At 34.1% G+C, this 144,179-nt stretch overlaps 1 protein-coding gene and 1 pseudogene across 1 annotated transcript; one reads left to right on the forward strand and one right to left on the reverse strand.

Moving 5' to 3' along the window:
- Positions 1 to 32,190: 32,190 nt before the first annotated feature.
- LOC111178590 (cadherin-12) lies at positions 32,191 to 113,764 on the reverse strand. The gene is made up of 8 exons (XM_022581435.3): positions 111,047 to 113,764; positions 90,884 to 91,071; positions 77,044 to 77,297; positions 59,001 to 59,137; positions 43,840 to 43,961; positions 40,197 to 40,314; positions 35,882 to 36,133; positions 32,191 to 32,978 (listed from the first exon to the last, which is right to left on the reverse strand). The coding sequence occupies exons 1-8, from the start codon at positions 111,186 to 111,188 to the stop codon at positions 32,479 to 32,481; spliced, it is 1,713 nt and encodes a 570-aa protein (XP_022437143.2). The 5' UTR covers positions 111,189 to 113,764; the 3' UTR covers positions 32,191 to 32,478.
- On the forward strand, positions 49,905 to 50,930 carry LOC149749514 (uncharacterized; annotated as a pseudogene).
- Positions 113,765 to 144,179: the final 30,415 nt, after the last annotated feature.

A 144,179-nucleotide genomic window follows, 5' to 3' on the forward strand; every position in this document is an offset into this window, starting at 1 on the left:
ATATTGGAAATGCATTGTGTCACTTTTTTAAGAAAAAACTGCATGTTCTTCAAAAAAGTATAGCAATCTCTTTGTCCACCTAATATTGATTTTTTTTTAAATATAGTAATTTTGGAGATGCACATCTTCTGAAGGGATTAAATTGAAAGGTTTATTTCTACATTCCGACATGGTGGAGGGGAGATTTAGGATGTGCTTATGTGTTATCCTAAGAGTCCTATATGATAATGATATGGGAAATTTTTTTTTAATTTTATAAAATTTTTAAAGGTTACTTTCCATTTAGTTATTACAAAATACTCCCTTTATTGTACAATACATCCCTGAGCCTATATTACACCCAATAGTTTGTACCTCCCACTCCCCCACCACTATATTGCTCCTCCCCTTTTCCCCCATCCCCACCCATAACCACTAGTTTGTTCTCAATATCTGTGAGTCTGTTTCTTTTATGTTATATTTACTAGTTTGTTGTATTTTTTAGATTCCACATGTAAGTGGTATGATACAGTATTTGTCTTTCTCTGTCTGACTTATTTCACTTAGCATAATGCGCTCCAAGTCCATTCATGTTGCTGCAAATGGCAAAATTTCATTCTTTTTCATGGCAAAGTAGTATTACATTGTGTATATATATGTACCATGTCTTCTTTATCCATTCATCTGCTGATGGACACATATGTTGCCTCCATATCTTGGTAACATTGGGTACCTGTATCTTTTTAAATTATTCACTAGTAATTTAAAATATTTTGACAAACTACTAACATTTCTTCAATTTCAGAAAATAAATTATCTTAAATACACTTTTTATAAAATATAATCTGAGATTTATTTTCATTGATTATAGTTTTTGACTAAAAGGTTTAAGAAAATTTATTAAAAATCAATGTTTAACAAATAAAACAAATAAGAATATAATATCATGAGAGATAAAAACAGAAAAAATTACATCTAAAAGATATTAAACAAATATTATATTAAACATGCTAGCAGTTGGATTCTGTTCCTACAGAGTAAGGGAAACAAATAATAAATTTTGATAAATTACACACAATGTGGTAAACATGGCGCAAGGAAGAAATGAATCTGATTTCTCTAGATGATGCAGATCCATGAGATATTTCCAAACTTGGTCATTCTTCCTTCTAGTCATAATAACCTGAGGCATCTCAGCCCTCCTTAAACTGATTGACAGTGTACCAGATCTGTCATGAAAACTTTGCTTTTTCTAGGCCTTTCCCTAGGAATTTTAACTATCACCAACCCAGCATGTAGAAAGGAAATCAGTGACTTGTGTGAAAGTGGGGGAAATAGTCTGAAGGGTCATATCACAGTAAAGTTATAAACAGTGTGATTATTTCTCCTCTCCTTCTTATCTTGTGCTATTCGCTGCTTTCTCAAGAAAGAACTTAGATCACTCTGTAATTCTTTCTAGGCCTTTCTTCTCTGTTGTTTCATCCTTTTACCCAACAAGTCTTAATTAGTAAGGTATGAGCTAATTTGCAATGATGACAGTGATGGCAACAACAGAGAAATAAATTCTCCCTTTGAGAAAAAATGTATAAATCAGAAATGCGAGTATCCCTTTGAGAAGACTCAGCTCTAATTAAAGAAAAACTATTAATTAGTACTTTGTTTAGTATTAATATTAGTATATTAGATAGTATATGTAAATTATATATTATTTAGTATATATAATTGATTACATAATACATTAATTATAGTATACATTCATATAAATAAGTACTTTGTTTATTCAGGTCTCACATTGTAAGTTTGTCCTATATGCAGATAACAAAACTAAACTGTAAACACTTTTGAACTCAACAAAGATTATGGTCAGACTGTTACAAAACTTATCCGTGCTCTGGTGTTTATCACTAACATTCAAATTTTTGTTAATAGGTTTTTCTTCCCTTTAGTGTAGAGATAATTGTGCCCTTGCTATAAAAATTGTTTTATTATAAGTTCCTGTCCCTTCCCAACTGAAATTTAATACCTCTATTCATTAAAAATGTTTTAGTAATTATCGAAATGATAAGCAATGTTTATTTCTAAATTGGAACTACACAGATATAACATAATTTGTAAGGAACCTTAGGAATATTATCATTTAAAAAATTCTCATACATTTGAATCTTCTCCAAAATACTTATAATAAAAGTAAAAGCCCTGAACATTTAAATAAAATAAAAGAGCTTTAGACAATTTTGAAAACTAAACACAACATAGAGCTTTGCCTGTCCTTAAATGGCACCATTCTTTCCCATCCTTAAATAGCAACCATATTTTTAGATGCCAGTGAAGAAGGGTCATGGTCTGCCAGGATTTCCCATCTCTCAGAGTTCAATTTAATCTTTTCTTTTGTGTCCTTTGCCACAGGAAATGATAGTGGATTAAATATTTTACTAACTCGGGCTTCCCTGGTGGCGCAGTGGTTGAGAGTCCGCCTGCCGATGCAGGGGACACGGGTTCGTGCCCCAGTTTGGGAAGATCCCACATGCCGCGGAGCGGCTGGACCTGTGAGCCATGGCCGCTGAGCCTGCGCGTCCGGAGCCTGTGCTCCACAACGGGAGAGGCCACGACAGTGAGAGGCCCACGTACCGCAAAAAAAAAATATATATATATATTTTACTAACTCAATTGAAGGTAGGAACTATATTATATAATTTACAAAGCGTGCCAACTATAGAACCATGCTTTGGACATGAAATGTTTTAATAAATATTTTAATTATATTTTCTAAAGTAGGGATTTCTCATTTTAGTAATTACATGGCGATGACAAGACAGAGGTCATTAGGAAAGTTGAAGCTGTCTAAGGTAGACTGAATTAATCCCTCAAATTATTATAGTCCTGTACTTCCTACAATGAAAAAAAATACCCTTGACTTTTACTCTCTTTGTAGTAGAAATCAGGCTTCAACCACTAAAGTATAACCTTTACTTTCAAAATGTTCCTTATATCAAGAATTTCTTTAGAAGTTACTATTACAAATGATGTGTTGTATATGTAGATTAGTTATGCATTAAGTAGGCATTTATTTTGTTGTGCATCTCTTCTTAACATTCATAATGTCATGAATTACATTATTTTTAGAATATTAAATGTGTAAATCAGCCTATGGTCCTTGTTTTGGAGAAGATTTTTCCTGATCTCTCTGGCTTAAAGATTACTTGGGGCTAGTCTTGTTTCCTCTTCAGGCCTACTTGGCTGGCATTCCCTAATGACTAAGCAAGCTCTGGACCTGTCCTCAGTGTCACCTTGACACACATAGACAGGCTGATCACATATCTAATGGAGGCTTAAATAGATCATTGTCGAAAGGTTAAATTTTCCAAATATTATGACATATGAGGACTAGGAATCAAGATGATATCTAATTTAAAAATCCTGTTGAACCATAAGAGAAAAAGAAGGTCAGCCTCACAATTTATGCCTTTGGAGGATATTTCATTGGCATACTTCCTCACATTTAACCATTCTTAAACTTTTTAATATCTCAGAGTTTGCTTTTTTCCCAAAGTTGTACTTTAAACCTTCCTTCTTTCTTCCAGTTGACATATTTCCTTTCTCAGGAACTTCCAATCCATTTTCTTTTACTAGAGAAGAAATCAGTCCTCAGTTCCTACCTTGTGTCTTGCAAATTCTGGCTTCTCATTTTTTTTCTTTTTTTACAATTTTTTAAACATCTTTATTGGAGTATAATTGCTTTACAATGGTGTGTTAGTTTCTGTTGCATAACAAAGTGAATCAGCTATATGTATACATATATCCCCATATCCTGTCCCTCTTGCATCTCCCTCCCACCCTCCCTATCCCACCCCTCTAGGTGGTCACAAAGCACCGAGCTGATCTCCCTGTGCTATGCAGCTGCTTCCCACTAGCTATCTATTTTACATTTGGTAGTGTATATATGTCCATGCCACTCTCTCACTTCATCCCAGCTTACCCTTGCCTCCCTCCCGTGTCCTCAAGTCCATTCTCTACATCTGTGTCTTTATTCTGTCCTGCCCCTAGGTTCATCAGGACCATTTTTTTTTTAGATTCCATATATATGTGTTAGCATATAGTATTTGTTTTTCTCTTTCTGACTTACTTCACTCTGTATGACAGACTCTAGGTCCATCCACATCACTACAAATAACTCAATTTCATTTCTTTTTATGGCTGAGTAATATTCCACTGTATATATGTACCACATCATCTTTATCCACTCATCTGTCAATGGACACTTAGGTTGCTTCCATGTCCTGCCTTGCATAGCAAAGGAAACAATAAACAAGATGAAAAGACATCCCTCAGAATGGGAGAAAATATTTGCAAATGAAGCAACTGACAAAGGATTAATCTCCAAAGTATACAAGCAGCTCATGGAGCTCAATATCAAAAAAACAAACAACCCAATCCAAAAATGGGCAGAAGACCTAAATAGACATTTCTCCAAAGAAGTTATACAGATTGCCAACAAACACATGAAAGGATGCTCAACATCACTAATCATAGAGAAATGCAAATCAAAACCACAATGAGGTATCACCTCACACCATTTAGAATGGCCATCATCAAAAAATCTAGAAACAATAAATTCTGGAGAGGGTGTGGAGAAAAGAGAACCCTCTTGCATTTCTGGTGGGAATGTAAATTGATACAGCCACTATGGAGAACAGTATGGAGGGTCCTTGAAAAACTAAAAATACTATATGACCCAGCAATCCCACTACTGGGCATATACCCTGAGAAAACCATAATTCAAAAAGAGACATGTACCACAATGTTCATTCTGGCTTCTCTTTCTTCCTTTTTTTTTATTTTCCGGTACACGGGCCTCTAACTGTTATGACCTCTCCCATTGCGGAGCTCAGGCTCCGGATGCGCAGGCTCAGCGGCCATGGCTCACGGGCCTAGCCGCTCCGCTGCATGTGGGATCTTCCCGGACTGGGGTACGAACCCGTGTCTTCTGCATCGGAAGGCAGACTCTCAACCACTGTGCCACCAGGTAAGCCCAGCTCTCTGACTTCTCTTAATCAATATATTAATGAAGCTTTCCTGACCTAGGTAGACTTCAAAATGAAAATAAGTTCATTTTCCCAGAATTCAGCCACTCTCTCTGCCTTTCGCTCCTTAGAACTTGATTTTCAACGTAAATTAAAAGCATCCAAAGGAAAACTCTGCCCCTTGATCATTAACTCAATAATCAATGATGCTTAGACTTCAAGCATTTTAATCCTTCACAAGTCTATAAGACTGGTAACCAAGTAAATTGGCAACTACATCAATTCAATTTCCTTGCGGAGTTAATTCTACAAAATTCTCATTTAACATGTAAATTCTATTTATCCTGACATTTACATTTTGTGCCGTATTGTATGTTATAATATTGCAACATTGCTATATTACATAATTTTCCAATGCCTAAAGAAATGCTTTATGTTCTTTTCATGCTGTAAAGATAATATCTTATTTGTATCACAATTTTCTTGAAATGAAAAATGATGGTGATATTCAAAACAGACAAAATAATTATCTAAGTTATGATTAAATACAGAACAAGAGGCATCTTATGCAAGAGTGAAACTGGGAAATTTGACTCTTATTCTGTTACCTTCTCATAATATATTCCAAATTATTATTAAATTAATTTCAAATGATGAACATGTCACTTTGGTATATTGTCTCTGAAAATTTTGCCTCAGTTAATCAATGTAAAAATTTTAGAGATTCATAGTACTGCTATGAATAAAAAAAATGGTTATGTTCAGAAATCATTTTATACTTTTCACTATTTTATATCATATTCAGGAAAAATATCTAGAAACGTAATGTGTCTCTTCAGCCTACTAAGTACATTCTGGAAAATCATTTGACTATTATGAAGGAAAGTAACATTCTGCATGAGACACTGAGTGGTAGCAAGGTGAGACTGGTGAAATATAGATTATATATTTGTACCTCTGTATAAAAATTGTAGTGTGCATGCTATCAAAAATTGTATTTGCATATATTTTATGTGATGGATGTTTGTTAAGTATGTTGGGAATGCTGGGAATATCCAGAGATGAAATAAATTTGGGAGGATTTAACCCTAGGAATGCAAGGTTGATTTATGTTCTAAAATTAATGAATTTAATACCACATATTAAAAAATAAAATAAAATGTAACTCATGATAATTCATGATGAAAAATCTCAACAGGTACTTTCAAAATCCCAAATAAATTATTGTCAAGACATTTTATAAGGAAAGATTTTAAAGAGTACTAATTATAAAGAAACTATTTGGAAAGATTTGCTATTAATGATGAAACATTATGTCACAATTTGTTCAAGAACAACCTCTGAAAGAATAGTTGACTTCCATAAAAAGTTGAGGAACCTGGTAACCATTATAAAATACAGGGAGTTCATAGTCACTAAGTGAGGTTGATGCCAAGGAACAAGGAAATATGTTTGTGATATTGTTCCCAATTTACACAAAATGAGAGTGAACTATTTATTGCATCTGTGTTTAAAATACATGATTTCTTTTGCAAATCTAATTGAGGTTAACAAATAGTTATACTTTTTAACAAAAAGAGTTATATAAATATATAATAGCTGAGCCCAATAAAGTTGGGGGGGGGGGAATGATGGCAACATCCAAGGATGAATCATTGCTCTGAGAAGTAAAGTTTTAAAGAAATGAGAGAAATGGAAACAACAAAGTGTACAAATGGTAAACAGACATCGAGGAGCCCATGCAGGAAAACGTTCATCTTCTTATCAAGTCAATTCTAACTGCTGCCACTATCTTCAGTTCCTTCTACTGATCTCTAATTACTCAGTAAGAAACCATAACTCTTATGTGCTCTAGCCTCTTTAAATTGTGGATTCTAGTATTGGTATTGCAATGTTACGTGGCAAAGCTAGTATGAAAATTTTGCATAAGATGGCTACATTGAATCTTGAATAAAAGGAACAATTCTTATTCTATACTCATGGGACTCTTCCCCCAGTTGAGCATTACATTTTGTTGCATCCAAGATTCAAACAGAAATCCTCACAAAGACAGATATAATTTTATCATAAATATTCACATGTTTCAAATTGATGGACATTAGCCACTCCGTTTATCTTGCAGTTTCTTTGTAAATGCAGTCTATCCAGTGTCTACATCTTATTGAGAAAAATCTGTGAAGCTAATGCAGAAAGAAGAATCCAAATAGGCCAAAATAAATGTTTCCATCCTGAGCCAAGAAAAAATAAAAAAGAAGAAAGAAACCATATCCCTTTCTCAACTGGATTCTAAGCTTCTTATGTGCCTTTTTCATGGTAAGTCCTCTGGATTGTAAAACAACTGTTTGTAGATAAAAAAAAAAACAAAACAAAAACCTCCACAAAAGTATCAAATTTTCTATTCATGTGCAGTTTTAATCTTCAGGAAAGAAAGAATTACGTTTTACTAATATTTAGTATTTAAATTAACTTTAAGTTTATAATTTATAAATGAATGCATGCCATTCATTTATTTAAAATTTAATGTGTGTATTGTATATATAGACTTTGAATACTTTCCAATTTGTATAATTACTTTGTCTATATTACAGTACTAAAATTATTTTGAAGAATAGCTTTCTGAATATTTTTACAATATCATTTACTAATGACAAATTCTTCAGCATGATGTTCAATTGTGAACAATGAACAGAAAAATTTAACAGGAATCAGACTTAATATTCTTAGTGCTTAACAGAACTTTGGAGTACTATGTGCTGATTTTCTTATGTCATAACTCCTGAAAGCCCGTTTAACACTGCTAATGTCAAATGCAGATTATGTCTACTATCAAAATAATATCAATTCATTCATATTTCTCTTTAAACTTTTGGTTCTTGGATGTATTTAAGCAAATACCAAATTATCTTCACGCAGTGTTTATAAAGGGAACAGAAATAAATTGACAAAATAGACTACCAAAAATTCAGTCACTAATTCACATATTGTAGTATCTTTCTTTATTTTTAATTATTTATTTATGTATTTATTTTTTCGACTTCATTGGGTCTTCATTGCTGTGAACGGGCTTTCTCTAGTTGCACTGAGCAGGGGCTACTCTTCCTTGCAGTACGTGGGTTTCTTATTGCGGGCAGAGCATGGGCTCTAGGCACACCGGCTTCAGTAGTTGTGGTGCACGGGCTTAGTTGCTCCATGGCATATAGGATCTTCGCGGATCAGGGATCGAACCCATGTTTCCTGCATTGGCAGGCAGATTTTTAACCACTGCACCACCAGGGAAGTCCAGTAAGTATCTTTCATAGTCCTTCAATGTAGGTAATTTTCATAGTCCTTTAATGTCTGAATATAAACTATTTTCAGCTAAATGATATTCTACCTGTAAATGAACTAACAAATAACACTGTATTTGATGTAAGGTAGAACCAGTTAACATTTTTAATATATGAAACTTGAATCAAATATTTGAAACTTTTGACAAAATTGGAAACTAAGCAAAAACAGATCTGTTAGTATCAATGCTTCCATTATTAAAAGTATTTGGTTTCCATTGTAAGTAAAAATGAGTGTTGTTGAGCGGATTACAAGCAGCACACCCAAGGTTGAGGCTTGTGCTTATTTATCTCTCTCAGCTTCCCCAGGCTAACACAGCCAAGTTCATGCTTATTTGTGAACTTAGATGTATAGAATTATTAACAAAGTTTATTTATCTAAACTTCTTTGGAATTATTGCTGAAAAATCTTCAGAATGCACCTCACAACACTGATAGTATTTAATAGTATGATAACTTATCTCCATTTCTCCTGAAATTGTCTTTCAAATGATTATGAGTTCTAATGAATAAATACTGTCATATTTACTTACCTCATCAAATATAACCACATAAGTGATCTCAACCTCATATTATACCATGGAATCTCAATATTTTTCTTATAGTTCCTCACTTATATACCTGTCTTTCCCAGCTGGAATCTAAGCTTTGTATGTACTTTTCCATGGTAAGTCCTCTGGATTCTAGAGCAATGGTCTATGAATAAAAAACTATTAGTTCTTCTATTCATATGTTGCTTTACTTGTAAGGAAAGAAAGAATTAAGTTTTACTAATATTTACTAATATTTCATATACAAATTAACTCCATTTATAATTTATAAATTGATGTATACTATTTATTTTTATTTATAAAACAGAAAAATAAAATTTTACTATGTAATTCATGATATAAAAACTTTGGAAAAGGGCTTCCCTGGTGGCGCAGTGGTTGAGAGTCCGCCTGCCGATGCAGGGGATGCGGGTTCGTGCCCCGGTCCGGGAGGATCCCACATGCGGCGGAGCGGCTGGGCCCGTGAGCCATGGCCGCTGAGCCTGCGCGTCTGGAGCCTGTGCTCCACGGCGGGAGAGGCCACAGCGGTGAGAGGCCCGCGTACCGCAAAAAAAAAAAAAAAAAAAACTTTGGAAAATACTGTTCTGGAACACAAGACACTTGAAAATATGTTGTATTTATCTTGAAATATGGATGTTTAGTTAAGTGTTTGACATAGTAGGTCTACAATAAATATCTGTTGAATAAATTAAATTTATTGTGATGTTACTTCAAAAATATAAAGATGGCTGTTCTCAAATAAATTACTTGCTTGACTCTTTTATTTTGATGACTTTTATTATAAAATAAATATAGAAAACATTAAATGAAATTTTAAAACAAGAAATAAAATTATCCAAAGCCAATCCTTTCATTTTTGTTTTTGCTGCAGTCCTAGTGTATGTACTTCAAACACAGTTGTAATCAAATTATATGTATAATTTAGTGTTCTGCTTAACATCCATTTTCTATACCACAGCAGGTGTCTTTCGTTGTTATTTCCCTACAGTTTATATCAATAAAATACACTGCCACAATCTCCCCCTGTGAATTTTTCTGTTCACATCACTTATTGTCAAATATGTCTAATTTTCTAAACTGTAAACAGCTTTGCACCAGTGCCATTTATTTCTATCGCATAATTAGACCACTGCAGCCACAATGTATACTATTAAACACATAGTTTTAACGTTGAAAGTTGATCAAACTCTAGTTCTTGGACTATAATTTTGCAACCAAGTGCCTGACTCTTGTATTCATGAAGAACACTATTTATATTCATCAATGCCTTTCTGAGGGATCACAAGTCCAAATGTCCCAGGGTCTGGGGAATAAAATAAATTAGTGAAATATTCAAGCTAGACAAAGACCACTATTCACAACCTATTAATAATCAGCATGTTCAAAAAATACGAGTCTGTGAAAACTGTGGCTCAGAGCAGGCCCTAACTAAATGGTGTATCTGCTGTGTAGTTTCAGTGACTCTTTCACATATGGTCAGGCTGGCCAGTGCAGCCAGATCTTCCACGTTTTTATATATTATTATTTGTTTTGTTATGCAGTACAGAATTCCAAATTCTATGTGAATTCTCCAAATTGTTAAATGTTGGCAAAGACTTATTAAAGCCCTATATCATAGACCAAATAAAATATGTTCAGTTTTTGAGAGCTCTGATATAGGCTAATAGTTTGTTGCAAAGGTACACAGGTTGTTAAATAAATTAAGAAAATAAAATTAAAAATAATAAAATTACACATGTTGCTAATAACATGCTGGTTTTAATACTAAACTTAGTAAAACTGAAAATTCTATTATAGGTAATCTGATCAGTCTCTTTTATTTTACATATATATATATATGGAAATCCAAAAATTTTAGCTGATTTACCTCAAGGTGACAGGCCTAGGTAAAAACAGCTATCATCAGTACCAAGAACAATTTCTTTCTCTCTCTTTCTCTAATTTGGTTAAAATTTTGAACAATTTCAAAGGATTAAAAAAATTTTCATTTTGTATTATATCAGTAACTATAGTAAAATGAAATTTAGATTCCATATAGCTTTATTCCAAATCACATGAAATTTCAAATTAACCAATTAACAAGAGAAAATGAAACAAATAATACTAGATTTCATAAAACAACTTTATGATTGTATCAGTAGTTTACTGTAGAGTTGACAGAATCCCTTTCAACACTCACATATATATGCATCTATTAATGCAGCTAAAACAAATATAATCATGAACTAAGAAAGCTCTAAAGAGGCACAGGAAGTTTGATTTAATCTCTGTATCTCCCTGTTTGACCAAGGACAAATCATTTACCTTGGCTAATCTAAAATTTCTTCATCCATAGAAAAGTCCTAAAAACCCAATTTATACTCTTTTTAGAGAATCAGAAATTCATAGGCTCTTAAGAAAATAAATAATCCAAAGCTATTACTGGCTTCTGATAAATCTAGAAACTCAAAAAATGTCATCAAAATTCAACTGTGCTTCCCCATCTCTCTGCTTGGCTTTCTTTGTTGGTTCTGTGGGTAGATCTCATGCTTCATTATGACCACAGGACTGCTTCCAAGTTTACAATACATAAAACCCAATAGTAAAATTTTTTTTGAAAAATTCTAACAAAAGTCTTAGAATAGCTTTGTTCATGGCTTTAGTTTTGTTCCCACTCTACAACCAATCTCCATGGGAGTGTGATCTCCCCAGCTGGGCACATCTGGAAGGTATGGCCGTCACTGAAATGGGATAATGTCAGCAACACCTGAACCAATGAGCAAAGAGTGTGGACAGAGTAGTTTACAAGCAAAGCCCAGCAAATTCTTGAAAAGAGGAAATAGATATGAGGCAAGAAAACCAACATATAAACTCTTCAACATTAAACATTTTTTTTGAAAATGTTACGTAAGTAATATTATATATAATATGAAGAAAATAGTCATTCCTCTTTAAATAGTAATTCTGAATGTGAGATTACTTCTATATTATCAACAGCAAGAACAGATGTACATGTGTGCATCTATACATAAGTGAAGTAAAAAATGATACAAGGAGGGGCTTCCCGGAGGGGCTTCCCTGGTGGCGCAGTGGTTGAGGGTCCGCCTGCCGGTGCAGGTGACACAGGTTCGTGCCCTGGTCTGCGAGGATCCCACATGCCGTGGAGCGGCTGGGCCCGTGATCCATGGCCGCTGAGCCTGCGTGTCCAGAGCCTGTGCTCTGCAGCGAGAGAGTCCACAGCAGTGAGAGGCCCACGTACCGCGAAAAAAAAAAAATGATACAAGGAAATATATTCAGCATTTGCTTAATAGCAACTGAAAATGAAAATATTTTTGTCATTTTTTTAAACTAAAATTGATGCTTAAATCGATTTTGATGGGTAGAAAGACATGTATGACAAGAAACAATTCTTTACAACCAAATTGACGTCAGTGGATAAAAAAAGAGAAAAGATATAAACATGTAACATTTCTATCACACATAAAAAAGTGGCCTATCAAATAAATATCTACATGATACATTTCCTTTGTAATGTACCTACTCATTTTGGGTTTCAATTTTAATTTAGATAATTATAATAGGTATTTATGTTTGACTATTTTGTTATGTAGTTGCTTAAACAAAATTTAGAACTTTAATGAAAACTTCAGTCTTTAATTACTACCTAATAAATCCCTACCATTTCTCCAGATGTACTGGTCTTTGATTAGACATTTTATTCCTGACTTGTTTTTAAATAAGTTTATTGTGAATAAAGAGAAAAATATAATCAGCTATCTGCAAATAATGATCAAAATTAAAAGCATGTTATATTAATGTAGTATTATTTGTTTGTAAGATGTTCAAATTTATTCAATGCTCTAAGCTAAATAATTCTTCAGTATTTTAAAGAGAATAAATGAAAGTTAAGTAATCAGATTATTTTGTGCAAAGATCACTTTTAATCAGCATCAATTGCATTCTTTAGCAGTTACATTATATATATATAATCATTGCATTATTATAATATATATAATTATATATTACAGGTAATTAAAATAATGCATGTATTTGGGGTCAAAACTCCTACTCAAGTAAAATCACATTTTACCATTTTTTGAAAATCAAATTATCTACTTATATAGTATGTGATTTATAATTATCACAAATTATCTAAATGGAAATATAATTTGAAAGATGCAAAATTACCTGTGAAATATATTGCTTCTTTGATAAATTATTGTGATTAACTGTGATTATTTTCTTAACTCTTCAGCTGCTCTATGTTATCCTAATTCATTAGACAGAAATTAACTTATATAAATTTCTTGAAAATTTTCAGTAAAAACCAATATTATTATTATCATCTCTGTACATTTTTCTAGTTTCATAGTTTCTTAAACTAATGGTTAAAATTTAATATACTCCATAAGATATTATTCTAAGTTCCTTAATATTTTTCTTTCTCTATTTCATAATTATTAATTGAAAAATTACTATATATCACATATAATTCTGCTTTATAAAAACTTCCCTTTGTGAACTAAAATAAGACCTAGATAAGCACATGTCTAATTGCCATATCCCCTACATTTTCATCTGTCTTGTCCTTGAATTTTTAGGCAGTGGTAAATTAGGTGTGTGACTCAGATGGAGTCCATCACATTCAGTTAGTAATAATCTATCACAGAGCACAAGTAACAAGAAACATGTGGAAATAATTCTAATCATTAATGTCAATTTACAAGGCTTTACTTTGTAAACATGGAAAGATAATTTAATTTCTACCTCTCTCAATGTTATTTGAAAGTTATAGTCTAATCAGTTTGTTGGTCTCTAATGATATATAGATTTTACATATTTGCTACTATATATATGTGTGTGTATATACATATATACACACATACACAATTTCTAATATATTATGTGTCTTTATATCTTTGTGTATGTGTCTGTTTAATAGGTGGATTTGTAAAATAAAAGTAGGCTATTTTATCCTAAACCTATAGGAAGAGATAATTTGCTCCACCCCCAATCAATGAAGAAAAAAGTAAAGAAATATCATAGAACATATTGGAAGAAACTTCGCTTTTTGCTTTCATGTGTACAGCCAATATTGAAAGTTACTATTTAAGATTCACCTTTAAACTGATATTTTTTAATGGCACTAAAAATTTAATTTTAGTGATAATGCAATATGGACTGATGTGTGTGTCCCTCTACAATTCATATATTGAAGCCCTAACCCCCAGTGTGGCTGTATTTGGAGATGGGACTCTAATGAAGTAATTAAGGTTAAATGAGGTCTTAAGGGTGGGGTCCTCATCTGATGGATTAGTCTCCTTATAAGATGACATGCCAGAGAGCTTGCCCTCCTCCCTCTCATTCTCTCTCTCTCTCTGTCTCTGAAAACAGGTACTGAGGAAAGTGTACGTGAGGACATAACCAGAAGTACAAGCCAGGAAGAGAGACCTCACCAGACACTAAATTGGCTGGATCCTATCCTCCAGAACTGTGAGTAAATAGATTTCTGTTGTTTAAGCCACCCAGTTTGTGATATTTTATTACGACATGCTGAGCAGACTATAGTCTGCTATATATAATTTTAATGCCATTATGTTTTAGCAATATTTTCTGTTAGTATAATATTAAATCAATGATACATTGAGATTTTATGATATATAATCTAGCCAAGATGTAATGAGAGCCTGTGCTAAAACAGTTCAGTGGAAAGCAGACGAAGGGGCAGAAAGAACATAGATATCTACACAATCTGTTACTGGATTTGGAATGGAAGGCAAAAGATTATAAAATGGTAGAAGATTAGGTTTGTTATTAGAATGCATGTTGTTATAAAATCATATACTACCCACCCCCAAAATGAAGAAAAGACAGAGAAGGATTATAAGAAAACATATGTTTACTGTGTAAATGTTCAAGTTTTCTGGATTAACCTTTCTGGATCCTATTTAAGGCTAACCCCTTCACCATGCACAGGTTTGATTGAAAATTATAAACATAAAAAAGAGAATAATTAGATAGAGAAGGAAAAAAAGGAATAAATGAAATTCACAGTGAATAATGTGATTCACTGAATAATTTTAAAATTTACTGAAGTTTCTTGAGAGAAGAATTAGGCCTTGAAGAAAACTTTAGGCACAATAGATTATATGTTGAATAACTTTAAACACTAAAGATCAATAAATTTGAAATCAGAGTAAAAGTGACCATCCAAACTGACGTACAGATTGAAAAAAGCTGAAACTGAAAAGGAACAGACCTCCTGTGACCTGTAGGACAAAAATATTTTGCTTATTAAATTTGTAATTGAAGTCTAAGTAAAAGAAGGAAGGGAGAGTAAGAGGAGTATAAAATAATACTTTGGATATTTGTTTAGGAGCTTCTCCTATGCACTAACCTTATGACTCACTATTACCATTTCTGGTTATTAACCCAAGAGAAATGAAAAGAACACCACTGGGTTCTTAAATAATGTTCATAACAGCTTTATTAATAGCCCTCAACTAGAAATCACCCAAATTTTCAACAACTGGAAATGAATACTAATTATGGTGTATCCATTAAATGTAACATCATTCCTTACTTGGTCTACAGTAACAATCTCATAATCATTTTCCCTGATTCCAATCTTTCCTTATATTTTCCTTAGGTGCCAATCAGAGTAAAGTTTCCACATGTAAATGAAATATGTCAATTCTCCAGTGAAAACTTTCCATTTTATTTTTGCTTCTCATCACACTGAAAATGCCACTGAAAATCTATAGTCATAATTCAGTGGTTGTAATTGATTTGGCTCTGAGATCACCAATCTGAATGTGTCCCCTACTCATCATTTATGGTTGATCAGGCATTGAAATGGAAACTAAGACATCAAATACATTTTCCTTATAGGTGCTAAAACAATAGTGATTAATCCAAGTTATTACTATTTTCGTGTTCACAAGCTATTATTTATTTACCTTATGATTCATTAGTTTTATTCATTTTGGAAATTTTTTTAAATGTAAATTTTAAAGATATTTTCAAATTCAATTTGCTATTTTAATGGAGCATAACTCTGTTGGTTTTCTATATCTGCTAAAACAAATTAACCAAATTTAGTGGGTCCAAACAACAGAAATTTATGCTTCAGAGTTCTTGAGGCCAGAAGTCCAAAATTAGTTTCCCTTGGCCAAAATTAAGGTGTAGGCACTCCCTCCAGAGATTTTAGCAGATAATCTGATTTTTTCCTCTTCCGAATTCTGGCTGCTGGTGGAATTCCTTTGCTTGTGGCTGTATCATCCCAGTCTTCAAGACCGGCACCTTCAACTCTCACTCTACTCTGTCTTCACAACCTCCTCCTTTGTGTTTTTCAGATCTTCAACTGTCTCTCTTTCATCAAGATATATATCATTGCATTTAGGGCCCACTCAGATGATCTAGAATAATCTCCTCACCTCAAGATCCTTAACTTAATCATACCTGCAAGACCTTTTTTTTCCAAATAAGATGACATTCACGGGTTCCACAGATTAGTCTAAGAATGTCTTTGGTGGGGGGGGGGATTTTTTTAGTTGACCACAATAAATAAGAATTAATTTATCAAATATCTTAGTATTGACATCTGTAAATATATGTGGTGTGTACATTAAAATATCCAGAAGATTGTTTTTTACTACCACAATAAACACAAACACTATTCTACAACTTTCAAATCATTGCCAACAAGGAGAAATATATTTATTTTATTGACATTTAGCATATATTTTTTATTCTGCTGAGTGGTCCATTAAATTCTTTTTATATATTTTTTATACACTGTACTTAGTTACGTAGAACTGCATTGTGGCAGGAAACAAATGAACAAAAAAGTACAATAAGAATTTAGAAGATCTTGGGACCAAATAAAACAATTACCGTGAAGACGTGTTATGCATAAAGTACTATGCAGATGCTATTCATTATTACATTTACCCCATAATAGCCACCTTGGACTTGTGACTAGATCACTCTAAATATGAGTTTTTACATTACATTGCTATATAGCAAACCTCTGAAATGTAATGTCTTATAACAACGTTTTATCTTCTCCCAATTTGGGGTTATCGGCTTGGCCCGGGCCTAGTTGGGTGGTTCTTCAGCTGGTCTCCTGTGGTCACTCATGAAACTACAATCACTAGGAGGCTCAACTTGGGCTGGATGGTAATGATGGCCTTACTTATAGTACTGGTGATTTTGCTACTGGCCAAATGTTTTCAGGGGACCAACCCAGGCATCTTCATATGGTGACCACATTCAAAGAGCGACAAGAAAAAAGGACATGTCCCACTGTACAGGCACTTTTCAACCCACAGCTCACATTATATATTTCAACTCCCAAATGGTGAAATCATATCACATGGTGTCAACCATAGTCAATGTCCGGGCATTGTATCTAGGGATGCAGACATCGTTGGGTGTCATTACTAATACAATTCTCCCAATTCATCCATTATAAAATTTTATGCAGAGTGAGTATAAGTACTTTTAATTATATGTCAGTGACCAAGGAGAATCATTTCTTGTTATTAAGGAAAAGATTTTAAGTCTTTCAAAATACCCAGCATATTAGTGTCTACAACTCCATAACTAAAACTTTATTACTTTGTGTTAAGCTAAACAGGTGCGTTACCTACCTCTCTAAAATTCAAAATGTCACTGAACAAAATAATGTTTTCAATAAAAAATATTTCCACTATAAAAGAGTTTCTCAGACAATCTTCTTGACACACAAGTAAAGAAACACACAACATAGGTGTATAAGACTAAAGAGTTGCAATGCTATCAGCTATCATGCTCTCTTCATACACTAACCAAGCAATTTCTTGTCTGAATATTCTTGTCGAAATCCACTGCTTTGTTTACTTTTTTTCCAAATTATTGAAATTTTGATTTAAGGACAAAGATCAGGAAGTTGGCTCTTTTATTTATTCTTCTAAAATTTGATTTATTTTTTATTACTAGATATAACGCTGAGATTGTAACAAAAAGAACAAACCTGACTCCATATTGGATCTATTCCTTTAGCTCCAACCTTTGTGCTCTGTTGCCTGTGCTTAGTCAAGCTGCTGCTGCACCTTTGTCTCATCAATCAGTAAATAGCCTGAAATATACAAGATAGCCCTTTCTCAATGTTCTGCCTCTCCGGCTTGACATTTAAAGTATAGTACTTTTCCTTAATATAGAGATAGAAAGTTGCAGCACAGAAAATAACTTTTGTCTTTTTGAAGGTTTATAGGAACATTGTGACCAGACATATGTGGACAATTGCAAGAACAAAGGACTATCATCCTCTCCAGGATCTGGGTGGCATGGAAATGACTGAGACAACCAGTCACACACACACACCTCCCCGCCCCTATTAGTATAAAAGAAGCCTGAATTTTAACTCTGGTAGGATGGTTCTTTGGAACATCAGTCCACCATCTTCTCAGTCTGCTAGCTTTCCAAATAAAGTCGCCATTCCATGTCCCAACACTTCCGCTCTCAACTTATTGACCTGTCCTGAGGTGAGCAGTGCCAGCTTGGACTCAGTAACAAGACTCTACTATTCATATCATATTCTGAATGGAAGGCTCACAGAAACTATATGTAATAAGGTAAAAAATAAAATGTGCAGAGCTAAAATTTAACTGAAAGTAAAAGTCCATTAATTGTACAACTATATAATTTATAAATAATAATTTTGTTGCATGAGGCTTACAATCTACTTTTTACAGAGTCTAAGGAGATGTACTATGCACAGGGGAAGACATACAATTGATCAATTCATCCTAAGATAAAGCATTGATAGGCATTCTCCCTCTCTGAAGTCTCCAAACTTAGGGAGTACCAGTTTTATATATTTATTTGACATGTATATATATATTTGATTATATATTTATAAATTTGATTTAATTTTCCAGAAATCAGGGAATGTGAATGTTTTGATAACCTTTATTTCTCCAGTGTGTAGCATGATGTATAGCCAGAGTACATAATCCATAAATATTTGCTCTATGAATAAATGAATTCTGAATAATAAGAAAAATAAAGATGTCACCTAATTTGATAATATGTTGAAAAACTGTAAAAATTGAAAAAAATTATTAAATTGAAACATTATTGCACTGCTATAGATTATTTTTAAATGATTGCTATAGATTATTTTAAATTATAGATTATTTTAAAATGAACTTGGCATCTGGTTAGATAAGCAAGTTCCTCGTTTTTTACAACTACTATGAAAAGCCAATTTGCTGATGCAGACTGTAACAATTTACTATGAATCCCAGAATAAAATTGTTTTTAAATATTCTAGTGACATGTATTAAGCAATCAAAAGACCAGACCCTGATAGTGGGGAAAAGGAAGAAGATTACATTAAAACATGCTTTAATGCCACATTTTCCCCTTTGTGGTAAGTTAAAGAAGAAGCACTTGGATCTATATTAATTGTGATGCTTTTTGTGGAGGTGTGAGTACTTCTAAAACTATAGGCAATATTTTTTTCAAAATCCCTTATAATCTATCTGTTCTGTTCATATAAACTCATATAAAAAGGAATATAAGCATATACATTTCTCCCACATAGGTTTTTTACTGAGTGGTGCAAATTAGATACCCAATTAATAATATTTTTTGAAAGGATAAATGAATGACAACTAAAGCACCCAATAGAATATAATCAAGTATTATTATTGCTCAGAGTTACGAGAAAATCTTGGCAACTTGATAATAAGCAAAAGAAAACAAAAGGTAAATAAATCAGTTTGTATGATGGAAAAGTATTATAAAAAGTATAGTAACCTGAAAATTATATTCTTTGGATCCTCATCCCTTAAATTCCAAAACATATTTAGAGCACAAATACTAGGCTCTAGCACAAGGTACTGTACAATTGACACTACTGAAAATTGCGTAAATACTTCCTAAAAGATAAGAGACAAGGGAAGAAAAATGGGTGAGAGTCTGTAAAACAAAGATCATTAATAGTTGCTCTATAAATAAATAAGCAACAAAGATATATTGTACAGCACAGGGAAATATAGCCATTATTTTGTAATAACTTTAAATGGACTATAATCTATAAAAAATATTGAATCACTATGTTGTAAACCTGAAACAAATGTAATATTTAAATCAACTATACTTCAATAAAACAAAATAGTTACACTATAAAATTGGAAACTTGATTTTCTTCTGAGATATGTAGGGGAAAGTGTGGTGTGTGGCAGTGATTGGAAATGAACCTGGCAGATAATTTTAAAACAACTTCCATATGGAATGGAAAATGAAATAGTCTAGAGATAAGCCAAAGATTATCGAGCTTAGGTATGTCAAGGGGAGACAGAGAAACGATATGGAAAGAGCTTAACCATTGAAGCCAGTCTAACAAAATGTCCATATTTTCAGGGTTCTGAAATTATTATCTTTGAGACAATGGGAAATTATATAACTACTCAGTGCCTCAGTTTTTACATTTGAAAAAAATTAAAGGTTCAAGTGTTATTACTAGGAAATTGATGAAAATGCATTTTCCTTTTGAGTGAACTTCAAGGTGAAACATGATGTGTGTGTTGCAATAAGAAAAAGGTTTACTTTTCCAATATTCTAATCTTCTTTAATATCTTTTACTTTTCTAATATTCTGATTTTCTTTAATATTAGAATTCTTTTGAGAGAATGGTCCATTCAGAAGTCAGGCATCTTTGATATTGAAATGAACAATAAGAGCATATATATTTCTTTACACTTCTGTAGAAATACTTTTTTGCAAGGTATAAAATTGGAAGGTTTTGTAGTTTTCATTGTTTTTTGTTGCTGCTATTTTTACTTGTTTTTACTTCTCTCCTCAGAACTGTCACTTAAGAGCAAAGTGACTGTAGGTGTGTTATTTAACCAGGTTGAGAATTTGTATTTGCATTGTGAAATGAGGGGTAATAATTTCACAGGGATTCTGCAGATGAAATGAAAAATAGGGAGCATAGCTGTGACTGAAACATATTATATTATCACTAAATGTTAATTTAAAGTTTCTTCCAGTATTAAAAATTATAAGCCTATATATCTGAAAATAAGAATAATTCTAATCTCTAAATATATTTCCTTAATTTAAAAGCTGTACTATTGTTTCTATATAAGGTTTTCCTAACCTTGGTAAATTATTTGAATGTATGCAAGCTATCATTTCTAAGAGACCAAATGCTCTGCACCAAAATGTAACATCCTTATAATAACAAAAGATTTAAGTATATCTGTAATATGCTTTCTGAACATGATTTTATTTTACCTAGCTAGTTTACAGATGCCACGATAAACCTAGATTTTAAGGGTAATTATTTCACATTTCCCTTAGCTTCTGTGTCTACAGTGGGAGCATTCATATGCTCAGCACCTGAAGTATTTTTATCATCTTATTTTGCATATGACCTTTTCACTGTTTCAAGAATTTAAGTGATGTTATAATAAATGCTTATTATAAACTATAATGAGGAAAGGCTGGAATTTTGCTCTGCTCATTCCTTGTGTCCATCAGTTTAATGACTTGGAAAAAAAATAGTTTTCTCACATGACCTTCCTAAATAGGAACGTGGCATGCTATATTGTAGTTGTAGTTGAACATATGTGTATATAGCAGTTATAAAACATAAAATTCTACCTTCATTTAATAACGTTGTTGGATTTAAGAAATGATAGATCCAACATATATAATGTTTTGAGCAATATATATGTATGTAAGTATGCATACATACATGCAAGCAATCATGTTTAAAAATTAATGTGGAAATAACACTAGAATGGAATGTTTAGCATATTTCTTTTTTTTTTTGAGACTCTTCAATTAAATTTTATTCTATTTTATTTCTGTTAAGTGAAATTTGGCTCCCTATATTAACTACATTTTTATATGAAGAAAATTATGGCATTAATATATAAGTGCATATATTAGCATGGAATGAGGATTTTCTCATGCAGCACATTTTTAAAAACTTTAAAAAGTAGATTGGAAAACACTGAAGAGAGTAGAGGTAAGGTGATTTTTTTTTAAACACTGTAACTCTGGACAAATACTTTTGAAAGTCACAGACTTGAGACACAGTCTTACTAAAACATTGAGATTTAATCAGAAGAGTATAGAACTTTCCCCCTTTTCAAACCTTCCCACTACACAGAAGGACTCCAGTATAATGTTCTAAAAACACCAATTAAAAGTCAGAAATTATCAGAGAAGATTAAGAACACACACAATGATATTTTGTATATATATGGAAAGAACTTTAAATCATAAAGATGCCATAGGTCAAAAAGTAAAGGGATAGATAAAAGTATCCATGCTAATAATAATCAAAAGAAAACTAGAGTACCTATACTAGTTTCAGACAAAGCAGACTTCAGAACAGAGCAGAAGCAAGATTATTAGAGATAAAAAAGGGAATTTACCAGGCGTAAAGAAGAAGTCAACACCCCAAGAAGATCTATAATCTTAAATAGGTATATAAGGCAAAAACTGATAGAAATTAAAGGAGAGATAGAAAAAGCCATTCTTTTTATAGGATACTTCAACATCTCTTGTCAGTAGCTGATAGATAAAGGAGGAGAAATATCAGTAAAATATACATCCTCTGAATGGCGCTATCAATCAACATTATCTAATTAACATTTATAGAATACTCCATCAAAAGACAGTAGAATAAACATTTTTGAACAATTATCAAGATGGACCTTATTCTGTGCTATAAAATGCACCTTAATAAAATTTAAAAAATCACACAGAATGTTCTCAACTCACAACAGAATTAGAGTAGGAATCAGAAACAGAAATATAACCAAAAAAATCCTTAAATGTTTAGAAATTAAGCAACACTTTTCTAAATAACACATGGATTTAAGGAGTTTACAAATAAATTAAAAATATATTTTGGACTAAATGAAAATGAAAATACAGCTCTTTAAATTTTGGGAGATGAAGTGAAACTAGTGTGCACAGGGAAATATAATATATGGCCTTAAGTGAATATATAATATTAGAAAAAACAAAGATCTAAAATAAATAACCTAAGGCTCTATCTTGGAAAACTGTGGAAAGAAGAAAAATTTAAGGTTTAAATAATTAAAATTAGAACAGAAATCAATAAAATTTGAAATAAGAATTAGAAAATTCAATAAAAACAAAGCCCAGTTCTTTGAAAAAAAAATCAATGAAATTGACAAAATTCCAACCAGCTTAACCAGGAAAAAACAGGTGAGAAGACACAAGTGAATAATATAAGAAATGAAAGAAGGGGGGCCATCACTATAGATCTACAGATCTCAAAATGATACTAATATTAACACTGTGAACAAATCTATGCCCACAAAGTTGATAACTTAGTTATAACGGATCAATTCCTTGAAGAAACAAACTCCCAAAACTCACATAATGAGAAATAAATAACTTGGATAACCCTGTATCCATTAAATAAATTCATAATTAATAAGCTTTCAACAAGAAATGTACCAGGCCCAAATTATATCACTGAGTGATTCTACCAAACAGTTAAGGAAGAAAAAATACCAATTGCACATAATATTTTCCAGAATATACAATGAGAAGTGATAATACCACATTCATTTTATGAGATCAACATTACCTCAATATCAAAACCAGAAATCACTTTAAAATAAGGGAAAATAAAGACTACTATATTTTAAATGTAATTGCATTTGGTATGCTACCATTTATAGAGGATTTTTATATTTTTCATTTCTTTCAATGACATTTCTGGTTTTGATATTAAGGTGATGTATGTATACCACAAACAAGTATGATTCATTCAAAGCCAAGACCATTTTACCATCGAAAATTAATCACTGTAATCCACCATTTCAATAGGCTGACAAAGAAAAATAATTTGATTGTTATAGTTAACATAGAAAATAATTGACAAAATTTAACAGCCATTCATAATTTTTAAAATCTCAGCAAATTAGAAATAAGAAGAAGCATTCACATTTGATTTTTAAATATCTATCTATCTATATATATATATATTATTTTTGGCTGTGCCTTGTGGCTTGTAGGATCTTAGCTCCCTGACCAGGGATTAAACCCATGCCCATGGCACTGAAAGCACAGAGTCCTAATCACTGGACCGCCAGGGAATTTCCTAAAACTATATATATCATATACTGATTAGGAACTCTATAACACCTCTAAATTTGGAAGCATGGCAAAGATGTCTGCTATAACTATCGCTGTTTGACATTATAGTGAAATTCTTAGCTGGTACAATAAGAAAAGAAAAAGAAATAAAAGGGATAAATTGACTGGAATGGAAATTTTTTTTAATTCTTTATTTGAATATGATATGAATGTTATGTATAAAAGTCATATCATCTCCAAAAAAAATCCTGAAATAGTAAGCAAATATAGCAAGATGGCAGAATACAAATTTAATTTAAACAAAAGTCAGTGCTTTCCTATATATCAGCAATAATGATGAGAATTTAAAATTTTTTAAATACACACCAAAAAATATCTAGGTATAAATCCAATAAACCAAGTGTAAGATCCATATGCAGAAAACTGTAAAAAAATTAAGCAAGAAATCAAACAACATATAAATTAGACATAGTCTGTATTTATGGATTAGAAGACTAAATATTGTTAGGATATTAATGTTTCCAATTTTATCTATAGATTCTATGCAATTACTATAAAAATCCCAACAAGCTACCTTATAGGTATAAACAAATGGGCTCTAAATTTCATATAGAAAAACAAAAGCCTAGAATAGTCAACAAAACATTGAAGCACAAAGATGGAGTACTCACATTCCCAGATTTCAAGACTTACATAAAGTGACAGTAATCAAAACAGCTTGATTTTGAAAAAGAATAGTCACAAAGATCAATGGAACTGAAGAGCGAGTCCATAAATCAACCCAAACACATATGTTCATCTAATTTATGACAAAGGTCCGAAGACAATTCAATAGAGAATGGATAGTTCTTTTAAAAAAGTATGCTGGAAAAACTGAATGTTCATATGCAAAAATAACACACACAATATAGTTTTCATAAAAAATAACCCAAAATGGATTATGGATCTAAAATTAAAATGCAGAATTATTAAATTTCTTTGGAAGAAATGGGAGACAATCTAACTGACTTTGGGTTTGGTGATGACTTTGAGATACAATCAAAAAAACATGACCCATGAAATAAATAATATATTAATTAGACTTTATTAAAATTTAAAATGTCTGCTCTATAAAAGATACTTAAGAGAATTAAAAGACAAGCTGGAGACTTGGAGAAAATATTAGCAAAGCATATATCTCATAAAAAATTAGCTCCAAAATACAAAAGCTCTCTTAAAACCAAACAATAGGAAGATAAAAACAATGAAAAATATAGACATAGAGCTGAACGACACCTTAACAAAGAAGATATATAGATGGCATGACACATAAAGATATAAAAAGATGCTAAACATAATTTGTCACTAGGAAATGTAAATTAAAAAAAAATCGGTGAGATACCACTTCACACGTATCAAAATAGCTAAAATCTATACTAACAATACCAAAATTAATGAGAATGAATAACAATGAAGCTCTCATTCATTGCTGGTGGAAAAGCCAAGTGGCTGTGCTATTTGTTATATGAACAGAAAACTTCTGTTCATATAAAAACCTGTACACAAATATTTATAGCAGCCTTACTCATAACTGCAAAAAAACTCGAAGCAACCAAAATGTCCCTCAGTATGTGAATAGATAAACAAACTGTGATACATCCATACAATGGAATAGGGATAAAAAGAAATGGGTTATTCCACCACAGAAAGACATAGATGTGTCTTAAATTTGTACTGCTAGTGTGAAAAGACTATGTGCTGGATGATTTCATTTCTATGATAATCTGGAAAATCTATAAATAGGGTATACATATGAGTGGTTACCAGGAATCAGGGAGTATTTGAAGCACAAAGAATTTTTTTTTTAAAGCAGTGAAACTATTTATATGGGACTGTAATGGTGGATACACAACACCATGAATTTGTCAAAATCTATAGTAATTTACAACACATATAAAAATTTTAAACATATGTTTTAAAGAGGTTAGAGAGTCCAAGAATTCAATAAAGAATGTGACAAAACAATGTGATTGTTAAACAAATGAATGAAACAATTTCACTGAGGTAAAAAGGTTGCGACCTAAGTCTTTGGAAGTGAGTGGAGTCTGTAAGACTAAAGGTGATACAACTCCAAGTTGTTTTGAGTGAGAGTATGGATTAACAATTTTGATATACTATGCACATGCCCCAGAATTGAACAATTAAATAAATAAATAGGAAAAGTTGAGGCGTAGGATTCTCAGTGTTGTAGTGAGAGGTTGCATGTAAGTGAGACAGAAGACGATATATTATGATCCATGTGGTAATGGATTAGAGTCTGAGATAGCAGTATGAACTCACTTTTAGTTTAATAAAGGTACATATGGCTACATATAGAGGCATATATATGTACATATATAGATGAGTGTGTGTATGCATGTACTCTAGTTGTTATACACATATATATTCTCTTGTTCTGTCATTTGAGAGGACCCAGAAATACAAACACCTCAGTAGCAAGGAGCACATTTAATATCCAGATCTTTGTAATATTATTTTGCCAATAAAAGAAAGCAAGGCTTTTTGGTGGAATGCTTGATTTGAGAGAATCAGGGCAGGAAATATACAAGAGGAGCATGGAGCTTATAGTGGCAGAATGTAAGAAAGTGCTCAAGACATACAAACCAACCAACCAACAAACCAAAACACAAACTAGGCAGTAATGAGGATTTGTTAAGTAGCACAGGCACCAACTGAAATAGCTTTATAAATATAGTAGTGTTAGATTATGAACAAAAGTATTAAATCTCTATGCATCCCTACTCAAATAAACAGATGATTGAATAAGTAAATGGAGAATAGACAAACTCTTAATATTTTATGAGAACCCCAAATATTTTATGTTGATACTTTGCCATCAACAGGTGAGGCATAAAGCTGCACTCCTTAACTGTATGCTGTACAGAGTGACCTTCTTCCAAGGAGTACAGTTTGGGATTAGGGAAAAATAATAATTTAAAGTGAAGAAACTGCACAAATGACAGCCAGATGATCGATAGTAATAAGTCATTTCCTTAGGATGTTCCTTTGATATAATATGATTAGCTTGGCACTTTACCTCTGTGATCTTCCTCCCAAAACCCAATGTAACCAGTCTAATCATGAGACCAAAAAATCAGACAAATATCAGTTAAGGAATATTCTACAAATTACTTGACAAGTAATTCTCAAGATTGTAAAAGTTTTTTAAAACAAGCAAAGCCTTGAGAAACTATCATAACCATGAAAAACCTAAGAAGACTTGATGACTAAATGTAATGTTCTATCAAGTATGGAATCCTGGAACAGAAAAAGGACATTAGGGAAAAATAAAGAAATCTGAACAAAATGTGGACTTCAGTTAATAAAAAGATGTAAATATTGGTTCATTACTTGTAACAAATGCACCAAACTAATTTGATTTTGTATGGTTGGGTGTGGAAAATACCAAAATTTTCTGTAGTGCCTTAGTCACTTTAAAAAATTAAGTTTATTTCAATAGTAAAATAGCAATGTATTTTGAGAGAGTATATGTATATATATATAGAGAGAGAGAGAGACAGAGAGAGAGACAGAGAGAGACAGACAGACAGAAGAATAAAAGGAAAGTTCAGAGCCCAAGTAACAACACAAATACTGAACTCTGAAAGAGAAAGGTATAGACTTGGATCTAATGAATTTGAAGCTAATAGATTGGCCAGGTATATGTGTTCAGAAAGTATAAATGTACGCAAGTAAAACTTCCTCATCTTGCTTAAAGAGAAAATGTATAAATAGTGATTTAACGATTCATTGAATATTATGAAAAATCACGATTATAGCAAGAGGTCTTCAAATCTCAATGGTATAAAAAAGAAATGAAAACAGATGGGATGACTCTGTGGGATTATTTATGTAAACTCTCTGAGGGGTATACGAAACATTAAAAGAAGAAAGAAAAAATCAATGAACTAAGAGGAGATGGAAGTAGAAACTGAGGGTGAGATATGAAGGTATGCTTAACTCTATAGAAATTGCAGAAAGGTAAAAGGAAGAATCATTGGGAATTTTCAACTATAAAGTTACTAGTGAACTTCAAAGGAACACAATAGGAACAGAGACCAAAATTCAGGTTTTTAAATGGTCGATTATAAGTGAGAGAGGTGAAAGTGCAGTATACTGTATCTCATGGGGTAAGGGCTGGATCGGGCATATAATTGTGTTAGGGCCCTGGTTTCGTCGCTTGCTAAATATGTCTAAGTAAACAGGTTACTTCAAATGTCTAAGCCTAGTTTACTCATGTATGAAATACAGATAATAATAATAATGTAACTCATCAAATTATTGTTAGCAGTAAATGTTTGCAGCATATTTTTTGCAAAGTATATGCTCAGTGATGAGTAGCTCTTTTATTACTGTTGTCACATTTTTTAAAATGTTGACAGAGCAGAAGAGGAGAACAGGAGAATTGTCTCAGGTAAATTTTGGTGACAACATATTGGAAATTTCAATCATGGCAAATACCATATTCAGTGGATGATGGATTGAGGGAGACATAAGTAAACTCATCTTAGAAACTGTAGATTTAAGTGATAATAAGGGCTAAAGTATATTTGTACCCATGGAAAGTTAAAAAGAAGGGGGAATAGGCATAATTGGATTGAAAATTCAGGAAAGTTAAGCTCAGGATAATATATATATATACATCATTAATGTGAATGTTTAAAAGAAAGTGCAACTGATACAGTTTCAAATACATTGATAATATGGAGATTAGTATTTTCAGTTGTATAATCAAGTTTTTATTTGTCTTGTAGGCAACTGTTGTGTCTTAAAATCTTGCTTACTGGGTAAGATATTGATATCAGAATCAATGACGTTTAGATTTTTTTCTCTTTTAAGGAAGTACCATATTATGTTGTAGTATGACCCGGAATTCCCAGGAGTTTGTGTTAATTACACTCGTTGTTGCAATGTAATATATAACAGTGTAGAAGTTGGAAAAATTATGGGAAGAGCCCAGAAAGGAAGTTGAAAAATAAATGTACTTAAACTCTGCACAATTGAAGAGCTTTGCCATCTATTAGTTTATTATTTATTGGTTCTGCACAAGTTGTTTGGACACTCTACCTTCTATTTATTCATCTTAAAGTGGGTGCAATTAAAAACAAAACAAATAAATCCCTAATAAAGTTTAACTCCTTTTTGAAAAATTTAGTGACTGACTGATAGCTATGAAAATCCATTACACTAAGAAATATAAGGGACTTGAATAAAAGAATTAAGTGGCAATCCAAAACTTTCTGCAAATTGGAATTATCAAACATTTAATTCCATATGTATGTGTGCATATGTGTGTATACTGTTTTGTAACAATGGATGTAAGAGGAGAAGTGATCAGGTTCTCGGAAAAATAATTCCAAGTGGTAATGGTGTACTTAGCTGAACTACACATCAGATGAGGAGACAAGAGAACTTTTCAAACATGGAGACATTTACAAAATTATCTCTCTCCGGGCTTCCCTGGTGGAGCAGTGGTTGGGAGTCCGCCTGCCGATGCAGGGGACGCGGGTTCGTGCCCCGGTCCGGGAAGATCCCACGTGCCGCGGAGTGACTGGGCCCGTGAGCCATGGCCTCTGAGCCTGCGCGTCCGGAGCCTGTGCTCTGCAACGGGAGAGGCCACAACAGTGAGAGGCCCGCGTACCGAAAAAAAAAAAAATCTCCCTCTCACTCTTCTCTTAGGAAGTAAACTGATGTTTTTACTGACATTTTATTAATTCTTTTCAGACCTCACTATATTTGGGGACTCACTTCAAATATAGTAACTGCATATTTACATCTGCTTTTAGGAATTCCTGTTTTAATACAACAGGTACTGAAACTTTTCCAAGGACTTCTAAAATGTCCTCCTCCTAAAGATAAGGAAGTTTCTAACGTTTTCTTCATATCACTTGCTTTTCCTCTTTGGCTCAAGATTAGGGCTCTATTTTTAACATTTCTTTCTCTCTCTTCCTATGCACTTCTCTACCATTCCATCCTGATGAAGAATTTTGACAGTTTTTACTTATGAAGTATTTGTCTGGCTCTCCTGATGTGGAAAGTGGTGTGTCAATGCGTAATCAATCACATCCATACTTCAAAGAATTTTGTGATTTATATTTTGTTTTAAAGATCTCTATTATCCTCATAATTTTATGTAATCAATATGTAAATGAATTAATGGACTTCATGTAAATGTAACTAGAACTTAAGAGTCAAGAAATTTCAGAGGAAACTTAGATAACACCAAGAGCAACAGATTCATTTTACCAAAGAGAATAGATGACAGGAAGGTTAAGGTGCTGCCTCCATACAACGTTTCCAGTTAGTGATAGAATTTGGTATAAAAGCAATTTTAGATTATTTCTAGTGTATCACACCACTAGTTCACTCTTTTGTGTTGATCTAATACTTTGAACACAAAAGTTACATTTTTAAAAAACATATAACATACACATGTTACATAGAATATGTCCACATATATTTCTGTAAAGGTAAACATGCAATGTAATTAAAAAGTTATGCATGATTATTATTAATAGTCAAAACTCCCCTGTAAATTCTAAGGAATTTTTACATTGCTTAACTCCTGAATGAAGACCAGTTACTGTGATATTATAAATAAAAGAGAATCTCAAGCTATTTATAAGTATTGAAATATTAGGACTACTGCTTTCAGCAGTGTGAAAGATATCCCATAATTTTACAATATATGAGCACCAAAAGACCTCTTTTCACCTTGTCACTTTTGTGGTTTCCTGTTGTACATTAAATTATTTCCATTCATGGTTTTTGTTTTGCTTTGTTTTGTTTTTTTCACATTGTTTGTTTGTTTGATGTAAATCAAACACTTTTTTGGGTTTTTTTCTGTTAACATCTGTGTGGTTGTTATGGGCTGAATTGTGTCCCCTAAAATTCATATTTTGAAGTCTTGACCATCAGTACCTCAGAATATGACGATATTTGGAGATAGGGCCTTTAAATAGTTAATTAAGATAAAAAGAGGTCATATGAGTGGGCTCAGTATGATTGGTGTCCTTAGAAGAAGAGGAATTAGCCCAGGGGAAAGACCACGTAGAGACATGGAGAAATGACAGCCATGGACAAGCCAAGGACAGAGGCCCTTGGAAGAAACCAACTCTGCAGACATTTAATCTTAGACATCTAGGTTCCAGAACTGTAAGGAAATAAATTTCTGTTTTTTTAAGCCACCCACTCTGGTGGTGCTTTGTTATGGCAGCCATAATAAACTAATGCAGTGGTGTAACAAATATAAAAGATAGAGGTACTAAAAAAAGATGGGGCTTCCCTGGTGGCGTAGTGGTTGAGAGTCTGCCTGCCGGTGCAGGGGACACGGGTTCGTGCCCCGGTCCGGGAGGATCCCACATGCCGCGGAGCGGCTGGGCCCGTGAGCCATGGCCGCTGAGCCTGCGCGTCCAGAGCCTGTGCTCCGCAACGGGAGAGGCCACAACAGTGAGAAGCCCGCGTACCGCAAAAACAAACAAACAAACAAAACACAACTTAAATTTTATCTATGACTGAAGACTGCAATGATCTGGTGATTTGTTAAAACCAAACTTCCACCCTTCCACACCCTGGCACAATATTAAAACAAAACTAATATTTATTTTAATGTGGAGTTTCAGCCCTGAGGCCTCTCTTTATAAAGAGGATTTTTTAAAATTTTCTTTTTAAAAATTTTATTTCTTTGGAAAACAATGAATATTTTCATGAACACCTTTAATAGGAACCAATATTAAGATCAAACATTGCTTTTAAAATTTGGGACTTACATATTGAATTTGATATTATCACGTTTATTTCACTTTTCTCAGAGGGTAGGAAAAACAAATGTGTTTTGGCATACAGTTTAAAAAAGAAAAAAAAGAGCATTTTAATTATAAGAAGATGGAGTCCAGAAAGTATTCTTCTTTTTTCCTTAAAAGGAATGAGAAGTCTGCGTGTTGCTATTGCTCCTTGACATAAAGACAGTGTCTTTGTTTTATGTCCTCTGTGTCTGAATCCCACAATGCCATCACAGCAGAGTGTACTCTACACGACTTTAAATGATAAGAGTCTCAATAGGCACTTTAGTGGAATTAAGAAAAATCTAACACTCTTCCACCGTGATGCCACATAGCTATCTTCGTTCTAGGTTGTCACGTCAGTAAATTGTATTTAATAGGCCTGAGCTTGTCTCAGTGCGTTTCCAAAATAACAAAACAAAACCAAGCAAGTACACATTTTAGGAATTACCTTGTGTTGGCAGAATAAACCAAAACTGACAATATGATAAATATAGCAACTTGCTAGAAACCAAATAATCAAAGGAATCTTGTCCTAGAAAGCCCGGTATGTGTGTTTGTGTGTGTGCGTGTGTGGTGTGTGTGTAGAAGTGTGATTTCTATTTATGTTCCTTTCTCTTAAATTTCTTTTGTTGGTTGTGTTTTAGCCTTTGCTTCTCCCCTAAGTGACTTTATCAGTTTTATAACTCTCTTCTTCACCAAACATGTCTGCCAAGACTTTAAAGTGCGGTCCCCAGTCTGTTAGATAGGTGTAGTCCTGGTCTGCTTCCATGGTCAGAGATTCTATGGAGCTAAGAGAGTCGGCTACTGATCCATTGCCTTCATAGGCATATGTTGCCAGTGAGTCGTATGGTGGGGCGGTGGGGTCCATATCATTTTCCTGTAGCCTTTGATTAATGAAATCCCTTATGTCTGCGTTATCTTCCACTGGTGGTCTCTGACGAGGCAAACAGAGAGAGTCTGGTTTTATATCCCTGCGAATTTTGTTATCTTCAATCACCTTTGGGTTTCTCAGAGCACCAATGTCGAAAGCCTGGGTGTCTTCCTCCCCACCTCCTTCATCATCATAATGGATAACATTGTCTCTGATGTCTTCTTTAGAGGTCATCAGGGTGTCTTTCTTCTTCTGCCTTCGCAGAGCTACATACAGCACAACTATGGCTAGAACAAGACAAAGATTGCAATATGAGAATATGTCAGCCCATCTCTCCATAAAAAATAAAATTGATCAGGGCTGGCTGAGTGTTTTTAATGGTATCCTATTACTTTCAAAGTAAACATACTGTAATCTATAAGGATCATATCTATGTTGACTTTTTTTCATTGTTTAAACTCAATTTCATTCTGGAATTGTAGCTAATATGAAACCATAGCAAAATTATTCACAAAATCAAACCATTGTACCCTTATATTTAACATGTATTGTATTTAAATATCTCAGTGTCAGGTAAAAAGTGTGAGTTACAAAATTTAAAAAGAAAGAAAAGAATGTTTGTTTCAATCATACAGAGAACTGTATAGTATTGAAGTAATAAAACTTGAATATTGTTTGCCCATAGCTAACACTTAGATATTATCCATACCTATATTTCTCAGTTGTTAACATTACTGTATTTATAATGAAATAAACACAAATCACGTGACAATCACTTTTAAATGCAATAAACAAGAAAGAGAGAGAGAAAGAATATAGAATCTAAGGGCCTTAGCTTTTCAAATTACGTCAACTAAGACCATAAATTATTTACATTTATGTGTCCTACCATATTGAGATAATTTCCAAACCAAATGTCTAGTATTCAGGTTACCTTCTTGAAGCAAGATAATATTTTGAAATACTTAATTTATAGACCCTTATTATTGAAGAGCTTTGTTCCCCATTAACTCACAGCCATTATTACATCAATAGTGTTTATTTTTTTCTGGGAGTAAATAAGCACAGATTCACACCATGAAGTCAGTGCTCAACTTTGCCTGGCATAATACTCCCCTCTCCTCCATAGTGGTGGCAATAGATTGAAAGCCAAAGTGTTTGATTTACCATAACAGAGTCTGGAAGGAAGACTCTTGTCATAGGATTAGAAAGTAGGAGACTGCATGATGACAAAAGCCCATTTATTCCCTCTTATTCCAAAATTAAGGAGGAAGACAGAGGAGATATAGGTAGAGCTTCTGTACAACGGGCCTTGCAGAGATGTTTAATACTCTGCACTCCTTCCAGGCTTTAGGCAAATCTCAGAACTAAAAGCACTATTGTTTGTTCACCCAGAGAGTGTGTGAGAGACTGTAAACCTCACAGAGAAACCCTGCATATTTATAAAATGCCTTTAGAGTATCTATGGCTGAGAAAGAGACTAGTTAGATGTGCTTGAGGGACAAATAGAAGTTCCTAAGCACTGCCAGATTCTCACCCTAAAAAAAGACATAAAAATGGCTAAGAATCTGCTGGAAGATCTAAAGGAGTATGAGACTGGCTAAGGAGATCAAAGAATAGATGGATTTGTAAGCAGACCCCACGACAAGACTAAGAGTGTCAACATTCGCAGCTGTGTCCTAGCAATTCACAACTAGGAGCAGGGTGGACACTTGGTAAATATCTGGATGAATGAGCAGCAGATGACAGTATGTGATAATGCTAACCTAAGCAACATGAATTGTTACTCTGTAAGAGGGCCAAAGAGGACAAAGACGAGCATCCAGAATATACCAAATCATGCCTAGGTGGATATGGAAATCTTCTGGGACTCAGACAGCCCCTAGACAAGAGTATGAAAAAGAAACGCTTGTTTTGAAGTTAAACACCTAATTGATTTTGATCAACTTCAGTGTGAGAACATTATTTTGCATCTTCCCTTTTAAAGGGGTTTATATCATCAGCACAAACAGATGTCAGATATAATTTATAATTCTAAATTTTAAGGACATAAAGAATACTTTGTTCTACACATCAAGGTTATTTGCATGGAATTAATATCTTCATCATGCAAACTGGACTAGAACTTTACCCTCCAAACCAAAATGAGCTTCTGACTCAGAGAATGTTCTTTACAAATTAGTATATAATGCCTTGTACCATGCTTTACACCCTAGTACGTTTTTAAAACTCTATTTTCTAGCCTAGAGATAAAGGTAGGTATGTACATTTGTCAGAATATTTTGGTTAAATAATAAACATGAATATAGAAGCTGATCCCACAGTGCCCAACTGTACTTCTGTTGCAATTTTAATTTAAAGGAATGCTTAGAAAAATAGAAAATCTCTCTTTGCTTTTGTGAATCTGGCAGCGAATGAATAAATGAAATATAGTCAGCTGGACAGAGTTGATGGAAGAGGGAAGCCCCTAAAGTAGGTTTTTATTCTCACAGAGATGTTACAGAATACATTTACTTCAATCCTTTCCCTTTGCTGCACTTCTTGATATTTCACTGTGTTCTGTTCTGTTCTAGTGGGAATGCTTAGAGTTTTTGATGTGAGGAGATCTGAGAAAAGTGGAATAAGAATTGTGTCTGGCCAGCACTTTAGACAGAAAAAAAAATTTGGAGGTGCTTTTACCTTCTACTTCTTTCCTGTTCTTTCGCCTTTCTTTATCAAACTGTTATTTGACAACTACTGTTCATCTAGTATAATTTTAAAGGTTATACAACACTTTATTTGGCAGCAATAATTACTAGGCTGTAAAAAATGAATTTAAAACCGTTGCTGCAAATGAGACATTTGTCATAGAAAAGTTCATCGCAGCAAGTGCCACAAATTGTTATTACTTGAAAATTCCCTAGGGCTTGAACATACTTTTATATTCTTGATGATGTTATTGATTTATTTCTATTGGTATACTTCCATATGGAATAAAATAGAAAATTAACACTCATAATATAATTAACTTTAATAATAATTATATAATTCAGTATAGATAGATAGTCTTCCTTCTATCCAGATGTAGCATCTCAATGAAGAAAAAACTGATTTACATGGTAAAATAAGGAGTGAGATACACAAATAAGGGAGGGGTAGAGAGAGAGAGAGAGAGAGAGAGAGAGAATATGTGATTAATATTGAAACCAACCTAAGAGTATAACAATGCACAGTAGGATTGCAATCAAAGCCCCGGTGCTAAGTCCTACAGGAAGAAAAATTGCTTCCACGTTACAAGACAGGATGGTACCATCAGAGTCACATCTACAAACTCGAATAGTCATTGTGTTTGTGCTGCTCTGGACAGGATAACTGCTGTCTTCTATTACAACCGGGAGGAAATACAACTCTTGCTGCCTGCGGCTGTATCCATTTCTTCGGGTTTCAATGCCAGCTGTGTTGTCTACAAAACATGACATTTATGATAAAATGGTTACCATGAGTATCACTTGAAATCTTCAAGTTGGTATCTGTTAAACAGTAGGAAGCTCTTCTTGAATCAGTAAAATACATCCATATTTTAATTCTTTCTTTTATCATTATGAAAGCTGCCAAAATGTAATCAAATGTATTCAAAGCAATCCTTAGGAAAAGAAGAAACATTAATCTTGTCTGGTGTACGAATTAAATTTTCTATTCAGAAAGAATAGAAAATTGTTTACAAGACAAGAGTATGTTGTGTTGACAGACTATTTTTTCTGACATCAAAATCTCACAGAGAAAAAATACTTCATTGGATGTTTCCTTACATGATTAGAAGAACCAAGATTACAAAGGATGAATCAGTATAACATCTTACCTAAGAACCTGTTCTATAAAATTGACAAATATCAATATAATATTTCAGATAAAGCTTGATTTTTTATTTTTCCCTAATCCATATCTATAATACATATATATATATGAATATATATATATTTTTTTCACTTTTGCAAAACAGCATAAGAAATATGGAAAGGAAAATAAAATGTGTGAAAAACATCGATTCATTAAAATTTTTAAATATCATGAATTATAATAATCATCACTTTAATATAATCACAAAATTAAATCATTTTAGTTTTGATATAATCAACGATACAATATTTACTTGGAATAATCCAAGGCAATAAGAATCTAAAATTTTATATTAGTTCCACTAATATTTCTATTGAAAGTGTTATTTTGCATGCACTTGTTCTTCTTCTTTTTTTTTTTTGCGGTACGCGGGCCTCTCACTGTTGTGGCCTCTCCCGTTGCGGAGCACAGGCTCCGGACGCGCAGGCTCAGCGGCCATGGCTCACGGGCCCAGCCGCTCCGCGGCATGTGGGATCTTCCCGGACCAGGGCATGAACCCGTATCCCCTGCATCGGCAGGCGGACTCTCAACCACTGCGCCACCAGGGAAGGCCCATCTTCTTTTATTTCTATACATAAAAGTGGAGTTTTTGTTTTATTCATAACACTTTTTCATTTTTTGAGTCTACTGAAGTCACTCCCAGAAACATTTTGCTGTTTTTTAGAAATGTACTAACATTTAGTCCATTGTAGCCATACATGATACCTACTTTGGAATCAGGTAAAATAATTTTAGAAAGATATAGTACTCATTAAAATACAAGTATGTCAGAAAAATGTTACTGTATCAATAATATTCCATTCATTCTATTTGTAGATTATAATTTCAACAATGAAAAATTAGGCACCTTCTCTATACCCATTTCAGTAGGAAGCACAAAACTGAGAAAACTTTATGTGATAAGATAGAATTTGGTAGGGGAATATCTATTTTTTCATTACACAGAGGATATTTTTAAATTGAGAAACAAAATATAAACCTGCCAAATGTCTATTATAATATTCCCAGTAAGAGTCAGTGGTGTCAGGCACTTGTGTTGACAGTAGAAATAGAAAAATGGGGACTAGTTGAATCAATATTGAAATCTTCAGCCATTGATGGTTGTATACTTGAGTCTGGGGAAAGGAACCGTCAAGGATTAAAGCCTGAAACCTGGATGAAAGTGATTAATAGAAATAGGAAGTCAGAGCCTCTGGTGTATTTGCACTTAGGGAGCTAGGGGTTTGCTATTCTTGAACATGTTATGCCAAAAGGCAGTCTCCCCTTTTTTAAAGATTTATTTTTAACCCAGTATTATTATTGATATGTGACCATATAGAATTCATTATGCTGTCCATAGTGGGAAGAAAAAAGACATATTAAACCTCATTTTCACCCATAAAATGGTTTCCATCGATTGACAGATAAAGAAAATGTGATATATATTGTATATACACACAATGGAATATTATTCAGCCATAAGAAAGAAGGAAACCCTGTCATTTGTGACTACATGGATGAACCTGGAGGGTATTATGCTAGTGAAATAGACCAGACAAAGACAAATACTGCATGGTAACACTTATATGCAGAATGTAAGAAAAAAAAAAAAAAAAGCAGAACTCATAGAAATAGAAAGTAGAAAAATGGTTGCCAGGGGCTGGGGGTGGGAGAAATAGGGAGAGGTTGGTAAAAGGATACAAACTATCAGCTATAAGATGAATAAAGTCTGAGGATCTGACATATAGCATGGTTACTGTAATTGATAACACTGTACATTATAACTGAAATTTGCTGAAAGAATAGAACTTAAATGTTCTCACAAAAAAAAGGTGAAAAAAAGTGTCTATCCATTTAAACAAAAAAACTTACAGTTACACTTAAAGTATATCAAGATAAAACAGGGGATATGGTAAATGGCATGAGTGGCAAATACATGTTCAGATCATGAAAAAATAATATACTTTGAGGCAAGATGATCTGATTCATATTATTATGATTAATCATATATAGATTCTCCAGCAAAGATAAAATGGTGGAAAATAGTCAATACTTTTGTTCCTGAATGATGTGACCATCTACTTAGTTAACGAAGCCAATGATCTAGAAGTCTTATTAGTTTTCTTCTTCATCATATTTATATATGGAATCTAAGAGATCTAGAATGAAGCTCTATGTATTCTATCTCCAACCACTCACCTCTATCCTCACAGCCATTACCTTAATCCATTGGATTATCCTAATCCAAGACTCTCTCATCCATTTTCTACAATAGTATCAGAAATAGTTTTGTATCCTTCTATTGTCTTTTCCACACTGCGTCCAGACTGACTTGCTAAAGTGCAAATCTGAATATGTTAAACTCTTGTGTAAACCTTTCAAAGACTTCTCAGGTCATTGGATTTAAGTTATACACTTTTTAAATGACTTATAGACAGGTTGACCTATGGTTCAGTTTGACTCGGACAGCCCTGTTTTAGATGTGCTGCTCTAATTAAAATGACAAACACTGTCCACTGCTATTCTCAAACATACTCCAGTTTCCATGATAAAACATGCGGTATCCCTACCTATTAGGCCTTTCATAATTGGGACCTTGTTTCATTCCCAGCCGTTCCTCACATTACGTTATTTGATGACGCAAATCTTATTGAATTTCCTTCTGTGACTCTAATTTCCTTCCCCCAAGTATTTGAAGAAAACTAACTTTAACTTTCTCAAAGCATCCTTTGATTCCTATCAATCATCATCATTATATCATCCATCTTATCACTTGCTCATTTGTTCCATAAGCATAGAATCTAGCAAGAATTAGCTTTTTTCTACCCAATATTATGAACTCAGGAGTTTTTATTCCCGATATTATGTCTACAGAAACTTAGAAGAGATAAAATATCTAAAGTCACAGAACAAATAAAGTCAGAACAACTGATCAGTACTTAGCCTTATTATATCTAATCCAGTGTCCTTCATATTTTTGTAGATTTTAGTAGCAGCAGACGTGATAATATTAGTATTAGTGATAGTGATGGCAGTGGTGGCAGAAATGTAAGTGTAGTTATGATGGCAGAGGTGGTAGCTAAAATTACCTTAAAGGTAATAGGTTTTAGGCATTGTGTTAAAGGATTTGCATACATTATTGTATTTAATAAATGAACCATGAGGTTAATTTATTTTAACTATGAGGTTGAAATTCTTTAGTATAATTTAATATATCGATAATCTGCCATTAAGTAGTAATGCAGTGGGAGTGAAAACCTATATCATTCTCATTACAAAGCCTGTATTCTTGACCTGTGCCATACCATGTGTTATTCAAATAAAACAGTTACTTGTATGTACAAACAGTGCATGTAGAACAAATGATATATTTAAAACATGAAAAGTATTCAATTTCCCAGATAGCCTATTGTTTGTTTGACTCATTAAGGGAATGTCCACATTATAAATGGAAGTAATTTGCCTCATTAGATATAGTCTATATAGGTTAACATTTAGTTTACTGCTAGCCATAAAATTTTGTATTTCTTATATATGCATTTCTATATTTTATGAGCTTGAGTGCTTTTAGGAAGAGCATGGATTTCTACCTTTGTGTCCTTTTACAAAGTTGCATGATAAAAGGTAAATTTTTATGTGGTTAAACTTACTTCTGAAGTCACGAACTGTAAAATTTGGTTTGATGGCAGCTTCAGGTGATAATTTAAAGGAGAATTGCTGCCCAGCAGGTGAAAGATCTCGGTCTGCAGCGCTGACTATCTGAATTATCTGAAACAAAGTTGAGATGAGACTTGAAATCAGTCATCAGTTTCAAAGGGAACTCTACACACCAGGCTAATAAGTTTATTTAATGAAACATGCAAGTAAACAGAAATGATATTTTTTGAATTCATATCTGTAGGCCAATTATTTACAAATATTTTTTATAAACAAGTAGCTAAATATTTACAGTTTAATAATAGCAGGTACAAGTATAGGGTATGGGCTAATTCCAAATCGATATCTACATAACTAAAAAGGTTAATGCCATTGAAAATTCACACTAATAAGCAAAATAAAATTAAAATGTACTTGCTTGCATTTTAAATTACATGAAATAAATGCTTTCTAACCTGATTATTTAAAAGTCCTTGCAAAGCAAAATTTTAGTATCATTATGTTTGTGAGAATGAGTTTTATTTTCATAACTAAGTAAAATGATGAGAAAGAGATACACAGGATGTAGATCTGTTTTTGTTGTTCCGTTTCTTTTCCCCCAGTGGATAAGATACAAATTGTGTTTTCATAGAATTTTTCTTCTTAAGAAGTAAGTATGACTAACCTTGTTTCAAAATTTTTCCTAAATTGTTCCCATAAGTGTGTAATCTAAGTAGTTAAAATTCTGATACTTCAGTGAGATGCCCTTAAGAATTTGGAGGTTAACTTCCAAGGGCCAAACTATGAAACTGATATTTCACTATATATGTAAGCAAATCAGAATGGCTTTGCCTCAGGAAGAATTTCAGGAAGTGTGTGCTAAAGGGGATAAAAGCAGTGTGCTGATCAGGTGACCACACTCGTAGACTAAGTTTGAATTTGCCAGAGGAAGACCTTAGATTTCAAGTATGACATTCTGCTCCCAGCAGGCAAAGCCTGCATCCTGTACTCTTAGATTGATGCCATTAAACATGTCAGTTATTTACCCCTTTTTGTTTTTATTCCATGGTTGAAACCCAGTCTTATGACTATGATCTACCTTCCCATATAGCTGTGTGTGCTCGTAGGCACACACAGAAACACACAGGAGCACACAAATGTGTACACTGGGGCTTCGAGTGTCTAGTGCAGTACTAGTAGTTTGTATTTTGACAATGGGTCCTCTAAAGAGAAATTCAGTTCCCTATTTTAGTGTAAATCAGTCACACAGGATCTATTTAGTCTTTAGAATTGTCATGGATTCAACACCAAAGGCTAAATATGGCAATTTAGTCAAATAATTACCATACAGACCCTGTAAAACTTCAACTTTCCTTCACATGTGCTCAGATTACTATATCTCACCCCTAAAATTTCTTTAAATTTTTGGGAATTAATTTGTGAAGTTCTGTTTTGTTTTGCCTTTGCTATCAACTAGCACAATTATTTACTAAATTAACATCAAAATTTATCAAGAACATAACTTTACAATGAAGAAACATCCTTTAAAACAGCATACGGAGATGAAATTTTTGGTATAAACTGGTACTTATCTGTAATTGACACTTGAGAGTTATTGCCCTAAGTAAAACAACTCCCATACTTCATTGGTTCATCATATAAATCACTATTGATTTATATAGCATCATCTTTCTTTTCTCTTACTTCTTTTGTAGATAGACAGATAGATAAATAAGCCATACGTACATATATACATGCATGCATATTCAATTATAGTCCAGAAGAGATAGATAGTTCCTATGCATAGTTTCTAGACAAGGGTCAGGATGGCTGGGGTCAAAAGCAGAAAATGCTCATATACTACATTTCAGACATTTCAGGGTTATTTTTTATATGTAAATAAGATGCAGAATGCCCCAAAAAAGAGCTTCCAATGTCCCCACAGATTCCTTACCACTTTGTCTAAATATAAGAAAATCAAGTTATCTCTAATAACTTCTACTATTCCCAACTTTTTAAACTCTTTAATTTACTGGAGAAACATAGAAGCATTAAATAGAGTTCTATTTCCAAAAGGCTTTCACTTAGTGCATTACAAAATTCTGATTGCTGTGAAATCATTAATGTTCCTAAATTACCTAAAAATAATGGATTGGATTTTTGGGGTGGCAGTAGAAGGCTCTGAAAAGTGGAGAATAGCTAAGTTGTAGAATTTTGGTAAACCTCTTATAACTCTGCAAATAATCACTTCAGGTTATTTATTTATGTAAACATTTATGCAGCATCTACTATTTCAGACAATAAATCAGGCACTGGGTTCACCCCATGTAAATTTTGGATGCATTTAAAGTGACAAAGCATTAAAACTTTAAAAAAATGTATTTCTGTGTCTGTTCAAAATTAATAATTCAAATTTATCACTTGGTAAAATATGACTAAGTCATACTGTAATAAAGTTAATACTTTCCCCAAATTATCAAAAGCAGTAATAGAGAAGCACAGCCCACTAGAAGTTTCTGTACTTATGGAAATACTCTACATCTATACTGATAAAGACGGTAGCCACCCATCTCATACAGCTACTGAGCACTTGAAATGGGGCGTGTGTGAATGAGAACATACACTTTAACTTTTATTTAATATTAATTTAATACCTATAAGGCTAGTGAACATCACAGGGTTAGAACTATGGGACAAATATTCCATGAAGAAGTAGAAAACATTCAAATTGAAAGAAATACTAGATATTATAAAAGGAACGTTTTCAATAAAGATACCATTTTAAATATTGAGACATTTCTTCAAGTAAGAATTAAAACTTCAAATTTACTTAAATGAGTAGTTATGCTATTTAAAGATAATTGAAATAGACAGCAAAGCAAAGCATACTGATGTATTTTTCTTTTGGAACCTAGGTATACAATATTGGATTAATTATATTCTTGTTTCATATCACACTCTTAGCATTTGCTCATGCCTGGTTCCTATTATATTATGTTATATTACATTATATTATATCATATCATATTATATATTCACTCATTCATTTATAATAGTGTAGAAAAAAGCTAGCTACCCACCATGATCCACATAAACTCTAGGATTTTGACGATAACGTTTATCAACTATATAGTCCTTCCTCATATCCTCTCCCCACTAGAACCTCCCTCCATAGCAATACTTAATAAGAAAATGTAATTCAGATATTTTGAATAACCCAGATGCTCTACTCAAGGCCACCAGAGAAAGCTTTCCATTTTTCAAGGGCTTAAGAATTTTTATGTACCCTTCATAAAAGCATGTGAGCAAAGCAAGAAATACTATAGAAGAATGTAGTCTAAAGTTTCTTGCTTCCTGGATTTATAGTCACAAGGCCTTTAGAAATTCCACAGTATACAAATGGAAAACAGCGTAATCTGCAATCCTAGAACTTTTAGTTATACAAAGAATATTCACTAGGCCATCATCACTTTATCCCCTGTGGTATTAACTCCACATCCAAATATACCATTAATTCAAAAGATTTACTATCTTTTATGGTTTCTTTTATGAAGACATAAGATCCATGTGTGTATATTCATGCAAGGTCATATAACCTAAAACACATGCATATAGTGGGTGTTTATACACTCTTAATTAACAATATTGATAAGATACCTGTCCTGGTTTGGCATTTTCACACACAGCTGTCTCATATGGCACAGATATTTCTGGAGGAAATTCATTGACATCTAGGACATTAATTAATATGTTGACTCTGCTGGTTAATAATGGGTTACCTGTTGAAAACATAAAAGCAGAAAAGATGATTACAAAATCTCATCAGTTATTGCTCTTATAGTAAACAGCAATAACATTTTTAAAAATCAGCATTCTTATGGAATCCAAATGACCTTTCCTTTATGGGAAGCTGAGGCACTGTGCCAAATATAAATGATGAAAAGATGGATTTACAAGCAGATAATGCTATATTTAAAACAGATAACCAACAAGGACCTACTGTATAGCACAGGGACCTCTGCTCAATATTCTGTAATAATCTAAATGGGAAAAAATTTGAAAAAGAATAGATACATGTATATGTATAACTGAATCACTTTGCTGTACACCTGAAACTAACGCAACATTGTTAATCAAATACACTCCAGTAAAAAATAATTTTTTTAATTATAAAAAAAAGACGGATGCTGGCGCTATCAATGTCACGCTGTCAGATCACCAGCTGTGCACTATACCAGTATTTATCCCTGAAAATCAACACCAAAGTTAAGATCAAACATTTAGCTGGTATTTCGTCACAAGTGTAGCCATCATACCAGGGTGAGTTCACAGGATCAATCTTCACTAATAGTGATATTTTTCACTGGATAAAACATATGTTTTTCCATGTTGTGTCTATAATTTTATTGGGTAGTATCATCTACATATTTAAATAACTCTCTCAAAATGATTCATCCAAAAAAGGATGATAAACTCCAAGAATGAAGGAGAGATTGCTTTGCATAGACGAAAATTAAAATAAATTTAAAGAAGTAGAAGTAAGAGATAGATTGTGGAAAACTAAGATGCACCCTGAAATTACTTGCTGGTGATAAGAAAGGAAAGAATAAACAGCCTTTCCTTCTTGAAATATCAAAATAATTAGTTTGAAAAATTATCTCTGCCAAAATTCCGTCACAATTTTTAGCCCCAGCCTGTGATATATTACCGGCCTCTCTGTCATTTGCTGAAGAAGACCAGAAATAATTAAACTAATAAGGCATAACATAATGCACATCTTTCAACTTATTTATTTTACCTAATGAAGTTATACAGATGGATAAAGTGTCCCAAATTGTCAAAGGATCTTGTCCAAAGTCACACATCTAGAGGGATGGGGAGTTAATATTCAAACCCAGGACTATGGAAATCCAAATATTATGTTCATTCCACCAGACCTTTTTAAATGATTGGTTATTGTGTTAGATTCTTCATCTGCAGTGCCACTGAAGAATCATAATGTTAGGATTCTTATAGATCTCTATCTGGGTGCTTTTAAAGAATGAATACAAATCTCACCACATGACTGATTCTGATAAGCCTACAATATTCTGCTGTGCTAAAATTTATCTAAAAAAATAAAATGCACCATCAGCCATAGCTTAAGAAATGTTCACATATTCATATATGACACAGTGAAATCCAACATTGTGTACCAGTACAGGCACAGATAACATAAAGGGAAGAGAAATGGTGTATTTTGTAATATGGGTTGTGTTTATAGAAGGTGTATTGGTAATCTTGGAGAAGGATGCAAAAAATATCTATTTATTCAAAAATTAATATCGGTTACATGGCACTATCTTATCTGGTAGAAAAGGTTTGGTTCAGTTTTCACAAGTTATTTAATCTTCCTTCAACTCATGATATTAATAGGTGCTAATTCATAAGTTTTTTAGTTTGTTGTATTAAATGAGTGTTCTACAGAATGTTAGATTAGTTTTGGTAAATTATCATTACTCTTATCACCAACTGTAATTTGTGGAGATGATCTAGCTCATCTTCTGTTATTAAGTACTCATATATCATAAAATACAGATAAAATCAACAGTTTGGTTAAATTTGGTTCATTTTCCTAAACAAACTATAAATTATCAAAAACTACAGCAAAATCAATGCCTAATACTTCATAATACTTATAATGTACCCATATTCTAAGACACATTTCACAGGTAAGCTCATTTAGGTTTCACAGGCAACTCTAATATAAAGACCATTATTATCCCTTATTGTATATGGAACTCTGAAGAACGGAGGGGGAATGTAACTCTTCCAAAAATTCCAAGTTAAAAGTGGTAAGATGGGTTTTGAATCCAAGTGTTCTAGTTTCAAGTCCATGCTCTTAAACTCTATTATATATTAACCTATTCAACTTCTGTACAATGTACAAATCAGCCTCTACTTCCTATTTTACTTGGTACATAATTTACAAGTCCCAAGGACATATGAAGAAGAAACTGGTTTTTTTCCCCTCAGGATTATAGTTTTATTTTAAGTTAGTGTGAGGATGGGGCAAGACTTCTCTCAAAATTATGTTTATAGTACAGATTTAATTTTATAATGTATAAATATGTTATTAATTCAAGTTTATTTTTACCCTTGAAAAATTCCCTTTTGGTAGTTTTAAATATTTATCCTCCTGCAATATAGATTTGAACATCTGTCCCAATGAGTACTATGGCTCAAAATATGATCAGTATTGTAACATCTTATTATTAAAAGTGTTTCTCAAAGGTTTGCTTTTGGTATTTTAGCTAAGACAAATATTTTGTTGTGTGAGATTTTCCTGTGCACTGTAGGATTTGTAGAAATACTGAATTTTAAATGTCACTAGTCATCACTGTGGAAATCACAAAATAAGTGCCCAAACAAGAATAGAGGAAAAACTATAATAACAACAAAGATAAGTTATTCATACTGTTGAAAATGAGTGATGGGTTTATGGGTTTCATTATATAATTCTCTCTTCTACTGCATATTTGTAAAACTTTTTATAGTTAAATGTTTGTCACCTTATATTTGTAAATCTGTCTGGGTACATAGTAACATTTCTGTTTGAGAACTACTATACTCAAGCAAGCATTGATCTTTTCACAAAGTAATATATTTATTAGAGTAATATATATATATATATATGTTTTCATTTATAATTCATTAAATTATGTGAAAAATTAATGACTTATTTCCTTTCTGACTCATCTAATCTTTGAAAGAGCAATGACGAAATTTGTTTAAACTTGATTTGGCATGAGCATTATTATCTGAATCTTTGCCAAATTAGAAACTAGTTATCATTGAATACTTAGAAAGTAAGTTCAATTATGAACTTTGAAATATTAAATAACCAAAATCTTACACAATGAATTGCTGTGTTCTTAGTAGTCAAGCCATTTAAACTCCAATTATCACTGACCCATGCTGCTTGTATTGAATAACTAGCTTATTAATAATTTTGGGCTCAGATAAATAATCGATAACTAATTCTATTTTTGTCCCTCATGGCTTCAAGAATGTTTTGTTGGATCTTCTTTCTTTATCCTTGGTGATATCTCAATCAGATCCCATAACTTTTTGAGTCAATTTGAGTTAGAACTGCCTTATTAGTAGTATTTTAAAGTATGGCTTAAACTAAGAAAATAAAAAAAATTAAGGCCAAATTATGAAAATCAATAATAAAGGAGTAGTGAAATACCATAAGTGAAATACATATTATAAAATAATATTATAAATTTATGTCAAAAATTTAGTTAACATAGATGGACTGGACAAATTCCTAGGAAGACATAAATTGTCATACTGACCCCAAAATTAAAGAGAAAATCTTAATAGACCGAAAACAAGTGGAAAAAATTAAGCTGTAATTAAAAATTTCCCCATCAAGAAAAAGTCATGCCTTCATGGCTTCACTGAGAAAGTCTATCAACTACTTATAGACCACATAATATCAATTCTTTGCAAACCCTTTCAGAAAATAGAGGAGAAAACATCAGCTTATTCGTTGTTTCTTAATGCCAAAAGTCAATTTAAAACATCAGAAAAAAACCAAAGCATGGGGCTTCCCTGGTGGCGCAATTGTTGAGAATCTGCCTGCTAATGCAGGGGACACGGGTTCGAGCCCTGGTCTGGGAAGATCCCACATGCCGCGGAGCAACTAGGCCCGTGAGCCACAGCTACTGAGCCTGCGCATCTGGAGCCTGTGCTCCGCAACAAGAGAGGCCGCAATAGTGAGAGGCCTGCGCACCACGATGAAGAGTGGCCCCTGCTTGCCACAACTAGAGAAAGCCCTTGCACAGAAACGAAGACCCAACACAGCAATAATTAATTAATTAATTAATAATTTAAAAAAAAAAACCCAAAGCATGGACTAATATCACTCATGAACACAGGTACAAAAATTCCTTAACAAAATATTAGCAAGTTGATGCCAGAAGCGTATTAGAAAACTAATGTATAATGACCAAATAGCATTTATCCTATGGATGAAAGGTTAGTTTAACATCTAATAATAGTCAATGTGATATATCATATTAACAGAAGAAAGAACCAAAAAATCACATAGCCATCTCAATAGACTCAGCATTAGCATTTGAAAAAATGTATCCATTCATGATTTTATAAAAAATTCTCAACAAATAATGAATAGAAGGCAACATCTTCAACCTGACATAGTCCATCTATAAGAAAACCATAGCCAGTATCATACTCAGTGGTGAAATGCTAAATATTTTCTCTTTAATATTGAGCACATGGCAAGAATGTCTGCTCTGACCACATATTGACCATTGCACTAAAGGGTTTATCCAGTGCAAACAAATAAAAATAAAAATTTAAAAAGTATTCAGATTGAAAAGAAAAAGTATTTTTTATCAAAAAATGACAAGACCCTGTATGAAGGAAACCCTAAAGAATCCACAAAACACTTATAGATCAAATCAAGTATATTAAGGCTGTGGGATAAGACAGCAATATAAAAAAAGGCCATTTTATACCTAATATACTAGCAAAGAAGAAACTGACATAGAACTGAGAAAAATTCAATTCACAATAGAATCAAAGATAATAAAATATTTAGGAATAAATTTAGCAAAATAAAGGTAGGACTTATAAACTGAAATTCACAAATCATAGCTGAGAGAAATAAAATGGATTGCTGATGGAAAGGATCACTGGCAGAAATACAGAGTTGTATAGTCATTTTGGAAAATACATTGGAATTTTCTTTAAACCTTAAACATGAACTTATAAGCCAACAACGCCATTCCTAGGTCTCTCCCCAAGAGAATGAAATGAATGTCCACAAAAAGCCTGTATATGTGAATATGTGCATGGAAATATTATGCATATAGTCCCAAACTGGGAACAATTCTAATGTCTATCTTTTGGTGAATAGATAAACCGTGGCATATCCATACAATAAAATTCTTCAACAATAAAAAGGAACAAAACAGTGATACGTGCTACAACAACATGACTGAACCTCAATTATATTATGCTTCATTGATAAGAAAAGAAGACTGGCATCACTCCTTACTTGGAGTTTAATTAGCTGCAGAAAGTAAAATGTTTCAGTGCTTTTGGGTTTCTGAAGTACAAGAGCTTTCTGAAGATTCCAGCCCCCAGCTGTCAAGTCTTCCAGACTTCCTGGGGCAGATATTAAGAAGAATTCTTTTAGAATTCCTGACCCAGGGCTTCCCTGGTGGCACAGCAGTTAAGAATCTGCCTGCCAACGCAGGAGACATGGGTTCGAGACTTGGTCCGGGAAGATCCCACATGCTGCGGAGTAACTAAGCCCGTGCACCACAACTACTGAGCCTGTGCTCTAGAGCCTGCGAGCCACAACTACTGAGCCCGTGTGCCACAACTACTGAAGCCCGCATGCCCTAGAGCCCGTGCTCCGCAACAAGAGAAGCCACTACAATGAGAAGCCTGTGCACCGCCATGAAGGGTAGCCCCCGCTCACCACAACTAGAGAAAGCCTGCGTGCAGCAACAAAGACCCAACGCAGCCAGAAATAAATAAAAGTAAAATAAATAAATTTATTAAAAAAAAAAAAGAATTCCTGACCCAGAGAAACTCCATTGTAATTTGTTATGCAGCAATGGATAAAAAATCCCTAGTGATAAGAAATATTAAAATATATATTAAAAGGAAAGAAGGGTTCTAACTATGGGGCTGCAGCTGCAATGGGCTCCTCAGGGCACATCGACCGTTGTGCCAGGAACAGCATTCATTTCCAGGGGCCACACAGGAACTTTGCCCCAGGGGTCTGCTGCTGGGGGTGGAACTCCCACTTGGTTCCAGGTCTGCACTTCCAGCAAGGCTTCTACTTCCAAGGAGACTGAGGCAGCTATCAGCTCCCACAGTCCCCAGGCCTCCTGGAATGGCGTCACCACCCTTTGGAACCACATGTCACCCTGTCCTGACTCGCAGGGCCTCTGAGCCCACCTACCTGCCCTCTGTGGCTGTGGGTTGGGAATGGGCTGGGGTCTTCTGGGACACGGAGACTGGCCTGGGGGGACCGACTAACAAGTCCCAGGAGGTTGCTGGCAGTTTCTGGAGCTCCCTTTCCCCATCATCGGCAGATGGAGATCACAGCTACTCCCAGGAGTCTCAGCCCCAGTCAGCCCCTGCCTGGGAGCTCCTGGCCCCACTTCAAAGCCTGAACCTTGGACAGCCAGTCGTTGCTGGTGGCATCTGCATGGACAAGGTGTGGTCAAGCCAGAGGCCACGTGGGTCTTCGATATCCTGCTCCCCTGCACACAGGCCCACTGCCTGGGGTGCTGGTGCCTTAGCAGAAGGGCTGACAGGTCTTCCCTCTGGACTTCATTAAGCCTGTTCCAGCGTCCAGCCCATTCCAGCTATATCATGCCCAACATATTCCGGGTGAGCACAGAGGCTGAGAAGAAGCAACTTACCAGGAACTCCAAGGCCCAAATCAGCAGGATGGGATGCCTATAAAGCTACTCACAATTTATTCATTAACTATGTACATATCTATGTGTTCCAGAGAGTATAATAAACCATAGGCATCAATGAGGTATAAGATAAAGTCCCTGATACTAAGAAATTCACATCTGAGAGGATCCCTATACAAACAGATGAAATACAATATAGTCCATGAGGTCAATAAAATAACATTTTCAATGTAAAAATATTTCTTATTTTTAAATTCCAATTTTGATATGTGATGTTAAAATTGTCTGTACATATCTAAAATATAATTTTTATCCAAATTTCAACCATTAGGTGAAAAGCTCATCAAGTGGTTTTAATTTCTGGAGAAAAATCAGATACTAATTAAGGAAAAAAAAAAGCCTGACATTGTTTTGTATGTGATTTTGATAGAGCAATTTTACTGGTTTAAACTACTCCTAAATAGTTTGATTATGGTAGTATACCCATAAGCAGTTGAAAGTTTAAAATAAAATATAAACTATAACAACAAACTTGGATTCTATTACATTGACACATCATATAATAGTGAGAAAAATGGTATCATTTCTAAATTAAGTCCATGACTATAGTGGTGTTAATGATTATTATTTCCATGTATACAACACATTGAAGGCTTTATAAAATGGTTGAATATTTATAAGTGCTTCTTTCTTCAAAGTATGTGTTACTTTTCTGCATTATAAGTACTAGTAAAATGTTGCCAATACTAGTATAAATCAAAGATACCTTTCTTTGAGAATACAAAATATTGATAGTTTCATATAGTTACTCAGGGAAAAAAAAGGGAAATATTAAATAGTACATAAACTACCTAGACTCATACATGCAAAGTAACGTATTCATGAAGTGTAAGAGAAAGGCAATTATTTGAGAAAAATAGGAAAAAATAATGTCTTCAATCCATAATTGAAACCAATGGTTTTATTTAGTCCTCAGAAGTCAACTACACTCTCTGAGTATGTACATGTCTTCATAGTAACATTAAGTTGTTTTATTTCCACAAATCCATGCTAATATTTAGAGAATTTAGCACGCTGGTTCCAACATCAGTATCCATTAGATGACCTAGGTATCTTGTTTAAAATGGAGATTTCTTGGCAATAATCCCAGAAATTCTGATTCAGTATGTCTTGAATGGGGGTCCAGGAATACTGTCCCAGGTGATTCTGATTCAGGTAACAATTAAGAAGTTGAAGAACAGTAGTAAAAAAGAAAGGGCCAACCTGCATGCCTATTCTCAAATGTGCATACGACTTACAGTGCCCTTTTGAAAAAAGACTGGCCAAATTAGAAAGAAATGTCTGCGGCTCAAACACTGCAGAGAATCCAAGCTCACCCTTGTCTCTTGATCCTGATGAGGTTAACCTTGGTCACCCAGATGGATACAATGTAACCCAGCCAGCGCTGGTTTACAGGAATGCAGGTCCCTTGCATAACTACCTTCCAGACTCACCAGATGGGGAAAGTTGGAGAAGTGATATATGTCTCTTTGGACATATGTTGAGCTAGGGACATATAGTAGAAACAGCAGAAATGAGGATGGGCTCAAAAACACACTTAAAAAACTTTGTAATTTCTCCATGTGGTATTTAAGGCTCTGTTTGATAAGGCCTCAGGCTTCCTTTCTTTTCTTTCTTTCTTAAAAATGGAGATATAATTGACATACAACATTATATTAATTTAGGTGTACAACACAATGACCTGATATTTGTATCGATCTTGAAATGGTTGCTTGAAGCAGGGGTGCGAGGTTTGCAAAAAGTAAATGTGATCAAAGTGTACAGACTTCCAGTTATAAAATAAATAAGTCCTAGGGATGTACTGTACAGTATGGTGACTGTACCTAACAATACTATATTCTATATGAGAATAGAGAGGAGATCTCAGGCTCCCTTTCTGAATGCATTTTCTTTAGCCTTCCCTACTCATTCTGGGCACCAATTGTACCACCTTACTTGTAATTTCTCATCTGGACATGAGCTTTAATACCTCTCTGCCTTTGCTTAAGATGTTTCCTCAACCTAGAATACTCTCCTTTCCTCCTTTTCAGTATCTTCTTCATCTTTTAAAGACTCAGCTCAAATGATAATTCCTGTGTGACATACTATGCTTATGTCTTCAAAAATAATTATTTTAATTATTTTTTCTCTTACAGCACTTTGCATTTTGGTTGCCTACTTATGAATTCAACCAGATTGTTGTCTTTTTCACAAAATTTTCAGGCCTAGTAGTTAAGTAATATGGTCTCTAAACTTTCTTCACTTTTTGAAAGACTTGTCTAGTTGTCAAGAAACACATCAGGTAGGCAACTTTCTCAAATGGCTCCCAAGAATCCCCACTTCCTGATACCCACATGAGTTACCTCCCTGTAATTCTTTGCCCTTAAGTGTGGTCTGGATCTAGTGACTTGCTTCTACTAAACAGAATGGGGGATCAGTGATACCGCTGATGTCAGAAATGACATCTTATCACTTTTGCAGGGGAGCAGAACTCTACTTCAACAAGATAAATCCAGGGAGTCATCTGACTCCTGCAACTCCTTCTTCTTCCTGTCTTTTTTCTCTGCTGATGCCAAGGCTGAAGCAGCAGCAAGAGCTGCAGATCTGCCCCGCGGAGATGGACATGCTCGCCAGATGGCTGATACCCTGAGCAGTGACTGATATCTTCAGGGTTTTTTCCTTTCAGCTCACTGGTGACCTTGCTGAGCCAGGCTGTCATCCACCTCCTTGATGCCCACACTGTCCAGGATCTTCTTTATGTCCTTGGCGAAGGCATTGCCGCTAAGGGCAGCCAGCAGGGAGGAGGCCATATAGTGTCGGTAGGCAACAATCTTTCCATATACAGGGACATTATCAAAAAGTATCCTTCACAATAAAATCATTAGGAACTCTTGTAGCTTGAGTCTTATCTAGTAATTAACACTTATTGGATAGAGATAGCAATCTACCTACCTACAGCCCTGGCACACACATAATATTGCACACATATTTCCCTATTCTCATACTTTGAGTCTGTATTTTATTTCTAAAATGCAAATGCACTATAGATTTCTAATAGGTAAGCAGTCCAACGAGCTTAAATGTAGGTGGATAGATAGATAGATGCCAAGGCTAAAAATAATTTCAGCTTAATTATATGTACAATGCAAATGTACATAACAATTTTTACTATAGTTTACTTTAATTATGTATGTATGTAAAAATCACCTTGACTAATTTTACTATTAACTTATTTAAAAATGAAGCATAAGGAGGTGAATATGTGTCCCTGTGAAATTGTGTTTTGGAGTGTGAGTCCTGGGCTCCTGTCTTAGCTTGGTCATCATTTGCTGTGTGACAAATGGAAATAAATCTTAGCCTCTATTTCTTCACTCTTACAATGTGGACAGTAATAAATTGAGTGAGTGTATATAAAGCTACTATAATAGTTTGGTTTACTAATTTATAATATTATCACTTGCAATTATTATAGAAACATTAGGTACTTTCTTCTCATTTGGTCTGAGAACACCATTTCATGGCTAACTATTTGGCACACAGGCAGAAGAAACCCTTTAAAACATTCTACCAAAAAACCTATTTATTTTTGTTTAAATCCTTCATTACTTAATGACCACAGTTTGGTCAATATAAACCTTTTGCAACTTTCCCTTGGAGGCTATATGAGAGTGCACTTAAGTCTGAAGTCCGTGGAATTCAGCATAATTTGCATAGCTATAACTAACTAAAATAATTTTGGGGGTCAGTTTCTATTCCTAAACTGTCCTTAAGAACAGACTTCAGTCTTAGTTTTAACCCACAACCATTAATACTTTTCATGTAAATAATGTTCTATACAATTTATAAAAAATTAGATGAAGTTATGTTGAGCCTAAATTATAGACAATAATCTGTTTGATTTTCTGTATATATGAAGATGATACTACTTACATTATGTTGAAGTAAAAAAAAGCTAAAGCAAAGTAGCTCTAATGCTACATAACCTTAAAAGTTACTCAACAATTTAATCCTAACTCATAATGGTATACTTACACATAACATTTTCCCCGAATACAGCATGCAGTAAGTCTACCACTGGTTTTTGAACTCTTCCACAATAGGAGCAATTTATTGTCATCTGGATAATTAAAATTACTAAGAAAAGAAGAATTGTCTTTGGTATCATCCATTTATTTTATAATTATATAAAAGTTCTAAGGCTTTAATGTAGTTATCTTTGTCTAATGATATGTGTTATAATAACACCAAAACAAAAAAGAAATTAGAAACATTTGCCTATTGGAAGTTTCTGATAATTTGAATGAAGTGATTTTGGGGGGCTTGCGTTTTTTTAATTCTCAAGACTAGTAGAAAAACAGCAAAGCAATAATGCATAAAAGAATTATTAGTAGTCTAATAAAACTATTTGTACCTTGGACTATAGCAACACTGATTAATGACTGCTTTTTAATTAACTGGAAGTTGTTCAATCATTGTACCATTTCATTTCACCTGCGAGTTTTTATAGAAGGGTCAGGGCCAAAACATATGCTAGTTCAACCTGCAGTAAGGTACACTTAAACAATTATGTTCCACTTGGCAGGGCAAGTGTGGGCTATTTATTTCTCAGTCATTCACCATAATGAGAGTTTCCTGCTGAGGCTGGTTAATTTGATCATTGAAAGCAGCCTTATGTATTAAAATATAAATAAAGTTTACTTTCAAACTCTGTGAACTGAAACAAAATAAGACCCACAATAATCTATTCTTATTGCAGAATCTTTAATTACCATGTGATATATACTTAGCCTCTTTCTTTTTCATGGAGGTGTATAGTGTTCATCCTACCAGACTTCCTTGAGGGTTCTAAATTCCACACAGTAGTCTTTGAATAGACAGTGGAATAGACGAGGGTTAGATATTTTAGAAATATTAGCTTGGCAGCCCTTGTGCATTGTGTGTATGTATGGATTATGAGTCTAAGTCTCAGTTCTGCATATGTCCAAGTGAGAGCCAACATAACTTATGAGAATCCACACAATGGGGTTTCCTAATTTGGATTTAGGTAAAAACTACATCCAGCAGGTCAGAGAGGAGCCAGCATGTGCCCTCATTATATTAATAATTAACAAAATACAGTTTTCTAAGTTTGAAGAATCTAAGCTTTTAAGGAACAATGACACTTGCTTGCACTGTATGCATGCATACTCCTCTGCCATTTTCCAAATGTTTGGAGCTCAGGCTCTGACTGCAGGTAGCAGACCTGCCACGATGGGTGCCCTCACACCATGATGATGGTTTTGGTAGCTATAGTAGCTGCTGGGGAGAAAGAGACCTTTTAGAGTTACAGTACAGAGTGAATAGCTAGCTGCAGACTTTCACCCTGAGTTAAGATACTGGACCTAATACTCCCCCTTCTAAAAATATGCACGTTTTGCATGTGCATTAATAGAAAGGGTAGGTCACACAAGATAGTTTTCTAATGAAAAATATTCTATCATGGACAATACATTTTTGATAAATAGAAAATTTTTGAATAGTCTACCTCTGGTCAGTTATCACTTACTATATCCAAGTTAATTGAGAGTGACTATAATATAGTCGATAGAGGTCTTATAACCCATAACTTAGACATCTCATTTTTACTCTATTTGTCAAAGATCTTAGAATACTAAAGTTTATTTTCTAACCATATTATAGTTAAGCTTTCCTCAGTGTTATGGATGAAGGAAATAATTCAGAGTTGAAATAACCAAAAGCATGAAAAGAATGATGAATAACATATGTAACTGTGATATGGGAGAGAAGAAAGATGCCTAGCATGAAAGGAAACTTCAGGAAAACAAGTTAAAGAGAACTGGGGGACTGCCATTTGGTTCTGTTCTCCTGATAGAATGTCTTCTCAGGCAGCTGACTGGATGATCAGCTCTCAGAACCTAACAGAGCAAGGAGGGCAGATTTGAAAGGAGACAGCATGACAGAGAAAGCATATGGTAGAGGAGCAGGCTGTAATGTACCTGTTCAGTATGACCAGGGTATATGAATTTCCTCAGGGTCTAGTGGACAAAACAGAAAGCTGGAGTTGAGAACTCATGCTATTAATTCATCCAAGAAAGCCGTCTGCTACACAAGGGGACCTGGAATTAAGAAGCTGTAAGGTCTACCACTGGGTGCCCATATCAAGTTCATGGGCAAATGGGATGCTCAGAGACCCCAATACCAAATAACTCAAAAATCACATGAAGAGAGTATTTGGGCAGTCCATTTAGCCAGTCAATTTTAATCCTAGAAGCAGTGGCAACCAGGGGAGCACTCTCTGGGGGGCAGATAAGAGAGATTTATGTGAAATAATGCCATTTGCAGCAACATGGATGGACCTAGAGATTATCAAATTAAGTAAATGAAGTCAGAGGGAGAAAAACAAATATGAGATATCGCTTATATGTGGGATCTAAAAAAATTATACAAATGAACTTATTTCCAAGACAGAAATAGACTCACAGACATAGAAAACAAACTTATGGTTACCAAAGGGGAAAGAGGGTAAAGGGATAAATTAGGAGTTTAGGATTAAAATATACACGCTGCTATATATAAAATAGATAACCAACAAGGACCTACTGTATAGCACAGGGAATTATACTCAACATCTTGTAATAACCTACAATGGAAGAGAATGTAAAAAAAGAATATATATATATATACATATACATGTATAATTGAATCATTTTGCTGTACATCTTAAATGATCACAACATTGCAAATCAACTATATTTCAAAAAAAAAAATCTTTAAAAGAGAGATTTATGCATTTTACTTCTGTCTCTCTCCTTTCTACTCCAGCTGGAGAATCTTTACCTCCATTACCAAGGAATCAAAGTTCCAACTTATGGTGTCATTGAGTTCTTCAGTTATCTATTGTTGTACAACAACAAATGACCACAAAAATATAGTTGCTTGAGATAATTACAATTTTAGTATTTCTCCCAATTTTGTGCATCAGAATCTGGGCAAGATTTGGCTGAGTATATATTCCATTTCACATGGTAATGATGGAGGTTACATTGTGGTATTCAGCTAGCAAGCTGCCTGGCTAGAGGTTGCAAGATGGTTTTACTTACATATCCAGCGCTCTGGCAGGTATGGTTAGAAGGCTGAGCTGAGCTGGGATTGGCAACCTGACCACAACATGTGACCTCTCTAGTATGGCAGCCTCAGAGCAGTAGTCTTCTAACATAACAGAAAAGTAGTCCAACAAACAAGACAGAAGCTGCATGTTCTTTTATGCTAAATTTACCTTTAATAATCAGAATAATGTAAAAGTAATGAAATCAGCTAAAGGCATCATTAAGGCCCGGGAATAGGTGTCTGATTATGCATGTTTGGAAGCAGTTTTTGAAGATTAACAAAATTGTTTCCCATTTACACCCACTGAGTTGAGACGGACCAAAAACCCCTCAACAGAAATGTTCACAGTTAGCTTCTCCCTGCACTGAAAGGTGACATTAGCTGTCAGAGTACTTGTACCAGAGGCACGAAAGAAAATAGGAGGAAAACAAAATGAAAGATACTCAGAAGGGATTTCCTCAAATCTTTCAAGAGAACCTAAGCAGAAGGACTGGTACGATGCACTTCTGTTACAGACAACTATGTTGATAGCCAAGGTCTCCACTCCCACCCTCATCTGTTACCTTTGGAAGTTGTGATAATATCCTGAATTGTCCAGCCAAACACATAAGACCTATAATCACTCTCAGTCTAAAGGATTCACTTCTGGACCAAGCAGAAACCAACACAAGGAGTGATTCCTAACAATCCTATAGATTCTGAGTGAAGAATTGCACTTGAAGAATTGCACTTAAAACTCCTGTATATTTCACAATGATGTTCGTAACAAAATACATTTTAATGAAAGGAGAGAGAGAGAAGAGGGGTGAATTTAAAAATGCTCTCTTCAATTTCAGAAAATATTTCAGAAAAGATGATTTCATGTGATGGTTATTTCCTCCTGCCTGGTCTGTGAAGCTCTCAATAATATATACAGGGATGAAGATGTGGAAAGACGGAACTCCGGTGGATTTTTGAGGTTACAGGGTGGAAAAGGATGAGATCTCACCATGAAATGCACTGCTAGATATTCATGCAGTCCTGCAAACAGGGCTCACTGGCAGCTGTCACAATTTTTCTGAACTTATGCTGTGAGGAAAAGGAGCCAGTTTCTGAGTTTCCCCAAGAGACCACTTGGCTGTCAGTCCGAAAATGAAAACGCCTCAGCAGGGATTCATTTAAGAGTGTGAAATCCAAAGAACTGCAGTATAACATTGATTCCGTCCATGCCATACTTACTAACTTTACTCGCAATTATGGAGAAATTATACTGCGCGGTGCTTTCTCTGTCTAGTAATTCACTAGTAGAGATGGTTCCTTCAGTTGCATCTATTGTAAAGTAGCTGTCCCCATCACTCTTCCAATCTATGAAGTACCTGTATATGAAAAAGAGTAGATGCAAATGTGCAATGATTACACATTAATCATGATGGCAGTCAGGCTAACTTGACACAGTTCCTTATTTTTCTTCCTGCAGCTATTACCTACCTTGCAATAAAGAAGAGTATAAATGACAGCTTCTTTATTGCAAAGTCAGTATGCTCAAGGGGAAACTGGAAATAATGAAAGATTTAGTACTCCTGCTGTTCATATTATTTTAGGGCCTTGACACCTTGAAAGCTCAGCAGAGACTAAAATTCTAAAGCTGACCATTGATTTCCTTAACCTGCTGAATATTAAAACTTTTTCAAGCAGTAAAATATTCCTTAATGGTGACTGTGGGAAGAACTGGGGGTGGGAGAGGCATCTGGAAATAGCTACAAAGAACTGAGGTCAGAACACAGGTAGAGTCTTCGTTTCCATGGACAGAAAAAAAAAAAAAAAACATGTTAGGGAAACTAAGGGGAAAATTTTTCACTGACAATGGGATAATTGTACAGAAATATTTCCCTCGAACACATATAAAAGGGCCATGGTTGTTTTATTACTCTAAATATCAGGACAACTTTCTTAAAAAAAAAAACCCAAAAAACAGTGACCTTGGCTAATAATGTCTCTTTATCTTCTGTATTAGCCAACCTTCCTGATAGTAACAGATGTTACCTTCTTTATGTGAAGCGGCTGGACTATGAAATGCAAGAAAGTGAATAAAAGACATATTGCATTTGTATAAACCTTTATGTAACAGTGGATATATAGAGTGATATATGTAAAATTATTTTCAAACATATTTTCAATCATCATATTAATGGACATTTTGAAATCTTTCCACGTGCCAGGTATTGTTCTATATATTTATATATGTTAACAAATTCCCAGAACGACCCTAAAAAATGAGTATTACTAATCTCCCCATTTTACATATGAGTAAAAAAACATATGTTGAAGTTCACAAAGTTAGAAAGTTTTAGAGCTGATATTTGATCGAGGTCATCAATGTTTTCCATATAATTATTATAAGATAGTCTTACCAATTTTAAATGGATCATTTTTAAGTGGAAAAGGGCTCTGCTAATCAAAAGACTGAATGCACAATATGTTTATCACCATTTCTCTGGCCGGGGAATCAAGGTGAAGTCCTTACAAACAGTGGCTGAAACAGATGACATCATAGTAGTCAGCACATCTAAATCCCCAGGCAGTCACAAAAAGTTAGTTAAGACATGTGCTTCAAAATTGCAAGTTATAATTTTGACAAACTGGTTACCTAAAACTGGGGCAGTTTGCATATCATTTTGGCGCTAGATCAAAACTAGTTTGCCTTTATAGGTGACATTTATAACTTGTCAATATCTGTTAGTAACTGATAAGATCAGAGTATGAACCAAGGTTTTTATCTGCCTTTGATATTTCTGTTGTTGATTTATGATAATGCATGCCTTATGAGTTCAATGTAACATGCTATCTCATAGAAATGCTTTCAAAAATTATAAATGAACTTAAGGTACATTTAAAACTCAAGGAGTACAAGATACAAGGAGCTTAATTCTCTCTACTGCCTGATGTCCTTTTCTGAACAAAAAAGCATCTTCGCACAATAACCCTTTTCAGCACCATTATTCAACTTGAGCACATGCCTAATTTAAGAAGCAAATTGTTACTGAACCTCCTTCGTGACTATAGCATTTCTAAAGAATTGTTGGTGTAGACTAATTATGGTTGGTGTTTAATTGTAGAATTCACTAAATATTTGTGGAGTGCCCACTGTGCACTAGACATTGTACTAGGGTTGAAACACATAAAAAGTGGTAAAGTAAGATGCCCACTAATAAAGAGTCTAGTTGGGGAAACACATATAACAGATGATTTTTATGCCTGGTAGAAAGACAGAAAAGACACTACAGGAGTGCAAAGAAAAGATGCCTGGTTCAACACGTATTGATTCAGGCAAACCTTCCTGCACACGGCGTGTGGCTGACATTAGAAGGCTATAAAGGAATTATTCATGAGAAGAGAGAGGCAGACAAAGTGAGGAGAGGAGGAAAGGTATTTCAGGAAGCTGCAACAGCAGTAGCAAAACCATAGAGTTTGTGTGGGAAAATATAAGCTGTTGGGAAATATGGGAAAATATCTGAAAGGCACAATAACATGAAAAAAGATAAGTGATTTAGGTCAAGGAGGGTCTCGTAAATTCTATTAAGGAGGTGGGACATGATCTTGTAGTAATGAACACTTCGAAACATATAATTAGGGTATTGGTTAAGAGTTCATCACTTTTAGGGCACAGGGTGGATGTACTTGAAGGGGACAAGGCTGTTAGCATTTCCTGTAGACCAGAATCTTGCCAAGAGACAAAGGTAAGAGGCTGGAAAGATATTTGATTCAATGGGTTGTGAGTAGTTGAAATAACTAGGGCTATGCAGGCTGAAGGAAAGAAGACATAAAACATAAAAAGGCTAGCCGCCTTTAATTTGATCCGGACACTCATGTGAAGCAGGTGTTAGATTTACTTGTTATGTTCCAGTGGGATACAGATAGGACAGGAAAATGGAATCTATAGAAATTAAGATTTTGGATAAGTATATCAAAGACCTTTTTTTTTTTTTTTTTTTTTTTTTTTTGCGGTACGCGGGCCTCTCACTGTTGTGGCCTCTCCCGTTGTGGAGCACAGGCTCTGGACGCGCAGGCTCAGCGGCCATGACTCCCGGGCCCAGCCGCTCCGCGGCATGTGGGATCCTCCCGGACCGGGGCACGAACCCGCGTCCCCTGCATCGGCAGGCGGACTCCCAACCACTGCGCCACCAGGGAAGCCCCTGTCAAAGACTTTTTGATGTCAGAGTTGCACAGAGTCATAACGGGTTTCCTCAGAAAACCGTAAAGCTCCAGGACTACTCAAATATTGACGTCGAAATAGTTGGTGCAGATGTGGTGGAACAAATTTAAGCGTGATTGGAGAGTCTGAATGTACCTTGCAATGCTGAGATTCTGTAACTATTTTCCATATAGAATGAAATCTATTTCTCTTACTTTGCATGGAACATACTTTCTAATTATTGTTTCCTATCAGCACTCTGTTCTAACCTTAACAAACATATCCTACTCTGAGCTCTGCAATAAAGCCTCACTTTTCAAATATATGCTTACTTTTTTCCTAAGCCTTATTTTTAATAATAGCTTCATTCACATACTATACAATTTCCCAATTTAAAATGAACAATTCAATCATTTTCATATATTCAAGTTGTGCAGTAGGTGGTAGGTTTTAAAACATTTTAAACTTATTAGTTCAAAACTTTTTCATTTAATTCATTAATTGGGATAAGCTCCAATTTTCCAGAAATTTCACTTCTATAGGATAAAAATTGTGATGGTGCAAGGTTTCTGATTTCTCCTCTGCTACTTTCTTTCACATTAAGTGTATATTTTCTAGTGGAATGTTAATTCTTTTAATAATGTTACACAATATTTTTGAGTTATTTTCTTATTATCTGCTCTAGATGTTACCATATGCAGCTTAACTTAGATTCAAATTTATATTAACTTAATTCTAATAAAATATAGAAATGTTACTCCTAGGTAGCCATGTGCTATTATATATCTATACATATATGTAATACATATATTGTTATCTATAGTACACTGATACAGTAAAAAATACAATAAAACATTGTTACTTAGTACTTTTATTATTTTATGTCTCTTAAAACTGAAAAAAATAAAGGAAAATATTTTGGGAAGAGCTAAAGTTCTCCAATCCTACGGGCTCTCTTACCCTGGGAAATTCTCTGCGTCACTGCTGCCGGCAGTGGATGGAGGAATGATGGTCTTCTCATTTTGACTCTATGGGAGTGGAAAAAGCAACATGAGGCCCCATATTATCAGCCTGCCTGCCGTAGGGCCTCTGCCCTGTGAGTGAAGTGGAGTGAGTGGAGGAAACAAACTGCCAATCTCAACCACACTCACCAGGAATTTCGCTTCTGGAAACTCAGAGTTGGAGAAGATGAGAAACGCTGGCATCCTGCCCCTCCTGGTAAGATACTGTATCCCATGATTGAGAGCTGAGGAGAGAGGAGCCATGTTTTCTCAGCCATTCCATGCAGAGTCCAGAGAGAAATCTCTATCAGGCTGAGCTGGGAGATGGGAGTGGAAGGGAAGAAACAGGTCTGGGGTCAAGTGCCACAGTCTCTTGATGTTCTTACCGTGTTTTAATAAATCTTCTTGAATAAATGTTTCTTCATTTGCTATATGCTCTTAGGAAGTTTTCCAGAGACCGTATATGATTGTAATTTTTAAAAAATAATTTTCACCATTTATGCTGTTTAACTGGGAGCATGTCTGCAGAGCTTCTCATGCTGCCATTCCTTAAGTAGAAACTCCATCAGTTTTTGGAATTCCTTTCTTCTTTTCTCATTTACTCCAATTAAACTGCATGATATTATTTAAAGCTCTTCTGCACGTATTTGCATTGTTGCAAATCTCTGCAATGAATAGGTCCTTTTCTGATGCTCATAGCACTCAAATGTTTTGCAGATTTTGGCAAACATAAGACAGATTATATACATTTTGAGCCTGTGATTGTCGTTCTTACTCAAGGCCCTTTAAATTACTTGAGGTTACTTTATTCATCTATGTGTTGCCAAGGACCTGGGATGTTATTTGCACATTATAGCATCTGGAACTTAAACACTATATTGAATCAATGCACAGATCCTATTCTTACTACCTATATAATAGTTAAATATTGCTACTTCAACCCTATTTAGGGTTTTAGGAATGTCTTATTTAGGACAACAAAACCTTTCTGGTTTGCAGAGGACTTTCTCAGTACTAGTGCTGAATATCCTGAGATTCAAAAAACTCCTTGGTCCCAGTAAAAACTGTGACAATTGATCACCTTACTTCTAGTTAATTCTTACAGCATATTTTACAGTTTAGAAAGCTGAGTCAAACAGAATCTATGCACAATGAATCATTACACACCCACAGTTCATTTTAAATTTAGGTCTATCTGGTAATGTGTTTAAAAATTCAAGAACTTACTTATTGCATACATAAAATAATGTGCCTATCTCTGTTTTATCTTTCTATCTATCAACCAAAATCCAATATCTTAGAAGGTGAGTAAGCAAATTTCATTTATTTAGTCATTTCAGTCTAACACTGACATAGAGTTTGCATTCCATAAATCAACCACCCCTGAGAGGCAAAGAAATAGATATAGAATTAAGAACATGAACTTTCTGGAGAAAGAACTAGGGTGATATACCGGTTCCTTCACTTACCTTGTGCAGTTAGGTTAGGAATCTCATTCCCTAATGTCTGTTCTCCTTGTCTTCTGTAAAATTTGGGAAAATAATACCTACCTAGCAATATAAAAGTAAGTGTGGTATAGACAAAATGAGATAAGATATATGTACCTAGGTATGGAATCATTCATGTGGGGTGTGTACATGTACGTATGTGTGTGTATATATCCTTTCCTCCCTCTCTCTTTCCACATTATTGATTATTTTGTATTATTTTTCAATTAAAAAAAAAAAACTCTTCCTATCACACAAATGTGTGCTTTGTTCTAGAACAAAGTTGTGACATATGTAGCCTTCAAATTTAAAACACCTGAACTACGAAGCCCCCCAACCCCAAACACCTGAAGTACAAACCATGGGCACAATAGCCAGGCCTTATTTCTTACAATGCTGCTTTGGTTCTCATTCACTATTTTCTGGCGCCTAGTTTTAATCTCCATCACCTTGTGATGTTTGGTACCCCTTCCTCTGGATGTTATCCTCTTAGAAAGCTTACTGCCTTCTTAGCTGAACATTTTCTACTCAGTAAAAACATCTTCAGCATCTTCCCATAGCCGGTTAGACTCTTAACACTAGGTGCTGACATTTTCCTAAGGTCCTACCTTTGTGTAACTGGCTGATCCCTGTGCCTGACTGAATGATAAACATTAGACAATAGCCATATTCTACTGTGGTATTTTGCCCACTATAGCAATTAGGAGACATAGATAGGATGTGGCCATCAATGAACTGACAATGAAAACACTCCTACATTTCCTGGATATTTTCAGAGAAGACATGACCTGGTTATAAAGTGTCTAGATCAGTTGCAGGAGAATCACCATCCCAGAGTTAGCCATCACTGGTTTACTTTGGGTTTGCTACAGTCCACATTCAATCTAAGGGTAGACTGATATCTTAATTGCAACTAATCACGTAACCAAGCACGACCCTATGAGGATTTCCCAAGATAGACTCCCACCCATGTCCTCCAGCTGCCTTTTGTCTGTAGAAACACTTTACTCAAAGAATAAATTTAATTAGAGAAGTGAGAAAATACAGAAAGAAAGGAAAGCAGTCAAGCAAGACAAAATAATGATAATACTTTGGCCATTAAACAAAGTCAAGGATCTTCTGAGCCAAGTCCTTTAAGCTGTTTTGCAGATACTGAAACCCCCAGCAGGTAGAAGAAAGGAACTGCATGCTGCCCACAAGCACGTAGACCCCAGACTGGTTGGAACCAGAGGGTTGATGATGCTGACTCGCAATTACCTCACTACCAACCAGTCAGAAAAACGTCCAAGAGCTAATCACACACCCTGCAACCCCATTCCCTCACCCTGTCTTTAAAAACCTTCCCCTGAAAGCCTTCCGGGAGTTTGGGTCTTTTAAGCACTCGTTGTCCTGTACTCCTTGCTTGGCTCCCTGCAATAAAGCTATTCTTTTCTACTTCATCCAAAAATCTGTCTTGGAGATTCAATTTGGTGCTGGTGTACAGAGGCCAGGTTTCAGCAAAAATCACAATATAATATAAACTGTCTAATTTGGCCCAACTCCCCAGTTTAAATGAGTATAACTTTTAGGTACATACTGTGTTTGAGTCATGTTATACTTACTTGGTGAGTAGATGAAATTCAAATTAAAAAAAGATGCTTAGGATAGATATATGATACAAATCTATAGTTCATAAAAAGTATGCACAGTGACTGTTGATAAGAAACCTGTTTTAACAATTCAATGGAAATCAAAAATTAATGCATTAACTTAATCTGTGCAGAACACTCGACAGAGAACAATTTTATTATTTTTCTGAAAATGAGTTTTCAGAAATGCCTTAAAGTTTTGTTCTCTTCATTAGGTAAACACTCCCCCTAAAATTGTTTCTTTTAATTTGCCTAATAGCTTTCTCACAGTTAATGGAAAAGCTAACTTTGACCCTGTCCCAATTCTCAAACACATTTTGTAAAATAGTACTTGATGATACAGAGTACTTTAAAAGTATTACAAAAAAATAAAAATAAAAAAATAAAAAAATAAAAGTATTACATCTCATTTTTTAAGCAATAATAATGTTGAGAGTAATGACTCAGGTCAAGGTAGGAAATATTTTGTCCAGGTTCTAATAATAGATCAAAATCTCTTTACTCTTCACTCTTTGCTAGTGTTTGTTTTTTAAATTTTTTTGGGTCTGGTGGCAGATAACTAAATGAAAGTAAATTCAGTTCAATTTATTTCTATAAACACTTTACTAAGAATTTAAGCCACATACAACGCTTAGATTGTAATTGCTTCATCAACATCGCAATTAAATTGTTTTCTGAGGAATCCTAATATGTTTCTCTCAAACTTCCTTAAATAGTAGTTGCTAATTTCCTACTAGTTCCTTTTAGTTTTGTTTTTTCCTAACCCTCCTCCTCATTCTTATTTTCCTCATCACAGATTACACCTTAGTTTAGATAGCTCTGTTGTTTGGTTTAAATGTTTGATGAGAAGTTAAACACTAGATCAAATTATTAAATTAATAAAGGCAGAACTATTCTGTCCTTAAATTCTATTTGGAAGCATGTGATACGAATAAAATAGCTCTCTAAAGAAAAAGAAATACACTATAATCTACATATTATTAAAATCATAGTTGCTATACTTTTCCTCAAAGTTGCTTACGCTTTCCTCATTCTGGGAGTCTTTTTTTAGTTATTTTTTAATAGTCATATGTGGTCTGCTGACTGTGTATGATCTTATGTTTCTAGATGTTAACCCTCGTCTGCTCCCAAAGCTTTACACCTGGCCTTTGGTTTATTTTTCAGAGACCTCAAAGCAGCTTCCTCTAATGGAAAGAAAATAAAGTTTAGGCAAATATTGATTAAATATGGGCTCTGCACAGGGAGATCAGCTCGGTGCTTTGTGAACACCTAGAGGGGTGGGATAGGGAGGGTGGGAGGGAGGGAGATGCAAGAGGGAAGAGATATGGGGACATATGTATAACTGATTCACTTTGTTATAAAGCAGAAAATGACACACCATTGTAAAGCAATTATATTCTAATAACGATGTTAAAATATATATATATATATATAATGGGCTGTGCACTTAAGAGCTTAGATAGCAAGCATGTCATGGCAGTTTTCTCATTATTAAAAATATGGACAATAATACCTGGGTAAATAAGTAAAGAATGTGATTATGCCTTTGCTCAAGGTCTTCCCATGAAGCCTTGCCAAATTCTTCTAGGAAGCATTTATTGCTTCCTTATTACAATATTCTTACTTCTTTCATCTTATTTATCTATTTCAATTTGTATTAACAGTCTTTCTCAAATGAGAAAAGCAAAATAATTGTATTTTGTTTTCATGATTATATAGAAAGTTTCTTTAGAGTAGGATTGAATTTATTGTTCTATCCATAATATCTTGTACTTGCCTGTATGCATTTAATTATTTTATAAGGGCATCTAACTTTTCCTCTTAATAATGACCTGATCACACTCACACATGGAAATATTTGTTTTATATATTTTGAGTATTTAGACATATTTATTCTGAAGTCTTTTTATATAGCTTTATCACAACTGTTCCCTTGAACTGAATCAAATGGCTGTCGTTCCTAACCAAGTTAGATTTATTTACTGTCACTGGAGGCCACGGCCAAATGTCTCTGAAGAAAGATACCATTTTAACTAGAGTCATTTACCATTTGATACACAAATATGGACACCATATTTGAAAGAAAGATTTTATTTACTGTTTTGGTTTGGTTTTTCTTTTTCTGGTAACTGATTTTTCATTTTCTCCTGTGATTATCTACTCTTTAGCTCATTTTTCTCTGAAAATTACTCACATTCTCTTATTAAATAATATGCGGCAGCTTATAAACTGGATCCTGATTATTACAATATTTTCCATGGAGAAGGATTTATATCTATTTATTATATATTTAAAGTAACTAATCTTTAAAAAATCAAAATAATTTTAAAATTTCAAACAACTGTGAGAAAAGGGCTATTCTATAAGAGCATGTATATAAATTATAGAGAGAAGGGAAACAGCTATGAAATTTGCACTTACATAGAGCACTCAGCACTTTGAAAGAAAGCAAAGAAACTTAACCTCTAGCAGGTAAAATGTAAACCCAAAACATTTAAGTCAGTAATAAAGATCACAGACTTGGACATTCCTTCATTCTTAGGAGCTATATGAAGCATAACAAGATAGCCTCAAAAACAGTTCACCATCCTAATATCTGGACACGCAGCCACTGTATCATTAGAATACTATAAAATATCTTAACATAAAAGCAAATTCATCATTGGCTACCAAGATCCAATCCTCATAAAAATTAGAGCTGTAGATCTGTATCACAAATCCACTGGATTTTGTCAATAAATTCTTAGTTATGTCTAAATCGTATAAGGACTTTGTAGTTGTCTAGAAAAATGAAAGGTAATAAGTAATAAGATTTTTTTCCATATGTACAAAAAATGTCAACAAAAGAACGGTACATTTTGTTTCTATATTTCCAGCCTGAACAATGTCAATTTTCTCATAGTTGAATTAAACATTTTTCAGATTTAAAGTTATTGTGAGGTTTAAACCAGGGAAACCTATGTAAGTGTATAGAATTCTTGCAGGTATATAATAAGGCCCATAGTTATATCTTAAAGAATCAAATATTGTACATTTTTTACTGACTTGTTCTGAATTTCTATTTTGTTTTAGAAGCTACTAAAAACTATGAAATTTATTTGTATTTTCAACAATCCTAGAATTACAAAGCAACTCAAAAACCCAGATAAATATTTAGATTAACCTTTAGCAGTAGAGCAATTAGTATTTTGACCTTTAGAATCTGGCTGCTTATGTTCAAATTATTTTTCCATCTTTACTGAAGACATGATTGGGTCTTCCTGGGCCTCAGTTTATACCGCTGTAAAATAATAGCTGTGATGTTTAAAGAACTGTGACCAAAGGGCTCAGCCCAAAGACACATACAAATAAGTTATTACAATGTCACTATATGTTGTTAGTTAATTGCCACTGAAGCAAACAAGTGTAAACTTGTTCATCTTGGTACATGTTCCTTGCAATAGTTCCTCTTATGTTGATCATCATTGAATACATCATTCGAAGGAGAAAACAAAATAAGTTTATTTACAAAGGAATTTCTCATTCTCCACAATTAAGTTAAATTCTCCATCAACAACTTCTCAAATGAGTTACTCTTAAATATTCAGTTGGTATAAATGTACAGGGAATGCTCTTTTCTCCAGTGCAAACAAAATAAGCAGAGTATACTAGTAAAAGTACTTCCTTTCTTTAATATTGTTCAACTGCAAATACAATCCCATTGTAAGAAGGAGATTCTGATGGATGAATAATTTGATAAGCACCTGTAGGAAGCTTACATATCGTCAATTGTTTCACTGGAAGTGGCTTCTGCTGAGTTTCTGGGCAATGGTTAAGCAGGAAGATTAAGGAGAGATTACAGATATGCAAATCAAGTCATTGATATTAAACAACTCAGAACTAACATTAAAAAAAATCTGAAAATGAGGTTTACCAAATCTCAACTTTTTTCTTTACCTTTGTGCCACAATTCTATTCCCTCCAATTAAAATAGTTTCTCATCCTCTATTTCATCTCCTTCATCTTAGACTTTTAAGAATGTATATTTTGGAGAAAAGTCCTAGACCAGATGTGTCTCTTGCAAATATTCACAATGTGAATGCTAACTGAAAGAGATAAGGTAAGCAGTACTCAAAAAGGATTAACAATTTTATCTTAATACATATATAACCTTATGGGTAAAATGTTTTTTCCCAATTGCTATCAGAACTTTCAGTATTTTTTTAAGAGAACAAGCCATAAGAATAAATTATTTTGCTCTCTGTTAAATAATAGAAACTAGAATATGAATGAGTAATTAGAGTTATACCAAACAAGTAACTGGACTCTACATATGAAAGCATTTTTAAAGCTCACCTTACAAAAAGCATGTTCGTCTCTTTATCAGAAACTATCTTTCATGAATTACTTAATTAATTCTAAGTGGAGAAAACCACTGGCATTTAACAACAGCTAGGAATAAATACCACTGAAAGAAATATTGTAAATTTTTAGATCATTTGAAAATGTATAGAGAACATTAGATAAAAAATGCAAAAAATGTAAAATAAAAAGAATAGAGATATTGTGTACAAATGGTAGACAAGAAAGAAAAAGCAGATAGAAACTTATATTATAAAATATTTCAAAGAAACTACAGGAAAAAAATAAAAAGGAGTGTGGAATTTAGACATTGCAGTAGTAGCTAAACATGTTAACATGTGGGGAGTTTGCCCTAGTTGACTTTTTCACAACTGTGCTACACTTAGTGTTTAGGACTCAAGAGAGAGAGAATTATTTTTTGAAGTTGAATTTTGTATAATGTCTACTTGCAAATGCACTGATAGCATTTAGCTTCCATTAATTCTATTTATAGAAGCTAAGGAACCAAAAGGCCATTTTACCAACAACAAAAAAAAAAGAAAAGTATATTCCTGACTACATTGTGATAAAATAGCAGAAATTAAGACCTATAAAGATTATATCCAAACACCCTGGTCTACAGACCCTTACAAAATAAAAAGACCTATTATATTTATATATCTAGGTCTAGATCTAGATCTGCTTATAATCAATTAAAAATTATAAATGCACACATAAACATACATAAACATTCTACATTTCATTAACCAGTTGCTTTATATATTAGTATAAATACATCAAGAAAATTTTAAAATTAAATTAATTTTGCATATAGTATTTGAAAGAACAAGGAAATATTCTTAACTCTCCAGCACCCCTTCATTTTCTGCATTTTGAAGATGGTGGTTAAAAAAGTAAATATATATTTATGCAATAAGCTAAAAATGACAAATACCATGATAGAGTTATATAGTGTCTTTAGTGAATATGAAAGATGTGTAAAAGACAACACTGATAAGAAGAAAGAGAAGTGAGTTAGAATAGCAATGAGGATGCATGTGGTTTTGCCACCTAAAATGGCAGAAGTCTAGGATGAAGGCCATGAAATAGAGGGTAAGATACTGTTTTAATTGGATGGAATTTAATTCTGCGAACAAAGGTAAAGAGAAAAGTGGAGTTTTGATGACCTTCATTTTCATATTTCTTAATTCTAGTCCTGAGTTTTATAATATTTCAGGTTTGCATATCTATAATCTCTCCTTGTCATCCACAGGTAACCATTGTCCAGAAACTCAGCGCAAGTTAGACTCAGTGAGACAATTGAGTATGTATAAGCTTCATACATACTCTTAACAAGTAATGTATCCATCATAATCTCTCTTTTACAATGAGATTGTATCTGTAGTTGAGAATATGAAAGAAAGGCAAACCTTTTGTTGCTTATTTGTATGCACTGGAAAAAAATAGCATTCTTAAAACTGAGCAATATGAAAACGAACAACCCAATTAAAAATGGGTGGAAGACCTTAACAAACATCTTACCAAAGAAGATATATTGATACAAATGGCAAATAAGCACATGAAAAGATGCTCCACATCATATGTTATCCGGGAAATGCAAATTGAAACAACGATAAGGTACCACTACACACTTAATAGAAAGGCCAAAATCCGGAACACCAGCAACACCAAATGCTGTCAAGGATGTGAAGCAACAGGTGCTCTCATTCATTGATGGTGGGAGTGCAAAATGACACAGCCACCTTGGAAGGTAGTTTGGTGGTCTCTTACAAATCTCAACATACTCTTGCCATCTGATCCAGTAATTGCACTCCTTGGTATTGACACACAGGAGCTGACAATTTATGTCCAGGTTAAAAACCTGTAGATGGCTATTTATGCAGCTTTATTAGTAATTCCTAGGACTTAAAGAACACTCAAGATGTTCAGTAGGTGAGTGGATAAATAAACTGTGGTACATGCTGACAACAGAATACATTTTAGCACTAAAAAGAAATGAGCTATCAAACTATGACAAGATATGGAGAAAGCTTTATGTAAATAGTAAGAGAAAGGCGCCAATCTGAAAATACTGTATGACTCCAACTATATGACGTTGTGTAAAGGCTAAACTATGGAGACAGTGAAAAGGTCAGGAATTGGTGTGGGGAGGGATAAACAGAGCTCAGAGGATTTTTAAGGAAGTGAAAATACTCTGTATGATATTACAATGATGGAAACGTGTCATAATAAATATATTCACAGACTGTACAACACCAGGAGTGAATCCTAAAGTTAACTATAGACTTTGAATGATTATGATGTGAATGTAGGTTCATCACTGCAATAAATGTATCCCTCCAGTGGGGGATGCTGCTAAAGGGGGAGGCTATGTATGTGTGGTGGCAACAGGCATATGAGAAATCTCTGTATCTTCTCTCAATTTTGCTGTGAACCTAATCTTATCTAAAAAATATACAATCTATAAAAAATTTTAAAAATAAAATATTTTATACCAATACCTCATTTAATTCTTACAAAAATCTTGTTAAATAGGAGAAAAATAGAAAGCGAGCAAGTTTTCAAGTTTTTAATTTTTACCATTTCATTTAATTAATATTTAAAGTAAATTATATATGTTGCTCTAGGATATCACTTGATAAATGGGGCCTCTGTTTCTTCTCATTCACTAAGCTTGTTTTGTATTTGAGCTTAGGTTTTTGTCCACAAAACAAGATTTCTGGTGTATTGGAAAGGGCCCTCAAATGAAAATCAGCTACTCTGATAGCCTCCTAGTCCACAATGAAAAAATCAATTTCAAGTGATACAAAAATGTTTCCAAAAGTGCATGGAACAGACCAGATATGGAATATAAGATAATTTTAAATGGGACTCATTTAGACATTTATGTTTTAACAACCAGTTATTAATTATTGTATGTATTACTTTTTACTTATGATAATTGATAATGGTTTTCTATTTATTAATCAATTTCACTACTTGATTTTACGCGATGGGTTTTGGTTGGACATATCAAACAAAAGGAGGTAACTTGAAAAATAAACCATTCAATTGTTCTACTAAATACTATAATAATTTACACATGGACGTTTATATACATAAAATAGATTTTAGTTTACATTATCAGTCTCTTATCCAACCCATCTTACATGGAGTAGGTTTAGAATGGAATTGTCCATTTTCTCATTTTATACAGAAAAATACTTTGATTAAATTTTATTTTGAAATTCATTCATAGGATAACTAAGATTTTTAAATGTTTGGAACAGAAGAAAAATAGCACATACTGAGCAGAATTATCCACTGAAATCTCTCTGTAACTTAAATCACTTATATCCAAAACAAATATTAATTTCTGATGTAACTGAATAGTCACCTGTTTTAAATTTCATTTCTTAAGAGACTGCCCCACCTCACTAATGGTAGGTACACTCATTACACTCCTATGAGACTCACTAGAAATCATTTCCATGAACTATATAATAAGAGTGTCAAAGGATATAGAATATTAGAAACAGGAAATCAGTTCATCTAAAGGCAAAGCCTAGAAATGCAAAGGAAACAATAACTAGAAATTAAGCTCACGACAAGAGGGGACAGGATATGGTATATTTGGGGGCATTACACCTAACTGAACCTTTCTTCTAAGGTTTTGCAATCCCTGGTTAATGTCACTGCTTTCTGCCTCTTTGCTGTGCTCAGTGATGATGAAGTAATAATATTTATAAAATACCCAGTGGTGTGGAATAACCTAATCTTAAATTAATACCTTCCACAATAACCCTATGAAAAGTGTAATGCAGAGCAGTAAATGCAGTAAAGCAAAGGAAGACAAAACAAACAGAGCATACCTACACATGCCAAGTAACTTGTCATTTTGATACTTATTTTTTATAACATATTTTTACTATCATTCTTAAGTGATCAAACATGCTTTCAGACCAAGAAGAGATGATCCATACCCCACATTCCTCAACTGACATGATTCAAGTTTATTGTTTACTCCAAGAACATGAAAGTAAGATAACTTTCATGTTGATTCAAAAGCTCCTCTGTCTTTTGACAACCCCTCACGGGGATCAATTAAATCCATCTCTGTCTGCAGCTTCAGTGAGTCAGGCTGCTGCCCATTAGAAAAAAGACTGGGGATACTATTTCATTTCACATAAAGTAGCACTTGTCAGACACTAGTTTCTGTGACATCAAAAACAAACAAACAAACAGATAAAGAAAATAGGCTTGTACCTGGACAATTTCTCTAAAATGTAGCCTTCTTTTATTCTTCACACCAGGGTCTTGGTCTAATCATTTTCTTATATTTAGAAGTTTGTAATTCTCACCTTACCTTTACTGGGTGGTATCTTTTACTTGTCAACTCTCCGATTCTTTGGTTTTAAAGTATTTCATTAAAATAATATTTTATTCATATCTCAACCTCATCTTGCTATTATCAGTATTCAAAATAGAACATATGGACTTCCCTGGTGGTTAAGAATCCACCTGCCAGTGCAGGGGGCACAAGTTTGAGCCCTGGTCCAAGAAGATCCCACATGCAGCAGAGCAACTAAGCCCGTGAGCCACAACTACTGAGCCTGTGCTCTAGAATCCATGAGTCACAACTACTGAGCCCCCATGCCACAACTACTGAGCCTGTACTCTAGAGTCCGGAAGCCACAATTACTGCAGCCCGCATGCCTAGAGCCCGGGCTTTGCAACAAGAGAAGCCACTGCAATGAGAAGCCCGCACACCGCAACGAAGAGTAGCCCCTGCTCGCCACAACTAGGGAAAGCCCACGCGCAGCAATGAAGACCCAATGCAGTCAAAAAATAAAATAAAATAAAAATAAAGCAAAATAAAAAAATAGTACATATAGTAAATTAAACAACTTAGCATGTTCCCTAAGATATTGTGTCCCACTATGTCCCACAATTCTCATCTATTGAACTGTAGAGAATTTCAATCCATGTTTATTTACCTTTTTATTACTTTTTTACAGCCTTCAATATTTCTTCCATTCTGTTTACATTCTTGAAATTACTTATGAATCCACTCAGCAGGCATTTTCCACTTTCACAATGACCAACAGCACACTCAGGGTATTCAGGAACAAGATTGATGAATGATGACAGATTAATGTATAACAACTACTAACATAGCAGATTCTTGAGAATGCCCCTGTGAACACTGGTAATAAATAGACTTCTCTGGAGTTTAACTGACAGTGAATCATGCTGTAATATGAGCATGTAGAACAACTTGAACCCAATGAGGAAATGAGCCAGCATTCAACCTGACGTGTAGGGGCACTCAATAATTGCTCTTTTTCTTCCCTTTCCCAAGACAAATGTGCTTTTTTAGTTCTCTCTTGATCACAGACATGCTTCAAGAAGGAAAGTGTTCAGGTGACTTTGGAGGGTGGATTCAGACAAATACAAAGAGCAGAGCTTTCATGCTCTCAAGCCATATCCTGAAATTTTTCTCTATGCTATGAATGTGTTGAGAATACCGCTGAAAGGATGCTTTTTTTTTTTTTAACCATTAATTACCCCTTGGCTTAAAATCTTGTGAGATGTATGTCTATGTATTTTTCCTATGTCGACAGAGTGGTGTTTTGCTTTAAAAGCCTACTTAATGTGTTCTTTGGTTTGGATTTTGCATACTATAAGCTTCAACCCTTTAGAGTTAGAAGATTTGGAACAAATCACGTTTTTCTCTCTCTCTCTCCTTTTAGTTTGCACCTGCTAATTCCAGATCCCAGTCCTTCCCTCCCCTACACCCCCTCCCCATCGGCAACCGCAAAGTCTGTGAGTCTGTTCCTGTTTTGTACGTATGTTCATTTCTTCCTCCCCCCCACCCCGTTCTTGTAGGCACGTGGGCACCTGGAAGGGATTAAGCATACAGAGGAAGCAAAGTTGAATCAGAACAAGTCTCAAAATACGTTGTAGGATCGATTTATAAGGGAGGAAAATGGAATCCCACCATGTTTCAGCAATGCAAGTGACATTTATGGGGGGCGGTATTTTCTTACTCTTTCTTATTCCATCGATTTCTTTGTTGACTCACTACCAAGCAGCCTTATGCCAGTAAGGAACTCCTTGCGAAGTCTGGGCTTTGAGCAACTCCACAATGCCTCTTACCTTAAGACTGACTCTAATTGTGCTTCCATCAGCATATACAACTGCCACAGTGAAAAAATGAGTTGCAAATTTAAAATGGTAAAACAATCTTTTTCAAGCACTAACTTTGGGTAAGAGACAGAGATTTTAGAATAATTGAAAAATGCATTATATATCTATGATATTTCAGGCACTGTGAAAGTATCTTAATATCATTATTCATGAGAATCATCCTTTTAGGCTTACTATTAAATCCCTTTTGTGGATAAAAAAATTGAGGTTGACCAGCATGAGTGACAAGCCCAACATCAGGTCACTACTAAACCCTGTTACAGGGATTGATATCAGATGTTTTTGTTCAAATCCTATGTTTTCTCTTCTATTCTTATACTTACTATGTAAAGTGATTCCATTTTCAAGCACTATTCTCTAAATAATTCATGCAAGCCTGGTCAGAGTGTTGTTTTATTTTCTTTCTCTTTCTGACACAGAAAAGAAAACATTTCTTTTTCTTACCTTACGGCACTGCTGCCGACATCGAGGTCTTGGGCAGTGACGGCGCCAATGATGGTCCCTACTGGAGTGTCTTCGTAAACCTCCATGGTGTAGAGGGGCTTGCTGAAAACCGGCGGCTCGCCCACATCCAGCACGCTGATCTTCACTGTGGCAGTGTCCTTAAAAGGGCCCGCAGAGTGAAACCGGTGGTCAAGGTGCAGGTTGGAGGCCTCTACTTTAAAAGTATAAGCCTTCTTTGTTTCAAAATCCAACGGCTGTAGCGAGGACAAATCAAAAGTGAGGAGATACATTCATATAGGATGTGGCAACGATGGTGGACAGAGTAATTTGCAAGTTAATATCAAATGGTCATTTTCCTTTAATAATTAGTGGGTAAGGGAAGTACAAGTTAAACATTTTAAGAAAAGAGTCGACCAGCTGTAGAAGTGTCTGGGTAACTTGTACATGTCATCAGCTGCATACATTTAAATGACATATGCACACATATGTGCTAGATAGGGCTTATTCCTTTCACGTGAGTGGTTACAACTGCAGGAGATCGAGTACCTATTAAGGATGCTCTTATCCAGTACTGACATCTGGTGGAATTAAGCAGTAATTAAAAATACAACAAAATTGAAATGATACTTTTAGATTCCAGCTAAAACTTTGGTATAGCAAACTATGTTTTTTTCTTGGACAATTTTTATTATTTAGACAATAATATCCTTTTCTATTGAATACTTTTAATGTCTAGGTATTTTTGCTGCCGAGGACTATATCCAGAGTTTTGGTCCTTTGTGTTGTCAGCATTACACATAGAATTAGTAGGCACGGTAATGCATGATCAGGATATATGACCAAGAATTAAGGCTTTGAACATATAGGATTAAAGAACAACATGAGACAAAATATTTGGATGGAATTTGTCCTTGGAGTCACTGATCGTTGATTTTTCACTTTACACTGCTTATATTTACCTTTTTCTGAATATTAGTTTTATGTTCCCAATAACTGGAAATATTATATTACAGAAATATGACATTGCTGTAGTGCTTTATTAAAATGAAAACTTTAAGGTCACTGGCTGTGACTTCTCATCACGTATGACAAACTAAGACATGAAATTAACATTAACATAGTTAATTAACATAGTGATTTTCTGGGACCTTTAGAAGTTTCTGTTTTCTAAATTAATTCCCTCTGGTATGACTCCCATGATGTGCTAATTGCTGTGTCAACATATCTCTTTTTTGCCTCAGTACACCTGAGGGAAATAAAGTGGGTATATTTCTCTCTTTTAAGGACAAGATTGCTGTTTTATGCTTTTCCAGTGAAGAAGGGAAAAGAAAAGAAAGAAAATCACTGTGAAATCCTTAAAAACTCACAAATCTATAAGTTTATTATAGCAAACAGTAACACTTCTTGGACTTGACATTAAGTTTCTTTCACAGTAATTTTCACTCAGGGGGATCCATCTTTATCTTCCCTGTAATCGTTCCCCTTATTTTGTTTAATTCGTCCAATTTTTATTCATGTATTTCTTTGCCTTGGACTCAATGCTTTCTTTTAATTTTTATTTATTCAGCTCATACCTGTTTACATAGAATACTGATTTTCTTCAATTTCTGTCTTCTTCTTGCTAAGACTTTTCATTTACTTTAAGCTAAAAAAAGAAATCTCAAACAAAACAGTTCAAAACTAAATTAATTTTAAAAAGTGTTGATTGCCTACATGGTGGTAAGACCTGGGATACATTCCAGGAGGACAGAATGAGGCAAAGATAAATAAGGTTTGCCATCTTGTTTAATGACTGAGTTGTTTGAATAAGTAGTAAGTCCCCCATCATTTGATGTATTCAAGAGAAATCAGGTGCCATAAGAGATACCTGAGTGATGTATAATTTATAAGCTGTACAAGCTAGTTTAAGTTAAAGAACATATAGAAATATACTTCATGTTTTGTAAACTCTAAATGCCATCTCGATGAATGTTAAACAATACAATTTTTTATCATAGTTACCCCTAACTTCTAGTGTAAGACGATTTTGATTTTATCACCTCAGGTCCTTTTGCCTAGAAGGCTATTTGAGCTGCCTTGACTGATACTTACCCCCTTCTTTGGCCCAGAATTAACTTCTCTTAAAATGTAGAAATTAGTACCAATTGTTCATCCTTTCCCTCTATACTTCTCCTAGACATCGGAATGCTTCTGATTGTCTGTAGGATTAGGCAAATTCTTTCTAGACAAGATCTCAATTTTATTTACCTAGTTAATTAACATGTCACTGATCTCTGATGGACTTGACTTCCCACTTTGGAGTCCATTTCAAACCCAGGAATGAAGGGAGAATTCCAAAACCTTTTCTATATTTTGTTTTAGGAGATCAGACATAATCTATGCCTTTTAAGAACTCCTGACCTGTCACAGCAGACAAATATTTAGTGGGCAGGGTGATAAAGAGTGAGATGAAAGGAACTATCTGTACATACAGATATTCTTTTATGACTGAAAACTTATCTCCTGCAGTGATCAAACAACTGAAGAAAATTGTAGGAGAAATGCCACAATAATATCCTAGAGTGCCTTACCTCTTCGTGACCCTGGCCCTTAGGCAAGCTGCCATTGTATAAAACCGGATAGCTCAGAAAGAGCAAAAACAAAAATCAATACCAATCTCTCTCTAATTGACTTTATCCGACTCATCTGACAGACTACCCACCACTCTTTGTGAAGGAGGTGGGGTGGGGTGGCGCCGAGGAATGAAATTCATCTAACTTTGTAATCAACAAAAATCCTCTTATTTGAAACAAGTATAGAAAAAACAGGATTTTTTATTATTGTTGGGAAATGAATCATATTCCATAACAAAAATCCATTATTATGAAGTGGAAATAATTCAGCTCTCGCACAATAAATAGAAAATTTTGTGGTACTGCTTGGGGTGCATTCAGTTTTATGAACCTTTCTAGAAAAGTAAGAAAATGATTGATTAAATAGAATTTAGTTGAGTAGTTCCTTTGTCCTCAGGATGTTTCGATAAAGGAAGGTTAGTGAAACCAGAATTTTCAGGAAACAATTAATATCGTAGGGAGTTGTACAGTAAGAAACCTAAACTGTGAAGAAATGGAGGGACTTCCCTGGTGGCGCAGTGATTAAGACTCTGTGCTCCCAATGCAGGGGGTCCAGGTTCAATCCCTGGTCAGGGAACTAGACCACATACATGCTGCCACTAAGAGTTTGCATGCTGCAACTAAGGAGCCCACCTGCTGCAACTAAGGAGCTGGCGAGCCACAACTAAGACCTGGAACAACCAAATAAATAAAAATAAATGAATAGATTTAAAAAAGAAATGGAGTAGGATATATTTAATTGTTCATTAGAATAAAAAAGGAAAAAATTGGGCAAGATATAATCTTTCTGATTCTTTGTTTTTAGCCACTTTCTCTGCTTTGCTGAGGTCCAGGTCATGAAAAACTACATAAAATATTAAAGTACCAAAATATTTTCTCATTTCAAAGAGGGATGAGCAATTTTTGGCATAAAATACAAAAGAATAATTCCCTGTGCTCTTCCAGGCCTCATCATGTTTCCAGATAATGTTGAGTGAAAATGGATAGCTAGAGTTATATTTTGAGGAATTTGAAAAGTAGCTTTGGTAGACAGAATTCCCAAGGTGTCCCCAAAATTCTCACCCCCAAGGACAAGATAACCTCTTCTACAATCTCTTGTAAAATTTGCTGCCCTTGAGTGTGTGACGGGCCTCTGAACTGAACGGGATATCACCCCCTGAATTTGTTAAGTTTTATGGAAAAATAAATGATTGAAATATAATCAGGGTCTTTAATCACTTAACATTCAGTTAACCACAAGAGAGATTTTGCTTGAAGGGTCTGATGTAATCATGTGAGCCTTAGTAGAAGGAGGTACTACAGATGATCTCCTGGCCTTGAAGAAGTAAATTTGTGATATAGGAGCCCTCCTGACAAGTGCCTGGGGTGCCTCTGGGAACTGAGACTGGATCTTGACCAACAGTCAGCAAAAAAGTAGGGCCCACAGTCATAAAGCCATAAAGAAATGAGTTCTGCCAAAACAAGTAATCTTGGGAAAAAACTCTGTGCCTCAGATCAGTCGCAGCAGCGGCCTACACCTTGATTTCAGCCTGGAAGACCCTGAGCAGAAGACTCACATATACTATGCTCTGACCCACAACTGCTTGTGCTTTCATCGCTCTTTACTTTCTGCTCTTCTCTACTGGTTCATTTTTTTATGATGAACATGTACCATTTTCACCATCACAGTAGAGTCCTCACTCTTAACAAAATGTATCCTTTAGAAATGACTCTACTCTCTCAGTCATATTATAGGTCTTAACGGTGAATGGAAAGGAAAATTGTCAATGAACCCAAATAACTGAAGGCTGTAAATGTATCTGAAAGAGAAGATGCTTTTCAAGACAAGCAACAAGAAAGCAGATTTATACCAGGCTGAACAAAGATAAAAAGACACTAGGAACAAGCTCTTGTAAGGGAGGTTTATGATACGAGGCTGAACTATAAAGATAAGACTTTCAGATCAAGCATCATTTTAAAGGAAAATCAAGTTCCTCAAACTTAATTTTTTTAATAATACAGTAGTCAATTCATTTACTCCTTGCTAGACTTTCCTATTAGCTAATAAATTAGTCTAAAACTCTACCACTACTCAAGTCTCATACTAAATCATCCATAGATGATGTCTGTACCTACTTCTTTAATTGATTTATTCAATTTAACTCTGCATAAATTGAATTAAATATTTGAGTAGATTTTATTTTGTCACAGTAGGAATTGAGGATATCTTGGTTCATGAGTTAAATTAAGTCCATTTTTTTTTAGAGAGAGAGGGATAGCCAGAATGAATAATAAGTAAATAATACTTTTCAGTTAGTGGTAAGATTTATGAGGAAAATAGTGTAATGGGACATAAGATAAATAAGCAAATGGTAGCATCCCAAGTGGTAATAAGTGCTATGGAAAAATCCAAAACTTGGAATACAGATCTGTATTGTGTGTGTCAGGGGTAGATGGGGAAGAATGCGTGTGTGTTTATATGAGAGGGAGCTATGGGACGGTCTGGTATATCCCGTCATCACTGAGGAAGAAATTCAACTCAGTGTCACACATACAAAAAATGTCAAGCAGTTATCTGATGGAGAAAAGTTGTCACATTATCAGATGAGAATGCCCCTATCATAAAGGGGAAACAGTGAAATGTGGCCATTTTTAAAATGTAGATTTTAGTTTTGACAAATTTTAACAGTATTTCAGTTCTAAAATTTTAAAAGTTTAAAAGAACAATAGAATTACCAGACAAAAAGTGTCTGTCAAGTAAAAATATTAAAATGAAGAAATATATAATTAATATACCTTATCTCTAAAAAATTTTTTACAGAACTATTTACTAGAAATGAATTTAATTTTTCTGTGGGCAAGTTATCAACTCTAGGTTTTTGTGCAGAACTGCAAATTTTTGATAATTTTAATGAATTAACTTAAGAATCATGGCATCGTTTCTAAGCCATATTTCAGTGACAATAATTTTTGGAACAAATTCAGTAACTAAGATAAAACAAAATAATTTTTGTTGGAATTGGAAGAACATATAGTGCTTTTATTTGAGGGCTTGTGGTGATATTTTCCCTAAGAAAGAAAAGATTTCATCAACTGTTACTAATGCCTAAGCAAGATATACGTTTTATAGGCACATGCAGTGTAAGTCATGACCATCGGGGGAGGGGGGATTCTTTTTAACTTCTTGAATGTCCACTCTCACATTTTACCTCTAATATATATTGTTCTTCACAATAGTTGAAAGTATATGCTTTTCAAATATGTTCTATAATTTACCGCAAGTTGTGTAGTCTTGAAAAATTTACTTTTCTCCAATAAGCTTCATATTTCTCATTTATATAATCAGTAAAGCAATATTTTTCTAAATACTTTAAAAACATGTTGAACTCTGCATGGTATGTGAATACTAAGAAAAGTATTGCATCTGAAATTAAAACAATAAACCAACATGATTTTTTTTAAAAAAGAAATTTAAACACCCTGTATATTTTAAGCATTTCCTTTATCATGGCGACACAGATATAGATATGACAAAGTGTCTTTAGGGGCTTAAACTATAGTAGAAAGAAGCAGATGCATTTAGAATATGAGTACCTTTAAGTCTCATAGGTGCTTGGACAGAAATGGTAACATTTGGGGAAGAAAATAAGGAGGGATCAACTTTCCCTGAGGGACTCAAGGAATTCTTTGGTGAGGGACATGAGTAACAGCCATGTTAAAGAACAGGAAAAAATTAATAGAAATGCTCATGTAGGGTGGTGCCTTCTATGCAGAAGGAAGAATAGCACAGCATCTTCCATAGAAATTGCAATGAGTTTGGTGTGGTTGGAATGTAGCAGGTGAATGTGTGTGTGAGTGTGTGTCTGTATGTGTGTGTGTGTGTGCATGAAGAAGATGATAATAGAAAATATACTATTTGCTCTTTATCTTACTAGTGATAGGAGTCAGAAACAGATTAGGAGTGCGAGTAAAATAAACAGATGTAGGTTTCAACCATTCACTTATAAAGTAAATGGATGAACATAAGGTGTGTGGCTCAGAAAATAGCCCTTGAAGTGGTGGAAAAGAGTAACAAGGATTGTTGTAGGTCAACCCATGAAGAGGAGAAAGGGAAATTTTAATCCAAGTTCAGAAGGAATCAGTGATCAGGCTTCCCGTCCTATTCGGAAAGGGGAGTTCATGGTAACGGAAGCAGCATAAGAATAAGCCTAGATTTCTGCTTTAAGGAACTGGAGAGGAAGTAGGGCCTTATCCAGGAAGGAGAAAATGTGAACAGGCACGCTTTGGTTGGGAGAAGACAAGGAATTCAGCTTTGGACATTTTGAGTGTGAAAAGACTAACACACACAAGTTAGAAATGTCTACAAGGCAGTAAACAGTGTTCATTGGTTATGTCAACTTGGGGGCTAGTTGAGAGTTGATGAGACTAGGGAAGTGAGATGTTTAAAAAGGAGATGAAGATAAGTATTTACAAAAACAAGAGCATAATATTTACAGAAACAAACAACACGTATTTTTCTTTGAAATTTTCATGTTTGTATGACAAAAACAGGAATATTTTAAACAATAAATTGAGGTGTATGCTTGGTTATATAAAACAAGGTATTCCTAATTTTATTTTTATTTTTTCTAAGAGTTATTCAAAAATTAACCACATGATGGTGCTATGCCACCAAATCATTTGATGTGAATTCACTCCCCTGCTATTTGAGATGTCAAAAAGAAAATGAGTTTTAGTGACTAATGGGACATAAATAAAATTGTCCAGTGAGACCAGTTGAGAGTTTAGCCTATTTATTTAAAATTCTGGTGAAGAATAAAATATTTTATCTCTTCTGTCTTTAAGGAAAAAGAAAATAATTCACCTTGGATTCACTGTGATCACAGTTATGGTTATTTGAAATGAAATAATATCGCCAAGTAACAGCAAAATAGTAAGGATTTTTTAATTCCAAAAAAGTTTTACTTATTTTGAACTAAATAGGAAATCACTTTACCATTCTTTATTTTAAACAGATGTTATCATTACCTGTTAGTTCCAGATAGATATTTTGTAGAAATAGCACAGAACTGGCTTAGAAATTATTCAAGACATTAAAATTGTTCTTTTGTACAATTTAAGTATTCATCCCACTATTTAATTGCCTAAATTTCTTAATCAGTAACAAGAAAACCACAGTGTGCCTATAAATAAACATGTATTTTCCGTTCTTGAATGTTTTTAACTCATGTAACTTTATATTTATACCCAATAAGTATATATTTATTCTCACTTATCCAGTAGGAAATAAAAACTACTGACTAAAAATGTATTTCATTTAACTTTTCATGTAAGAATGAAATTGCTGAACTTAAAATACCTTACTCTCTCTTATTTTAAATGTAACCTATCGCCTAATTTTTAGATGTGACAAAAAATGTTTTTAAGTTATATTACCCCAATTTTGTTATTGTTTCTATTGCTAGAATACTTAACAACATATAGGGCACTTTTTATTTGTTCATTCTTTCCTCAGTGCAATAGGACGTAAGTATAAAGCAAGAATAGTTTGTTTCTTTAAAAAAAATATATATATCTTGTGCCTTGTAGAGATATATAAAGTTGCATAATGTTATTCTGAATTCAAAGTGACACAGTGAAATGGCATTCTGTCACAGTGCTCATAAACTGAATCCAAGTTGAGGTTTAAAAGAAATAAAATAAAAATGCTTTTTTTTCATTCTTCTCAGCTCATACAAGCATGACCATCATTTTTATACATGTACACCCTCCCTCCATGCAGAAGAAGAGAGAGGGGGGAAATGGTAAAGGGAAAGTAAATAAAAATTTTGGAAATAAAACTATAATGAGAATATGTGCTTCAGAGAATATTAAACATTTTCATTTATTTTTTAAGTGAGCCTAAAAAAGAAAAACGCTCCGAAAACAAAGAATATCCTTATATTCAAAAGCAGATATATATTCAAATGTAGAGTATATATTTTTAGACTTTCTAGATGCATGTACTTAAAAACATAATTTCTGTATGAATTTGGTTTTACATCAAAACTCTTCATTGCAATTCTATGCTGAGATATTGCAGGGAGAAGTTTCCAAAGAGTAATTTTAAGATCATTATGGAACAAATACTGCTGTTGATATTTACATACATATTTATGATTTTGCATCTACTTCTTCTGGGACTCTGAATAAGTTCAAGATAAAGTCTTCTGAGAACTCTCTGAACACACGCATAAATAGCCCTATAATACAGTGTTCGCTCAAAAAATATCTAAAGAACTGTAGGCCAACAGGTACATGAAAGGTGCTCAACATCACTAATCATCAGAGAAATGTTAATCAAAACCACAATGAGGGCTTCCCTGGTGGCGCAGTGGTTGAGAATCTGCCTGCTAATGCAGGGGACACGGGTTCGAGCCCTGGTCTGGGAGGATCCCACATGCCCATGCCGCGGAGCAACTAGGCCCATGAGCCACAACTACTGAGCCTGCGTGCCTGGAGCTTGTGCTCCGCAAAAAGAGAGGCCACGATAGTGAGAGGCCCGCGCACCGCGATGAAGAGTGGCCCCCGCTTGCCACAACTAGAGAAAGCCCTCGCACAGAAACGAAGACTCAACACAGCAAAAATAAATTAATTAATAAATTCCTACCCCCAACATCTTCTAAAAAAAAAACCACACACACACACACAATGAGACATCACCTCATATATGCTACACTGGCTATTATCAAAAAGACAAAAAATGAGTGTTGGAGAGGATGTGAGGAAAAAGAAATCTTTGTGCACTGTTGGCGGAAGTATAAATTGGTGTAGCTATTATGAAAAACAGTATGGAGTTTCCTCAGAAAGTTAAAAATAGAACTGCTGTATGATCCAGCAATTTCATTTCTGGGTATTTATCCAAAGAAAACAAAAAAAACACTAACTTAAAAAGACATATGCAACCCCATGTTCATTGCAGCATTATTTACAATAGCCAAGATATGGAAGCAACCCAAATGTCCATTGAGAGATGAATGGATAAAGAAAATGTGGTATATACAATCATCCTTTGGTATCCACGGGAGATTGGCTCCAGGACCCCTGCAGATACCAAAATCCAAGCATACTCAAATTCCTTATATAAATGGAAGTGGTATTTGCATATAACCTATGCACAGTCTTCCTTATATTTTAAATATTCTCTAGATTACTTGTAATGCCTAATACAAGTAAATGTTATGTAAATAGTTGCCAGTGTGCAGCAACTTCAAGGTGTGCCTTTTGGAACTTCCTGAAAATTTTTTTCCCCAATATTTTCCATCCACAGTTGATTGAATCCTTGGATGTGGAACCTAGAGATATAGAGATACAGAATAAAATCTTGCCACTTACAACAACATGGATTGACCTTGAAGGCATTATGCAAAGTGAAATAAGTCAGACAGGGAAAGACAAATATCATATGATTTCATTTATATATGAAATCTAAAACAAAAGACAAAAACATAAAAGAAAAATAACAAGAAAAAAACAGGCTCATAGATTACAAAGAATAGATTGGTTGTTGCCAGAAGTGGGGGTTGGGTGGGGGGTGAAATGAGTGAAGAGAGTCAACAGGTACAAACTTACAGTTATAAAGTAAATAAGTCACGGAGATGTAAGATACTATATGGGGACTACAGGTTAATAATACTGTGTTGCATATCTGAATGTTGCAAAAAGAGTAAATCTTAGAAATTCTCATCACAATAAAAAATTTGTAACTATGTGTGGTGATGGATATTAACTAGATTTATTGTGGTGATCTTTTGCAATATATAAAATTTTGAATTATTATGTTGCACCTGAAACTAATATAATTTTGTGTGTCAATTATACCTCAATAAAAAGTACATAATTTACATTATTTAAATTAATTTTGAGTTTTTCGTGGGCTTTATTGAACAGAATATTTCCTCATTGTTTTATTTTTAGAAAAATATACTGCCATAGTTATTCAAGTCATATATCTATATATGTATGTGAGCACGTGCACGTGCACACACATATACACACACACACACACATTTACTCAAAATAATACATACACCAGATATGTAGATAGGTAGGTAGGTAGATAGATAAATAGATAATTTCAAATTTTTGTTACAAAAATGTTCCCCTGAGTTATTTTTTACAGATTTATAAATGTAGTCTGTAGGTTGCAATTTTCTTTTCCAACAGAATAAGAGGTTAGCTGGTATGGATTGCCTCTGGTGTCTCCTTATTTAGAGAGTAAAACAAATTAGAATGCTAAAAACAAATCTATTCAAATGTTTGACATAATTTACCGAATGTTAAGAATATTTATAAAAATATACTTGGGCCGTTCCTTTAAAATCTAGCCAGAATCTCACCATTTCTCACAATTTTCATTGCTATAAAGATCAGGGACCATATCTCCATCATTGGTTTCCTGGATTATTTCTATAGTCTCTTAACTGGTCTATTCCTGTCCTTACTCCCTAGTCATTATTCGCCTAAGAAAAGTCAGCGTATCCTGGCTTTACCAAGGGTAATGGTAATTTAGATAGAAATTTGCCACGGTCTTCTCGTATCATGATTTAATTCAAGTCCTTTGCCTGGTCTGCAAGGATCTCCATGATGGGACATTCGTCGGCATATTTGACCTCATCTCCAGCTATGGGCCCCTCCATTCACTGTACTCAGTGCCACTGGCCTCCTTGCCCGGTACACTCCCATTTCAGGGATTTTGCAATTGCTGCTCAGTCTTTCTGGAGCACACATCACTCAGATACCATATGGCTCATCTTTTGCTTCCTTCAGGTCTCTGCTGAAATTTCATCCTAACAGAGAAGTCTTTTCTGACTACCTCACTGTAGGATAGCTACTACCCTCTAAATTGCTTATTTTTACCCTGATTTGTGTTTTGCAAACTTAAATTTAACACTGTCAGTGCTTTTAAATTTACTTATTGTCTAACTTCCCTGGTTGAACAGTAGCTGCTTGAGCAGAGTGAATGTGTCTGTTTCCTTCACTGCCCCCCAGAGTCCAGATGCGTTAGGATTTAGTGGTTGTTGCATCAATGTTCGGTGAATGAAGGAGTGAATTTTAGTTATGGACCCTGAGTTTTATTTAGATAACAAATTTTATGCCAGCAAAATGAGCAACGGTTATTTATCCACTGCAGGAGGAAAAATATATGTATTTATAAACATATATATATATATATATATATATATATATATATATTTACTTCGAGATATACTTTCCAGGCTATTTTATACATTATATGTAAATCCATTTTAATAAAGGTATGCTATAATTTCACAAATATCACTTTTAATCTAGTTAAAAACTAGAAAATAAAAAAATAAACAAAATGAATACAAAATAAATAAGACTCTTTCACTCTTTATGACATCTCCATACACTAAAAAGGCAGAAGATATATTCTTTTTGCTTTAGTGATTATGCATAATAAGTATTTACAAAAAGTTGATTTATATAACTACGTCATTACTTTCAATGATTAATCCATTTTGACATGGTAATATAAAGTTCTATAGTTAGCACACTACTCCCTTTTCAATTGTGTTAAAAAGTAAAAAAGAATGTCATACATTTTCCCAGATTGACACTAAGACATTGATTATTTATTGGCATAGATGGTAAATAAGTGTAAATCAATACAAAATATAAAATCCTATGTGTAAATATAAAATGCATTCATTGTATCTCTGTAAATATAAATTAATATAAATATATATATTATACACAATGTAACTCTTTTGTACCTCAATTTTACTTTGTAAATATATTTAATTTCAAACTTAACTTTTATGAATCATTGATATAAAATATTTTCTATTATTTCTCATATTACTAAGAGAATTTATATCTGTTTAATATGAATTAATATCTCTACACCTTTTAAGCATTGTTATATATTGAGATCATTTTAAAAAAATTTTGACAAGATTTTAAGGGATTTGTTACTGAATAGAAAAAAGAAAAACAAGCAAAACCACAACAAAATAATAATGGAATAAACATTTGACACAATTTTTTTTCTAGGTATACTCTGAAAATTTAGCATAAATGAAAAATTTTGCTGAATGGGACCATGTGATTAAATTAATTTCTAGACAAAGCACAATTTTCTTGCAATAGTAGGAAGTAAAAGTTGATAAATCATCTACATGAAAACTGTTTCTTTTCAGGATTATTTTTATTACCACATATGTTGTTTCTTTGATAAAATTCAGAGCTCCTGAACAAATATGGAAACAGCAGCATGATTAATGGGACTGAATGTAAAAATACTTTTTGCAGGTTAAAATAATCACAAGTATCAAAATTAAATGTGTATGGTATACCACCTTTTGGGATAAATAGAGTACACTTTGCTATAATAGGGAGAGGGAAAAACTGTACTAAATTAAATGAAGTTCATTTTTTTGCCTGCGCTGTATTATTGGAAATTCCTATAATTTACCTCATTGTTATAGAAATAATCTACACACCCCAAATACAGTCATGATTTTTCTCTTTCTCACATTTACATTCTTCTTCTTCATGACCCTACCTGACAGAAAACAAACTACATACACTGAGATAAGGATTCATTTCCAATATTTTGAATTTTGCTCTCCATCCTCTTTTATATAAAACAATTTAACATTACTCGAGGGCTTCCCACCGCATTCCACCTTTTTGTCCTCTCCCTCCTTCTCGTTAATTTTTCTCTTCACTTCCCTTGTCATAGCCCCTCAAACCCAGCGCTACCCATTCTCATTTCGTCCACTTGCCAGTAGCAGCACTCGCCCATATCAGAATTCTTCCAGTCTGAGGTCCAGGCTCACAAACAATGTGTGAATTAGATATTTATATTCTCAGAAAAGTAATAAAAGGGGCAAGACCAAGCTTGGTGTGCAGAGAGTTTACTTCTAGATCTTATTTTTAAATTAACCTTTTCGTTTGAGTTGATAACATTAAAAAATTAAATTAAAATTAGACTCTGGTAAGAATTTTTTAAGGATTTAAGCAAATTAATAGGCCTAATTTTTTCAACATAAAATATATACCTGGTGAATCACAGAATAAAAGTGTCTCTGGGAGTGAATACTTCATAGTCACCTGGTATTTTTTTAATTTAAAATATTGCTTATTGAAGGAAAATTAAAATTTCTGTCATTTTCAAGTTTTAGTCTTTCTGTTCATTAATTTTTATTGGGTAATCTACTTTGAAAAACATGTCTATGTACCTTTTTCAATTTGAGGACTCCTTCTTGTGTATTCTCATCTGTGACGATGTCAAACAAATTCCCCCCATCTCCTGGAACAATACTGTATTCAATTTCCGCATTTTGTCCAAAATCAGGGTCCACAGCTCTTATTCTTCCAATAGCTGAGCCAATAGGGGAAGACTCAGGAACTTTCAGATGGAAAATGCCTGATAAGATATATATAATTTTTGTATACAGTGGAGTTAGTAAAGTACATAATAAGATTACCAGCCTTGAAAATATAGTCTACAGAAAATAAATCAACTCTAAAACATAATAGTGCAAAATTGAAAGGCAATTTGCTATCCAGTTAAAGATTATAATTAGGAGTAATAATTTCACTTTTCACTTCAATAGATTCTGTTGTAGAATTTCAATTGGTCATTATAAATAGTAGGAAGTGTTAAATTAAAATTACTGTGAAGAAATATTTTACATACTAGCACCATCTAAGTGTAACCAGTATCAAATATGAAGGTGGGAATACTCATGAAATAAACTGATACTAATGCAAAAGAATCCAGGATACAAGACATAGATTAAAAAGATACATAGATAGATGATAGATGGATACATAGATAGATAGAAGACAGATATTTAGATATTTATAGAAAAATAAGGCTATGTGTCCTAACACAAAAAAATATAAAACATATATGTAAATGAATATAATAATAGATGAACTATTTCCTCAATAAGTATAAATCATTAAACTAAAAATTACTTGTAAAATGATAAGTGTATATATATATATATATTTATATCTATGTATTAAATACATGTACATATATTTAATCTACAATGGATTTAAGTATAGTATACTACAGACTAATATTCAACTTATACTTAGTAAATTTTTAGTAGATTCCCTTCCAGGTACTTTTACACACTTTTAAAGTCTGGATATAAAGTTCTCTCTCCCAATTTTTTAACATTAAGGAAAAGAGAAAAGTAAAATGCTTATTGTGTACCACCAGGCGGAGCACCGACATTACTATAAATTTGATACTGAGTCAGAAAAACCTATAAAAATCTCTATCTATATAAAATATAATAGAATCAAGAAAAATTATGGTATCTCACAAAAATGAAAATATATACATTGTTTAAAAGAGTTTACAAAATTTTGTAAGGTATAACGTGAAGAAAAAAATATGGGCTATTTTACTGATATCTCACCAATATAAATATTAATAGGTTAAACAGCAGTCTGTTTAAATCAAAAAAATGGAAAGAAAGAAAATAGGAGGAAATGCGAATGCTAAAGCAAAACTAAACACAAAAATATAAAGTTTAAATTACTATTGACACCAGTTTAAGCTTCTGTTAGTAGATTTTGGATTCTACTTTCCCATGAGTAAAGCAACCAGGGTAATTAATTTGATTTGAACTTCTAGTTACATTTATAGAAATTAAATTCGAAAGGTTTTAATATGTTTTTTGGATGCTGAAGTTCATCCAACAAGCTACATTACAGTATTACAATTGTTTCCTTTGAGATATGAGAAAAAATAATCATTCACATTTTATGGAGATTCTGCCAAATTGTCAATTCTTTATTCCCAGTTATTTTTAGAGGTCTATTGTTGTTTCAGAACCGGTTACAAAATTTTCCAATTTCATTAGCCCAGGAAGCACTTAAATCTTGCCATCTGCCTTTCTACCCGCTGCCCCCAAAAAGGATATCTACCTTTTGCTCCTATAATGTTAAAATCAGCCTTATTTATATCCATCCAATGGACATTACCTCAACGGGACATATAATATATTTAGTCTCAAGAGAGCTAAGTATTTACCTAAAATTGTTTGTTTCCATGTAATAGACAGAAAGTACATTTTACAGTGGTATAAAATACTTGCTTAATTAGTTAACTTAATAGTTAATTAACAGTATAACTGCCTTCAAACAAGATATGAGAAATCTCTCTAAAAGAGAAAATGTAAATGTTAAATAAATAAATAGATACCAAATAAAAATACTTCAAGTGGCAACAACGGAGTGTTATGTAGACATTATAAAATAATTTTGGTTGAAGAATTCATATTTATCTATCAAACTAGCAACTTTTCATAGACTATAATTATGCTTCATTAGGCTTTATTCCCTAAACACTTAAGAGAGGGCTATCCTATAGAGTTGTCCAATGTTTGTGAACTCAAAGCAGGGTTTGAATTTGAGAAAACATGAGCAAAGAAAAAGAATAAAATTATGGGTTACATTGTATACCCATTGCCTCCAAAAAGGGTAAAGACAGATATCCAAGGGGAATTTGTCTGAGTTCAAATAGCCATGATTAGTAATCAAGACATAATGTAGCTTTTGCAACCTAGTTTCTATAGAGTATGTGTTTCACAATAGCCATATTAAACTCTAATCCTACTGAAGCACTCCTGAGATATCAGCAAACAGAAGGATGCCTGAATTCCTGTTTAATGTGGCAAGAAAGCATGTGACACAGTTATATAAAGTTGTACTAAATTTCTCAGTGACAAATTCCAAAGAAAGAGGACAAGGCATAGAACATGTGAAGTATTTTTTATGTCTTTTTTCTTCCTTTCTTAGCACCTATGATTTACCAGAAATGTGTCTACAACCTTTGTGTCTCATTGTGTGATTGTGATATTGAAATGAAGAAACACCAAAAGCCTTGAATCTATAGTGTGATCTGTCATGGTCTAATCTAACAGTACATCAGTAAGTGTTAGGAAAGTTCTTGATTTTTTCCAAATAGAGCAGTGGAGGTCTATGTTGGAAGATAAATGCTCCTCTAACAGGATATTTAGTTAGGAAACATGACTAAAAATTACTGAAGACATAGCTGGCAGAGATTTGAGAGAGATAGGGAGCTGTCAAGTGTAGTGGATTTCAAGTTAAAAACATGGTCAAGCAGTGCATGATGGTGATGGTGTTGCATCACTGGGGAAAGGGAAGGGTTGAATGGAATCTTTAGGAAAATATGGGCATCTAATGTAAAAGCTTGGAAAATTTCTGCTTACTTTATCCAAGCTATTCAGGGGGAGCAACTTTAGGTTACGTGTTAGGTTTATGAGTTTGCTTTTCATTTGAACATTTAAAAGTAAAAATAATAGAATCAAAAAATCAAGGGAAAAAATCTAGTCTGGTGTTATCACTTAGGCTTATGGTTAGTGAAGGTGAAGAGTTTAGCCAGAATTGAGACCTTTCAATGTCAGAAAAAAATTTAAACTCTGAGAGACTAGCTAAAGGACATCAGATAATACAGACTGTAGATGAAAGACTATATGCCTTTTCAAGACTATAGGCTGAGATATGACTCTTATGTTTTATAAAAGAACATTTTCCGAGGCTAATAACAATAAATGTGAAGACAGCCATACTTTGCAATCCTCTATCAATATAAGTTAAATAGCAGTTTTAGAAAAAGTTGTCAGCATGTAGTTTGCCTGCAAAATTCATAATTATCTAACAGCACTGGAAAACTTGTCATTAAACTGAAATATTAGTCTTGTCCTAAAAAGATGGACTTAATAGCATTCAACTAACATGCCCTACTAAAATTAAGATATAATAGAAGTAAAACAGTGTTTTCCACTTACATCTGTTTTCTACATTGAGGTTTTAGTGTACATAAAACAAACACATAGAGAGCACTGAATTTTCTGTTCTTTTCATAACAGATATACATTGTAGTAAGGTGGAAGATGCATTCATTAAGACAAGCATTTCTCAGTAGAATATTGTAGTTGGCAATAAAGTCTACAGAACATGGAACAAGTCAGAGAAACTATGCATTAATCTTGTCAGATTGTTTAGGTTCTGTCATTTTATTTCCAATGACTTGACATTTTATCATTTCTAGAAACTCAACAGCAATAAAGCTAGGGTCATTAAGATTAATTCAAAACTGAAGTGAATCTTCACCTGTGCCAAAGTTGGATCGCTTATGATGTACCATGTAATTACACTGCCATCATTTTCTGGACAGCCTACTTTTGACACATATGAAACATCTTAATGGCACTACCTCTACAACACACATTAAGATAGAAGACAGGTGACAAGAAATTATTCACAGAGTCAATAAGAATATATACTTACACAGTTATCAAATATGCATGCTAGGCTGAACAAAAATAAGCATGTTCCCATAGAAAAGGAGAAAACTGTATGTAGTGAACTAAGGTAGAATTATAGTGATCAAATTCTCTAGCTTCTTACAGGTAATGTGCCCTGTTAATTCCAAAGGTAAAAGTATTTGTTACTTAATTATAGGCTAAGTGGGCATCCTCTAAGTAACTAATGCTACTCAAAAAATTATACTTTGATTATTAGAACTTGCACTGCGTGTGTGTGTGTGCATGTGTGCACATTCATTAATACCTAAGGACAAAGGTTATATATTTCCCTTCCTTTTTCTTTGAGAAAATTTCCAAGTATTGATGAAAACACCAAAAATATATATTTACTTAACAAAATACAAATTAATATGTTACAGTTTAATCAGAAATAAAGATTATAGGACCTGAATAAATACATTAAATGAATGAATGAATTATACAGTACTGTGACAACATTCAGGCATAAGAATAGAAAATAAAAAGAAGATGGAGTAATCCATTACAACTTCTCTTTTGAAATACATTTTATTTTATGCTTATAGTAAGAACTAATCTAAAGTTACTGAAAAACAATACATAAGAAGTCAATGTTCAGCTGCACATAAAACGTATCTATATGTAACAAATAACTAAGTTGGAGGTAATTAGGCCTAAGTAGAAATTATTTCAAATTGATAAGAATGTTAAACACTTTTAAGAACTTGAAAGCATATACTTGAGACCACTTAAGGAGGTGATTACTTGAAATATTATATTTACATTTCAACTTTAGAAAATAGAGAGGAGAATCAAGATGGCAGAGTAGAAAGGACTTAAACTCATCTCATCATTTGGGCACACCAAAATTACAACTACTTACAGAGCAACTATCTATGAGAACAACCTAAAGTCTTACAGAAAAGATTTTCTGAAACTAAAGATATAAAGAAGGGACCACGACAAGATGGGTAGAAGGGGAGGAGATGTATTATACTCAAGACCCACACCCCCAGGATGATAACTGGCAAACAGGAGGGAAGTTACAACCACAGAGTTTGAAAATGGAAACACAGCATTCCAAAACCTATGTGAAACAGCAGAAGCAGTTCTAAGTGGGAAGATTATAATGATATAGGCCTACCTCAGAAAACAAGAAAAATCTCAAATAACCAATCTAACTTTACACCTAAAGGAATGAGAAAAAGAAGAATAAGCAAAACTTAAAGTTACTAGAAGGAAGAAAATAGCACAGAGCCAAGAAGAAATAAAGGAAATAGAGGCTAAAAGAAAAAAATATATATATATATATAGAAAAGATCAATGAAACTAAGATTTAGTTCTTTGAAAAGATAAATAAAATTTATAAACCTCTAGCCAGACACATCAAGAAGAAAAGAAATTAAAATGAATAAAAACAAAAATGAAATGGGAAAAGTTACAACTGACACCACAGAAATACAAAGGATAATAAGAGATTATGACAAAAAATTATATGCCAAAAAATTGGACAACCTAGAAGAAATGAATACATTCCAAGAAGCACTGCATTCTTCCAAGACTGAATCAGAAAAAAATAGAAAATCTGAACAGACCAATTACTAGTAATGAAGTCTAATCTGTAATCAAAAAACTCCCAATAAGCAAAAGTCCAGGACCAGACAGCTTCACAAGTGGATTTTAACAAACATTTAAAGAAAAGTTAATACCTATTTGTCTCAAACTATTCCAAAAATTTGAAGAGGAAGGGACTCTTCCAAACTCATTCTGTGAGGTCAGCATCAATTTACAGGACTATATCCCTGATTAACATAGATGCAAAAGTCCTCAACAAAACATTGGCAAGCCAAATTAAACAATACATTAAAAGGTTCATACACCATGACCAAGTGGAATTTATACCAGGAATGCAAGTATGGTTCTGAATCCACAAATCAATCAATGTGATGCATCACATTATCATAGGATAAAAATCATATGATCATCTAAATACATACAGAAAAACTTTTGACAAAATTCAACATTCATTTATGATAAAAACTATTAACAAAGTGGGTATAAAGGAAGCATATCTCAACATAACAAAAGCTATATATGACAAACCCACAGCCAACATCATAGTCAATGGTAAAAAGGTGAAAGCATTTCCTCTAATATCAGATACAGGACAAGGATGCCCACTCTCACCACTTTTATTCAACATAGTATTGGAAGTCCTAGCCACAGCAATCTGACAAGAAAAATAAATAAAAGCACCAAATTAGAAAGGAAGACATAAAACTGTTATTCTTTTCAGATGACATATCTTATACATAGAAAATCCTGAAGACTCCACCAAAAAAAAAAAAAGAAAGAAAGAAAACTATTAGAACTAATAAATTAATTCAGTAAAGATGTAGGATCCCAAATTAATTTACAGAAATTTGTTGCATTTCTACACACTAATAATAACTGTTGGAAGAAAAATTAAGAAAACCATCCTCTGTACAATTTGATCAAAAAGAATAAAATAACTGGAAATAAGTATAACCAAGGAGGTGAAAACCTGTACTCTGAAAACTAAAAGACATTGATAAAAGAAATTGAAAACTTACAAACAAATGGAAAGATATACCATGCTCATGGATTAGAAGAATTAATATTGTTAAATATTCTACCCAAGGCAATCTACAGATTTAATGTAATCTTATTAAAATACAAATACCATTTTTCACAGAACTGGAACAAATAATCCTAAAATTTGTATGGAACCACAAAAGACCACTAATAGCAAAAGAAATCTTGAGAAAGAAGAACAAAGCTGGAAGTATCATGCTCGTGGATTTCAAACTTTACTACAAAGCTACAGTAATGAAAACAGTATGGTACTGTTAGGTCAATGGTACTGTTAGATCAGTAGATCAATGGAACAGAATAGAGACCCCCCAGAAATAAACCCATGCACTTATGGTAAATTAATCTACAACAAAGGAGGCAAGAATATCCAGTGGGGGAAAGATCGCCTCTTCAATATATGGTGCTGGGAAAACCAGACAGGTACATGAAAAATAATGAAACTGAACCACTTTTTCACATGATATACAAAAATAGACTTAAAATGGATTAAAGACTTAAATTTAAGACCTGAAATCACAAAATTACTAGAGGAAAACATAGGTGGTGTGTTCTTTAAAATCTATCTTAGCAATATTTCTTTGGATATGTCTCCTCCAGCAAGGGAAACAAAACCAAAAATAAGCAGATGAGAATATTAAAAAATTTAAAAAAACACACTTCTGAATTGAAGATATTTCCAAATGATATATCCAGTAAAGGATTAATACCCAAAATACTTGAAGAACTCATAAACTCAAAAAAAAAATTGAATAATAGGCATAGGACCTGAAAAGACATTTTTCTGAAGAAGCACAGATGACCAACAGGCACGTGAAAAGATGCTCAACAACACTAATCATTAGGGAAGTAAATATCAAAATCATGAGATATTGTCCCACGCCTGTCTGAATGGTTATCTCAAAAAGCCAAAAAATAAGTGTTGATGATCCAACAATTTCAATTCTGGATATATACCCAAAGAAAACAAAAACACTAATTCAAAAAGATATATGCACCCATATGTTAATTGCAACATTAGTTACAATAGCCAAGAAATTAAAGCAACCTAAATGAACATCAAGAGATGAATGGATAAAGAAGATGTGGTACATGTATACAATGGAATATCACTCAGCCATAAAAAGAATGAAATCCTACCATTTGCTACAACATGGATGGATTTACAGGGTATTATACTAAGTAAAATTAGCCAGACAGAAAAAGACAAATATCATATGATCTCACTTATATTTGGTATTTAAAAAACAAAATAGAAAATAAAACATAACAAAAACAGACTCATAGATACAGAGAAAAAACAATGGGTGGTTTCCAGAGGGGAAGAAAGTGATGGGGATGGGCAAAATAGGTGAAGGGAATTCAGAGGTGTATACTTCCAGTTATAAAATAAATAATCACAGTGTCATATTGTACAGAGTAGGGAATATCATCACTGGTACTGTCATGGCTTTGTATGAGGATAGATGGTCAATAGATTTACTGTAGTGATCTTTTAGTGATGAATTTAAATGTCAAATCACTATGCTCTAGACCTGAAACTAACATAATATTGTATGTCAAATATATGTCAATTTATAAAAGTGAACTATTTTTTGATACACACTACAGAATGGATTAATCTTTAAAGATACTGTGCTAAGTTAAACAAGCTAGTTATAAAAGATTACATATTGTATTACTCCATTTTATGGAGTGTACAGATAAGCAAATCTACAGAGACAGAAAGTAGATAAAATTATGCACGGGAATGGAGGATGCAATTGAGAGGAACTGGGGAATAACTGCTCATGGGTATGTGGTTTCTTTTTGGAATGATAAAAATATTCTAGAATTAGTAGAGATGGTTGCACAACTTTTTGTGTATAGTAAAAAGCGCCGAATTGTATACTTTTAAAAAACAAAATAAAAACTTCATAAACAAAAACAAATAAATAAAATTTAGAAAATAAATGCATATTACTATAAAACTGTTGATTCAGTGATTGAAGTCAGACATTAAATTGTTCAAATAGTGATCTTGTGTATATGTGTGTGTGTGTGTGATTTACCATCTAATTACAGAGAAGTAAAATGTTGCTTTATAAATATTTTAGTGTTTTAATTACTTAAGCAAGTATAATAGCACACAAAATGATCTTGCCTTATCTATGGAAAATAAAAAGGTAATAAAAGAATCTCATATGACCATGTCTTATATTTCATAGAAAAAAAATAATATCATAGAGGGGATAGCTCAGCTTCCTGAACTTTTAGGCTATCCCACATCATGTTACCATTAGTCTAAAAAAGTACAACATGCAAGATGTAATAAAAACCTTATTTTTCCTTTGTCTCTCACTGTTCCTTTAGACTTTCTTCATTGCCAGTATGCTTTGCCTTCTCTGTTCATTTTCAATTAGTAGTCTTATGTTGACTTTAATTACTAAAATCTAGATCTGGAAATCAGAAATTTCCAGTATATCATATTAATTAGTGATTTGATCCATGTGCAAAATTAAGGCTTTTCCTGTCTGCCAGTCCACCCCCAAGCCAAACTGGGCCAGTGCAGATGGGGCTTCAGTTTGGAAATGGATGGCTTGACAGGCTTTGCCTTGTCTCATCATTCTCTTGCCAGTATTGAAAATTCCAACCAAACCAATTCCAAATGAACTATGAAACAAAAACCCATTTATGTTACTTAATGATTGTCAGAATAAAAAGTGTTCCTGATTCTCAAAAATATGTATTTTTAATATATGTGATTTATATAACCACTACTTCCATTACATAGTAAACATTATGTAGATCTTGGCAAGAGTGCACAACGTTTCAAGTGCATCAATAAGCTTCCGTTGTGCATTCATTTTATGGAGTACATTTAATATTCCCTTAAAACCTCCATTAATCATGTAAACCTTTCTTTTGTCCTTGTCTATGTAATTTCTGACCCACCTAACAAAACATAGTAGATGGATAATTCTCATTGATATTGCTCAATAATTTCACAAAAATGGGTCACACCTGAGGTTTTATTATAAATTATAAATATATTCAACATCTTACAAACTAGGCCTGAAAAATGTTTGAAATTCAAATTCACCTGGGAATACTTATTTAACCAATAGTTTGATTTTTCACAGAATTTTTTGAAACATTGTGAGACTAGTCTAGAAAATAAACTTAACCAAAATTAATTTTTTCAATAGCACCAAATTCATTGATCTACAAATTTTATTTCTAAATATTCGTCATGTGTTAATGCATTAATGTATGTATACAATGGTTTAAATTTTCTTTAATTGACTGTATTTTATAATTGAATGCTACATATCTCTTCCCTATCTTGTTGCTTATGCCTAAAATGTTTCATTTTCCCACTGCTCCTAATCCCCCTTTATATAAATTCTATTCTTCATTCTTTCAGTGACAACTTCAAGTCATTTTTTGATGAAATTTTTTTTTTTTGCACTTCCATTTTTTCACGATTCTTTAAATAATACATTATGTTTTTTCAATGGTCTAAAATATTTTGGTACACATTTGCTGTTCCACTGGCTAACTCCTCTTAGAGGTTTCAGAAATCAATATTGGTATTAATTCCTTCTACATCCTCTTAGATCTGCTCTGTAATGGTTTGGTACCCATCTTACACATTTGTATATCATCGTGTGCATAAGTCTATCATTCATTTTACTTCAAATAGTATAATTCTCCATTATACACAGAGCTGCTTGAGGGAAGAGATTAATTTTTTATCCTTTATACATATAAAAAAATGATATAGCCATTTTTGCATTTACTTTTCTATAAAACTAGCAATCCATGAAACATTATTTGTTAAAGGATATAATTTATTGTGTCCAATATTTTTTAATAAAATAGATATCTTATGTGCAAAATATTTTGTTTCCATGGTTTTAGTATTATTTATATCGTGTTTAACTTTCATAAATACTGTATAAGTCCAATTTCTTTGCCTATATAAATGCTAAGACCAATAATAAGGCAAATATGAAATAGATTTAAACCATGTGACATAAATGAGAATTTAGGATACCTTCACAACTGTGGTTAAAAATATACACCATTGTCAGAAATATATGTATTAAAGGTTTGAGGTGGTGATATTTAAGCTTCTATTTATACCTTTGTTCATTCTGCCTCCTGGATTTTCTTACATTCAAAATTAAAGAATTATGCCCTCTTTAATCTGATTAATTTCATGCATGCCTCAAGTTTCCTTTGTCACTTCTATCATTAAATGTCTCTCGGAAATGTTTTTTGACTCTGACTTCTCTTTGAGGTTCCCTATATTTTCAGCCATGATTTGCTCATTTCCACTCAAATTTCAGCATATCAGCAGAAAAACCGTCTCCTACTTAAATAATTTCTTCACATGCTCTTTATCTTACTTATCTCTGAATCCAATAGATCACAAAGTCCTTTCCATTCTGCTGCTGTGTATTTCTCAATTCTGGCTGTTTGTTTATTCCAAACAACTGCCCTGGGTTTGTGCCACATCTCTCTACTTCAGTGTTTACCAACTTAACAAAGTTATTTTTTAAACATATTGATTTATGATATTGCCTCTCTACTCAAAAGCACACACATACATACATAAATACATGTGTATAATTCAGGAGTGTGGCACTCTTAACCAACCTTCTCTCTTTCAGTCTGTTAAATTCTTACTATATATTTCTTCTTAAATGCTATATCCTTCATATTTCCTAATAGTCCCAGCTAGATCTAATAACTGTATCCTATTTACGCCAATAATTATTCTGATCATATTCCTATTATGGAATTTTACTGTGGTTGTAATATATTTATACATATAGATATTTGTCTTATAGAGTGCACTGTTGACTGAGAAAAGTAAAGATAGTATTATTCAATTCATTCAATTCTCTTAAGAATCAAGAACAAGTATGAATAAATACATACATATGATTGTATAAAAGTGGCAGGAATTTTTTTAACATCTTTATTGGAGTATAATTGCTTTACAATGGTGTGTTAGTTTCTGCTTTATAAAAAAGTGAATCAGTTATACATATACATATATCCCCATATCTCTCCCATCTTGCATCTCCCTCCCTCCCTCCCACCCTCCCTATCCCACCCCTCTAGGTGGTCACAAAGCACAGAGCTGATCTCCCTGTGCTATGCGGCTGCTTCCCACTAGCTATCTATTTTACGTTTGGTAGAGTATATATGTCCATGCCACTCTCTCACTTTAACCCATCTTACCCTTCCCCCTCAGCATGTCCTCAAGTCCATTCTCTAGTAGGTCTGTGTCTTTATTCCCGTCTTGCTCCTAGGTTCTTCACGACCTTTTTTTTTTTTCTTAGATTCCATATATATATGTTAGCATACAGTATTTGTTTTTATCTTCCTGACTTACTTCACTCTGTATGACAGTCTCTAGATCCATCTACCTCACTACAAATAACTCAATTTCGTTTCTTTTTATGGCTGAGTAATATTCCATTGTATATATGTGCCACATCTTCTTTATCCATTCATTTGTTGATGGACACTTAGGTTGCTTCCATGTCTTGGCTATTGTAAATAGAGCTGCAATGAACATTGTGGTACATGACTCTTTTTGAATTATGGTTTTCTCAGTGTATATGCCCAGGAGTGGGATTGCTGGGTCGTATGGTAGTTCTATTTTTAGTTTTTTAAGGAACCTCCATACTGTTCTCCATAGTGGCTGTATCAATTTACATTCCCACCAACAGTGCAGGAGGGTTCCCTTTTCTCCACACCCTCTCCAGCATTTATTGTTTGTATATATATATATATATATATATTTTTTTTTTTTTTTTTTTTTTTTTTGCGGTACGCGGGCCGCTCACTGCTGTGGCCTCTCCCTTTGCAGAGCACAGGCTCTGGACGTGCAGGCTCAGTGGCCATGGGTCACAGGCCCAGCCACTCTGCAGCATGTGGGATCTTCCTGGACCAGGGCACGAACCCGCATCCCCTGCATCGGCAGGCAGACTCTCAACCACTGCACCACCAGGGAAGCCCCATTTGTATATTTTTTTATGATGGCCACTCTGACCAGTGTGAGATGATATCTCATTGTAGTTTTGATTTGCATTTCTCTAACGATTAATGATGTTGAGAATTCTTTCATGTGTTTGTTGACAATCTGTATATCTTCTTTGGAGAAATGTCTATTTAGGTCTTCTGCCCATTTCTGGATTGGGTTGTTTGTTTTTATAATGTTGAGCTGCATTAGCTGCTTGTGTATTTTGGAGATTAATCCTTTGTCAGTTGCTTCATTTGCAAATATTTTCTCGCATTCTGAGGGTCGTCTTTTCGTCCTGTTTATGGTTTCCTTTGCTGTGCAAAAGCTTTTAAGTTTCATTAGGTCCCATTTGTGTGGCAGGAATTTTTAATTGACTATAATGTGATTTTCAAAGACTGAAATAATAATAAAATAAACTTAAGCATTTTAAGCAAACTAGGGAAATGATATTAACAATCACAGCATATATCCTTTACTCTGGGTAAAAGTGTTTAAAATAGTATTATGATTGTAATTGCCACCTCAAGAAGGTCGCTGGCCATCCAGCTCATAAGCATAATTCTTCTGAGAGTCTGCTAATGGGGCAATGGAGCAACCAGGCTACAATCTTTTATACTTTGCCACATGGGAAACAGAACGAAATAAGTCATCAAAAAGTGTCAGCACTATTTTAAAAGGACTCATATACTCATTAGCAAAGCACAATATGATGTGAATAATGATAATTATAGCAATGAAAAATTATTTAAACATTCTATTACTGCTATTTTTCATTTGCTTACATCTGCCCACATAGAGTCTAGTGAAACTCACTAATCACTTCTCATTGGAGAACTGGGAGTGGAAAGTTTTTCACTGAGCTTGCCTTCAAATTGTATTCATTTCGATCCAGTTTGAGTTCAGCCTTAAAGCATCAGTATCTGACATCCGTAAACTCTTTGGAAAACTTCTAAACAAGACGTACAACTGTATATGAGTGCTTAATATGTTAAAAAAAAATAAACTTTCAAAATACTTAGTTTAAAATGACTACATTTTGTCCGGCTTCCCTGGTGGTGTAGTGGTTGAGAGTCCGCCTGCCGATGCAGGGGACACGGGTTCGTGTCCCGGTCCGAGAGGATCCCACATGCTGCGGAGCGGCTGGGCCCGTGAGCCATGGCCGCTGAGCCTGCGCGTCCGGAGCCTGCGTTCTGCAACGGGAGAGGCCACAACAGTGAGAGGCCCACGTACCGCGAAAAAATAAAAAAAGACTACATTTTAATACTCAGTCTCCACCCAAATAGGTGGAATTTTGCATGAATCAAAAAATTCTCATGAGGTACAAAATAATTAACTCATTACCTCTAGTTAACGAATAATGAAAAAGCCTTCTCAGGGAATCAACACTTGCTCCTTCATCACAGATTTTCAAATTGTGCCCTGCAGGCTATCTATATCACAATCTACTGGAACACTTATCTATAATTCAGATTTCTGGATTTAAGCTATGTCAACTGAAGCAGAACTTCCCTCGCTGGGACATAGGATCCCAAGGAATTCCTAAGGCAAATACAATTTGAGAACCCCTGGGAGAGCCACTGGTGAATAAGTCCAAATTTATCGTTTGCATGCCTTATCTTCAGGAAATAGTTGTTTCTTATTTATTTTTATTGAAGTAGACAAAGGCCCATTTGGGAATTAAACTTGAAGTGCTTATTTCCCTTAGTAAAAAGCTAGTTTTATAACGTGTCTTGGCTCATTTTTCAAGAATAGAAATAAGAGTCATCAAATATGACTCATGCTCACATTCTATGTGAGAACTGGAAGATGCCTGAATATAAACGCTTTGTATAATTTTTTAACCCCTAAAATTTATGTTTTCTAATGCTTTTTTTTTTTTTTTTTTTTTTTTTTTTGCGGTACGCGGGCCTCTCACTGTTGTGGCCTTTCCCATTGCGGAGCACAGGCTCCGGAAGCGCAGGCTCAGCGGCCATGGCTCACGGGCCCAGCCGCTCCGCGGCATGTGGGATCTTCCCGGACCGGGGCACGAACCCGTGTCCCCTGCATCGGCAGGCGGACTCTCAACCACTACGCCACCAGGGAAGCCCGACTTTTAATGCTTTTTAAACATTTCCTCCCAAATGAGGAGCATATCTAATTGTCATATAGCATACATACATACAATATCAAAGATCAACTTATCTAATTTTTTGTCATATTTATATCTTTGGGAGGCACTGACCTAAAAGCCACAGACTAGGTTAAATTATGGGAATTAAACTGTATTAAAGTTGATGCTAAATTGGCACCAGTACTAAGTTTGAGAAACATAAGCAAATATGAATTTATATCATTAACACCTTCATATATTAATTTTTTATTACTATTTAAAACCGACACCCAGTTCCAATTAAGGAAAGCCTTCACTTACATTTGATCTATACAGTTAACTTTGCAGACCAGTTGGTCCACGCCACCTTTCCAATCTCAAATATTTGAGTGAACCTGAAGTAGTCATTCTCATTTTAATACTAGTGGAGCTCACATAAGACCCATTATTTTAGTCATGCCTCTTTCGGTATTCTTTCAGAGTAATTGCCACCATCTTCTCTTTCTCATTCTTTCACCTAAAATAGCATATTGGAGGCAGTGATAAGAACAGAAATTCCACCTTTGCCTCAGAGGCATCATTTAGAAACATGCTGAGGGTGTTAACAGTTATTTGTACTTGATCTGCAGGTAGGAAGCAGGCCCTTGGCCAGAGTCTCCAGATAAGTTGGAAGGAGAGATTTGTACATAATTCACTCCCTAACAGTCACAGAAAGAGATTGTGAAAAGAACTGAAGTGATTCTCAGCATACACATATTTACATATTCAGACATATCTTGGGCACGCAAAATCCAGGAAAAATTTTCTCCTTTGATATTATTTAAATAAATATATAAATCTATATAAAGTTTTGAATTCTCAAATTATATATATATATATAAATAAATATAAAAATATAAATATGTACAAATATTATATCTAAAAATAAACCTAACACATGAACTTATATCTTTAGTAGTCAATCTCAGTTATCCCCACGACAATCAAACTTTGGACACCTGGCAGAACGTGATGGTACATTTTCTAAGGCTGGATCTGAGTAGCTGTCAAAATTCAATTACTCTTTAATTCTGTATTCGGAATGACTTATTACATGGTTTTACTAAGTAAATTTCAGTATCAAAGCTTATAGTTTTCCAGGTATAAAGATGGTAAATGGTAAACAAAGAGAAACAGACTTTGTGCCCCATCTGGATATAATTGGGTTCATGGTTCTAGGTATAATATTGGATACAATTATATGTTTTAGAAAATAACTATTGTACAAATAATATTTTATTGACTTATAACTGAATCTATTGTCCTATAACTAGAAACAGTCAATATAAACATGTTTGGTGGGCATTTGATGAAAACAGATTTACTTTATTTTGTTTATTTATTTATTAGTTTACTTATTTAGGCCTCACTCTGCAGTTGGTTTGCTGGATCTTCTTAGTTCCCCAACCAGGGATTGAACCTGGGCCACAGCAGTGAAAGCTCGAAGTCCTAACCACTGGAGTGCCAGGGAATTCCCAAAAAACAAACTTACTTTAAAATACTGTTTTACTTATGACTAAGAATTTGTCGTAAAATAAATATTAATGTCTTATTTTCTGCATTTGAATCCATTTACCATACAAACAGTTCTCTTAAATGCTTATTATATTGAAAAAGAAAGGAAAAAGAAGCAAACACTTCTTTACGTTTCCTACAAATTATCCCTTTTTATGTAAAGTATGAGGGCTTTATTTCACCTAAGTTGTTTTCTTATTCATTACAAAACTATTACACAGAAGAGACAAGTGAGAGAAATATTTTGCCTAATGTGAATTAACCACAAAACTTAATCGATTTGATCTCATAATGTATAATTTAGATCAGCTTGTTAGATGGTTTTGTTATTTAAAATTCAAGTAATGGAAACCACCAGCATTTTGCTGTAGCTTATTTTGACAGATGGAAATCCTCTACGGATGTCCTCGATTATCATAGATGGAAGCTATATGAGTATATGTAAAAGATTTTACAAAGAAAATATTTTGTTTTTATATGACTACAGGTAGAGCTCTTTTAACATGCCTGGTATTATTTCTATTTCTGAAACAGTATTCCCTCCTTTGTTTGTGAACAGTTCTGTCTGTAGGACTTTTGGGGCAAAACACAGGCATTAAAGGCAAATTGCCTTTTAAGAGGGAAAGTGATAAAAAGTTCTGAAGTCCCTTCATAAGATTAGGTCTTGGGTTCTCCTACCTAGGAGCTGTGTGATCTTGGACAAGTTACTTAACTTTTATTAATAATATACCCTTGTTCTTTTATTTCTAAAATTGAGAAAATACTATACAGTCATTGTAAAGCTAAATGGGAATATATATGCAAATCATTTTGCATAATGCATGACACACGGTAACTTATTAGTAAATATCATTGTCACCATCATCGAATGAAATTGGCAGGAAATTCTGATGCCTCAGGAACCATCTATTTGGCAACAGTAAAACAGCAAATTATTTACACTTGCATCCTACAAATGGCCATGACATTTACTTTTATTTTCATTTCTAACAGATTTATAGAAGGAAATGGATGGAAATGGGTGCTTAACAATGACACACATGCATACGTACACACACAAAGCCAAAATGAATTGTGATTAGTAAATTTTAAGAAATTATCTTGTGCATTTTTAAGCAATGAAAAAGATGTAGCTCCATGAAGTTCAATTGAAGGAAGATTTTCTTTTCAGCATAACTGCTTAACAGACATGAACAAATATAGCTAGCTGTGGGAAATTCTCTTGTTAAGTTATATTATGTATGAAATATTTGTTTTCTTGACTTTTACATTCAAAAGTTATTATTTAAGTTTGTCATTTCATGTCATATTTTCAGTTTAATTGATCCATGTGAGAAATATTCCTGCAGAAAGAGCACTGGCTTCTAAAGAGGTGGCTTTTCTGTTTATAAATGTATTCTGCCTTTTTCCTCTGAAGGATATAAATCAAAATAACAGTACAGTAAAAAGAGCTTGACACAAAGGCATGTAAGATTTCAAGGGGATTAATTTTTTATTCATGAAAAATGTGAAAACTCTCTTCTTTCTCATGATTCAAAAATATCTCTCACCTATTATACGTTCAGGCTATAGTTCGAATATGCATGTAACACAAGAAGAAAATAATTAGATCACAGTGATCTATTTGGTATATTCCTTCTACCCTCTCATTTCTGTTTATGATGACAATTCAGCCTATGTCATGTGACTTTTTTGCAGACGTGTCTAAAAAATATTGTTTCAGAGTGGCAGGTAAAAGAAAAGAATATCTTTTCATTTTCATATGTTAAATTAGAAGAAATTTGAACTTTAGTATCAAAAAAAGCCTTTGTTAGCTTTGCTGATATTGGGCAAGTTAATCTAAGTCTCAGTTTTCTTAAGAGTAAAATGTGGAAAATAAAGATCTCAGAGTGTTTCTGAGGAAAGGAAATACAAAAGTGATAAAGTTCCTGACACAGCATGAAAATGCTCTAAAAGTTCAAATGCCCTTAACCCCATAATCTTTCCTAGTGGGTCTCAGCTAGTTACGCTTAGATCTACATATTCAACTTCGAGTAAATTCCAAAGAAGCCTGCTGCTTTGTACAGATTCTTTTCACTAGATAAGATCTGGAATTGATCTTCCTGTCTCCCTGGGAACTGAGCATGCCATCTTGGTTCCCTAACCATACTCTAGTTTCTCTCCCATTAAGATATTTTCATTTCTTTGTTGCACTCCAGCCTATTTGTCTGGATGGCTGTTCAAACTTTTGCAAATTACCCTTCATCCATACCCAGAAGTTGTTTCCTTCCACTGGTTGAGTTTTACACTCTTCATCTGAAAAACCTCACTATGATCCTTGTGAATAAGAATAGTGACCCTACCTAGGAAGATCTCTGCTATTTCTTATACTCTAAACTGAACATACTTTTTATGCACAAATCCAAAACAGAATCCAAATGTACAATGTCACCTTTTATGTAAAAGTAGAACAATCTTTCAAACTAGTCTCCTCCATTAGCTATTACAGATTGCCACAAATAAGCAGTAAAATTGTTAAAAATCAGTCTTTTTGAGGTGGGAACATGTTCTTTTTTAATGCCATATTCTAGAGAATCAAATGCATTATTTCTTTCTCCTTTGAAATATTTATTTATATTTTTTTGGTTTCCCTGAATAGAAAGCAAGGAAAGTGTTTCTCTAGGACTCTGTGTTATTAGTCATAACCTATTATTTACTAGCCATTTGTCATATACATCCCAGTTGCTAAAGTATAATGATTTCTAATTGCCACTTTTATAACATTTGTTCAGTGCACTGACTTTCTGATCACTAAGTAAGTGTATTTCCATAAGAAAATATAGGTTGATCATTTTAAGACAAAAATGACAAAGTAGTAAATTATGTAAAACCACACAGCTAGAGGAATAAAATATCCATTTAGTTAAATATTCTCATTGTTATATACTTTAGTAGATAAACTCAAACTCTCCCTGGAGTTAGAAGAAGAAAATGATTTGCCTTGTTTTGGTTTTTAAAACTGTTCATGCAAATGAGTGTCTAGTGACTTTATCAAATTACTTATATAAGCAATGGAAGAAACAGTTCCTGTATTCTAAATCCTAGGAACACTGAACTATAATCCTTGAAAATGTACCAGAAATCGAACAGGTACTTACTGGTGTTAAATATAATACTGCAAAAGAAAACTGGATGTAACACAAGTGAGAAGTATTCATTTTCAATAAGAAATATAGAGTTACAGAGAAGATATAGGTGTGAATTATTCTATTATCATAGAAAGTATAGCAATTTTCACCTATTGCAAAACTAAAATAAAATACAACTAAAGTAGAGAAATAGCATCACTGCAATGTCATCTGATATCTCCAGGGAAGTATACAGAAATGATTCAATACAGAAAATTGATAAAGCGAAGGCAGAAAATTTTATGCTAATTATATGATATAACAAATAGTACAGTGGCATATATGTCATAAATCTTAAATTACATTGTACTTTTCATATTTATATTACTTTTTCAACTAGTAAGAAATTAGACAAGATCCCAACCTATTGTGAATATTTTACTTTTATAAGAATTGATAACATGATTCATACAATTATTGACTCATTTATTTTTTTTCTATTAAAATCACACTACGCATGATTCTAATGGAAAAATGTAATTCTGAGGACAGTTAATTTTTAGCTTCTGCTTCCTAAAGACAAAAAGTGTCTGGAAAATTATTACAATTCCTGTAAAATTCAATGAAATGCAAGACATTTTTTAAAAAGCTGTACTGATTTCGACTTAACAGGAAAAACATACTTTTTGGGAATCGAGGTGGGTTGTCATTGACATCTGTTAGGGTGATGTTGACTATTGTCGTTCCAGCTAACCCTCCCAGTTGTCCGCCCATATCCTTGGCTTGGATGAGGACTTGGTATTGTTCTTTGACTTCCCTGTCCATGTTTGGCAAAGCTGTTCTAATAACACCTTAAGAGGGGAAAAAAATAAAAGATAAATATCACAAACGGTGAGTTTTCCAAAATAAAATAGTCCACAACAAGAAAGTGATTCTATCTAGATTCATTAGCAGAAAAACATGCTAACAAAAATTCTGTGTATTAAAAAGTGAAACACCCAAAACATCCAATGGTTAGGATATAATTAAATATATTGTGGTAATAGCCGTATAGTGAAATGCTGTGCAGCATTGTGGAATATGGTTAAGGAACAATGTATTGGCTCTAAAAGATGGTCGTCATTCACTAAGTCAACCAAGTTAGACATAATTTATACAGAATGCTCCTACCTTTAAAAAAGAATTAAATTGTTAGACAATATATATTTTAGATATATAGTAAAAAAATTAAGTGATTACACTGAAGGTGAGATTTCTAAAGAATAACATCTTCTTCATTCTTATCTATTTTTTGGGATACATATATATTACTTTGCTTCTTTGAACACTTGAATATCTCCTTTGTGTATTTTATTTTGTCTTTCAGGATTCCTCTTACTTATATTAGCCACAGGTTTTTGTACTTAGATCTTATTAAGCTTTGCCATTGCAGGGATTTTGTCTCTCTTGTCACCAAGTTACTATACTACAACCTCTAATGGAGTGCTTGTCATTTAGAAAAATCTCAATAAGAATGACTGACCATCTGACTAGTGGAATGACTGGCGAATTGAAGGAGGGAATCTATAAATTATTTATTTATTCATTTACTTTTGTTGTGGACCTTTTTTTGCGGTACGCAGGCCTCTCACTGTTGTGGCCTCTCCCGTTGCGGAGCACAGGCTCCAGACGCGCAGGCTCAGCAGCCATGGATCACGGGCCCAGCCGTTCCGCGGCATGTGGGACCTTCCCGGACTGGGGCATGAACCCGTGTCCCCTGCATTGGCAGGTGGACTCTCAACCACTGCGCCACTAGGGAAGCCCTTGATGTGGACCATTTTTAAAGTCTTTATTGAATTTGTTACAATATTGCTTCTGTTTTATCTTTTGGTGTTTTGGCCATGAGGCATGTGGCATCTTAGCTTCCCAACCAGGGATTGAACACGCACCCCTTGCATTGGAAGGCGAAGTCTTAACCACTGGACCTCCAGGGAAGTCCCTATAAATAATTTATAATCATGAATCATGATATATATGCATATTTACATAGCCTACTCATTTCCTGTTCTTGTGTTTGAGTGCAGAACTAATTTATATTTATGTCTGTATTTATATTTATATTTATTCATAGTGTAACAACTAAAACCTTCTGGATTTATTGCAGGTAAATTGTGAATAAATTTTATAACAAATTCCAATCTATACCTAATGATTTTAGGGAGAGATTGCAGGAAATTTGTCTTAAACCCATGTGTCTTTGATATTATTTCTTAAATAATAAGGCATATATGAATAACAAATTTAATATCAATTGTCAACACAAAATATAGAATCCTAAGCACAAACTGAATATACATCCTTATTTTATCTATACTTACCTAATGCTGTTCTTTTGCTAATTCAGACTTAACTACAATCTGAAATTTCTTTGGCCCTTGGCAGGAAATTGTTGCAAAAAAGGCAAGTTCCATTTTTTGCTCCTGCAGTTTTACTCATACACTGCTACTGACACCCTTTTACTTCAATCTGTTTGTCCTTTCTTCAGCTTGGATTTCTGATGTTTCATTTCCAAGTGTCTTAACTAAGATTCTTCATCTCTGCATCTCAGTGGCCTGGTCCTACATGCCTTAAGCTACATGACTTCTGCCTGCCTTATAATATTTGTATTTTCTAGATAAATGCCTGGGTTGAATTCATACTCATAACGTATTTTCCTGTTGTTGACCAGATTTATCTTTACTCAGTTCATTTCCAGTAAGTATATATGTATATTTCTTACTCTACTCAATTTCTGGTATGAAAATTTTCAATATAATTTACAAATATGTTTGATATATAAATTTTATGATATATGTATGCACATGTAAAACATTGATTCTATGAAAAAGAGAGCAAATAAACATTATCAGACTTATTTAAGACTAGAGTTTTTTTCTGATGATTTGATGTAATTGTCATGAATACCCCTAACTGCCCTGCACTCCTCCATTTTGTGTCTGATAGGTGATCTAGCCGCCGCATCCAGCCATCCTTTTAGTTTAATGCTGCTTTTGGGAGACTGTATGTTAGAATTTAGAGAGGAAAGGGTTGTGTATGTAGTTTCAAAGGAAATCTCCTCTGATAACCATGATGTGCTTCCCCTTCCCACCACCATTTTCATTAGGAGCCACTGTCCCAGAGAAATAACATACAGCATTTCTAGAATTTTTTTAGAGTTGAATCTGGGGAATCAGGCAGACAACAAAATTCATTTTGAGTAGAGAATCCTTAAATACTGTGGCCTATTGAAAAAGCCGGGGGCGGGGTGGGGCGGGGAATCTCCTATTCAAAAAGTTACTCTTCTTATGGCCACTGGTTGTTTCTATACTTCCTAACATTTAAAACCAAACAAATGAAAATGAATTGCCCGGTCTTGAGCAAGGAGGAAACTTGAAACGACTGGACTAAAGTGCTTCCATAGCAAAATGCAACCAGCCGAAGGAAATGCTACATTCTGTCACTTCAGATCTTAGATTTAGGTTCAAGTATCCATCTCTGTTTTTCAGTATTTGTATATAAAGTACAGCAACAACCTTGTATGATAATAGTTTAAGATTAAAAAGAAAAAACATGCATTTTATAAAACAGTATAAATACTCCACAGGTACTCCACAGTAGTGATACCACAAACTTTAATTAATTTGAAATAATTATGAAATAAATCCTATTTTTTGGAAAAAAAAAGAGTAGATAAGCAAGTTTACATTGAATACTGGTATGGTCTTGTAACTGATGAACTTTCAAACATATGCAAGATAATTAGAGCAAAATTAAGAATGAGAAAAATAGATTTTATTTCTGCCAATATGAATGGAAATATATGGTTGAGAGAGTTATAACCTTAAATTAAGGTTATAAAACCTTATAGCACCAAAGGATACTAATCTGCCAGGGGATATATTCTCCTTTTGCAATCACCTTGGTGTTATAGGCAAGTCCCTTAGTTTTGGTGGATCTCAGCTTATTTTGTAAAAATGGGTTAGATATGCTGATGAAAACTTTTTGAGATGAAAATAATGCAATACTATATATGAAAAATCATGAAATATTACATGTGATAATCAAGGATTTGGTTTTATCTGAGTTTTTTCTTGAATTGAGTGCTGAACTGCAGGATTGAAACATGGGATAGTAGATTCAGTCAACACTTGTACTAAAATATATGTTTCATTCAGGCACTGTTCCTAGGTTTAAGGGTGTAATGGCTTCCATCTGCCCCTCCAGTTCCACTATATATACTTTTCTAGACTTCTCTCTGCTCTCTGGTTTCTGGCTACCCTGGGCCAATTGACAGGAGATTAGACGATAGAAGGAGAATGAGTTTGGGTTTTTCTTTCCATGGATCCCCCACATTCCATTCCACACTCTCTCGTGCCATGGTCTCTGCCTGTGACTCTAGAACACCCTCATTCCTTCAACCCCAGTGTGGTAACTGCATCCACTTCTTATTTCTTCTCCAGATTCGGCCTTATCCCTTATGGTTTCCCTACAATCTGCTTTCACTTTAATAAAGAGTCCTTTTATTAAACTAATCTCAAATTGCCCAACTGGGTATCATCTGTTGTCATCTGGGAAAATAATTGGTAGAGTCTCTGTATAAGGCTCCTTCATGGAATGTACATTTAATGGGTATGTATTATGTATTCCTGTAAAGTGGTGAGGAGGTCATAAAGAAGCTTTTAAATGATTAACCTAATTTCAGATGGTGATTGGTGTTATGAGGAAAATGAAAGAAAGTCCTCTTGAAGGTAGTATCAGAAATGTCCCCTCTGAGGAAAGACTGCAATCCCAGAGAAGTGGAAGAGGCTGACTTAGAAAGAACCCACGGAGGAGTATCCCAGGGACGAAAAGGAGGAGAGCACTACTTCTTCAAAGCATACAAGAATAGAACTTGGGGCTTCCCTGGTGGCACAGTGGTTGAGAGTCCGCCTGCCGATGCAGGGGACACGGGTTCGTGCCCCAGTCCAGGAAGATCCCACATGCCGCGGAGCGGCTGGGCCCATGAGCCATGGCCGCTGAGCCTGCACGTCCGGAGCCTGTGCTCCGCAACGGGAGAGGCCACAACAGTGAGAGGCCCGCGTACCGCAAAAAAAAAAATAATAATAATAAGAATAGAACTTGGAGGTTGATGTGGCTGCAACATACCACTGTTGGGAGGGATGGTATAAAATAAGATCACAGAGTGGGAGAGAAGTGAGATAGTGGTTTTCAAAGATAAATAAACTCTCTGGGAAGGCATCTTGAAAATCAACAAGTAAGACTACATCAAACTAAAAAGCTTCTGCATAGCAAAAGGAATAATAGACAAAAATGAAAAGGCAACCTATGGAATGGGATAAACTATTTGCAAATCAGATATCTGATAAGGAGTTAATATCCATACCATAAAGAACTCATGCAACTCAATAACAAACAAAAAAAATCTTACTTAAAAATGGGCAGAGAAACCGAATAGAAATTTTTCCAGAGAAGTCATACAAATGGCCAGTGGTTACATGAAAATGTGCTTGATATCAATAATCGTCAGGGAAATGTACATACATCAAAATTACAATGAGATACTTATCACCTCATGATTCTTAGTATGGCTGTTATCAATAAGTCAAGAGCAAGAGATAAAAAGTGTTGGCAAGGATGTGGAGCAAAGAGAACCCCTGTGCACTGTTAGTAGGGATGTCAATTGGTACAGCCACTATGGAAAATAGTATGGAGGTTCCTTAAAAAAAAGTAAAAAATAGAGCTACCATATGATCCAGCAATTCCACTTCTGAGTATGTATCAAGAGAAAGTGAAAACAAGATCTTGAAGAGATACCTGTGCTCCATGTTCATTGCAACATTATTCACAGTAGCCAAGATATGAAAACAACAGAAATGTCCATCAACAGATGATTGGATAAAGAAGGTGTGATATAATGGAATATAATTCAATAATTCAGACATGAGAATGAAAAAAAAAATCCTGCCATTTGCAACAACATAGATGAAACTTGAGGACATTATGTTAAATGAAATAAGTCAGAGAAAGACAAAAAGTCTATGATATCATTTATATGTAGACTCTAAAACAGCTGAACTTATAGAAACAGAGTAGGTTGGTGGCTACCAGGGGCTGTGGGGTGGGGGAAATGGGGAGATCCTGGTCAAAAGGCACAAACTTACAGTTATAATGTGGATAGGTTATAAGGATAGAATGTATATCATGGTGATTACAGTTAATATTACTGTATTATGTACTGGAAAGTTGCTAAGAGAGTAGATCTTAAAAGTTCTTAGCCTGGAAAGGAAATGGTAATTATGTGACCTGATGGAGGTGTGGCTAACACTATGATGGTGATCATTTTGCAATATATAAGTGTATCAAATCAACACGTTGTATACCACTTACTTACACAGCACTATATGCCAATTATATCTCAATAAAGCTTGAAAAATGCTAATTATTAATTTGAGACTATTCAGATAGATTAGGTGGATGGATGGATGGATAGATAGATAGATACAGATAGGACGAGATAGATACAGATAGGAAGAGATAGATACAGAAAGGTAGAATGAACAATGGATGAATGGCTGCATTCTCCATTCACTGAGGATTAGAGTCCAGAGGAGACCTAGACCACTAGTCTGTTCTCTAAAGAGCAGTCTCTGTGGTTAGGTCTGAGCATGAAGCAGTCACAGAGCCCCTCCAATCAGAAATCCTCAGAGATTGTCCAGGTCGCTCAGATTACAGACCTCACATAATCTCCATCTTCCCACTCCCTGATCTTAACTCTCTGATATTATCTTCCACAACTCCCTCCTTTGTTCACTAGAGCTTTGTACCCTCTCTTCCCTCTGCTGGAAATGTTCTTTCCAAGACGTAACCATAAACAGCTGCTCTACTTCTTTCATATCTGTCATCAAAGTCGTCTTCATAGGACTGTATTTGTCATTCCAACTAAAATTCTATACTGAATTAGTTTCCTACTGCTTCTGTAATAGATTTTTTAAAAGCTAGTACATTCTTAAGCTTTATTAAAAATATGGTGTTCATGACTACACAGATAAGGTGTATAATTTTTTGAAAACTGTTGCCAATAATGTATTTTGAGGACAAGAAGAGTTATCAGGTTATCTTAGGTAGGAAGAAAATTTAAAGACAGTATGGTCCGACTTTGCACCATAACATGCCTTAACTATTCTTTAAGATTTAGAAGTCACTTCCCCAAAAGTTCTTTTCTTAGGAGTTTCCCCGCTCTCGTGAGTCTATATCTAGTGCCCAGTAGTCACACTACGTATCATAGAATGGTATCCTAGAAAACCCAAATGTAATCTTCTGAGGACCTGATGTCCTCCCCCGAGTAGATGGGGATCTATTTGAGGATCGGCCTGATGCATCTCAGTATCCCGGCAGCACAGGACCTGCCAGATCATTGGTTATAAATAAATGTGCATCAATTTACCCAAATCCAGGAAATCCATACCCAAATCCAGCACCACTGGCTTATCGCTCATTACCTGCTTTAAATCTTCCAGTAATATGAAGCTCACAGTCTCATGAGGTGCCTGTCCCTCTTATTTATGGACAATCATCAACATCTTTTTTTCTTAATGAAACCAAAATTCTTTCTTCCTGTAATTCATGCCATTGATAGCCCTCTGGAGCAGCAGAGAATACAGCTAGCTCCTCTTCTACATGAGAGCTCTACAACTTCCGAAAGGCATGTATCACATCCGCCTGGAGTATTTTCCTTTCAAGACCAAACAGTCTTAGTTCCATCTGCAGATGTGTGCATTCCGTGGTTTCTAAAATAAGGCAAGTGGAGTTCACACAGAGTTCTCGTGAAGTGTGACAAGGCAGAATACAAGGGAACCATTGTCTGCGGTACATTTTTAGTCATGTAATTTTACTGCATATATGTAAAATATTACAAAAGTGATAATGGCACGTGTTGTTTAATCTTAATAATTGTCTATTTCCTATTTCACTCTTGAAGAAAAAAAGAGCTTCTGTCTTTATCTCACCAGCACTGACTCTAAATGCTGTACTTTTCTCTGAATTAAAGTCAAAGGCATGCTCAGGCCATAAAACATTGTAAATATGTACATAGTAGTTTATATAAAGAATTAGCCCAAAATATGAAGTCTGACCCATGCTTTAATTTCACTATGGGGCTTTAAAACACTAACACATTTTTTTTTTTAAAGACTGAAAAGAATAAATATCAGTCGGGGAGGTGATGTTTTATTTGGGAAGTAAGCTTGAAGATAATCATCTCTAATCAAAAGGTGATAATCAAACTAAAAATCTTGAGAAAGTGTCAGTTCTCTCAGCATTTCATCAGATTTCCCAAACAGAAACTAGGACAGAATCATAGAGCGTGAAGTATCAGGATAGTGGATAAAAGAAAAAAAGAAAATAACTCATGCATGAAATCCCATTCTCATTCAATTGTTTTCATATGAATCCTAAAAATGCACATGTAAATACATAACATAAAGACTTATAAATATGCACTTTTGACAGTGCACATAAACAAAAAGGCACTGATGAAAAAGTTCTGGAGATGGATGGTGGTGATGGTTACACAATGTGAATGTACACAATGTCCCTGAATAGCACACTTAAGATGGTTAAAATAGCAAAATATATATTTTAACATGACAGAGCAATTTAAAGTTTATAGATTTTTTAAAATGTTGAGATAAAATAGTATTATCAATATAATGCTTTCTCAGGTGGAGCTCAGATTATTTAGAAAAATCAACATATCATCACCACATGATACACCAAATAGCAATATCTAGTTATCCAACTCAGACTAGATTTTGAAATCGTTTAGGGAAAAATTCAAATACTTTAAAAGAATTTTAAATGTAAATTAAGTCATGAGATCAATCAAGTTTATAATAAAATCAAGTTTATAATAATGTTTGTTTTCCTAAATGAAATAATTCTATTATCAATGCTCTGGAAATATTTAGCATTTCAATTTCATGCATCAAATAAAATACTACAATACCTCTTTAACATTTTATAGATTATAAGTGTTTTTCTAATGTATCATAAATATTAAGTGTAAAATATATATAATAATATAATATGCCAATTTGACAAATATTTTAGTGTTTTATAAACATTAAGTATAATAAGGATCAATGTTATTTAATGTTTTATAAATGTATCTACATTTCTGTTTTTTTAAAATATTTAATAATCATTGAGGCATATACATGAATGCATGCAAATTTTAAGTTACAGTAAACATTCTCTTAGGTAAGCCAAATAATTGCCAAATTAACCAATTTTAAACTCAATTCGGGGCTTATTTCATAGACTGCATCAATTTATATTATTTATAAATAAACCTGCCATATTTATACCTTGGATAGATGTGCTAGGAATGCTTGTCAAACAGCAATGTCAATGAAAACCTTTAAAAAAATGTTCTCATTCCAAGCGAATACTAAATAGTTATATTTATCTCTTCATAAATACTTAGTCACCAGAAGTTTTGATAAGACTCTTCCTTTAGAAATTATTTTAAACTGGTTTCTATACTCAAATGTGGAAAATTTTAGGTAATATTAGTTTTTCATGCATTTTATTTAATAACAGCAAAAGGAATCATAAAAGGAAGCTATATGGGGGCTATTTCTGAGAAATTGCAATTATCCTTGAGTTTTGATTTATTCTTACCTACCACAAGGTGATAAATTTGACAAAAAGTCTTCTTAATGGTTTCTGTGCATGAAGAACTAGTTATCATTCTATTAATGAAGTGCCTCACCATCCACTCTTTTCCTGTCTAGTGGTCTGGGGCATTGTTAGTATCAAGACTTCTGTCTCCAGTGAAAATTAATGCTTCAAAAAATCTATTCCATAGTTCATGCCAGAATTGTTTCACCTTCAGTTCTAAATAATAAGCATGATATAAAAATATAAATACACAATTAGAAAAGGCATATTATAAATATATATACTGTTCTGTAAAATGATACTTTCTGAAGGCATTAGAATTTATCTAAAGTTGATATTGAACAAGTAAAGTCAAGGGGAGGGCAAGTAAACCCTTCATGTAATTGTTGTCTGTCCAGTATTAATTTGACCAAAGCAATTATATTCTCTACCCACGCTTTATGCTTCGATTCACCTTTGTGTGATTTTTATCTTGCTTTTTTAGTTAGGTATGGTCTCCATCTATAGTTATTTTTCCAATATTAAATCTTTGATCCTGCTTCTGCCACATTTATTCTGAGTATATAAACTCATCTACTCTATATAATTAATCACTGAAACTCAGTAAGCATACCTAATACTAAAAACCTCCCTCCTGATATTGTCCTTACTTCTATTTCTGTTAGATTCCCAGTTATGGTAAATTTGGAAAATGTAACTGTATAAGAAAAAATAACCCATAATGTTCCCATTTGATAAAAGGATGTATAGTATCTTAGATAATCTCATTATTTGTCTATACATTTGGCCTATTGCACAAACCTTCCTAATTCCTCTGGAGCTTTGTACCATCATAAACTTCATTGAAAACTTCCCCAGACTTTCTTATCAACAATTTTCCCTTTTTTCCACAAATATATGATTTTCCCAAAGCTAAACAACAATAGCCACCACAAAACTTCCTCAATACCTATATTGCCAAACATTTTCTTCTCCTGTCTTCACTGCCTACTTCTGGAAAATGACTTACATTTTAGGTGTAATCTCCCCATTACACACTCACTCTTAACATTTGACCCCCTGGCTTTTGATCTCTGATCCTACTTCCAAACCAAAAGAGCTTCTTTGTCCTGAACCTTTCTGTATTTTCTTCAGCACTGAAGTTCCCTTCTTAAAGGACTAATGTTGTCCTTACTACAATCTATTGCTTTTCAAGTTTACAAAAGTGAGCAGCTCCCAGCCTTGTTCTGTTCATTTTTGATGGTTTCTGGCCCCCTGTTGCCTTGATGAAAAGGGTGAGAAGTGAGGACAGACAGAATGGCAGGTTTAGTTGACAGAAAATTTGCTGGTTCTTTATTTTCACTTAATTGACCTTATGTTTCCAAGCAACATCCATCCATGGTTAATTATTAACTAACCTATATCTAATTGGTATTCCAGTTCCCACACACTTCTGAGGAAGTATAAATTTTGAAATGTTTAACCCATTTGCATGTATAGTGTTGGAAGCGAATACCCTTCAAATCAATGTAGCTCTTTAAAGATCTATTTACAAATTTTAAAAGTAACTTATTAGTCCAGTGTGTTAACAGTTTATTCCATTACTTTAAACTGATGTGATAAACAGTATTGAATTTAATATGCAACATGTTATGTATTATATAAGAGTTGATAAAACAACTGTCGTTATGGAGTTTCTGCTTTAACTGTGACACTGAGCTTTGATAACTGGTCAGCATGACTGGAGCTCCTTAAAAACTATCTTCACTCAAAAACAGATTCTCTGGAAACAGGGGGAACTCTTTTCATTTTAAAGGGAATACAAAATTGTCCTGCATGTTTTCCTGCCCTTTCTGTACTTTCCATAGATTCCATAGATTTGAAAACTGGAATTTCAATGGTTTGACTTAAAAACGAGACTGGCTTCAAAAACATAGACCAGAAGAATTAGTGATCTTGGGGTTTCAAGTTTGTCAGCCCTCTTCTTTCCCCTACTAGAAGCATAAGTCTATATTTTTCCAAAGTCACCATCCATAACCCCATCTATAAAGATAGCAATAGAAACTCCATAATCTTGGGTTGATTAGGCCCAAAATGGTATATAATTGAACCCAACCAAGAAAAACTGAAATAAAAAGCTATTTTAGCTAGAAGAAACAAAAAAAACAAATATTCCTAGACTTTGGAAAATTTAAATCATACAAAGAATTCCTAACTAACAATTTTGGACTTGGCATATATGTGTAAAAAGGTTTATATTTATACCAAGTTCAATCTGAAATAGCTCTGCAGCAGCAAGGTAAGATCCTATCTTCCTTTGCTAGATGGGGAGCGCATTGAATCTTTATTGCAGTGTTAGAATGGGAAAGGGAGGTGATAATGTTGTCTCTAATAAAAAATTTACCTGTCTTGGGATCAATAGAGAAATAAGGCTGTCCCTGAAGAATGCTGTAAACGACTCTGGCACTGTTTCCATAGGTTGGGTCATCTGCATCCGTGGCCTTGACCTGGAGCACATAAGCACCTGGAAAATAAGACCATATGATTCTAGCATCTTTGTTTTATAGAGCTCAAGGTCATGTCTTTTATCTTCTGGACTCCATTTTCCTTTGGAATATGGCATTCCTTAATTCAGTGAGCATATGAAGTCACTGAGAATAACTGAACTATTATAACCAAAATGTTGAGCAACAATATTAGCTGTTAGTACAAGTGATACCTATTTTAAATATCTATTTTTAAAGCTGTGTCCATTTCCAGTAGCTAGGTCATTGACCTGAAAGTCATCACAATAGATTTATTGATTTGTACACCAAAGAAAACATGACACCGCTGGCATTAGCTCATCTGCTTACTGTAGATGTTTAATTGCATGATTAGGATATCAATAGAAGAGCTAAAAGGTTTAAAGGCTTACTGAACTTTAAAGGGTGTAAGTAATTTGCAATTGCAGCTTAAAAATCAACAATTACATACTCATTTAGGAAGCCTTTAATTAGGACAGAATATTTGAGAAAATGAGGAACCGAAAATAATTGCAATTCTAGCTAGAGAAGCACCTTTATGCCTCAAGACTGAATTAGTCTGTGTTCACTGACATAGGAAAACTTTAGACAATCCAAATTATCTGTAGCTTTTCTCATCTCTTGACACTTGGCCATATTATTTATGTACTAAGAGAAGTTGACGGGAGATTTTTTTGTTTGTTTGTTTGTTTGCGGTACGCGGGCCTCTCACTGTTGTGGCCTCTCCCGTTGCGGAGCACAGGCTCCGGACGCGCAGGCTCAGCGGCCATGGCTCACCGGTCTAGCCGCTCCGCGGCACGTGGGATCCTCCCGGACCGGGGCACGAACCCGTGTGCCCTGCATCGGCAGGCGGACTCTCAACCACTACGCCACCAGGGAAGCCCAATGGGAGATTTTTTTCAGCAGTTTTGTCTTACATATTCATAGTCATAGTTAAATCTTCCTCTAAGAAATTTTTAAATGAGTATCTCTTCTTTATGTCCATTCACTGTTACTATTCTGAATTGAGAACAAAGTAGAATCAAAATTATCAAACTCAGTATAAATAAAATAATATGCTGCTGATGAAGGAAGGAAATGCCCACTGAGCATAAAGGGAGTGAAATGTGCATCCAAAGTTGCACAGTGGACAGAACACTCTTCATCTCTTGGAGGCATTCAATGTAACTGTCAGTTTGGGGAATGCAAGATTGCTCCATTTACTCACTCAGGCTTTTTTCTTAAGACAGTGCCAACCAGGAACAAACTTAATCTTAAAGGTTTGCTCTAAAAGCTAAGAGAATGAACCATCTCTCCACCTCTACTTTTTTGTTACCTGAAGTGTTAGAATGCTGAAAAAGAAAGAAATCGTAACTTTCAGTAGACATTCAATGCCAAATGCTTTATCTTAAGGTGTTTTGGTGAATCCTAGTTATATCAACAGATAAAGCATATGTTTTATGACAACAGCCTTTCCCAGGAGAAGACACTACTAGAAGGAAAGTAGGGAAACTTTTTTTTTTTTGGCCTCACGGCTTGCGAGATATTAGTTTCCTGACCAAGGATTGAAACTGTGTCCCCTGCAGTGGCTACTCAGAGCCTTAACCACTGAGCTACCAGGGAATTCCCGAAAGTAGGCAAACATTTCTAAGTTGTGAAGAATGATAACTGATATTAGTCAACATCATCCATCATCATCATTTTCATCATCGTCAACAGCAATATTTGCAGCATCTCTAATAATTATTGGACAAATAAGCATTGGTAGGCATTGGGGACCTATATTAAGGATTCATCAAAAGTATGTCCTCCTTAATGATGTAAGAATGAACAGTTGCAAGACTCAATTCCCCTCTTCCCTCCTCTCTCCTAGGTAATGATTTTTCTCCCCAGAAAAATCACTTACCTAGATCTTCATTATCACTTCATCACACACGTGTTATACAGGTAAAGTCTACAAATATTGAATAATGCCCAATTCTAGGTATAAATATTGCAGTTGAAAAGCAGTGGGTTGTTTTACTCTGAGGATATATTTGAAGGAAAAAGTATTATATCTTCTAGAAAGTATGTAGTAACAAATCTAATAAACTTTTATCTAATGGTCACCATATGCTCAATGCAGAATACATTTTTGCTAAGTATATAGAAAAATATTTTCCAAATGTATATTAAATTCTTTATGTTAATAACTTTTAAGCTCAAATGTTAAAGGAGTGAATTAAGAAGTATTCCCATAAGTTATAGAAACAGCAAATATGCATCATTCAATTACACTTTTGTCCAACTCAAAAGGATCACAGGATAGCAAGAATAATGACACTTGTTTCATCCATAGTAATATCCATGATATAAAAAATTATATACACTGAGTTACAGTGGCGATTAACTCTGGTTTAGTGAAAAAGCAGTTTCTGATGTAAGTTATTTAAGAGTTTTTGAGCTACCTCTATATGAGTTTATAAGAACACAATTAAACAGCATTATATCAGCTTGTTTTGTTTACTGGTCCACAGCTTTCACCAAACTAATGCAAAAGAGAGACTTCATACTCCCTTCATTAAGAAGATGCAACTAATTGTCTGGAGCACATACATCTCCAAAGACTACCTTGGTAGTGCTTGTGTAGCACACCAGTTCCTGACACTATTAAACACTAAATACCCAAGAGGTAGGAGTGGGAGGTTGTGGTTGGGGCATGTTTGATATGAAACAAGGAAATAATACAGTCAGTGAAATCCACAGAAACTGGAGTAGTCTTCTTCTCTGTAGCCATCATCCTGGAGTTTATTCTATCACTGAAACCCAGGATGACAATGTAACCACTCTAAATGTTAAAGTTCAGAGAGTTTTAATTATCTCTCCTCCCTAAGTTCTATTCCATGCACATGATGTGGGTTCTGGATCCTAGAGAAAGTAAGCCAGCTTTCTTTCATAATGCAACCACACATGGCCTACTTCTGTTTGCTCATGCAAGATGTGATATACTTTATTTGATTTCATTAAGATTAATATTCTCAATGGGGATGAATTTTAGAAATAATGACACAATGTCTGCATTTCACAATGAAAGAATAGAAGCCCAATGATGTTAAAATCATTCTTATTGATACTGAAAGTCATTCTCATACAAAATAGTAGACAGGTGGTAATAGAACTGAGACCAACTATCTCATGATTTCAGCTAAAGTAGGCATAGATCTGTTGATTCACTCATTCTTCCTTCAGTCAAGAAATGTTCAGTGGTCCACACCATGCACCAGGTACTATTCTCAACATACAATAAAAAATAATATGCTACTTAATTATTTTCTGTCAAACACCACTTCCAGCATGACAGGTTTATATTCTACATATTTTTTTGCATTTAAGGTATTAAATAAACCAATTTACTAGAAATACACTGAAAACATAATTGGATTCTGTTGAATTTATGACCTCTTCATTTTTTAAAATTTCTCAGATGTATAAGGACATTCTATAAATTGAATATGCTTTTTGTCTTTGCCCTGCCGCTGTCTCAACTGGTTTGAATCTTCGCTCTCACAACTGCAAGACTCCAGAGCATTCTAATTTCTTCCTCTTCCAGCTCCTTTTACACAGGAGCATCAGAGTAATTGTCCTATAACATGAGATTGATTAAGTTACTCTCATTCATTCAAAAAAAAGTTAGAATTAAAAAAGAAAAAAAAAACTTCGAATGGATTTTTATTCCTAATGAAAGAACATTATCTAAACTCACTGACATGCTATGACTAGCATGACATGAATGGGTTTCGATATCCCTCCCAGATTAATTTCCAACTGTGTTACCAGGGACCCCATGCAGTCACTGTACATACTTATTTACTGTTTATTTGAGGCTCTTTCACGCCTCTGTGCTCTTGCCCAGGTGATCCTGCTGCCTGAAGGACGTTGACTTCCACCATCTGGAGAAATCCGACTCACTCCTGATGTCCCAGCTCTACTGTCACCTCTGTGAGTCCTTTGCTTTTCTGCTCCCAAGCACAGATAGTTTGCGCACTCCTGTGTACTCCCAATAGCCTTAGTACATTTTGATTTTTTAAACTCTACGCATCATTTGTTCTTCTCATGGAATACAGAGTCTTTTACATCAGAAGCCCTTCCGTATTCATTCTTTGTACATCTAATGTCTGTCATGAATTACATCCCAAATAAATGTTTATTGGTGAATCCTTGTAATACTCCTAAATACACACAAAAGACACAAATGCAATACACAATACTTGAAATGGGCAACCTGGAACCTAGTTATGGCCTTTAGAGTTTTTTTAACACTAAATTGAGAGCTTAACTTGTCTTGAATTTGTAATGCACATCTCTGTTCTCATTTAAGAAAGCAGAACCCAAAATGAGTGACATTACATTTAAAAAATCACATAAGCAAGATTTAGCCACAAGTTGGAACACAAATCTGATGAAAGTCAATATACATTTATTTGCTGAATAATGTTAACCCTTCTCAGGATTGATGCATAAACAGGAAAAGAAATAAAAATATAATGCGACATATTTTCTCTTTGCTTCTGCCTTATGTATACACTGCATTATAATCAAGAAATAATACAGAGTTAAAAAGGTATAGAATTATAAATATAATGCACTTTCTTTCCAAATAAGATTGGAAAATAAATGTACATTTTATCCCATAAAGAAGACGTTAAGCAGCAGAGAACCGTAAAGCAGAGAGGGTTTCAGAAATGAGTCAGATAGAGGGAAGCAAATGAGGGCGTGTGCACACATATGACATACTTTACAGGCCTAGGTTACTATAAGACATTGAAACTATAATTATAGTAGACTTTACACAGTAAAATTAAACATACATGCACAGCTGGTGAGCTTACTCTTTAAGGGAACTGGGTCTTTATCAATTTTACATTAGATTTCACTGCACTGCTTATGAACACTTGTCTCTTAGCTTCCTTCTGTTGATTCTCTCTATATTTGTAAAGTTGTAAATGGCTCCTCTGTCCTCTTTATCTTCAACCAGGGCTGCATATAAGACATTTACAAGGATTATTAAGGATACCAATTCCTAGGCCCTCATCAGAAAGTCTAATTTAATTATTCTTGGGTGGGCCAGGTATCAGGAACACTTAAAAATCTCTGCAGTTAAGTCTGATGAGTAGCCAACATTGAGAAGTCCAGTCCTACACACCTTCCCTAGGAGATTCCTTCGATTAGGAGAGGCTACATTTCTTGCCATTGTGTTTACCATCTTTGCCTCTGGAACCTTAATACCTAGGTTTGAATCCTAGATCAACCACTAGCAAACTGTGAGACCTCAAGCAAATTACTTAACATCTCTGTTTTAGTTTCCTCATACCAAAAAAAAGAAAGAAAACAGAGTACTCGTTTTATAGAAGTATTTAATCAGCTAATATTTATAAAGAAATTATAATAGTTTCCCACACAATATGTGCTATTTAAGTATATGTAAAATAAAATAAATACATATATACTCACTTTTTGTTCTCCTGCATCACACAGAGGGTGACAACTCCCAAACATACACACTAGTATGATTCCTGTCTTTAAGTCCCATAACTTAATATTTGAATATTATTTGAATATTGAATACTAATCTGGATTTTATCTCCTGTATGTTAGAAAAATGTGATTTTGAGATGTGTGTTTAAAATATATTAAAATGTAAACAAGTGGACTCTGACGATATTGGGTCACTTTATTAGAGACACAAGAATGAAGAGTTTGCATACTTATTAAACCTGCCTGAAGTAATCAGAAATTTTAAGGATCAAAAAAGACATATACCAAAAAAATCCTCCAGGATAGAAGTTATGCTCCCTTGACCTGTACTTCTAGGATCAGAGCAGGCAATTTGGTTTTCTCTGCCACCAACTCTGACTCTGCTCAGCCTGGCCTCAGAGTATCCCCTGGCACATGTAATGCTGTGACATCAACTTGTGATTTGTTATTCAGTCCAATGATCCAGAAGCACTCTAAGGTCATAAAACTTTCTTCCCAGATAGTCCTAAATATTTTAGATTATACATATTTACACCTTGTGATTCAAATGTACTTTGATGGATAAGTGAATCCATTTTAATGAGCACTTTATCTCTCTGTTGTGTGCCAAGAATTCTATACCACGAACACCAATACAAACCCTAATGTCTGCTCCCAGCAACACATAACTGAACTCTGACTTCTAGTGATGGTACAATGTTGTCTCCTTTGTACTTAATGTAATTTAGAAATTATTTTCACAGAAGTTGTCATTGGGAAATTCCATAGAAATCATGAAAAAATGTATGAGCTTGGAATTCATTCACTCAATGGCTCTCAGCTATAATTCAGTAAGGTTTGTATTTTTGCTGTGTAGCTTTATATTCTTAAAGGATAAAGAAATTACTTCTGATTCAAATGCATTTAGCCAAGGTACTAAGGACCAGTTAATTAGAATTTATTTAAAACACACCTAACATACCTGAAATTATTTGTTTTTATTTGATTGGATGATTCTGCCATGTTAAGGGTAAGAGAGATCTACGTATATATGCATATATGTATGTATGTATCTACTCTATTATCTGTATTATCTATCTTCCTAACCATTTATCACTTTATCTAGTTTTAGTAAAAGGAAAAATGCAAACTGTGTATGTATGTATGTATATACGTATATGTGTGTACGTGTGTGTATACACCAGAAGTCAGAAGTATTGAAACCTAGAACCAGTTCTGCGATTAAATAGATAAATGATCCTTTGCAAATTATTTCACTTCTGTAAGGATAGTACTGTAATTGTAGTGGATAATGTAGTAATCCCCCACAAAAAATTAATCCCATCTAATGGTAGGAACTGTTCATATACATATTCATATATCACTCTCTCCCTCACACTTCAGTATACCTTACAAGGAACTTGACTTCCATGGATGCATTTGGCTCAAGTCTAAACTAACAAACATGAACCTTTTTTTCTGGCTAATAATGATTGGTTCAGGAATGTAAATATAACCCATTTCAAGCCAATAAAACCAGAGGAGATATTTGATAGGACCTTCTAGGAAATGCTCTCTTTTTCTTTTTCTCTGCACTCTGGTGCACAAATGTCTGGCTGTAGTTATTTCAACATTTGGGGGAAACATGACTGGAGACAGACACACACAAGAGGCCACACACACTTGGGAATTCCAGGAAAGGTGATGGGGAGTCTTGACCCAACCTGCCTGAAGCTCAACCTATAAGCATTTTGATGATTTGAGACCATACATCCCTTTTTGTATGAGATTGTATACTTGGCGATGGATTGGGGCTTTCTATTACTTCCGAATTAACAAAATTCTGGCAAGTCACTTAAACACTCTAAGCCTCTGTTGTTTCAAATTAAAAATGGGAGTACAAGTAGTAAGGTCCTCGTAGAACTCGTTCATGAGTTAATGCATGTAAATTGCTTTGCATAGTAAATGGCACATAGGGCGCCCACATCAAAATGGTTGTTAAAATTCTTCAGCTTTATGATGATGGGCTACGATTTCCTTGTTTCCTTCTAATTCCAGTAACTCTTTCTGCAAATTGAAACAGAATCCAATCTTACCTCTTTTTTAAAATAACTTTTCCATTATTGCAGATTAGTCTTTTGGTTACAGGGCTTTGAACGTATCACGGCTCTGTCCAAATCCTTCGGTGGTATGTTATGAATCACTACACATAGTCTGAACTCTTTCAAAACCGTTCATAGTCTGATATCCATCTGTGTTTTTTTTTTCCATTCTAAACCTCAACTCCTCAGTTTCTCCAAATCTCCCTTCCGGGAAATATGTTTTATCCACTGTTCAACAAAACTTAAAGCTCTGTCAATTCATTTTTGGGTAAGAACTCTGAGCCTCTCAACCAAGAATTGGAAATATATTTGAGTTCCATAAAGAGTTTGCAAAGTGTACATTAAACAATATATGTAAATCACCTGTTCTGGTTTCTTCCACTATTGGCTCCTTCCCAGCCACTTCTCACAATCCAGTCTACCACTGGGTGTACTACAGACAAACTCATTCATTGTTTCACTTCCACAGAATACTTCCACTGGCTCCTTCCCTTAGTTGAAATCTTGCTTTCTCCTGAGCCTAGTACTGCCTATTAGCACATTTTAGGCCCACAACTGCCTTCCTTCAGCTTTTCAGTACTGCTTCTGATTAACTGATCTTTTCTACCACCAGTGAAAGAGGCTCCTCACGTCTACTTGTCTTCTTTAAGGACATTTAAATTGGTTGATGCAAATCTCTTTCTTCAGGTTGCTTCCAGCTGTGGTTGGCTTCCTCAGCATCATTCATTCTTGGCTCTCTTCTTTCTTCCTTGATCACCATTTCTCAGTCTTCTTTACACACCCTTTTCCTCTCCCTGCCCTTTAAAGGTTCATGCACCCCAAGTTTTGTCTCTCATCCTATATGCCTAACTCTACAGTACCACTCATATTTGCCTCTAGGTGCTAGTGACTGAACCATCATTTATATTTTCCAGTTGCTTAAATAACAAAACTACCAGTTAACTTGACCAAGATACATCCAATTTCTTGGTTACATTCTAAACTTCTTTTTAAATCACTTACTGTTTACATCCATTCCAGTCCCCTTTATTGACTAAACATTGCTAAAATGTGTTTGTACTCTTCATTCTGTCACTACTTTTCATCAAAATTTTACTGTTTCTTACCTGGATTATGACTTTAAGATATTAATAATCTCCCCGTTACCTCTCTTAACCACCTACCATTCACCCTGTGTACTTAAAGCCACATTCATCTCTCAGAAATGCAAATTTGATTTTGTCCTCAGCATTATTTCTAATGCCCTTTGTGAATCTGCCTTTACCTACATTTCCAGGTTTATCTCTTGTGAAACTTTCTGTCTACTTTTTGCTGCCTCAGTACAATATTATTTCCCTAAGACATAGCGCTACTTCATATCCTGCTCTTTATACATTGGGTTGTGGATATCAGAAAGGTCTCATTTCACCCAGGTGAACTTCAGCCCAAATTAAAAATTGGCCTCAATAACTCCTCTTCCAGAAACTCATTTCCATATGCTCACAGAGTGTCATGCCACGTCTCTCATGCTTCCACTAGGCAGCAAGCACGCCATACAGAGTGAAGACTGCGTACTGTTCTTTTTTAATTCCAGTACCTACTATGGAGCTTGGTGCCTAATAGGTTCTTAATAAATTTCTCTTGAATAAGCTAATAAAAAATAAATGATTTTGGCTTAGAAAATATTTTTGATTAGCCCATGTTAGAATTTTCCAGTGAAGCCTTTATTACATCTCTTGACTTGGGTCAAAAACTCAATGTCCCCTGGTCTTAACCTTTATGGCAGTGATGCTGTTTTGCTGTCTGTTACAGAAATCAAAGGAGCAGCTTCAAATCAAAAGTGACTTTAGAACACAAAGTGGCAAAAAAATACAAGAAATCAATTACTAGCATGTTAGTGATCTCGACATATCAAGCCCTGCTAAATCTATCGAAGAGTGTATGATTCTACTCCCAGTTTTAAGGAAGAGAATAAACTTTTGTAAAAGCAAGGGCTGTACTGAGTTCATATCTATGGAAGATTCATTACAATAAAGTCCAGAACTAGTTCTATCAGTTCCCATTACCTGGAATCCAGTGATCTTGATTATTGATTATTTCACAAACTCAAAAGATAGGATGATGCCACATGACTGCAATATTTAAAAGTGCTCAAAGATAAACATGTATACTGATAGAAAGCATGTTCAGCTATAAAGTAGCAGTAATTTTAGCCATTATTGATTAACTAATCTTAGCTAATAGAGAAAGATGTGTTATTTGTGTGTAAGTACTGTGATTTAATATTTAGATTTTGTTCCTTTTGTGTTGCTGTGGTTAAATGTTGCAGTGATTTAGGCTGACGTTTAGTTTTAGCAATTTTTAAAGAAATAAAAGACTTAAACACTTACAATACAGTACAGTTGACCCTTGAACAACACAACTTTGAACTGCTTGGGTCTACTTATATGCAAATTTTTTCAATGGTGAATATTACACTACTACATGATCCATGGCTGGTTGAACCCAGGGATGTAGAACTGTGGATAAGGAGGAACCATGGATACGAAGAGCCAACTATAAATTAGACCCAGATTTTCAACTGCATGTAGGGTAGAAGCCCCTAGCCCCTGTGTTGTTCAATTGTCATCTGTACTTGTTCATTGTAATCCAACTCATCAGGGTAGAAATGTACTGCAGCTAAACAAAATTCAAACTTTACTAGGTTTCATATGTCTTCTAACCCAAATTCTCTCAACTGATGTGCAAATGACAATGGAAAAGACAAATAATCTGGTCTCAGTTTATTCATCTATAAAATGGGAGATTTGGAATAGATGTCTTTAGATTCCAGGATATAAACGCATGTAGTAATTCTAGACAAAAGACCCTGATTAAATTGATAGTTAGTAAGATTAAACTTTGATCAATTTATCAACTTTATTTTACTTCACCTAAGTTTTTACCAAATTGTCACTTCATATAAGTTTCTCTCCTGAGAATGGAACCTATGATTTGAATTTGAAAAAGTTGTAGATATCTTTCTCATGGTAATGTATGTTTTCATTTAGAAAAAAACTTTAAAAGTTGGATGTGAGTTTTAAAACTCATCAATAAAGAAAAATAACATATGTATTATCACGACTGTATAGGACAGTGATCTGTTTATTAACCCCTTTGAACTTTTCAGAGTAACACATAAAAGGAAAGGTAAAAAACATTATATCACTAAACTATAATTTTAATGCATACTGTATGGAACATTGAACTTATTACCTGCACAATATATGCTAACAGGGAGACATTCCTGTTATTTAAATTGGTAAAATTTGATGCTACTTTAAAATACATGCTTGATGAAAAAATATGTCATAAATTACCTATGCCATTATTTCCAAATAAAAGCTATATCTCAATTCACTTATAATTCTATTATTTATCATGAAGTTTTTTCCATCTTACTAAAATTATTCCTTTCCCATATTTTGGTGAATATATTACTATATGGAGTTTTCATATACAGTATTTTTTAAAAAGCTTTCAAGTTGTAAGCCAGCCATAAAATATAGTGCAGATTAAAAGACAAAAAGAGATTAAAAGCCTAAGAGAAAGTGAGTTATAGCTAGATGGGATTATTCATGAATTTATTTTATGACCCAGTTGAGGAGGCAGAAAAGAGACCAAATGAAAAGTGGGCAGACAGCAGGAGATGATGCTCCAGAAGCACAAGAATATTCAGAATATTACAGTCATGAATTCGACTCATTTGATTTAAAAGGTAGATTGAAAACTTGGTGAAGGGCAATTTTGCTGGGTACAATTATGAATTATGGGTTTGTGGTATTAAAAAAGAAGCTGTGAGAAGATAATTTTCAGGAAAGGGTTTGATGTCCTTGTTTGTAAAGATTTAGCAGCTGGACGGAAGTTCATTTGCAAACCAGGGTCCTTAATGCATGCTGGGGCTGAGATTCAGTTCCAAGTTCTCCTCTTACATCTTTAGAGCACTGAGCATAGGGCCACATTCAGCAGAAGGTTTCATGTCTTTGAAGTTTTGGATAGCAGTTAGGTCCATTCTCTAAATCTACCCCGCTGAGAAGTTAAGAGTCCAAGAAAATTATATGTCCTGCTGCTGTGGTCTCCCTTGTTGTCTTGTCTGTAGATTCTCACAGTTTCCTTCCACTGGAGTCAGGCCCAGGAGTGTGGCTTTCTTTTAGTCTGTGACTTTGGGGAACAAAGCTAGGGCTCGTCTGTTGATTAGGATCATTCTCCAGTTAGGTTGCTCTACATATGTTGCTTTTTGTCTTATTTTTTCTCTTTTGTCCTGATATTTTCTGATCCACAGGCATCCACTTCCTGTGAGTCCAAATATTAGAATGCAGGGTCCTACTAAACCCCATTTTTAGGATTTTCCATCTGAAAGAGAAAGATTCAGCATCTTATGGCTTCCATCTCTTAGTCTGAAGGGTGAGATGTTGCAATGATGTGATGCCTTGAGTCTTCCATAATGTCCAGAGTACAGGAACCCAAGAACCCCAACCCAATAATATAGTGATTAAGGCTAAATACCAGGGCACCTCTTCAGATATACTCTGGGAAGAAATTTCATTAGCTTTTCATTTATAGGGCCATCAATTAAGTGATCATTGTTGTGGCAGCTAATACTACACTGTGCACTGAGAATATAAGAATAAAAAAAAGCAAAACCAAAAGAAAACTCTGATCTTAAAAGATAGTATTCAAAGAACTTAAGTTTATGATTTCTTTTGTGGACTCAGAAAATTATACTCATCTCTACCTCCCTCTTCTTTCCTAAAAAAAAGTTAGAGTACAACAACTAATATATATTGAACTACCACAGTGTATCAAATATTGACCAAAAGATTTTATATGCATTATTCCATTTAATGCTTGAAACAATCCTATCTCCTATAATCACCTCCATTTTTACAAATGCTGAATTACTCTTGGTAAAATGTGAGGCTAGGAAAACTGGCAGTTGACAACAAAGACTTTGTCTTTAGCCACTCCCCTGAATCACTTCCAGGAAGCACAGGAGCTCTTTGTAAAGTGACTGAGCTGTTCCATTTTGTTTGGCTATACTTGGTATAACTTTTTTCTTTTTTATTTTGGAATTGAGATTTTAGCAGTACACTACTTGTTTTAATGTTTATACTTTTCTAAGATATTTTGAAATCATGAAGTGTGATGACTCCTGCTTTGCTCTTCTTTCTCAAGATTATTTTGACTATTCTGATTTTTTTGTAGTTCTATATGAATTTTAGAATTGTTTTTTCTATTTCTGTGAAAAAATGCTATTGGGATTTCGATAAAGATTACAATGAATCTGTAGACACTTTGGGTAGTGTGGCCATTTGAACAATATTAAGTCTTACAATCCATGAACACGAGACGTTTTTCCAATTATTGGAAACATCATTATTGTATTTCCAATTTTTATTCTTTAATTTCTTTCATCAATGTTTTATAGTTTTCAAGATACAAGTCTTTCACCTCCCTTGTTAAGTTTATTACTAAGTATTTTACTCTTGTTGATGATATTGTAAATGAGGTTATTTTCTTAATTTCTTTTTTGGATAGTTTGTTGTTAGTGATAGAAATGAAACTCATTTTATAGTTTTGTATTCTGCAATTTTACTGAATTCATTCATTAATTGTAATAGTTTGGGGGAGCATCTTTAGGGTTTTCTACATATAAAATTATGCCATATGCAAACAGAAATTACTTTTTCCTTTCAGTGTTAGAGACCTTTTCTTTCTTTCTTTCTTTCTTTCTTTCTTTCTTTCTTTCTTTCTCTCTCTCTCTCTCTTTTTTTTTTTTTTTTTTTGCTTATTTGCTCAGCCTAGAACTTCCAGTACTATGTTGAAAGAACTTTTCAAAAGCGGGCATCCTTGGCTTCTTCCTGATCTTAAAAAGCTTTCAGTTTTTCACCATTGAGTAGGATGTTAGTTACGACCTTTTCAAATATGGTCTTTTTTATATTAAGGTAAATTTCTTCTATATACAGTTTGTTGAGTTTTCATCATTAAAGGGTGTTGAATTTTGTCAAATGCTTTTTTTCCATCTATTGAGATGATTATGCAATTTTTATCCTTCATTCTGTTAATGTGGTGTACCACATTAATTAATTTATGTATGTTAATCCATTCTTTCATCCCAAGATAAAAATATAGGCCACTGAAAATGTATAGAAAGCTCAGAAATAAATCCATGCTTATAAGGTCAGCTGGTCTTTGACAAGGGATCAAAGAATACACAATGGGAAAGGATAATCTCTTTAACAAATGGTATTGGGGAAACCAGATATCCACATGCAAAAAGTAAAATCAGACCCTTGTCTTATTCCATACACAAAAATCAACTCACAATGGATTAAACACTTAAGTGTAAGAACCGAAACTGTAGTGAAAACATAAGGGAAAATCTTCATGACATTGGTTTAGGCAGAGATTTTTTGGATATGACTCCACAAGCACAAGCAATGAAAGGAAAAGTAGACAAATAAAACTATATCAAACAAAAAAGCTTCTGTACAGCAAACAGTCAACAGAGTAAAAAGGCAACCTAGAGAATAGGAAAAAAGTTGCAAATCATATATCTGGTAAGAGGTTAATCTCCAGGATATATAAGGAACCCTACAAACTGATAGCAAGAAAACCTACAGGCAATTTGATTTAAAAATGGGCAAAGGACTTATAGACATTTCTCCAAAGAATACATACAAATGTCCAACAGTTATATGAAAAGATGCTCAATACCATTTATCAACTTGGAAATGCGAACTGGAACCACAATGAGATATCACCTCACACCTATCATGATGGCTATTATTTTTTTTTTAAGGGCATGTAGGTTAGGATGTGGAGAAATTGGAATTCCTGTCCCTTGTTCATTGTTAATGGGGATGTACAACGATGGGAATGTAAAATGATGCTATGGAAAACAGAACGGAAATTTCTCAAAAAATTAAAAATAGAACTACCGTATGATAGAGCAATGCCACTTCTGGGTATACATCCAAAAGAATTGAAATCAGGTTCTCAAAATGATATCCACACTTCCATGTTCACTGTAGCATTATTCACAGTAGATAAGATATAGAAACAACCTAAATGTCCATTGACAGATTAATGGGTGAAAAACATGTGGTATATAGGTACAATGGAATATTATTCAGACTTAAAAAAGAAGAAAACCTTTCCATATGCAACATCACAGAAGAACCTGGAGGACATTATGCTAAGTGAAATAAGCCAGTCGTAGGACAAACACTGCATGATTCCACTTACATAAAGTATTAAAATAGTTAAATTATAGAAACAGAGCAGGCTGTTGGTTGCCAGGGGCTGAGGGAGCGGAGAAAGGGATACTGCTGTTCAATGATTATAAAGTTTCAGTTCTACAAGATGAACAAGTTCTAGAGATCTGTTATACAGCATTCTGCCTGTAGTTAATAATACTATGTTGTCCACTTAAAATTTTGTGAAGAGGACAGATTTCATGTATGTTGTGCTCTCACCACAATAAAAGAAAAAGGGTTATATTACATCTTTGTTAATTCAAGTGGTCAATATTGTTTTGTTAAACTTAGTATTACTTTTAAGTTTTAGTCTGCCTGATATTAAATGATTACTAATGGACCTGTAAATATATATAAAATAAAACTTTCAAACGAACTGAATACTTAGAAAGTGTACAAGAAATTGTCAAAGTAGCTACACACACCTAAGAATAAATAGGAGATATGTACATTGAGGCCTGGATCTTTTTCTTTTAATCTTACTATTTATAAGTCTAGCACCTTTGAAGCCCATATGTTCACATTCAGAAAAAGTGGAAATTAATCTTGTATATAAGCCCTGATTTTACAGGCATTTTGACACTTCATGATTTTTTGATTTGAAAATTGAAGATAAATAATAGGTGTCTTAAGCTGAAAATAGATTACAAAGGAACTTTTTAAAGATTAGAGCAAACAATATTGCCAATATTTAATTAAGAAGCAATGCCTAGGGCTTCCTTGGTGGCGCAGTGGTTGAGAGTCCGCCTGCCGATGCAGGGGACACGGGTTCGTGCCCCGGTCCGGGAAGATCCCACATGCCGTGGAACGGCTGAGCCCGTGAGCCATGGCCACTGAGCCTGCGCGTCCGGAGCCTGTGCTCCGCAACGGGAGAGGCCACAACAGTGAGAGGCCCGCGTACCGCAAAAAAAAAAAAAAAAGAAGCAATGCCTAGGCTTCAGCATTACATTTTTAGCACCAGTTATTTTCAGTGGATTTTTTTGTTTGTGATAAATTAATAAATTAGACACTGATGCCTCATGCTGATTCTCCCATTACGGGAAATCATACTTTGTCTGAATTTACTCTTGTCAAGATGTTTGTGATATCGATGTAATTTGCTTTATTGCTACACACTCACACAGACACATACAAAGATCACGTGGAACAATTGTGGAAATTATCAAAAAGGTGTATTATCATTATTATTTTATCAATGTTTTCAATTAAATTTTTAATCAGGAAAACCCAAGTCGTTTGAACCAGAAACAGATTGGCTGTACTGCTTTTGCATTCTGGCAGGTATCTATGTCTTTTCATTTATACTGAAACTACGATACTGAATTGCTAAACTTTTTATAGTGCTATATTAGGCAACATTCTGTTTTCATTATTCAAATATAGTATTCACCTAATTTTTGCAACTACCCTATCAGGCAATAACTTATTATAATAGGCTCTGTTCTAAGCACTTCCTTTATATTAGTGCATTTAATCCTCACAACAATACTGTGAGAAAGAAACTATCATCTACTTTTTACAGGTGATGAAACTAAGGCAACGAGGCTTACATCATTTGCCCAAGTTTGAACAACTTTAGAACTAGCTTCTGATTCAGTTGGTCTGATTCCTCAGCCACTGCTCTGAATCACTGGTTAGGTCACAGCAAAATGGTTATGTGCAGATTGAATTGGGTTGCGTAGCTAGAAGCATAATTTTTAGCTTCAAAATGGTTCACTCTTTTAAGAAAAGATTTGTGCAAGCTCCCCAATATGTGTTCAAACACTATTGCTGGTAGCAAACTTGAACGCATGGCCTGGATAATATAATTTCATATTTCACCATTCTGAATTGGAGTTGCATCTCAATACAAGTCCCGTGTGTTGATTTATATGTATAAATTACAAATATATTTTAGTTTATCAAGGAATAAATTCATATGGCTAAAAGCAACAATACCTAGTTCATTTGTTACATTTGTTTTATATAAATGTTTTTGGTTTTTATAGAGTTTTAATTACATTTCTTCTTTACACTCTATTTTCTTTACTATATCATCAGTGCATTACAAACATTCCAAACACTAATTAATATCAGTATGTTATTAAATTCTTATTTTCTCAAGTAGTTCTCCCCACCAACCTTCCATCCACCTGATTTCCTACACTGCTTTGCTGGATGGATACCTCAGATGTGTCAATGTCATGTTTAATTCTTTCTTGGTTTAGTCCCTTATTTTTATTTATTTCTTTTTGCAGTACGCGGGCCTCTCACTGCTGTGGCCTCTCCCGTTGCAGAGCACAGGCTCCGGACGTGCAGGCTCAGCGGCCATGGCTCACGGGCCCAGCCGTTCAGCAGCATGTGGGATCTTCCTGGACCGGGGCATGAACCCGTATCCCCTGCATTGGCAGGCAGACTCTCAACCACTGGGCTGCCAGTGAAGCCCTAGTCCCTTATTTTTGAAGAAGGAGATCCTAGTATGATTTCCAAACATGTATTGGGAATGTTGTTTGTATATGTACTTCCTTGAATTTATCCTTGGAATAGATTTGATCACCTGGATTGGTCATTCTTGGTTGGAAATCATCTTTCTTTATAACACAAAATCCATTACTTCATTGACTCCTAAGGTTCATCCTGTTTCTATGCTGCTCATGAGAAGACTAATGTCATTCTCATTCTCCATTTAAAGTGAATTATTTGGTAGTGTATATATGTCCATGCCACTCTCTCACTTTGTAACAGCTTACCCTTCCCCCTCCCCATATCCTCAAGTCCATTCTCTAGTAGGTCTGTGTCTTTATTCCCATCTTACCCCTAGGTTCTTCATGACTTTTTTTTTCTTTTTTTCTTAGATTCCATATATATGTGTTAGCATACGGTATTTGTTTTTCTCTTTCTGACTTACTTCACTCTGTATGACAGACTCACGTAAAATAGATAGCTAGTGGGAAGCAGCCGCATAGCACGGGGAGATCAGCTCGGTGTTTTGTGACCACCTAGAGGGGTGGGATAGGGCGGATGGGAGGGAGGGAGACACAAAAGGGAAGAGATATGGGAACATATGTATATGTATAACTGATTCATTTTGTTATAAAGCAGAAACTAACAAACCATTGTAAAGCAATTATACCCCAATAAAGATGTTAAAAAAATAAATTAATAATAAACATAAAGTTAATTATTTGCTTGTTCTCCTCTTTTTATTTTGATTTGTGTGTGTGTGTGTGTGTGTGTGTGTGTGCTTCTTTTTCCCCTCTGAAATTTTGGAATTTTCTCTTAATCATTGGCATTCTGATATTTTCGTCTCTTTTTTTCATTCATTATTCAGGGTATCCACTGGGTGAATAATTTCAACCTACTGCTCATATCCATAGATTATATGCCTCTTATACTATTTCTTTCATAATTGTCTCAGCTTCTCTCAGTCTTCTCTTTCTAGACCTATTATCCTTAGATGCTCTTGACTGATGATTTTCCTTATTCCTTCCTCACATTTAAAAAAATTAGACACTGCTCTATTCCTTGGAAAATATCTCATTTTTTTCTTAAATGTGTCTCCAAATATTTCATATAGGCAAGATCTTTCTTTTCTCTTTTAAATGATTTATGTTGTAGTTTTCCTAAAATGTATGATGATCTTTGATTTGGGCTCATCTTTTAAGATGGAAAAATAAAATCCTTTTGACAGCTCTGCGTGTATGGTCAGAATATGTTTCTTTAGGGCAGAGCCAGATCAATGTACCATGGACTAATGGTGGGCTGAGAAAGTGTTATAAGTTTGGTACAGACTTGCCTCTGCCCATGAAGCAGCGAGCCAGTACTTGTGGTCATCACTGTTATGGAGCCAGTAGTTTCCTCCAGTGTTCAATGGAAATGTTCTTATTATCTACATGTGTTTTGATATGACAATAGCAGTATTTTATTAATATCACTATTTATGTAATCAACTGATAAGGAAAGAGATAGAAAGTTCTTATTAGGATTTTCAGACTTGTGCAAATTTATTTGAATTGATTAAATTTATTCTTTTTTTTTCTAAATTTGAAAATATCTGAGAAGACTTTTGATTATGTTTCCATTGTTCTTTACCTCCCTACTTTAGAATTATTCCCTGATGATGATTCTTTAAATCTCCTTCACTTACTCATTTGTTGACCCCTTACTTGAGTGTTATTTTTAGACTCTATATGGTACGGTGGATAAAATATTTAAATAAGATGTTTATGATTATTTGGTAGAGATGGAAGAAATAAATAACCATAATGTAAAAATATAGTAAATTTAGTATTATGAAAATGTAGCTGAAGGAGAAAGGAATTCCATTATGATAGACCAGATAAGATTTCGCCACTCTAAACTGTGTCTCTTATTTAGAGCTTAAGCAATGAACATTGATACCACTGAAATAACATTTAGGTTTGCATAATTAGTGGTGTGAAGTAATTGATGAAATCAAGAATGTTTCATGTCCGTATATGTATATTGTTTGCATGTATAGGCTTTTAAAGAAATCTATTTATCTATCTATAATTTGGCAAATGTCTTAGCATCTCTAAGCTCTGTTTTCTTGTCTGAAAAATATTAATAATTAAAAATACATATCTCCGGAAGTTATCTTCAAATGGAAATCTAAGGAAGAGAGAGGCTAAGATAGTTTTCAGTGCTCATATATCAAATAACTGGTAAGCTGTGACAAGGTTGCAGATCTGGTTGACTCTGAAGCCCACACTCAAGTTATAGACACGGCTTACCATTTCTAAGCACCATGTAGCCCAACAGCCCCCATCTATATATAAGAAGATTGTAGAATCTTCTTCCACCTATGTGTAGAAGGATCTTAGGCCCTTCTCCTTATCAAACGCCTCTTACCCCTATAGCCCTGGTTCCTTTAAGTAAGGTAACCACAACTACAAATCTGAACAGTCTAAACAAAGGGTAATGGCTTTAGATCAGTGTTTTAAACTTACTTTACCAGATAAGATATGCATTTTATGTTACAATTTAAAATGTACTTAAACAGGTTCAGTAAGATACAAATCCCTCCAAGCAGACATTTTGTCTGTTTTGTTCACAGTCGTATGTATCTCTTGTATCTAGAACAGTGCCTGGAATACAGTGATCAATGAGTTTTTGTTGAAAATTATATACATATATATGCATATATATATGTGTGTGTGTGTGTGTGTGTGTGTGTGTGTGTGTGCATATATATATTCCTTAAGTTATAAAATAAGAAATCAATTACAGGATGCCATTCCAAGTACTCTAAAACCAATGATATGAAAGTGCTTGGTTAGATCTATTTTTAACAAGCACTCATTATGATTCTCATCTTGAAGACATTTTGAGAAACATCATAAAGTTTCACTCCTTAATGAGGTAGGATGTTGCCAGGCCCCTTCCAGAGGTGTGCGACGCTGCTAACGGCTAACTCTCCAGCCCTCTTTTACACATTTTCTTCTGAGACTTTGGAGATACTTCTCTAATGCCCAGATTCCCACACAGCCTTGTTTGAATATTGCATCTTTTTGTCTTCTAGTCCCATTACCAGGAGGGTCAAAACTTCTCACAACCAATCAAGTTTTCTTTGCATTCCCTACTCTCACCAAAATCCCTATTTCATCCATGTGGCTAACCTCAATGGTTCATGCATGTGTGTGGAGGTGGATGCTTACATACATATGGATGTGTGAATTTGGGGATGGGGTGACTGTGGAAGGCATGAAAAGAGAAAGTGATGCCATCTCATCTGAATTATTTCCCAAATTTGACAGATCATTACTATCACCTGAGTAGTTTATTTATTTATGTTTTAAATACAGATTTTGTTTTACTCCATCACTGGAGATTCTGAGAATCCATATTTTTGTATATCCCTATTAAATTTTTGATGATTTAGGAACTTGTACCAAAAAAATAAGCAAAATGTGTACCCCATTTTATCCATGCTATATTCTCTGACTTTAAGAAGTTTGCAATCGAATTGTAAGATACACAAAACAATTAGAACAGTGGACCAGACAGAACATAAGTTTATGACAATCAAATGAAAAATGGTTTGATGAGATTGATCTACATGTTTAGAGTAGTTGGGAAAGGTTTGTGGTGCACAGGTGACTGAACTTTGAATTTGAATAATGGGTTTGGAGGAAAGGAGTGTTGGAAGAAAACTGTCCAAGTGATGAAAGTGATATAAGTGAATACCAGAAAGTAGAAATGAACGTGTTCCTCCAAACACACAAGGGAATTGCTCAGGAATAGTATGAGTTGTATTAATGAAGAAAAAAATGAAAATAAAAATGAATGGGTTCAGAATCTGGGTTATTATCTCCCCAAGGTCCTTAATCCACACATTTACAAAAGTTTCTTGAGAGTATACCATGACCCTCAATCAAACTGTTCATGTTATTTTGATCAACAGACAAAATAGCTTTCAATATTTGGAGAAGACAATGTTAAAAGGGTTTCTTCTATCACAATACAAAATATTTAGCTATCAACAATGAAATCGTCTAACTACCTAGAATATTATTACCACAAAATTAACTATTCTTTTATCTCTCTAATTTTTTAATCGCCAATTCACTGGCTCCACCTCACCAGCATTTAAGATAGTAAATGGCAAATTAATAAAAAGATGGCAGGCAGACAGTGTGCTGATATTAATAGATGGCTGACAAACCATTACCCTTTCTCTGCATGATCATCAATGATAACAGGAGACACTTCTGATGGTTATAAAGGTCTTCCTCACACATTAAAAAACTTGCCTCCTGTGAT

This window comes from Delphinapterus leucas, chromosome 3, assembly GCF_059928025.1.
Source record: "Delphinapterus leucas isolate spDelLeu-1000000601 "Yukka" chromosome 3, BTC_Dleu_Yukka2, whole genome shotgun sequence".
NCBI lineage: Eukaryota > Metazoa > Chordata > Mammalia > Artiodactyla > Monodontidae > Delphinapterus > Delphinapterus leucas.

Bases quoted from the DNA above. Each gene is read 5' to 3' on its own strand.
- LOC111178590 (XM_022581435.3), bottom strand. From the start codon at position 111,188: ATGGACAGGGAAGTCAAAGAACAATACCAAGTCCTCATCCAAGCCAAG. The intron at 40,315-43,839 runs GTATCTTATCAA...ACTTTGTTTCAG, and splicing joins AAAATGCCAAACCAGGACAG to ATAATTCAGATAGTCAGCGC. The intron at 36,134-40,196 runs GTAAGTTTAACC...CATGTTTTGTAG, and splicing joins TACAGTTCGTGACTTCAGAA to ACAACACAGCTGGCATTGAA.